At 41.5% G+C, this 123,773-nt stretch overlaps 2 protein-coding genes across 57 annotated transcripts; both read left to right on the plus strand.

Moving 5' to 3' along the window:
• The first annotated feature begins 481 nt into the window (after window positions 1-481).
• On the plus strand, window positions 482-70,680 carry NUCB2 (nucleobindin 2). Of its 50 annotated transcripts, XM_063783867.1 has the most exons (19): window positions 5,914-6,094; window positions 6,420-6,499; window positions 8,413-8,559; window positions 14,818-15,110; window positions 15,209-15,404; window positions 21,999-22,153; window positions 25,859-25,942; window positions 34,507-34,650; window positions 35,287-35,394; window positions 40,929-41,055; window positions 48,755-48,858; window positions 50,009-50,194; window positions 50,377-50,467; window positions 51,056-51,114; window positions 51,208-51,300; window positions 54,573-54,662; window positions 69,294-69,464; window positions 70,070-70,151; window positions 70,569-70,680. In XM_063783867.1, exons 8-19 carry the CDS (start codon window positions 34,507-34,509, stop codon window positions 70,574-70,576), a joined length of 1,263 nt encoding a protein of 420 aa, XP_063639937.1. In that variant the 5' UTR covers window positions 5,914-6,094; window positions 6,420-6,499; window positions 8,413-8,559; window positions 14,818-15,110; window positions 15,209-15,404; window positions 21,999-22,153; window positions 25,859-25,942; the 3' UTR covers window positions 70,577-70,680. The 50 variants fall into 50 exon arrangements, with proteins under 50 accessions (XP_054517221.1, XP_054517237.1, XP_063639936.1 ...); XM_063783866.1 differs by lacking the exons at window positions 5,914-6,094; window positions 6,420-6,499 and adding an exon at window positions 566-781 and having other exon boundaries at window positions 15,189-15,404; XM_054661251.2 differs by lacking the exons at window positions 5,914-6,094; window positions 6,420-6,499 and adding an exon at window positions 566-781.
• A 5,639-nt stretch (window positions 70,681-76,319) lies between these two features.
• Window positions 76,320-115,637, plus strand: NCR3LG1 (natural killer cell cytotoxicity receptor 3 ligand 1). 7 transcript variants are annotated; one of them, XR_008537815.2, is made up of 6 exons: window positions 90,297-90,877; window positions 95,511-95,861; window positions 105,788-106,126; window positions 107,647-107,744; window positions 108,999-109,185; window positions 110,791-111,426. XR_008537815.2 is itself a non-coding variant. In XM_054661264.2 (5 exons), exons 1-5 carry the CDS (start codon window positions 90,445-90,447, stop codon window positions 110,809-110,811), a joined length of 1,242 nt encoding a protein of 413 aa, XP_054517239.2. In that variant the 5' UTR covers window positions 90,297-90,444; the 3' UTR covers window positions 110,812-115,637. The 7 variants fall into 7 exon arrangements, 6 of the variants coding, with proteins under 6 accessions (XP_063639933.1, XP_054517239.2, XP_063639929.1 ...); XM_054661264.2 differs by lacking the exon at window positions 108,999-109,185 and having other exon boundaries at window positions 110,791-115,637; XM_063783863.1 differs by lacking the exons at window positions 90,297-90,877; window positions 108,999-109,185; window positions 110,791-111,426 and adding an exon at window positions 76,320-76,401 and having other exon boundaries at window positions 107,647-108,083.
• The last annotated feature ends 8,136 nt before the right edge of the window (window positions 115,638-123,773 follow it).

The following is a 123,773-nucleotide window of genomic DNA, read 5'->3' on the forward strand; positions in this document are numbered from 1 at the left end:
TTGAATGCCCACAAGTGCTAGGTGGATAATATGAGTAAAACTAACTAAATGAGGACTGTGGTAAACTAAGAGTACCTGTCTCATCCAAAAAAAGAAAGCTGTTAGTGTGCTCCAGCCAGCTGTTGCCAGGTAGGAATGCAGACCAAAGGTTGTCAGAACTCCAACATTTTTAAAAAGAAGTCAGAAATCCTGATTTTTATTATAGAAATTCCAAATTTGGCAACTAACTGGGGAAGAAACACACAAAATCCTGTGTGCAGGCCAACAAAACATGTCTATGGGCCAGATCCCACCCCTGGGCAGCAGTCTTGTGATCTTTGTCCTAAAACTTTCAAACTTTTCTATGTTATCATGCTTGAAGGAATGAATGACTGCTCCATTCCCTTATGACATCACTGATCACTGACTTCCCAAATATGGGCCCAACCCTTTTCCTGTTGTGCACCTCCCACTGGTGATTTCAGAGTTTGACCATCCCTTTAAGATGTCAAGTTTTTGTAATGTCCTGAGCCCTGTCTTTGTGATGTCATAAACTATATGAACAGTCTTCCCCTCCATTTTTGAGGGTTGCTTGGCCACAACCCCTATGACATCATGAATTGCTCTAACACCTTGGAATAACAACTTATTCCTCCATATTATTGCAAGCCTTTGCACATCTCTTTGTATCATCCCCCTATGACATCATGTGTTAATCTCATCTCAGGACTGCAACCCAAGATTGCAGTGAGTGGGAAGATACAATTTTTACAGCATCACCAACAAGGATAAGGTTATTTGGGTAAGTTCATGATGTCATAAGAGAATGTCTGCATCAGTAGAGCTTTCAAAAAGAATCACAGCTGGGCATGGTAGTGTGTGCCCTTAGTCCCAGCTACTTGGAAGGCTGAGGCAGGAGGATCCCTTGATCCTAGAAGTTTGAGGCTATAGTGCACAATAATCACATCTGTGAATTGCCATTGTATTCCAACCTGGGCAATATAGTGAGACTCTGTCTCTCAAAAAAAGAAAAAAAAAGTCATAAAAGTTGATTTTTTTTTTTTTTTTTTTTGAGACGGAGTCTCACTCTGTTGCCCAGGCTGGAGTGCAGTGGCGCAATCTTGGCTCACTGCAACTTCTGCCTCCCGGGTTCAAGCAATTCTTCTGCCTCAGGCTCCTGAGTAGCTGGGACTACAGGCACATGCCACCACGCCCGGCTAATTTTTGTATTTTTAGTAGAGACAGGGTTTTACCATGTTGGCCAGGCTGGTCTTGAACTCCTAACCTCGTGATCCACCCGCCTCAGCCTCCCAAAGTGCTGGGATTACAGTCGTGAGCTACCGTGCACGGCGAGTAGTGCTATGTTTTAAAGCATTCCTCCAACTGCTGTGTGAAGAATGGATGCCAAATTGACAGTAGGACAGTAATTTGGAGGCTATTTGCAGTATTCCATTGGGATATGATGATAACTGAGACTGGGTTATTAGAGAGAGGGAGAGGGAGGGGGAGAGAGAGAGAGATTGATTATGTACCTTAGAGGTAGAATCAACAGAAACTGCTGATGCTGATGAAGCAGATATGAGGTATGAAGGAAAACAAAGAATCAGAGATGACTCATAGGGGTTTAGCTTGAGCAACTGAATGGATACCAATTATTAAAATGAGAAGGATAGAGAAAGTGCAGAGCAGGTTGTTTGGGAAGCATATGCTACGACAGAGTTAGGTGTGCCAAAGGTTTATCAGGGGGATAATACCTGTGTAGGAAAAGGGACAGAAGCAGAATTGTGCAGGAGGAGTTTGCAGATAATGATGTAAACCTGACAAAGTCTCTGCCAGCTCAATGGAGGGGTTCCGGAGCAAAAAATGCCGGTTGAAGGGGTTCTGTGTTAGACTAGACCCATGAACTACCACCTTGCTCATTCATTGGCTGGAAACCTGCCCAAGAAGAGTATGACTTAACTACATGCCAAAAAGAGTGTGACTTTGGCTCTAGAGCTGAGGTAGACCCTAAAGCCAGTAACAGCTAGAGACTCTCAGCTAACCACACTCCTACAGCCGGGCAGCAGGTCCTTTCTTGAAAGGGGATCTGAGCAGCACATCTCCCGGTCTCCCACAGTGAACAACAGGCATGAGAAGATCAGCAATTTAATGTTAGACAAAAGAGGGACAGGCTGGGCGCGGCGGCTCACGCTTGTGATCCCAGCGCTTTGGGAGGCCGAGATGGGTGGATCACTTGAGGTCAGGAGTTCAAGACCAGCCTGGCCAACATGGTGAAACCCTGTCTCTACTAAAAATACAAAAATTAGATGGATGTGGTGGCGGATGCCTATAATCCCAGCTACTCGGGAGGCTGAGGCAGGAGAATCGCTTGAACCCGGGAGGCAGAGGTTGCAGTGAGCCAAGATCGTGCCACTGCACTCCAGCTTGGGCGACAGAGTGAGACTCTGTCCCCCCCGGCCCAAAAAAAAGAGGGACTAAGATAGTTAATTAGATCATTAATTCATCAAATATGTATTGACCTCCCACAATAGGCCATCCAAATAAAAATGTAGATAGTTAAAGATAGTGTAAATTTCCTAAGAGAAGTTTGGACTGGAGATATTTGAGAATTTTGCATATACTGTACATGGTACGTATATGGTTTATGGACTGGCTTGCACCACCAAATGAAAGAGGAGATTGTTCTTCACTTGGAGAAGTGTTACTTCTCTAGAGATTGTTTGGAGGCAATTTGGGTTGTCACATTGACTGCAGGGACAAAGGAGACACTACTGGCACTTAGTGAGTAGAATCTAGGAATATAAAACATTGTGCAATGCACGGGAAATCCTGCTCAATGAAGAAATGTCTCACATAAAATACCAATAATGCTTCTGTGAAAAAAGTTTGCTGTGGACAGAGAAGAGGTCCCAGAACCAACCCTGGAACATTCTATCTTTTAGAAGTTGGGTAATGAAGAAGAAGATGGCAAAGAAGCCTGAAAAGGATTATCTAGAAAGGTAGAAAGAAAACCAGAAGAGAGTGGTGTCAGATGCTAAGAGAGGAAAGTGTTTCGAGAGGGGAGTCAGAAGCAAACAGTGCTGCTGGGCAGTTGAGTAAGATGAGGACAGAAAAGTGTCCACTGAAAGGTGACCTTAATAAAAGCAATCTCATTAGCCAGGCATGTGGCAGGCACCTGTAATCCCAGGTACTTGGGAGGGTAAGGCAGGAGAATTGCTTGAACCCAGGAGGTAGAGGTTGCAGTCAGCCACTGCACTCCAGCCCAGATGACAGAGCAAGACTCTGTCTCGAGGGAAAAAAAAAATCTTCCAGGAACAGTGGCTCATGCCTGTAATCCCAACTACTTAGGAGACTGAGGCACTAGAATCACTCGAACCTGGGAGGTAGAGGTTGCAGTGAGCCGAGATTGTGCCACTGCACTCCAACCTGGGTGACAGAGCAAGACTATGTCTCAAACAAAACAAAATAAACAAAAAATTTAATAAATAAAAATAATAGGCCGGGCTCAGTGGCTCACACCTGTAATCCCAGCACTTTGGGAGGCTGAGGCGGGTGTATCACAAGGTCAGGAGTTCAAGATCAGCCTGGCCAAGATGGTGAAACACCGTCTCTACTAAAAATACAAAAATTAGCCAGGAGTGGTGGCGGGTGGCTGTAATCCCAGCTACTTGGGAGGCTGAGGTGGAGAATTGCTTGAACCCGGGAGGTGGAGGTTGCAGTGAGCCGAGATTGTGCCACTGCACTCCAGCCTGGGCGACAGAGCGAGACACCATCTCAAAAAAAAAAAAAAAAGCAACTTCAGTGTGCTGTTGGAGAAAATGGAAGCCAGACTAGTATAAATAAGAAGAAAAGAGAGGTGAGCAACTAGGGGAAGGAACTTTTTCAATGAATTTGAACAATAAGCAGGGAAATACTTTGGAGGGGGATTTGGGGTCAAGGAAGAGATTTTATTTCCAACATTACATTGTATAAAGTATGTAATTACATATAGAAAAGTTGAAAGAATTTTGCAGTAAAATCACTAAATTTTCTACTTGACATTTTACTCGGCTTGCATTATCACATTTCTTTATCCATAAGGAAGGGGATTTTTAAAAGATGGAAGACAGTCCTATAGCATGTTTGTATGCCTAGAATGTGATTCTGTAGCCAGGGGAAGAGTCATCATATAGGAAGGAAAGGCAAGAGCCAAATAAAGGAGTGAAGTCCTTGAGAAGTGAGGGGAATGGAATTCAGAGTAAAGGGACTGCCTTTTGTTGTTACAGAAGGAAAGAAAGAGGACATGGGTACAGAATCATGAGTGTTTGTGGATTTGATATCGGGAAGACATGGCAAACACTGCACTATTGCATAACAGCCAGACCCTCTTCTTCCTCGTGAATAGAACCCAAAATTTGCTGTGGGGGTAGCAGTGTGTCCATACTTAGGAGATTAGTTGTAATTGGTGTAAGCCAGTCATGATGACTGCATTCCTCTTTCTTTGCCAGACACTTTCTTATCATACCTTGTACCGGGAGAATGGTCATATAACCTATTTCTAGTCAATGGAACTTTAAGGCTTGTTTGCTGGAGCTGGTGGGTGGGGGTGGGGTGGTGTATGGGGTGGCTCTGTGACAGTTTTTCCTTTGCTAACAAAAGGAGAGGGAACTTCTTACATAAAAGGTTCTTTTGCTGCCTCCGCACATCCCCCTATCCCCTATCCCATGTGTTTCAATTTCTTTTCTTTTTTTCTTTTTTTTTGAGACAGAGTCAAGTGATTCTCCTGCCTCAGCCTCTCGAGTAGCTAGGATCACAGGCGCCCAACACCATGACCAGCTAATTTTGTATTTTTAGTAGAGACACATTTCACCATGTTGGCCAGGCTGGTCTCGAACTCCTGACCTCAGGTGATCTGCCCAGTTTGGCCTCCCAAAGTGCTGGGATTACAGGTGTGAGACACCGTGCCTGGCCCCGCTCCACTTTCTTTTTTTTTTTCTTATACAGATGGGGTCTCACTTTGTCAGTCCAGAGGGAAGTGGCCAATCATAGCTCACTGTAACCTCGATCTTCCCACCTCAGTTTCCTTAGTAGCTAGGACTACAAGTGCACACCACCACACCCGGCTAATTTCTGCATTTAATTTATTTTTTTGGTAGAGATGGGGGTCTCAATATGCTGTTATGCCCAGCTAATTTTTTTCTTTTTCTTTTTGTAGAGATGGGGACTTGCTATGTTGCTCAGGCTGGTTTCAAACTCTTGGCCTCAAGTGATTTTCCTGCCTTGGCCTCTCAAAACACAGGAATGCAGGTGTAAGCCACCATGCCTAGCCTGTTTCCTATTTCTGAATGTGGTCATGACTCATGATGTCAGGAAGTATGCTAGCTGTCTTTCAACCTGAGGCAATAAGCTTGAAGATGAAAAGTCAGAGCTGAGGAATGCAGAGAGGCTATGATGATATTACTTAGCAGCTGAACACAGGGCAAAAACTGCCTCCTACAGGTGTATTTCTTTTTTTTTTTTTTTTTTTTTGAGACAGAGTCTCGCTCCGTCGTCCAGGCTGGAGTGCAGTGGCACGATTTGGCTCACTGCAAGCTCCGCCTCCCAGGTTCACGCCATTCTCCCGCCTCAGCTTCCCCTGTAGCTGAGACTACAGATGCCCGCCACCATGCCCAGCTAATTTTTCTGTATTTTTAGTAGAGACGAGGTTTCACCGTGTTAGCCAGGATAGTCTCGATCTCCCGACGTCGTGATCCGCCCGCCTCAGCCTCCCAAAGTGCTGGGATTACAGGCATGAGCCACCGCGCCCGGCCAGGTGTATTTCTTTATCATAGAAAAATAAACTCCAATTTATTGAAGTCTTTGTAGCCAGTTTTATGTCACTTTAGCAGAATATAGATACAGAATACAAAGGAAGTATGGTGGCTATTACTTTTTTCCTGTTGAATACCTCTTCCCAGTGTTATTCTAGTCACAGACTCTATTCTCCAGGCTATAGGAGTGAATACCTGACCCAAACAGGACTTAGATTCCTCCTACTGAGAATCTGAAACTTAATTGGGAACACCCAAAGACAGAAGGAACTAACCTAATGACAACTTCCAGAAAGAAGGCCGAAGATCTCCAGCCCCTAGGATTTGTATCCTACTCAAGATCTATCTATGAGTTACTCCATTAGCCTCTCAATAAATCTCCAGCTGGAGTTGGTTTCTGTTGATTTAAACCAGTGGTTCTCAGCCAGGGGAGATTGTACTCTTCAGTGGATATCTGGCAATGTCTGGAGATATTTTTGGTTGACAACTGGCAGTGGGTGTTAGTGGCATCTAGTGAATAGAGACCAGAGATTCTGCTAACAACCTGTAACACACAGAACAATTCCCCACAACAAAGACTTACTCGGCCTCAAATGTCAATAGTGTTGAGAAATCCTGCTTTAAAACAAGAGTTCCTTAACTGATACAAAGAGGTTCTCAACAAAGCTGACTCAGGGTCACCTCTGAAATGAGTGTGAAGGAAGAATGGGAGGTTTGAGGAGCAAGGAAAGGTATGGAATGGTCATTATGGGTGGGGGAGAGAGAAAAGTGGAAAGTTGCTGGGTGGTACTTAGGGTCTGAGATTGATGACCGTGAATTTGGAGACATAAGTCCAGTGATTTTTCTCCTGCAATGTAGCAAGAAGAAAGTATATGTTGGGCTTATCCAAGGTTGGGTTTCTGTCAGGTGAGAGCAGCAGAGGGAAAGAAAGGCAAGGAAGTTGATATTTGTATGGGAGTGATTTTACTGATGAACCAGAGTAATTAAGTTGGATAATGGGGAGGGGGGGGGCAGGAATGATGAGATAATTGATGGGATCAGGTGGATCCAGGAAACAGCCTTATTGGTGCCCCTCAGAGGTTGTCGGAAAACAGAATTTCAGGCTTCCTTGTAGAGCTACTGAGTCAGACTTTGGATTCATTTTATTTTTTGGAGACAGGGTCTCACTCCTGTCACCCAGGCTGGAGTGCAGTGGTACCATTACAGCTCACTGCAGCCTCGCCTTCCCAGGCTCAGGTGATTCTCCCACCTTAGCCTCCCAAGTAGCTGAGACTACAGATGTCTGCCACCATACCTGGCTAATTTTTTGTACTTTCAGTAGAGACGGGTTTTGCCATATTGCTCAGGCTGGTGTCAAACTCCTGGGCTCAAGAGATCCACCTATCTCAGCCTCCCAAAATGCTGGGATTACATGCCTGAGCCACCATGCCCGGTTACATTTTAAAACATTTTGTTTTGTTTTGTTTTGTTTTTTAGAGACAGTGTCTCGCTCGGTCTCTGTCACTCAGGCTGGAGTGCACTGGTGTGATCATAGCTCACTGTAACCTTGAAATTCTGGGCTGAAGCAAGTGATCATCCTGCCTCAGCCTCCCAAGTAGCTGGGAATATGGGGTGTTCAACACCCGACCTCTGGCTAGAATTTATATTTTAATAAGTTCCCGAAGTGACTTATATGCACATTAAAGATTGAGAAGCCATGCATTACAGGATTTGATGAAGGTAAAGAATTTCTGCACTGAGAATACTGAAAATATGATCCTGGGTGAATTATCTAGTCCAGATGTTAGTAATTTTTTTTTTTCTGTAAGGGGCCAAGAGCCATACAGTTTCTGTCACGACTATTTAACTCTGCCATTGTAGTACGAAAACAACCTGAGAAGATAGATAACACATACACAAGATGGACAGATGTTGAAAGTTGCTGTGTTCTAATAAGACTGTCAATAAAAACAAGTAATGGCAAGTAATGGGTTGATTTGACTCAAGGGCCATTGTTTGCTGATCCCTGATCTTGACCTTGATAAAAACAACAACAACAACAACAACAGTCTTAGCTCCCAAGAAAAGTTTACCCTGAGTTTTCTAGTTCTGACTACTTACTATCTCTTGGGAGTAAGTATTCTCCCTCTTCCCTTTTTTTTTTTTGAGATGAAATCTCACTCTGTCACCCAAGCTGGAGTGCAGTGGTGCGATTTCAGCTCACTGCAACTTCTGCCTTTTAGTGATTCTCCTGCCTCAGCCTCCTGAGTGGCTGGGATTACAGGCATATGCCACCACGTCCGGCTAATTTTTGTATTTTTAGTAGAGATGCGGTTTCACCATGTTGGCCAGGCTGGTCTTGAACTCCTGATCTGCCCGCCTCAGACTTCCAAAGTGCTGGGATTACAGGCGTGAGCCACTGCACTCAGCCCTTCTTCCTTTTTCTTAACACAATGAAGAATTTGATTTTGTAACTAATTGGCCAGTTGATGTTCTGCAGGATCCTAAAAGAGGAGGTAAGAAGGGAACTGAAGTCTTAGAAAGCCAGAATGTCCTTGAAACCATTTTTTTCCCCCTAGAAGTACCAAGAGATGAAATATGGGGCAGGGTTCGCGTCAGCTGGTTCTCTGGGGTTGTTTCACTTTTATTTTCTTCTGGCTTCCAGCAAACACATTTTGAGTTTCTCAGCTGAGCCAAAGGAAATCAAGAAATCTCCTGGAATCAAGGAAATCAAGGAATCAATTACTTACACCATGCTGAGCAAGAGACAACATGAAGGCAGAGGTAGCAGTAATCAGACAGGATTTCCAAGGTAACAGGGCAGAAGTAGGGGCAAGGTGGGGAACAGAAATAAAAGCTATTGGACATCTCCTCACTAGGACTTTATTTTTATTATTTATTTATTTATTTATTTTGGGTTTTTTATTTTTTATTTTTGGTGGTTTTTTTGTTTTGTTTTTTGAGATGGAGTCTCGCTCTTGTTGCCCAGGCTGGAGTGTAGTAGGGTGATCTCAGCTCACTGCAACCTCTGCCTCCCAGAGTTCAAGTGATTCTCCTGTCTCACCCTCCTGAATAGCTGGGACTACAGGTGCTCAGCACCATGCCTGGTTAATTTTTGTGTTTTTAGTAGAGACCGGGTTTCACCATGTTGGCCAGGCTGATCTCCAACTCCTGACCTCAGGTGATCTGCCCGCCTCGGCCTCCCAAAGTGCTGGAATTACAGGCGTAAGCCACCGCATCTGGCCACCTTTCTAGCACTTCACATGTATCATTGGAATCCTTAAAGTTAGTTCGGCATTATTATCCCCAGGTTACAGGTGGAGAAACGGAGACCAATATATTATTAGACATTAATAAAGCACTTTGCACCGGGCACCCTCTGCTTTACAAATATAAACTCATTTAATCCTTACCACAACTATATGAAGCTTGAACTATTGTTGCCTGCATTTTACAAGTGGGAAAGCTGTGCTTTGAAGAGCAGGGTTAAGTGACTTGCTGGAGGACATTAGCTAATATGGATGGAGCTGGGTTTTTAATCCAGGTGGACAGGTTTCATTGTTCACGCTCTTAACCACTATACCTCCCAGTTCACTCTTTCCAGACTTGAACAACTACTCTCTAGAAAATGCACCAGGCCTAGAGTTAGGGAACTAACTCAAAACTGGGCACATGTAATAAGCAGTAGAGCCAGGGTTGGGGTCCAATTCTGACGCTAAAGCTTGTGTATTTTCCCTTGTCCAAGGTAGTGACTATGTTCTTAATTAGTATTATAGAACAGTTGGAATACACAAGGTAGTGACTATGGTTTCTGTTGTTGTTGTTGTTATTGCTTTTTGTTTTTTTTTTGAGACAGAATCTCACTCTGTTGTCCAGCCTGGAGTGCAATGGCATGATCTTGGCTCACTGCAACCTCCGTGTCCTGGGTTCAAGCGATTCTCCTGCGTTAGCCTCCTAAGTAGCTGGGTTTACAGACATGCACCACCATGTCCCACTAATTTTTTTGTATTTTTAGTAGAATGGGGTTTCACCATGTTGGTCAGGCTGCTTTCAGACTCCTGACCTCAAGTGATCCACCTGCCTAGGCCTCCCAAAGTGCTGGGATTATAGGTGTGAGCCACCGCGCCTGGCCCATGTTCTTTAGACATCTTTCCCACCAGGAGATTCTCTGTCAGTGCGAAACCTTCAAGTTTTAGTTTTACTTACTGTTATTATCTCACCACATGGGTTCATTTTATTGAGCTGAAAGCTTACAAAAAGTCCACTCGTCCCTGCCCTGCCCATGTTACACTCATTCCTTCCCATGCACACTCTTGAGTATCCACAAGTGCTTCCACATAACTGGTTTCCCCCAACAAAGCACAAAGGGTGGTGCTTCAAAAGCATCCGTTGTTCCTAGCAGCAAGACTTTCAATGCTGGGGTTTTATTTATTCTTTTTCTTTTCTTTCTTTCTTTTTTTTTTCTGAGACAGAGTCTCACTCTGTTGCCCAGGCTGGAGTGTGCAGTGGCATGATCTCGGCTCACTGCAACCTCAGCCTCCCGGGTTCAAACAATTCTCCTGCCTCAGCCTCCCAAGTAGCTGAGACTACAGGCGTGCACTACCACGCCCAGCTAATTTTTTTGTATTTGAAGTAGAGACGGGATTTCACCATGTTGGCCAGGCTGGTCTTGAACTCCTGACCTCAGGTGATCTGCCCGCCTTGGCCTCCCAAAGTGCTGGGATTACAGGCATGAGTCACTGTGCCTGGCCACTTTTTATCTTTGAAAGTGTTTTATTTCAATAGTTTTTGGGGTACAGGTAGGTTTTGGTTACATGGATAAGTTCTTCAGTGGTCATTTCTGAGATTTTAGTGCACCCGGTCCCCCAGCAGTATACACTGTACCCAATATGTAGTCTTTTATTCCTCACCCTTCTCCCAACCTTACCTTCTGAGTCCCCAAAGTCTATTATATAATTCTACCTTTGTGTCCTCACAGCTTAGCTCCCACTTATAAGTGAGAACATATGATAATTGGTTTTCCATTCCTGAGTTACTTTACTTGGAATAATGGCCTCCAGCTCCATCCAAGTTGGTGCAAAATACATTATTTTGTTCCTTTTTATGAATCAGTAGTGTTCCATAGTGTACATATAACACATTTTCTTTGTGTACTTGTTGGTTGCTGGGCACTTAGGTTCGTTCCATGTCTTTGCACTTGAGAATTGTGCTGCTATAAACATGCATGTGCAAGTATCTTTTTCATATGATGATTTCTTTCCCTTCGGGTAGATACCCAATAGAGGGATTGCTGAATTGAATGGTAGTTCTACTTTCAGTTATTTAAGGAATCTCCATACTGTTTTCCATAGAGGTTGTACTAATTTACATTCCCAAGAGCAGTGTAAAAGTGTTCCCTTTTCACCACATCCATGCCAACATCTATTGTTTTTTGACTTTTTTTTTTTTTTTTTTGAGGCAGGATCTCACTCGGTCACCCAGGCTGGAGTGCAGTGGCGTGATCTCAGCTCACTGCAACCTCCGCCACTCGGGTTCAAGCAATTCTCCTACCACAACCTCCCCAGTAGCTGGGAGTACAGGCATCCACCACCACACCCGGCTAATTTTTGTACTTTTAGTAGAGATAGGGTTTCACCATATTGGCCAGGCTGGTCTTGACCTCCTGGCCTCAAGTGATGACCAGCCTCAGCCTTCAAAGTACTGGGATTACAGGTGTGAGCCATCGTGGCTGGCCATTTTTCTTTATTCTATTCCAGTGGTCTGTGTTCCTGTTTTTATGTCAGTGCCATGATGTTTTGGTAACTATAGCCTTTTTTTTTTTTTTGAAACGAAGTCTCGCTCTTGTCCCCCAGGCTAGAGTGCAATGGCATGATCTCGACTCACTGCAACCTCCGCCTCCTGGGTTCAAGCGATTCTCCTGCGTTAGCCTCCTGAGTAGCTGGGATTACAGGCGCCTGCCACCACACCTGGCTAATTTTTGTATTTTTAGTAGAGACGGGGTTTCACCATGTTGGCCAGGCTGGTCTCGAACTCCTGACCTCAGGTGATCCACCCGCCTTGGCCTCCCAAAGTGCTGGGATTACAGGCGTGAGCCACCATGCCCGGCAGCAACTGTAGTCTTGTAGTATAGTTTGAAGTTGGGTAAGGTGATGCCTCCAGATTTGTTCTTTTTGCTTAGTCTTGCTTTGGCTATGCGGCTCTTTTCTTGTTCCATATGAATTTTAAGATTTTTTTCTCCAGTTCTGTGAAGAATGATGATTGTATTTTGATGGGAATTGTATGGAATCTGCAGATAGCTTTTGGCAGTGTTGTGGGATGTGTTTCCATTTGTTCCAGAAGGGAGTATAACTGCCTCTGCTGCACACGAGTTCACAAAGGCAGTGGGGAGTAGCAGGCAGCAGTAAGCCTCACCCAGCTCCCATGCAGTTGGCAAGGCTGGTCTTGCTCCATCAGTGCCCTGTTAACAGCACTGAGTTTAGATCCAGGCAGTCTGTGCACACTGTGACCTGAAACCACAGCTTTCAGGTCATGCCCTTCCCTTTCTGCTGGTAAGCTGAACACCCAGCATGTATGCTTGTGTCTCCTGCACACTTCTCGCTTGCCCACTGGTTTCTGCTCAAGGGAGTTCATCCCCACTCCAGATTATATCATAAAATTCAGTTGGGAGCTTCTTTCACCCTGGGACCCCTCCCTGAGTTTGTTGGCTGACTTCCCTGAGGGCCCCTGTAAGATACAGTCAGGAATGGCTTCCCTCCATTTACAATAGAGACTGGGAATGCCTACAAGGCACTTCCCACTACTGCTTCTACGTTTATTTATTTCACGCCACTCCCTAAATCCATTCCGGCTCTGGGGAGGGTTAAAGCCTTCTCCTGTGGACTAGATGTTCAGATTCCCTGGTAGGAATGTGTGCTTGGAGGAAGACTCTCCCCCTCTCACACTCTGGGAACTTACAGTTTTTCACCTGTCTCACAGAGTACGCTGCAGCCTGCTGCATCTTTCAAAGGGTCTGTGGATTCTTTCCCAGCTAATTTATAAAAAGCTCTTTTTGTAGAGACAGGCGTAGGCCAGGTGCAGTGACTCATGCCTGTAATCCCAGCATTTTGGGAGGCTGAGGTGGGAGGATTGCTTGATGCCAGGAGTTCAAGACTAGCTGGGCAACATAGTGAGACCCTATCTCTAAAAGAAAAGCGGGGAAAAGAGGGTTTTAGTTGACTGAAACCAGGACAAACATAAAGAAGGTCTCCCATTCAATTTATCTGGTTCTAAAAGCAGCTTTTTCCAATTGTGCACACGAATGAACTGTTTTAGGCAAGACAGGGTCTTGCTATACTGCCCAGGCTGAAACACAGTGGCTCTTCACAGGCGTGATCCCACTACTGATCAGGAAAGGAGTTTTTGACCTGCTCTGTTTCCAACCTGGACCAGTTCATGCCTCCTTAGGCAACCTGGTGGTACTGAGATGGGAGGCAGAACTCAACTCTGGAGGCAGGGCTTGGTCAACAGACCAAATTGAGAACTAGCTGAAACAGGTTTGGAACAGAAGCACCTCCCCATAAGACACGCCCACCACTGTGCCATGTCAGTTTACCATTGCCATGACAACACCCTGAAGTTATGGCCCCTTTCTGTGGCAATGACCTGACAACTTGGAGGATGCCACCCTCATTCTAGAAATTTCTGCATAAACTGCCCATTAATTTGCATATACTTAAAAGTGGGTATAGGGCCAGACACAGTGGCTCATGCCTAGAATCCCAGCACTTTAGGAGGCCGAAGTGGGTGGACTGCTTGAGGTCAGGAGTTCGAGACCAGCCTGACCAACATGGTGAAATCCCGTCTCTACTAAAAATACAAAAATTAGCCAGGAGTGGTGGCGGGTGCCTGTAATCCCAGCTACTCAGGAGGCTGAAGCAGAAGAATCACTTGAACCCAGGAGGTGGAGACTGTAGTGAGCTGAGACTATACCACTGCACTCCAGCCTGGGTGACAAAGTGAGACTCTGTCTCAAAATAAATAAATAAAAACAAAAATAAAATAAAATCAGTATAAACAGGAATGCAGAACTGCCTCTGACTTGCTGCTCTGGGCACACTGCCTACAGGGTAGCCCTGCTCTGCAAGGAGCAGTAGCTCTGCTGCTGCCGGGTACTGCGGCTTCAATAAAAGTTGCTGTTTAACACCACCAGCTCACTCTTGAATTCTTTACTGGGTGAAGCCAAGAATCCTCAATTTTGGCGCTTTCCTGTGCTGCATCAGTCTCCTGCTCCTAGGAGTTCACCCTTTTTTGTTTGTTCGTTTTGAGGCGGAGTTTCGCTCTTGTCGCCCAGGCTGGAGGGTCCTCTTCTCCTGAACCTCAAAAAGGAGCTTAACCTTGAGGTACTGATCTATGTATGTGGATGAGAAGTGTTAGTAAAGATAATTGAGGCCAGGTGTGGTGGTTCACGCTTCTAATCTTTGAGAGGCTGAGGAAGGCAGAGCGCTTGAGTCCAGGACTTCGAGACCAGCCTGGATAACATGGCAAAAATCCGTCTCTACAAAAAAATGCCAAAAAATTAGCCAGGCGTGGTGGTGTGTGCTTGTAGTCCCAGCTACTTGGGAGGCTGAGGTGGGAGGATTGCTTGAGCCTGCGAGGTTGAGGCTGCAGTGAGCTGAGATTGCGCCACTGCACTTCAGCCTGGGCAACAGAAGGAGACTCTATCTCTAAATAAATAAATAAATACGATTGGGTTGAAATCTAGAGACCTAAGTTATAGTCCCAGCTCAGCCACTAATCTGAGAATGGTTAACATTTATTTAAAATTTACTATGCGCCAGTCACTTTTTAAATTAATTTGCTATGCTGAAAGTAGGGGGGTACTATTATTATGTTCATTTTACAGACAAGGACATGGAGGCAGAGAGCACTTAAATAACTGACAAATTATACAGTTAGGGGCACACAGAGTCCAGTTGTGCAACAGAGGCAGTCTGGCTGGTAGTACTTCCTGATAACAGAAGCTTTCATTGCTAACACACTATGTGGCAGATTCTGTACTGTGTGTTTTTGTTTGTTTGTTTTCTTGAGACAGGGTCTCACTCTGTGGCACAATGATCATGGTTCACTGCAGCCTCGGCCTTCTGAGCTCAAGTGATCCTCCCGCCTCCGCCTCCGCCTCCTGAGTAGCTGGGACTACAGATGTGCGACACAGCACCTGGCAAATTTTTAAGTATTTTCTTCAGACTGAAACATCATTGTGTTAAAGATAAAAAAGAAAAAAATATTCTTGTGGAGATAGGATCTCACTGTTGTCCAGATTGGTCTCAAATGTTTGAGCTCAAGCCATCCTCCTGCCTTGGCCTCCCAAAGTGCTGGCATTACAGGGTGAGTCACCATGCCTAGTCTGTACTGTTTTCCTGGCAATGTTATCTCATTCAATCTTCGTGAATAACCCTAAGGTAGATATGATACCAATTTTTCAGGTGAAAAAAACTAATCGGCAGAATGAAACTTCGTAAACAGCCTGTGGCTCCAAAAGCTTCTGGAAGGCTCAAGCTACCCATGTGCATCTTTGATCCTCAGTTTCCCCATCTTTAAAATGAGGGGTTTGGAATAGATGTCTGTTCTCTGGGGCAGGATGCAGAGGAAAGAGCTGTCTGCGAATGGGCGAGAGAGAAGGTGGGTAAATACAGTTAAACCACAGTGACCGAGGGCCCAGCACAACGGGGGTGGGTGCGGTTACAAATGCCGTTAAGATTCCCGCCAAGGCGGAGGACGGGGGTGTCAGAGCCGAGCGAGGCCTGTGGGCGAGAATAGGCCTGACAGCCATTCTCCGACCTGCGTGGGCGCTGCAGGCGCAGGCCAGAGGCCAAGGGAGAGGCGATCCCTGGGGATCTGCCCGGGTCTCAGGACGGCACCTCACCCGCCCAAGTCCTGCTCCACAGGCTTCTCCGGGTAAGCTAGGGAAGGAAGAGGCGCGGCCTCCCGAGCCCTCATCTCAGAGCGCCACGTCCCTCCTGGCTCAGCCTCCCCCCAGGCTCCATAGCTTCGGCGCTCCCCACCGCCCGCCTCCAGGCTCCCCGGCGCGGCCTTGTCCCTGCTCCCGCCAATCGGCGTCGTCAGCAATCGCGAACCGGACCAATCAGCGGCCGCAGGGTGTGGGAACTGTCGCCATGGCAGCCAGGAGGCGGGCGCGCGCGGCGGGAGGAGGGGCAGAGCGGAGCGGTGGGCCGGGGGCTGGAGGACAGGTTAGTGCGCTGGACGCAAGCACCAGGCGCAGCCTCGCTCGCCGAGACCCGGCCAGGTAAGGCCGGTGGCCGCGCGGTAGGTGCGGAGCAGCGCGGCGGGAGATTGGGGGTGGGGGGGTCCGGAGATAAGGCTCAGGTCTTCGCCTGCCTTGCCAGAGCAGAGAGGATGGTGGGGGCCGTGCAGTGGGCGGGGCACCGGCGGGGAGGGGGCTCCCAGCGTGAGCCGGAGGCGCTGGGTTCCCTCTGCTCCACTCGCAGCTGGGCACCCGAGCTTTCTTCGGGGTCGAGGAGGGTGGCTGGCTCTTGGCGGGGAGCAGGAGAGGGTAGGTGCCAAACCGAGACCCTGGCGGGGTCCCTTCGGGTTTGGGCAGGTCGATGGGCAAGGGGGTGCCCACTAGTGAGGAGGGACACCCACCAATTCCAGGCGATGCTCCCCTGTGCCGCTCAGCAAAGCTAGGCCCGGGGATCCTGCTCTTCTCCGGTCTGGTTAAGCCGGCAACCTCTGACACTTAGGAGAAAGTTAGTGTAAGTCGTGATATCCTTTTCACTTAAGTGACAAATTAGGTACGAGATGAACCCTTTTGGTTTTAGGAGATGAGAAACAGTACTTCCTTGTTGCACCTGCTAAGTGGTAACTCAGTGAGCAAATATGGTTATTGTGGTTGGTGTTTGCAACGGTCTTAGATGACAGTTATTTTACAGTATCAAATGGCTGGGAGAGGGAGGGAAAGAAGGAGAGAGAGAGAGAGAGAGAATATGAGGGAATGAGAATGAACGGGAACCATTATGATTTTTGAGAGACAGAACCTCTTGAAATTCTATGTCCGCTAAACTTCTAAATTGAATAATGTACATTTTATGCAATTGAATAAGCTAGTGCTACCATCTAAGCCTGCTACTAAGGCTCTGTTAAATCCGTGGACGAATATGAACACTAAAAGATATTACCTTGGTTTAAAAATAGGGGAGGTTAAATGCAAATATTTCTGATAGTGAATTTTGTTTGAGGGAGATTGTGGACTTTCCCTATGGGAAAGTTAAAGAATTGATGAGATAGATGCTTCAAGGAATGTTCTTGTTTTTTGAAACTTGAATAAGTTCAACAAATGTTGAACAAATATTTCAACAAATCTTCCTCAGCTAATAGGGTCAAAAATTAAAATTCTGGAAATTTAGAATTAGAAATGAAATCTCAAATAATGTCACTCTCATAATTAGGATGAACATGGAAACTTCTATTTCTCATCGTGGTCTTCAAGCTCTCCATGATCTCATCTACCTTTGTAGTAGGGGGTCAAATTTTTTTTTTTAACTAGACAATTTTAGAAATTTAAAGGAGTCAAAAATTTATTTCTGTCTCCGTGTGTTTACTTATGCTCTTCTCTGTCTATCCAAATTTTACCCATCTTTTTTTTTTTTTTTTTTTGAGATGGAGTCTCACTCTGTCGCCCAGGTTGGAGTGCAATGGCCCGATCTCGGCTCACTGCAGCCTCCGCCTCCCGGGTTCAAGGGATTCTCCTACCTCAGCCCAACGAGTAGCTGGGATTACAGGGACCCACCACCACAGCCAGCTAATTTTTTGTATTTTTATTAGAGACGGGGTTTCACCATGTTGGCCAGGCTGGTCTCGAACTCCTGACCTCAGGTGATCCACCTGCCTTGGCCTCCCAAAGTGCTGAGATTACAGGTGTGAGCCACCGTGCCTGGACGACCCATGTTCTAAGAGTCGAATCTGTCTATGTTGTGTTTACCTTTCTTTGCTCTCCCAAGGTACATATTGTTCATATCACGTATTTTGTATATATTCTTTCAGCATGCTTTTTGCCAAGTTGGTTTGTGCTCTGTGAATAACAGTTGAGATAAAATGCACAATTAAGACAATTAAGGTACTTTTCAAGACACAACTAATTATGGGCACTAATATCAATAACATCAATTCAGATGTCTTTTTTGTTTTGGGATATGTTATTAATCTCTGAACACATACTAAACTAATTTTGCATTACTTAGAATAATATTTAAATTGCATTCCACTTTCTAAGGACCCTTTTGAAGGCTGGGGTCTACAAAATACCCTTTTGAGTACTGGGTAGCTGGCAGAATCAAGTGCAGGATTTAAAAATGTATTGAAAATAATCCTTTAGGCCGGGCATGGTGGCTAATGCCTGTAATCCCAGCACTTTGGGAGGCTGAGGCGGGTGGATCACTTGACTCCAGGAGTTCAAGACCAGCCTGGCCAACATGGTGAAACCCCGTCTCTACTAAAAATACAAAAATTAGCCAGACGTGGTGGCGGGCATCTGTAATCTCAACTACTCAGGAGGCTGAAGCAGGGGAATCGCTTGAACCTGGGAGGCGGAGGTTGCAGTGAGCCGAGATCGCGCTATTGCGCACTCCAGCCTGGGCAACTAGAGTGAAACTACGTCTCAAAAACAAAACAAAAAACAGGCTACTAACAATTTCAAATAATTTATTCAAGGAAAAACTTCAATCACTTTCATTATTTTCAATCAAAAAATTTTTTTACAACCATGATGTGGTGAAAAGTATACTTAGTTAGAATTTCATGGCCAGATTCCAGTACGGGCTCTGCCAAACGAACTTGGCCAAGTCAGTTAACTTCCTTCTGTATTTATAACCTTTTATAAAAGTAGGGCTGAATTAGATTACAGTAGTCCTCCTTTATCCTAGAGGGATATGTTCCAAGGGTCCCAATGGATGCCTGAAACTACAGGTAGTACCAACCCTTATATACGCAATGTTTTTTGCTATACATACATAATAATAAAATGAATAAATAACAGTAATACACTGAAATGAAAGTTATATGAATGTGATCTTTCAAAATATCTTGCTTTACCTCAGGTAATTGAAACTGCAGAAAGTGAAATCGCAGATTAGGGAGGACTACTGTACCTCCAAGATTATTTCTGATCTTAGAATTCTCTGATTCTAAAATCCTAAAGCAGCCTAATAGAAGTTCAGATAGTAGTTACTTGATTTTATTTTTGGCAGAGCATTTTTTTTTTTTTTTTTTTGAGACAGGGCCTCGCTCTGTTGCCCAGGCTGACTGGAGTACAGTGGTGTGATCATGGCTCACTGCAGCCTGGAACTGCCAGGCTCAAGTGATCCTCCTACCTCAGCCTCCTGAGTAGCTAGGACTAAAGGAGCATGCCACCACACCCTGCTAATTTTTAAGTATTTTTGTGTAGAGAAGAGGCCTCGCCATGTTGTCCAGGCTGGTCTCAAACTTCTAGGCTCAAGCGATCTGCCTGTCTTGGCCTCCCAAAGTGCTGGGATTACAGGCATGAGCCACTACACCTGGCCTTGGCAGAGTTTTTTTTGGCAGTGTATTTTAATTATCTGAAGTACAGTATATGTAAATAATAAAGAGATTATAATTTTAATAATATGTTTATTGAGTGATACAGATCTGTTTTTCGTAAGCCTATAATCTAGGATACTCCAATCCGTTGTTAAGACTGGAAAAAAAGGAGATATAATAGTTTCATTGATGAGTGTCCTTTTCTACAGATGTAGACAACAGAGGCTCTAAGATCTATACTAATGTGTTGATCAGGGAAAAGCTGGAGTCCAACTCAGCTGGTCATACACTTGATATTTTATTTGAACCTCACTTTCCTGTTGACTTTCATTTTCAAAGGGAAAATGGAGGTGAGCACCAGGTTATCTGTGGCCTTTGAAACTGGTGCCATGGAGAAACTCAAAAGCCGTTTATTTTTCTTCACCCTACCCTGTTTCATCATTAGATTTGTGACATTGATAGTAAGAAGAAGCAATCCACGTTTCCTAGCTCAAGGCAGTGTCTTAGAGAAGGAAACCTGAGTCTCTTGCTACAGTTCTGATTTAAGGTTGGAAGGAAGAGATTACGTTGGATGCATTGCTTTCATTGGTCTATGATTGCATCAGGACTTTGGTTCTGGCAATGTTCAGAGAAGAGCTCTAATGTGGCCTTTCAAAAATGACTGTAAGACCGGGCATGATGGCTCAGGCCTGTAATCCTTGGACTTTGGGAGGCTAAGGTGAGCAGATCACTTGAGCTCACAGGTTTGAGACCAGCCTGGGCAACATGGTGAAATCCCATCTCTACGAAAAATATTAAAAACTAGCTGGGCATGGTGGTGCGTGCCTGTAGTCCCAGCTACTCTGGAGGCTGAGGCGGAAGGATGGCTTGAGCCTGGGAGGTGGAGGTTTTGATGAGCTGAAATAGCGCCAATGTACTCCAGCCTGGGTGGTAGAGTCAGACCCTGTCTCAAAAAACAAAAACGAAAACAAAAACGACTTTTAAAGTTGTATGTCAAACTGGTCTTGCTTGCTTTTTGTGTCGTTAATTTTTATTTATTTATTTATTTATTTATTTTAGACAGGGTCTTTCTCTGTCATCCAGGCTGGAGTACAGTGGTATGCATGGCTCGACCTCGTGGGCTCAAGCAATCCTCCCATCTCAGCTTCCTGAGTAGCTGGGACTACAGGTGCACACCACTACACCCAGCTAATTTTCTGATTTTTTTTTGTAGAGGCGGGGTTTCACCATGTTGCCCAGGCTTGTTTTGAACTCCTGGGCTCAAGTGATCCACCCGCCTCAGCCTTTCAAAATGCTGGGATTATAGGTGTGAGCCACCATGCCCAACCTGGTCTTGCTTTTTAAGTTCTACCACTTTGGGTGTTTACAGAACAGATTTTCATATTTCTTTATGTTTCCTTTTCAAGACAAGAAGGGCATTAATATTTATTGAGCAATTACCATTGTCATGCACTGTGCTGGTTACTTTGTATTCATTCTTATTTTCCTCGCATCAACAAACCTGTGAAGAGGTATGAGCTCAGTTTTCTAGGTAGGAAAATCAAGACTCAGAGGCAAGTAGCTTGCGAGTAAATGGGGGAAGTTAGGATTTAATCTCCTGTTTGTGTGTTTATTTTTTACCATGTTGTGTCAATAAAAGTCATATAACTTTCCAAAATACAACATGCATGTGATTACTCTCCTGCATAGATTATTTTATGTTAAATATACCATATATAAAACAAGAAATACATGTCTCCTTAAAATTTGAAAGTATTTTATTTGCTTTTTTTTTTTAACAGACTACTTAGAAATAACTGCTTATGTTTACTAATGAGTTTGCACATGAGCTGATTTGTGTTTTACATGTTATTTGGTGGGGTTTCAAAAAAGAATTTGAAATATTTCATCTTATTACTGATCTCTGTGACAAACTAGGAACAAAGTTAATTTTTTTAAATTGGTGGTAAGAGTAAAGAAAAATTCCAGTTAAGGATTTAACAGGAAAAGTTGCCCTATATCTTGAAGTCTCATTGCTGAAAAAAATAAGCTTTTAATCTGAATTCCTCCTAGTTATTCAAGAGTGGAGGAATACAGGAAAATTTGGGCATAATAAATCTATATCTATATCTATCTATCTATATCTCTATCTCTATCTATCTATCTATCTATCTATCTATCTATCTATCTATCTATTTTTTTTTTCCCCAAGACAGAGTCTCGCTCTGTCACCCAGGCTGGAGTGCAGTGGCATCATTTCAGTTCACTGCAACCTCCGCTTCCCAGGTTTAAGCGATTCTTGTGCCTAAGCCTCTTGAATAGCTGGAACTACAGGCACCTGCCACTATGCCCGGCTAATTTTTGTATTTGTTTAGTAGAGATGGGGTTTCACCACATTGGGCAGGCTGATCTTGAACTCCTGACCTCAGGTGATCTCTCCACCTCGGCCTCCCAAAGTGCTGGGATTACAAGCAGGAGCCACTGTGCCCGGCCAACATCTTTGTTTATTCCGGTTTTTGATTCTGTTTATTTCATGTATCTTTCTCCCCTCCTTAATGGAATATGATATAATTTAGTCTCCTTCCACATCATAAAAATTTGGCACTTTTCACATTATGTGACAAATGCATACACTATCATGTACCATTACCACTGTAAAAAGTCTAAATTTTGTGATTTTGTGTCTTTTATTTATTTATTTTTATTTTTTTTTACATTTAGAACGTGTTACGTGTCAGTTTTTAGTGAAAAAACATTGAGCTAGGAGCCAAGACCCATCTCTTCACTATTTTGGTATTGTGCAAGTCATCTTACCTCTCTGGATCTCAGTTGTCTCATCTGTAAAAAGGAGATAAAAATTATTTACCTGCCTGAACGTAAGTACTCAATAATTGCATTTGGTTGCAAAGAAACATGACTATCACTACCACCACCACCAAAATACAAAAAAGGAAAAACCAAAAACGAACTCACAGATGGCTTAAACATGCAATATTTATTTTTTATATAAAATAATAATTGAAATAGCACTCTAGGATGGGTATAGTGGCTTTATAAAGTCATCAGAGACTTAAGCTTCTTTCAGTTCTTTTATCAGTGATCCCTAAGACATTCTTGTAGTACTGGTTCTTGTAAGTCCAAGATAGCTGCCAGAGCTCTAACCATCACTGTCATGTTCCAGGCAGCAAAGCATAGGCGAAGAAAGATGCATCCTCTTCCTTTAAGGAGAATTCCTGAACCAAGGCTGAGGCTATAAGAAAGCAGGGAAATGTAGCTGAATGCATGGCTGCCCTCTATAAAATTGGGCTTTTGTTACTGAGAAGGAAGGAAAGATTTGGATATTGGCAAGCAAATAGAAGTGTCTGCCATGATATGAATCTTTCTATCTTTCAGCTCTGAAATCTGTAAGCTATGATAACCACTCATAGAAGCTTCTATAATTTGCCATGGCAGAGATATAAGTCTGACTATTAACTACAGAAGGAAATAATCTTCATGTAATAAATTGTGTTTCTGTTTTTACTTTTTGCCCTTAATTCATTATAGAAGCTTTTCTGTCTTATTTGTGGATTTGTTCTGGTTATTTTTTAAAATTACCCATAAATGCTCAATAGATGTTTGTTGTACATTTTATGGTTGTGTTAAAAAGAGCTAACATTTATTGAGCTACTTGCTGTAAGCAAGGCACTAAAATGACAGAGAAAAGTTATCCCAAGGGTATCACATAACTAATCATCAGGAAGTAAATTTATATTGAAAGTAAATATAATTCATCTCAAGATACATTTCACTATGGTCACATGAGGAACACTTGCCTTCCTTGCTAGCTAAAAGTAGTTTGTTCTTTTTCTTTCCTTTCTTCTTTTTTTAACCACTTAACTGTTAGTTGTCTTGAAATTTTCTCTTACTACTAGTTCTTGCTTAACTTATTTAGCCACACCAATATTTTATTTCCTTCCAGACTTTTCTTTTATTTTTTTTGTTGAGACGGAGTCTCACTCTTTCACCCACGCTGGAGTGCAATGGCTTAGTGCAACCTCCGCCTCCTATGTTCAAGCAATTCTCCTGCCTCAGCCTTCTCAGTAGCTGGGACTACAGGCATCCACCACCACACCCAACTAATTTTTGTATTTTTGGTAGAGATGGGGTCTCACCATGTTGGCCAGGGTGGTCTTGAACTCCTGACCTCAGGTGATCTGCCTGCCTCAGCCCCCTACAGTGCTGGGATTACAGGAGTGAGCCACCGTGCCCAGCCCCTTCCAGACTTTTCTTTGTGAATATTATATAAATATACCCTATACTTGTCATGCAAAATGGTTCAATTGTCATTATTTCTATTTCAAAAGTAAACTGAAATAAATAGCTTTGAGAAAAAGAAATTCAGGGAATGGAAATTGGAGTGAGAAAGATTCTAAAGATTCAGTCAATCTTTTAGAGTTTTCAGAAGGGAGACAGTAAGTTAAGATTTTATTTCTACACAGTATATTTGTATTTTTGAAAGTTTTTACATTTTTTGGTTGTATTAGATAGGCACAAAGTACAGTAGTTCTTTTGCTGCTAGTACTGCAGTTTCCTTTTTTCTGATCTAGACTTGTTGACCTCAAACAAAATAATCAGGAGACTTGTGACCATAAAAACAACTCAGTTTTGTTTTTAAGAGACATTTAACGTTATAAATCACCTGACTGAGAATGTCTGTTTGGTGAATACCATTTTCATGACTTTTAATTTTTTTTAATTAACAGAAAAGTATCATGCTATGCATTGTTTTGTAAGCAGCATTTTAAAAATTGCAATTGTATTTAATAGCTTACCTTCCTCACTAGATTGAAGCCCTGTGAGGGTAAGGACTATGTCGATCTCGCTTACCTTTGTCTTCTAGCATAGTATCTGGTACCATAGTCATTACTTAATACATAAATATTAGTTTAGTTTTGTTTTTAGAAACAAAGTCTCAATACATACATACATACATACATACTTATAATAGGTTAAAGGAAACATGCTTCAATTCAGCCATTAATTGAAAAGGAAGAGGGGCAAAAGAAGAGGGTTGAGGAAGATGGAAAAAGATACATAAAAGAGGCTGGGCGCGGTGGCTCATGCCTATAATCCCAGCACTTTGGGAGGCCAAGGCGGGCGGATCACAAGGTCAGGAGATCAAGACCATCCTGGCTAACATGGTGAAACCCCGTCTCTACTAAAAACATACAAAAAAATTAGCCGGGCGTGGCTGGGTGAGGTGGCTCACGCCTATAATCCCAGCACTTTGGGAGGCCGAGGCGGGCGGATCACGAGGTCAAGAGATCAAGACCAGCCTGGACAACATGGTGAAACCCCATCTTTACTAAAAAAAACACAAAAAATTAGCCAGGCATGGTGGCATGCGCCTGTAGTCCCAGCTACTTAGGAGGCTGAGGCAGGAGAATTGCTTAAACCCAGGAGGCGGAGGTTGCAGTGAGCTGAGATTGCACTACTGCACTCCAGCCTGCGCAACAGAGCGAGACACTGTCTCAAAAAAAAAAAAAAAAAAAAAATTAGCTGGGCGTGGTGGCAGGCGCCTGTAGTCCCAGCTACTCAGGAGGCTGAGGCAGGAGAATGGTGTGAACCCGGGAGGCGGAGTTTGCAGTGAGCCAAGATCGCGCCACTGCACTCCAGCCTGAGTGACAGAGTGAGACTCCGTCTCAAAAAAAAAAAAAAAAAAAAAAGAAAAAAAAAGATATATAAAGGAGGAACAGAGACTACTTCCAAGGAAAGAGAAAATTTTCAGTTTTCTGTACTTTTCACCCCGGTTATCTATGGTAATTTTTTTTAACCACTTCCAGGATATCTTGCCCAACAATCAAAACAGGAAACCATCACACATACATGCGCGCACGTGTGCGTACACACACACACACACACACACACAAAACAAGCAAACTTAATCTGTATAACTACGGGTATAAATCAGTAGCTAAGAAATCTGCCTCTGTGTATGAATGGAAATTTTATTTTTTGAGACATGTTCTCACTCTGTCACCCTGGCTAGAGTGCTGTGGCGTGACCATGGCTCACTGCAGCCTCAACCTGCTGGGCTCAGGTGATCCTCCCACCTCATCCCCCACCAAGTAGCTGGGACTACAGGCATGTGCCACCATGCCCAACTAATTTTTGTATTTTTTGTAGAGACAGAGGTTTCACCATATTGCTCAGGCTGGTCTTGAACTCCTGGGCTCAAGGAATCCACCCTCCTTGTCCTCACAAAGTGCTGGGATTATAGGCAGGAACCTCTGTGCCCAGCAGAATAGAAATTTTGACTTGGTTGAGACAGGGGAAGAGAGATTAGCTTTCTTTTAGGACTTTAAAATTTAAGGAAATTATATCTACTGAATACTAAGAGAAGCTTAAGAACTCTGCTTACTTTGTAATTTTACCAGAGGCTCTGATGCCTTTGGGGTCAGTGCCTCCCATTCTGTCTTGAGATGACTACATAATTTAGAATTTCACACCATCCTACTTTAGAGAGTAAATTATCAGCCTGTCCTGGTTTGGATGAGTCTACTGTTTCAGCCTGGTTCAGCCCAGTGTCTCCTCTTTAGGTCCATATCTCTCTTATGAAAGAAGAGGGTGATAAAGGAAAGGAGAAGGCCATTCTTACTGACCTGATAGTGGAAGAAAAGTAGGTTAGTTCCCCTTCTTCCTATTGCCTGTCCTTATCACTCATCTCTCTTTCTTCTATATGGATATTTGTATATTTTCTCATTCATGAAAATCTGTAAACCTAGTAAATTTGCTGTTATTCCTTTAATGCAGACACATTTGACATCTTGGCATTTAAAGAGACTTTTGTGTCATTATTTTTCTGCCTAATGTGCTGGAATACTTACCATTTTTTTAAAAAATACAGTTGATGTTTATGGAGGCCTTATTAAGAATTAGAGTCAGTGTTTAAATTAATTGTCCTAGTTATGTCTAGAATAAGCACTAACAGATTAGAAACTAGTAGAAAACATTCTCCATCAATCAAAAATAAATTTAAAAGGCAAGAAAGGAGAGGAAATAAATGTTAAAGAGGTAGGATAAATAGAAAGCCCTACCAGCCTGAGCAACATAATGAAACCACAACTCTACCAAAAAAAAAAAAAAAAAAAAAATCACCACGCATGGTGGCTTGCTTGTGGTCCCAGCTACTTGAGAAGCTGAGGCAAGAGGATCTCTTGAGCCCAGGAAATCAAATTTGCAGTGAGCTGTGAGCTCACCACTGCACTTCAGCCTGGGTGGCAGAATGAGAACCTGTCTCAAAAAACAAAAAAGCCCTACAGAAGGTGGTAGATTTAAAAATCAAGATATGATATTAAGGCCGGGCGTGGTGGCTCACACCTGTAATCTCGGCACTTTGGGGGGCTGAGGTGGGCAGATTGGTTGAGGTTAGGAATTTGAGACCAGCCTGGCCAACATGACGAAACCCTGTCTCTACTAAAAATACAAAAAATTAGCAGGGCATGGTGGCGCACACTTGTAGTCCTAGCTACTCAGGAGGCTGAGGCAGGAGAATCACTTGAACCTGGGAAGTGAAGGTTGCAGTGAGCCAAGATTGCACCACTGCATTCTAGCCTGAGCAACAGAGCAAAACTCCATCTCAAAAAAAAAAAAAAAAAGATACGTTATTAAATCAACTTTAAGGGCTAGATGTGGTGGCTCACTCCTGTAATCCCAGCACTTTGGGAGGCCAAGTTGCATGGATCACTTGAGGTCAGGAGTTTGAGACCACCCTGGCCAACATGGTGAAACCCAATCTCTATTGAAAATACAAAAATTAGCCGGGTGTGGTGGTACACACCTGTAATCCCAGCTACTTGGGAGGCTGAGGCAGGAATCGCTTGAACCCAGGAGGTGGAGGTTGCAGTGATCCGAGATCGCGGCACTGCACTCCAGCACGGGCAATAGAGTGAGACTCTGTCTCAAGAAACAAAAAACAAAAAATGGCTTGAAGAAATCACCATTCCTCTCCCCGGTAGAGAGAACAGTGTTGTATGGGAAAACGCAAAAGGTAACAATTCAAGAAAGTGTTTAAAAATACTTGGACTACAAAGGTGAAGAAGTCCTTAGAATACCTTTATCAATTTATTTCATTTAATTTCTTTATGTGTGCATAAAAATGATGTGAGAAAAATCTATGATATGCCTAAAAATACTTTCAGCAAACATAAAATATAATTGTAAGTGAAAAAGCACGGTAGTGTAATTTAATTGGCAGCATTTTTTTCTATATGGTATACAATGGTGTGTTTTAATATCGATGGAATCTTTTATCCCACCCTAAGGTCTCTGTCACCCAGGCTGGAGTAAGGTGGCACAATCATAGCTCCCTGCAGCCTAGAACTCCTGGGTTCAAGCAGTCTTCTCACCTCAGCTTCCTGAATAGCTGGGATTACAGGTGCAAGCCACTGCACCCAGCCCAATGGAATCTTAAAGCCTATTTATTTTATTTTATCTTTTTCTTCTTCTTCTTTTTTTTTTTTTGAGACAGTCTCACTCTGTTGCCCAGACTGGAGTGCAGTGGCACAATCTTGGCTCACTGCAACTGCAACCTCTGCCTCCTAGGTTCAAGCCATTCTCCTGCCTCAGCCTCCCGGGTAGCTGGGACTACAGGCATGCGCCACGTCTCCAGGCTAATTTTCATATTTTTAGTAGAGATGGGGTTTCGCCATGTTGGCCAGGCTGGTTGCAAACCCCTGACCTATGGTGATCCACCCACCTCAGCCTCCCAAAGTGTTGGGATTACAGGCATGAGCCACCGTGCCTGGCCCTTAAAGTCTATTTAATAACATATATATATATACACACACACACACACACACACATATATATATATATATTTTTTTTTTGAGATGGAGTTTTGCTCTGTTGCCCAGGTTGGAATACACTGGTGCAGTCTCGCTCACTGCAACCTTTGCCTCCCAGGTTCAGGAGATTCTCCTGCCTCAGCCTCCTGAGTAGCTAGGACTACAGGCGTGCACCACCATGCCCGGCTAATTTTTTGTATTTTTAGTAGAGACAGGGTTTCATCATGTTGGCCAGGCTGGTCTTGAACTCCTAACCTCAACCAATCTGCCTGCCTTGGCCTCCCAAAGTGCTGGCATTACAGGCGTGAGCCACCACGCCCAGCCTCTTCATACCCTTTTGCTAGAGATTTTCTTCCAAGCCCCCTATATTAATTTTACAAGCTTTACAAGCTTGGTGCTGGTGCTTTCTTCATCTTATCAGAAGATGATGACAGGAAGTTTTCAGATTCATATTCTTTCCTCAAACTCTCCTTAAATGATTCATTGATGAAGACCTGGGCGGATGGCCTTCATGAATCCCACCAACTTGTATTACTTTTCAGGCAACCTATTCTTTATTCAGATACACGCTCTCAGAATGTATCAAGAACTAAACTAATAAACACACTTGTCAGGTTATGTAGTGCTCTTCAACATTCAAATCAGATTTAGCTACTCTTCCTTTAGCTCAGCCACCATCCATCAACACCATACTTCTTAAAAATGCTTAATATAACATCTTGGGGGAAATCATTTTATAATTTAATGTTTAATATGGCAACAACTTTTGGCTGTAGGCATTTACAGCAATGTTACAGTGATTTGTTATTTTCTGACCATTCTCGTATCAATCTGTTTACCGCCTTTAGCATTAATGTAGATTTTGAGGCATGTAAAAGAACATCAGGATTTTGTCAGAATTTCCTGTTGACTAAACTCAGCTTTATTTTTTCCTTAAACTATACTTTGCTGGAAGTTGTGCAGCTTCTGTTCAGTATTTTCAGGAAGTTCCTGACAAATTGACATTTGCATGAGTCCATCGATTCAGCCTCATGTTCCTTGAGTTTTTTTATTTATTGGAGGCATAGTTGGTTTCTGCTATCTTCATTTGCATTGTTTGGCTGCTGATAGGTAATCCTGTTGTGTTTTACTAACAAAACGTAACATGGCTTTGTCTACTTGCAGGTATCTTCCTGTCTAAAGTCAGGTAAAGCACTAGTTGTTCCTTTATAAGAAAGAGTAAAATTGCTGTTATTCCCCTAATATCAAGTATTTGCTTCACTAACATCAGCTGCTTTGTTTCTGTGCTTACAAAATAACTTTTCATTTTAATGCCAAATCACAGCTTAATCTTTATGAAGATATTTACAATGACAAGCACCAACAATGCAAAAACTCAATCTGAAGTTATGACAATAATAATAACTATAATAAAGTTCATGCATGTACACATAACAAAGACTATGTTGCTGTTGCTATGTGGCTAATTACAATTTTCATATTCCATTAATTGAGGCTGGGTATAGTAGCTTATGCCTCTAATCCCAGCACTTTGGGAGGCTGAGGCAAGAGGATTGCTTGAGCCCAAGAGTTTGAGACTGGCCTGGGCAACATGTTGAGACCCTGTCTCAAAAAACAATAAAAAAAAAATACTAATATGGTTGGGATATAAAGGTCAGTCATGAGATAAAAGATTAAATTTACTGTAAAGCTAGAAAATCTTAAGTTTATATATATATATACCTAATATTTGAATAAAAATTAACAGAATTATAAGGAAAAAGAGACAAAATCATGATATAAGATTTTCATGTGCTTTTCTAGTGATTGTAGAACAAGCAAACAAAAATCATTGAGAACATAGAAAATGGGATAATTTTGAAAAATTATAAGCATGACTAGTGTAGAAGGTGAATAGTGGTTCATGAATTGTATTTTTTAAATTTTTCACATTTTATAAACTTGGATTTTTTTGCTCTATTTTTACTCCTTTTAAAAAAATTGAAATATGATTTACATATCATACAATTCTCTCTTTTATAGTATACAATTCACTGGCTTTTAGTATATTCATAAGGTTATGCAACCATCTCAACGATCTAATTTTAGAATATTTTCATCACCCCCAAAAGGAACCCTGTACCCATTTAGCACTTATTTCTCATTTTCCCCTCCCTCCACCAGCAGCCCTCAACAACCTGTAATCTGCTTTCTTTCTCTGTGGATTTGCCTATTTTCCACATTTATATAAATTGAATCGTATAATATGTGTCCTCTTGCTTCTGGCTGTATTTACTATTAATCAGTTCTGTTGTATTTTATTTTTAAATAGATTTCTCCTTAAAAATATCAGTCTTGGCCGGGCACGGTGGCTCAGGCCTGTAATCCCAGCACTTTGGGAGGCTGAGGCGGGCAGATCACCTGAGGTCAGGAGTTCAAGACCAGCCTGGCCAACATGGTAAAATCCTGTCTCTACTAAAAATATAAAACTAGCTGGGCGTGGTGGCCTACACCTGTAATCCCAGCTACTCTCGAGGCTGAGGCAGGGGAATCACTTGAACCCGGGAGGCAGAGGTTGCAGTGAGCCGAGATCATGCCACTGCACTCCAACCTGGGTGGCAGAGTAAGACTCTGCATCAAAAAAAAAAAAAAAAAAAAAAAAAAAAAAAAATCAGTCTTTTGTCCTTTAAAATTATCAAAAAGTGAAACTTTTTGGCTTTGAAATGGCAGTCACAATTCATTGTCCTCTTTCTTGCAAAAGTTAAAAATAAATCCAGCTTGAATGAAATGTAAGTCTGACAATCTCTAAACCTGAAATCAAGGAGGAGCTTTGTTTCTGCTTCCACAGAAGCAAATTCTCAGTTTGATCAGAGAGGATAATGTTCCATATTTTGTTTCCAAAGTGTGAAACTTTCCTGGCTTTACATCATTTTTATTGTGTCTAGATATGAACTTTCTTTGCTAGTTCATTTTCCTTGTTGTTAATCTTTGTATCTCAGCAACCAGGCCTGCTATTTGCTTTACCAATATAATTTTAAGCTGGCTGAGTAAGCAATATTTAGTTTAAAGGCATTTACAAGTCATATAACTTAATCATTTTAAATGAATGGTGTGAGTACAAGCAGCTTTTTTTAAAAATTTTATTTCTGTTTAGTATTTCTGATTACGTAACAGGAAATATCTGTACTCAAAAGAATAAATAGATAATAGAATTTAAGTACTTAAGTAATACTAAGTTCAAGTTAAATTCTCTTATTTAAAATTTTTTTTATTTTTATAAATGAGGGAACTGAAGTGGGAAAAGTTAATTGGCTAACCTGTGATCATATAGCAAGTAAGTGGTGCAGCTGTAACTAGAATATAGATCTAAATTTAGTTCTGCCTTATTGCTTGGTGTAAAACCCACTTTCTATTTCTCCTTTTTTCCCACTTTCTATTTTTTAAAGATCCAAGTTTACCTTTGAGATGAGCATTCTCTTTGTGTCTCGTTGTAGGTGAGGTTGGTAAATAATAGAGCAAAGGGAGGCAGTATGTTCTAGGGCAGTGGTTTTCAAATGTTGGCATGTATCAGAATCACCTATAGGGCTTGTTAAAACAGATTGTGAGGCTCCCTACACCCAGAGTCTCTGATTTAGAAAATATGGAGTAGGCCTTGAGAATTTGCATTTCTAACAAATTTCCAGGTGATGCCAATGCTGCTGGCCCAGGGACCATACTTTGAGAACCACTCCTGAAAAGCCAACAAAGGCTTTGGAGTCAGTCACTCCCAGGTCTACACTCTAGCTGTATGACTGACTGCTGTGTGAACTAGAAGTGATACGTCTCAGTTTCTTGTACTTTGAAATGGGGATAATAATATTGACTTCACAGAGTCATTGTAAGTGTTGATGCGTTAATATATTTTTAAAGTTTAGCATACTGCTTGGTACATAGTAAACATTCAATAGATGGTTTCTGTTGTTATTTATAATAAGCATGGGGATCAATTAAATCTTTAGGAACCATAAATTCAGTTAGTGTTTTAAAGCAGTTTCTCAGAAACTTTTTGTGACTTTGTCACTTCAAGATGTTGTCAGCGGCTAGGTGCAGTGGCTCATGCCTGTAATTTCAGCACTTTGGGAGGCTGAGCTGGGTGGATCATCTGAGGTCAGGAGTTCGAGACCAGCCTGGCCAACATGGTGAAACCCCAGCTCTACCAAAAATACAAAAATTAGCTGGGCGTGGTGGTGGGTACCTGTAGTCCCAGCTACTCGGGAGGCTGAGGCAGGAGAATCGCTTGAACCCGGGAGGCAGAGGTTGCAGTGAGCTGAGATAGGGCCATTGCACTCCAGCCTGGGCGATAGAGCAAGACTCTGTCTCAAAAAAAAAAAAAAAAAAAAGATGTTGTCAGGTGTTGTTAGGACATACACACACACACTCATGTATACAAACACATTCTCTTGACTTTCCTTCTTATTTATGGTAGTCTTGGCAGGAGAGGAAGAGAGCAGCAGAAGTGACAAAAACACGTGGAAGAATATGGAAAAATTAGAACCCTCATTTATAGGTGGTGAGAATGTAAAATGATATAGCTGCTTTAGAAAACAGTTTGGCAGTTCCTCAAAAAGTTAAACTTAGAGTTACCAAACTGACTCAGCAATTCTACTCCTAGTTATATAACCAAAAGAATTGAAAACCTGTTAACAAAGTAACTTAAACACAAATGTTTACTGAAGTATTATTCAAAACTGCCTGAAAGAAACAATCCAAATGTCCATCAGTTCATGAATGGATAAACAAATATGGCATATGTATACAATGGACTATCTATTCAGCTATAAAAAAGAAATAAAGTCCTGATACTTGTTACAATGTTGTTGGACCTGGAAACATACTGCTAAGTGATAAAAGGCAGACACAAAAGGCTACATATTGTATAATTCCATTTATATGAAGTGCCCAGAATAGGCAAATCTATACAGATAGAAAGTAGATTAGTGGTTGCCAGGGGATGGGAAAAAAGGGTAACAGTGAGTGACTGCTAATGGGTATGGGGTTTCTTTTTGAGATGATGAAAATGTTTTAAAATTAGATAGTAGAGATGGTTGCACAGCCTTGTGAATATTCTAGAAAACACTGAATAGTATAATTTAAAACATTTTATGCCTTATGAGTTATATCTCAAAAAACCCAAAATGCACACCTACGTATGTGTTGACAAGAAGCATGAATGAATAATAAACATTTTTTGTTATTAAAAGTAATTGTGGGGAAGAGGAGGTGATTCATAGTGAGAAGACATTCTGTGAAGTATACTACCCTATTACAGATTCTAGTATCCTAGAGATGAGTGGATCTCAGGTTTTAGTATACATAGGAACCCCCTGGAACTCCCTGTTTGTTAAAACAGGTTCCTGGCCCCCACCCCAGAGGTTTTGGGTACAGCCTGAGAATTTGCATTTCTGATCTGCTTTCAGATGATCTTGTAAGATTTTGTAAGATTGAGAACTAAACTTTGGGTAGCATCTTTATAGATTAGACATATGCTGTACTTAAATGGGTGAATTTTATGACGTGAAGTATATCTCAATAAAGATGCTAAAAAATTGGTATAAAGATAGTAAAATGTAAGTTTTAGTGGTTTGTTAATGGCAAGACAATGCTCTGTAAGGGAATTGGTTTAATTATTAATTTCTTCATTTGTAAAATGTGTCACTCTCCTGTGTATGTACCACCTAGGGTTGTGGTGAAAATGGGGTTATGTGTTCTTTTCCAAATGGTGTTCTGTGGGTAAAACGTGTTGCCTTAAAAAAAAAAAAAAAAAAAAAAAAAAAAGCCATGGCTAGATTGAAGCTTTTGTAATTAGCCAAATGTTTTCTTATACTATAAAAACAATATAGGCCGGGCACAGTGGCTCACGCCTGTAATCTTTGCACTTTGGGAGGCCAAGGCGGGCGGATCACCTGAGGTCGGGAGTTCGAGACCAGCCTGACCAAAAGAGAGAAACCCCCGTCTCTACTAAAAATACAAAATTAGCCAGGCGTGATGGCACATGCCTGTAATCCGAGCTGCTTGGGAGGCTGAGGCAGGAGAATCGCTTGAACCCAGGAGGCAGAGGTTGGGGTGAGCAGTGATCGTACCATTGCACTCCAGCCTGGGCAACAAGAGTGAAACTCTGTCTCAAACAAACAAACAAAAACAGTTTAAAATATTGTATTCTGTCTTTTAATTTTGGCTACAAAAACATTTCTCCCTTGATTTTCTTTAGTGATCTATTTTAAGCATTATTTTTGACAAGTTTTAATCTATCCTTTCCTATAATTTTTTTTTTGTTTTATTAAACCTCTTGAGATTAAATATATGATTAATGTGACATTCGGAATGCATGTATTAGAGTTAAAACATCTATTCATGACTTTACCATAATTACTCCTTTATTTCAGATGAGGTGGAGGACCATCCTGCTACAGTATTGCTTTCTCTTGATCACATGTTTACTTACTGCTCTTGAAGCTGTGCCTATTGACATAGACAAGACAAAAGTACAAAATATTCACCCTGTGGAAAGTGCGAAGATAGAACCACCAGTAAGTGAAATGAAGTGAAATGGGAGGAATTATAACTAAATGAAATGAATTATAATTGTAACTAAATGAGGTAGAATGAGGTGAAACTATAACTAAATGAAATGAGAGGAATTATAACAAAAATATTGCTAATATTTATTACTTATAAAATTGTACACTTGGGAACTATTTCTGAAATAGCAGTGAAAAGAGTATTGGCCAAGCATATGCTGTTTACCATTACACAATATTTATTTAATATAGTTAGTATATTAGATAGAAGAATTAATCGTAATACATTTCCAACACAGACCTGACTAGCCAAGAAAACACTGTATTATATTCAAAGCAGAGGCAGATAACAATGGGGAGAAACCAAAATGGTAAAATCTTCATTGTCTGAACTATATAGAAAATCTACTGGACTAGAGAGTGTCATAAAAAAGAAAAATCTACCTTTAAGTAACAATAAAAGATGATATTGGTTCTGATATAAAACTATTTATTTCAGAAATATAGCTTTTCACTTTGTTGAAACTATCAAAGTAAATATGTCTTAATGCCATTTTGCTAGAAATTGTTTCTCAGGATTGACCTCTTTAGATTCAAACAAGGAAAAACCTGCAGAAGCATTACTGTTGGTTTCTTAATTTGAAGGATACTGGACTTTATTATGATGAATATCTCAAGCAAGTGATTGATGTGCTGGAAACAGATAAACACTTCAGAGAAAAGCTCCAGAAAGCAGACATAGAGGAAATAAAGGTAAATGCAATTCAATAATATATACATATATGTATCTTAATTTAAAATTTTTTTAGAGATGAGGTCTCACCATATAACCCAGGTTGGCCTTGAGCTCCTGGGCTCTAGTGATCCTCCCACCTCAGTCTCTCCAGTAGTTGGGACTACAGGTGCATGCCACCACGCTTGGCTTAAATATTTAACAAACATTTGCATGTGCCAGGCACTGAGCTAAGTACCAGAAATACAAAGATGAGATTTATTCCCAGCCCTTAAGGAACCCTTAAGGGAAAATCATATCCAGAAATAGATTATAGGATGGATTATATGATGAGTATTTAATCTAGAAATACAGAAGGCAGACACATAATCTAATATGAAGCAGTGGGGCGAGGTGGGAAGTTATTCTTCCTAATAGAGATTATGCCAGAGCTTAAAGATGTAGTGAGAAAAGGAGAGGTACTGGGAGGCATCCTAGACAAAGGTGCAATGGTACAGAGGCAAGAGGTATATGGGAAACTGGAAGCAGTAACTGTGGCTAGACCCCAGAATGGGAAATGGAGGCCTGAGTGGCCAAAAGATGAGGTTTGGAAAGAATCACAATCTCGATGACAGAGGGCCTGTATATCATGTTAAGGGGTTTGGGTCATTATCTGAGGACAGTAGGAAGTTATTCAAAAGTTTGGAATAGGTGAGGTTCTGGTGTTTTAATCAGGTCCAGATTAACAGAAGAGATAATGGGCTATGTATTATATCAATCAGAGAGGTTTAACCATTTGACTCTGTCCTGAGAACCCTATTTGACATAATTCCAGCCATAGTCAGCTCTTCAGTACTCATAATAAGAAAGGGGGTTGTAAAGATCTGACATGAGAGATTCTTGTAAAGTCTTTCCTTAAAAGGAAATGAATCAGTTTAGCTGGGTTTATCTTAGACTCAGTGAGTAAAAAAAAATCCAGTTAATTTTAAAATTCCAATAATGTCTCCTAAGATAATTTTGTTTGCTTATGTTACCTTTATTTATTTAAGTTTTACTTTCTTAAAAAATTACGTTGCTTTTTTTCTAGAATCAGAATAAGAGAACTGTGTTTGAAAGACTCATTCTGGGTCAAACAAACCTTTTATTTTAGTTTCTGTTCTTGGTGTGAACTTCTTTGAAAGACTGACTCCCGTTAGGTTGTGGTGTCTGTCAGCGCTCAGGTGTGGCATTTAGTTCGCAGCTCTCCTCTTGGAAGTTGTGAACTTTTCTGGGGAAAAGGTAATAGTGTTATGCTAATAATTCCCCGGAATTGTCTTTGAGGATAATCCTACTCTTCTTCTGAAGGATTAATTCGATCTGTGGAACAAGTTTCCTATGGTGAATATATCTGATGTAGAACTCTTAATGTCTTGTATCAGGAGTAAGAACGTTATTTGGGGTAACATAGAAAATGTGGATCATGGGAGATACTACATAGAGATATTCAGGCAAAAGAAGAAAATAAGCTTCCTGGATTGGTGCAGGGAATACTTTTATAACTATCTTCCTTTCACATTCAATTCCTGTTTCTATGAAGGGTTAGGGGGAACCAAAATGAAGTTAAACAGTTACACAATAAAAAAGAAATGAGGGGCCGGGTGTGGTGGCTCACGCCTGTAATCTCAACACTTTGGGAGGCTGAGGCAGGTGGATCATGAGGTCAGGAGTTCAAGACTAGCCTGGCCAAGATGGTGAAACCCTGTCTCTACTAAAAATACAAAAATTAGCCGGGTGTGGTGGCAGGCACCTGTAATCCCAGCCACTCGGGAGGCTGAGGCAGGAGAATTGCTTGAACCTGGGCGGCAGAGGTTGCAGTGAGCCGAGATTGTTCCACCGCACTTCAGCCTGGGCAACAGAGTGAGACTTTGTCTCAAAAAAAAAAAAAAAAAAAAGGGGGCCGGGGCAGTAGTTCACACGTGTAACTTTGGGAGACTAAAGCAAGAGGATGGCTTCTAGCCAGTAGTTTGAGACCAGCCTGAGCAACATAGCGAGACCCTGTCACTACAAAAAATTTAAATTTAAAATTAATTTAATTAAAAATTAAATTAAAAATTATCCTTCAAATAAAAAAAAAAATCATCTGAGGCCAGGCACAGTGGCTCACACTTGTAATCCCAGCAGTTTGAGAAGCCAAGGCGGGAGGATCACTTGATCCCAGGAATTCAAGAACAGCCTAGGCAACATAGTGAAACCCCTGTCTCTACCAAAAATAGAAAAAATTAGCTGGATGTGGTGGTGTGTGCCTGTAGTCCCAGCTGCTCAGAAAGCTGAGGTGGGAGGATCACTCGAGCCCAGGAGTTTGAGGTTGCAGTGAGCCATGATTATATGACTGTACTCTAGCCCGCATGACACAGAGCAAGACCTCATCTCTTAAAAAAGAAAAAAAAAATGAGTAAAACTAGACAATAAAACGCAAACCAATAGAATCATCACAAATAGCCAAGCAAAGACTTCTGTTTCATAAAAAACTGACAAAAAAAAAGTTAGAATTTTCTCTTTCCTTTTTTTTTTGTTTTGGGACAAGGTCTCACTCTGTCACCCAGGCTGGAGTACAGTGATGCAATCTTGGCTCACTGCTACCTCTGCCTCCCAGGCTCAAGTGATCCTCCCACCTCAGCCTCCCAAGTAGCTGGGATTACAGGTGTGGGCCACCTTGTCTGGCTAATTTTTGTATTTTTAGTAGAGATGGGGTTTTGCCATGTTGTCCAGGCTGGTCTCAAACTCCTGACCTCAAATAATCCCCCTGCCTTGGCCTCCCAAAGTGCTGGGATTATAGGCGTGAGCCACCATGCCCGGCGTCTCTTTCCTTTTCAGCTAAGCATTTTGAAAGGAGAATCATATTACATTTCTTCACTTCCCAAACGTTCCCTAACTGGAAAGGTTATGGTACTGCCCTCACTGTTCCATTGAATATACCTTCATGGAGGGCATCCATGACTTCTTAATTGCCAAATCTAGTGAACATCCTAACATCTTTGATTCCTCATTCTACTGGGCTCCTTTATTTCTCTCAATAGTTTTTAGATTTCAGGGTTTGTTAAAACATATTTCTGGTTCCTACCTTCAGGGTGTCCAAATCAGTAACTCTAGAGCCCGCATTTCTGAAGTTCCCTGGTGATGCTGATGCTTCCAGCTGGGGACTACATTTTGACAACCATTGTTTTATCTAATAATAATGACTATTCTCTCCTTGAAATATACTGCTCTTTTTGATTCTGTAACAGTATATTCTCCTAGTTTTCCTACTAATTACTCATCTATGAAGAAAGTAATCAAAGGAGACCTAAAAAAGATAAATTTTGAAAAGCTTTTATATATGGAATGACTAATGCTTATAGAGGCCCACTGACTTTTAACTTAATTTAAATGTTCTTTTTTGCCCTAATGGTGCTGACCAACTTAACTTTTTAAAAAAATAACAAGCCAGGTGCGGTGGCTCACACCTGTAATCCCAGCACTTTGGGAGGCTGAGGTGGGTGGATTGCTTGAGCTCAGAAGTTCGAGACCAGCCTGGGCAACATGGCAAAACCCTGTCTCTACAAAAAATACAAAAATTAATCAGGCATGGTGGCATGCATCTGTAGTCCTAGCTACTCGGGAGGTTGAGGTGGGAGGACTGCTTGAGCCTGGGAGATTGATGCTGCAGTGAGCCATGATCATGCTACTGCACTCCAGCCTGGGTGACAGACTGGACCCTGTGTCATAAAATAAAATAAAATAAATAAATAAATAAATACTTTGTTGACGTATAATTCATACACCATAAAATCTATCTTTTTAAAGGATAAAATTCAGTGTCTTTTTGTCTGTTTTTGTTTTGTTTTTTTTTGAGATGGAGTCTTGCTCTGTTGCCCAGGCTGCAGTGCAGTGGCATGATCTCAGCTTACTACAACCTCCACCTTCCCGGCTGACACGATTCTCCTGTCTCAGCCTCCTGAGTAGCTGGGACTGCAGGCATGTGCCACCACACCTGGCTAATTTTTGTATTTTTAGTAGAGATGGGTTTTCGCCATGTTGGCCAGGCTGGTCTCAAAACTCCAGCGCTCAAACGATCTATCCACCTCAGCCTCCCAAAGTTCTGGGATAACAGGTGGGAGCCACTGCACCCTGCCATTTCAGTAGTTTTTTAAAAATATACCCACAGAGTCGTGAAATCATCACCACTATCTAATTTTAGAATATTTTCATTGTTCCCCAAAAGAAACTGTGTGCCCATTAAGCTGTAACTCCTAATTGCGCCCCTTTCCCCAACCACAGCAAATCTACTTTTCATCTCTGTGGATTTGCCTGTTCTGGACATTGCATATATGTGGACTCATACAATAAGTGGTTTGTTGTGTCTGGTTTCTCTCATTTAGCATAATGTTTTACAGGTTCATTCATGTTGCAGCATGTGTCAGCATTTTATACTTTTTCATGGCCAAACAATATACCATTGTATTGGTATACTATATTTTGTTTATCCATTCATTAGTTGATGGACGTTTAGGTTTCTGGTTTTTTGGCTAGTATGAATATGCAGCTATGAATATTATGTTTAAGTTATTGTGTTAACATGTTTTCTGTTCTTTTAGTTATATATCTAGGAATGGAATTGTTGGGTCACGGTAACCCTATGTTTAACTTTTTGAGGAACTGCCAAACTGTTTTCTGAAGTGGCTACATCATTTTACAATTTAACCTTTTGAGTTTCTGCTTTGTGCTTTAATGATGCTTTTCTAAATTACATGGTTTTTCAGACATCTTGATTTTAGAGTTAAAGCTAATCTTTTTTTTTTTTTGAGACAGAGTTTCACTCTTGTTGCCCAGGCTGGAGTGCAATGGCATGATCTTGGCGCACTGCAACCTCCGCCTCCTGGGTTCAAGCAATTCTCCTGCCTCAGCCTCCCGAGTAGCTGAGATTACAGGCATGGGCCACCACACCTGGCTAATTTTTGTATTTTCAGTAAAGATGGGGTTTCACCATGTTGGCCGGGCTGGTCTCGAACTCCTGACCTCAAGTGATCCGCCCGTCTTGGTCTCCCAAAGTGCTGGGATTACAGGCGTGAGCCACCGCGCCTGGCCTTTTTTTTTTTTTTTTTTTTTTTTGAGACAGAGTCTCGCTCTTGTCGTCCAGGCTGGAGTGCAGTGGTGCAATCTTGGCTCACTGCAACCTCTGCCTCCTGGGTTCAAGTGATTCTTCTGCCCCAGCCTCCCAGGTAGCTAGGATTGACAGGCGTGTATCACCATGCCCAACTAATTTTTGTATTTTTAGTAGAGACAGTATTTCGCCAGGTTGGCCAGGCTGATCTCGAGCTCCTGACCTCAGGTGATTACCCACCTCAGCCTCCCAAAGTGCTGGGATTACAGGCGTGAGCCACCACGCCCGGCCCTAAAGCTAATATCTTTTGAAAGAAATTCTTTTTATAATATTAAATTTATCTAAATTAGTCAAAAGTATTTATCACTAATGTATTGTAACCCTGTTTTTAAGCTGTTGCATTTGTCTAAAAATGGAATGTAATAGATAAAACTAACTTACTAATTTTGTTAACAGAGTGGGAGGCTAAGCAAAGAACTGGATTTAGTAAGTCACCATGTGAGGACAAAACTTGATGAACTGAAAAGGCAAGAAGTAGGAAGGTTAAGAATGTTAATTAAAGCTAAGTTGGATTCCCTTCAAGGTAAGTGCTAAACAAAAGGTAGGATTTTTTTTTTTCTTTTTTCCTTTTGAAACAGCGTTTTACCCTGTGGTTCAGGCTGGAGTGCAGTGGCACAATCACAGTTCACTACAGCCTTGACCACCTGGGCTCAAGTGATCCTCCCATCTCAACCTCCTGAGTAGCTGAGACCACAGGTGTGTGCCACCATGCCTGGCTAATTTTTTTTGTTAGTTAGACAGGGTTTTGCTGTGTTGCCCAAGCTGGTCTTGAACTCCTGGGCTCAAGCAATCTTCCTGTCTTGACCAAAGAGCTGGGATTACGGGCATGAGCCGGCGGGCCTGGCTAGAAAATTTTAATATTTGGTTGTTGAGGTCAGTTTATATTAGTACGTGCCATCTATGTTCTTCTAGTCAAAATTTTATGTTAGTATTGATTTGGCTTCTCTTAATTTTTAGAATTTAATGTTTCAAATAGATAATACATTTTATATCATTCAAAAATCAGTATAATCAGCCATAATTATAGCAATGAAAAGGAAGAATGAAAAGTAATCAATTAAACAACTGGTTTAAAGAAGGAAAAATAATATTAAAGGAAACCAAAAGGAAGCAGAGAAAGAATATCTAATCAGAAGAATTTTCATACATGGAATAGAAAATTTTTCAGAGATCTAGCCCCAGAAAAAAACACAAGATCCAGACCATTTCTTTTCTTTCTTTTTTTTAAAGAAAATCTTTTAGGAGACGAGATCTTCCTCTGTCACCCAGGCTGGAGTGCAGTGGCATGGTCATAGCTCACTGCAGCCTTGAACTCCTAGGGCTCAGGTAGTCCTCCCACCTCAGCCTCCCAAGTAGCTAGGAGTGCAGGCGTGCACCACCATGCCCTGCTAATTTTTTTTTTTTTTTTTGAGATGGAGTCTCGCTCTGTCGCCCAGGCTGGAGTGCAGTGGCGTGATCTTGGCTCACTGCAAGCTCCGCCTCCCGGGTTCACACCATTCTCCTGCCTCAGCCTCCCAGTAGCTGGGACTACAGGCACACGCCGCCATGCCCGGCTAATTTTTTGTATTTTTAGTAGAGACGGGGTTTCACCATGTTAGCCAGGATGGTCTCGGTCTCCTGACCTCGTGATCCACCTGCCTCGGCCTCCCAAAGTGCTGGGATTACAGGCGTGAGCCACCGCACCCGGCCTAGTTGTTTTTTTAATTACGTTTTTTAGAGATATGGTCTTGCTGTGTTGCCCAGGCTGGTCTCAAACTTCTGGCCTCAAGTAATCCTGAGTTGCTAGGATTACATATGCATAAGAATAAGTTTCATAAAGGGATACTATCTGTCTACTCTTTAATGATTTGAGTGATTTTATCAAACCATTAAAGAGCAGATTGTCAATTCTATTTAATCTATTCCAGAGCATAGAAAAAGAAGGAAAGCTTCCACATTCTTGCCATATATTGATGCCAAAATCAAAATTATTATGTCTCCAAAGAATACTATCTCATGACAGTTGGATTTATTTCAGGAATATAAGATGGACTTAATATTAGGAAATCTAATATTATAAATCATCATATAAATAGTCCTAAGGAGAAAAAAATCTTTAAAATTTTGATGTATCAAAAAAAAAAGTCATAAAGTCAAAGGACAAATGATAAATTGGAATAAATATTAGAATCCTTATTCTTTTAATTTTAGGCTATGAGAAGATTAAATAGCTATGTAATAGAATTTCTGAAATGCAAGGATATCTTAAAGTTATCTTGCTGGGCATGATGGCTCACGCCTGTAATCCCAGCACTTTGGGAGGCCGAGGCGAGTGGGTCACCTGAGGTCAGGAGATTGAGACCAGCCTGGCCAACATGGTGAAACCTCATCTCTACTAAATATACAACAATCAGCTGGGTGTGGTGGCACATGCCTGTAATCCCAGCTACTTAGAAGGCTGAGGCAGGAGAATCGCTTGAGCCCAGGAGGCAGAGGTTGCAGTGAACTGAGATCACGTCACCTCACTCTAGCCTGGGCGACAGAGCGAGACTCCATCTCAAAAAAAAAAAAAAAAAGAAAAGTTATAAGTCATATGGCTTTCTCCATGTATGCAGAAAATCCATTTGACAAAATTGAACACCAATTCATAATTTAAAGTAATAAAATACTAATTAATAGATAACTTCTGTAACACGATAAGCTATATCCAACTCAGTTACATCATACTTAGTGGGGAAGCACAAGTATGTATCCTGACTGAAATTAGAAACAAGACAGTGTTGCCCACTGTAACCACCACTAAATAACATCGCTTTGGAGGTACAAGCCAAAACATTTATTTATTTTTAATTTTTAAATTTTTAATTTTAATTTTTTTTTTTTTGAGACCGAGTCTCACTGAGTCACCCATGCTAGAGCATGCAGTGGTGCAGTTTCAGCTCACTGCAACCTCCGCTTCCTGTGTTCAAGGGATTCTCCTGCCTCAGCCTCCTGAGTCATTGGGATTACAGGTGCCTGCCACCACTCCCGGCTAATTTTTAATTTTCAGTAGAGACAGTGTTTCACCATGTTGGTCAGGCTGGTCTCGAACTCCTGACCTCAGGTGATCCACCTGCCTTGGCCTCCCAAAATGCTGGGATTACAGGCATTAGCCACCGTGCCTGACCTAGCCAAAACATTCATACAAATAAAAAAAATTTGGAGGTAAAGTAATTGGAAAGGAGGTGATAAAACCATCTTTTTTCACAGATGATATGATGTTTATATATATGTGGAACACCCAAAATAATTAATGGAAAAAATTACTATAAACAATAGGAAAATTGAGCCCCTCAATAGGAAAATTATGGTAAACTTAATCCGTAGAAATCAATATTTTCCATAAGTACGTAACAGCCAGTTAGAAGACAGAATGGAAGAAAAGGACTCCATTTACAATAGCAACAAAGATAAAATGTCCAGAATAAACCTACTCAGAAATGTGCAAAACTGACAGACAAAAACTTTAAAATACTCATGAAGGATGCAAAAGTAGACTTGAATAAGTGGGAAGACACAATAACTTTTTGATACAAAGGCTCAGTGTTATAAACATGTCAGTTTTCTCTAGATTAATATATAATTTAAACATAATCCAAATAAAAATATGTACTTGTATTTTTCTGGCACCAGCCAAGTGAATTTTTCAAAGTGCATATGAAAAAGGACACGAGTAGGCCAGGCATGGTGGCTCACGCCTGTAATCCCAGCACTTGGGGAAGCTAAGGCGGGCGGATCACCTGAGGTCAGGAGTTCAAGACCAGTTTCGCCAACATGGCAAAACCCTGTCTCTACTAAAAATACAAAAATTAGCTGGGCATGGTAGCACATGCCTGTAATCCCAGCTACACAGGAGGCTGAGGCAGGAGAATCGCTTGAACCTGGGAGGCAGAGGTTGCAGTGAGCTGAGATCACACTATTGCACTCCAGCCTGGGTGACAGAGTGAGACTGTGTCTCAAAAAAAAAAGAAAAGAAAAAGAACACAAGTAAGAAAACTTAGATACCTCTGAAAAAGAACAATAAAGGACTAGATATTAGAAATTGAATCTTTAATATCTATTAAATCTTTAATATTGAATATTAAATTATGTCACTAAGCCTCAGTCATTAAAACTGTATGGCTTAGGCAGAAAAGTGGAAAGACCAGTGAAACACAACAGACATTCCAGAAGTAGAGTTAAACACACAACATAATTTAGTTTAATATAAAGGTGATATCTCATTATTAGTGGGATAAAGATAGGTTTTTATTTTTATTATTATTAATTTTTTTTTTTAGACAGGTCTCACTCTGTTGCCCAGGTTGGAGTGCAGTGATGCAATCATAGCTCATTGCAGCCTCATACTCCTGGGCTCAAGAGATTCTCACACTTCAGCCTCCTGAGTAGCTAGGATTACAGGAGTGTGCCACCATGCCTGGCTTATTTTCTTTTTTTTTTGGAGAGACAAAATCTCACTGTGTTCCCCAGGCTGGTTTGAGGGAACTCCTGGCCTCAAATGATCCTTCTGCCTTGGCCTCCTAAAGTGCAGGGATTATAGATGTATGCCACCACACCCAACACATTTTTAATTAAGTAGTGTTGGTATAACTTGCTAGCCATTTGGACAAAGGTATAGTTAAAACCACATCTCTTATATCCTTTATCAGAATAATTGTAAATGAATTAAGATTTAAATGTAGAAAATAAAATCATAAAAGTACTATGTGACAGCACAGGTGAATTTCCTGTATTATCTTGGAATGAACTTTCTAATTATGAGTCAAAATCAAGGAGTAGATTTAGCCAGTGGAAGATCTTTCAAGCTGGTTCATGTGTCCTTGTGATAGCCTCCCATAGGTTGGTTATCTGGGTGGTTTGTTGTCATTAATAAACATCTGAACATTTAACTCTTGGAATAGTGGTTCTAAAACTTCAGATTGCATGAGAATCTCCTAGAAATCTTGTTAGAAATGTAGATTACTAGATCTCACCTCCAGAGATTCTGGCTCTGGGAAAGAGTATAATAATCTACATTTTAAACATACAGTCTTAGAAAACAAATACCAAATACTCATCATCCTGAAATTAAGGATATCAATGAGAAGTAAATTGAGTCATGCCATGCTACTTGGGGTAGTCAGGCATGCAAGGTAATTCCATACTTAAAGCCAGGCCTAAGATGTGTGGAGATTTCTCTCCCTGGGACAACTTCCATCCCCTCAGTCTTAACAGTATCCTCTTCATTCCAAGATGGGTACTGAATTTCATTGCATAAAGAAAACAGTCTAGGCTGGGCGTGGTGGCTCACACCTGTAATCCCAGCACTTTGGGAGGCCGAGGTGGGTGGATCACCTGAGGTCAGGAGTTCGAGACCAGCCTGGCCAACATGGCAAAACCCTGTCTCTACTAAAAATACAAAAAAATAGTCAGATGTGGTGGCATGTGCTGCTAGCTACTTGGGAGGCTGAAGAAGAAGAATCACTTGAACACAGGAGGCGGAGGTTGCAGTGAGCCGAGATCATGCCACTGTGCCCCAGCCTGGGTGACAGAGTGAGACTCCGTCTCAAAAAAAAAAAAAAAAAAAAAAGAAAACAGTCTGATGTAACTTATAAACTAAGGAATATTATTTTCTCATTGGTTCAGTATGAATTGAAATATCTGATAATTTGAGGAAGGGCTTAAACAGTCTTAATTTTAGGGAGGGGGGTAATTTTTAAAGTAGGCAGTTTTTATTCTTTTTATTGAAATGGAGTCTGGCTGTGTTGCCCAGGCTGGTCTTGAACTCCTGAGCTCAAGCGATCCAACTGCCTCAGGCTCCCAAAGTGCTGGGTTTACAGGCATGAGCCACTGTGCCTGGCTCATTCACGTGGTTCAAATGTAGAAAATGTAGAGCAAAAATCTACCTGATATTTTTGTATCCTGTCAGTTCCCAATGTCCCCTAACACCATCCTCCTTGGGTTTATCTATTTGTTTATTTTTAAGTTAAATAATTGAGATGACGTTTTGCTATGTTGTCCAGGCTGGTCTTGTACTCCTATTCCTGGCTTCAAGTGGTCCTCCTGCCTCAGCCTCCCAAAGTGCTGGGATTATAGGCATGAGCCACTGTGCCTGACTCTTGAGTTTCTTTATATATAAGCAAATACAAATACAATTTTTTTATTGTCCCTTTCTTTTTATGCAAAAGGAAATACACATTTTTGTGCATTGTTTTTCAATTAATAATATATTTTGAATATCTTTCTGTATTAGTACATAGAGACCATCTCTCTTTTTTTTTGTTTTTTTATAGCTGCATAGAACTCCATTATATGGATATACTATAATTTATTTAGCCAGGCCCGTGTCAATTGACATTTAGGTTATTTCTAGTGAACTATCTGTACATATGTCACTGTGTATCCCTGTAAGATTATCTTTAGGATAATTTCCCCACAGTGGAATTGCCAAATCAAATTATATATATATATTTGTAATTTTGATAGATATTGCCACATTTGCCTCCATAGAGGTTGTATCAATACACATACCCGCCAGCAATAATTCCTCACAGGCTTACTAATGGCATGTGTCATCAAACTTTAGGAGTTTTCCATTCTGTTAGATAGTATAGCAGTGCAGTTTTAATATGTATTTCTCTTATTTTGAGTGAGGTTAAGGGTCTTTTTATATATTTCACTGTCTGGTCATTTTTTTTAGGGCTAAGTCTTAAAACAAGTATTTTCTTCCTAAATAGAACTGCTAGTACAGTGCCATACTTAGAATTCAGTGAAAACTTGGTTGAACCAGATTTAGCAGTTCTTCACTTTCTGGCATAACGATATGTTCCAGGATCAGCTTGTACCTACCTTGCCCCAGCTCTGGAATGAGCCATTTCTCTGAGGAGCACTGGTTTTTCTTAAGGGGCAACTATATTTTAGATCAAGAGCTGGCACTAGGTATGCTCCTTGCTACTGGAGTGTATTTTCTTGGCACCTTAATTGCATGGAGCTAGGAAATATGCATGTCTATACACATAGACACATATATAAACACATACATATTCATATACATGTGAAACATGCATATACATGTTAAATGTACATATTTTAGAAATGCTGAGTTCACACAGATAGTGCTAATTCCCATTCATCTCTAGCAATTTCTTTCTTGCCTTTCACCCTTCCATATTTGTATATTCCTTCTTCCTAAATGAGAGCTGATTTCCAACAACTTCGACAATGTACCCATTTTGCTCAATTCTAGAAGGGCTCGTATTGGGTTGTTTCTGGTGAGCTGTCTTGTATGTATATCCACTGTGTATCCATTACATATGTCCACTATGTAATACAACTGAAACAATCCAGCATCACTTCACCCATTTCACTATAGTAAATTGTAACTTGTTTTTTAAAAGTTAAAAAAATTGATATTTCCTTAAAAATACTTCATAATTAAAAGGAATTTACCTAAATTAGATTTTTATTGTTTCATAAGTGATCCATTGGAGCAATATACAAGGAATTCTTTCATGTAAGCTTTAGAGCAATTATTTTTAGAAATTCTACTTAAACCTTTGATAAGGATACTATATTAGAGATTAATTAAAAGCAGGATATTTAGTAGTTTTAAGATAATTAAAAAGGGTTTGTTATTGTGCTGATAGTCAACTAGTTGTTTTAGATATAACATTAAAATATGCATAAGGCCAGGCATGGTGGCTCATGCCACCCCAGCACTTTGAGAGGCTGAGTTGGGAGGATCACTTGAGGCCAGAAATTCAAGACCAGCCTGGGCAATATAGTGAGACCCTGTCTCTACCAAAAATTAAAAAAAAAGAAATTAGCCAGGCGTAGTGGTGCACACCTGTTGTCCTAGCTACTTAGGAAGCTGAGGTGGGAGGATTGCTTGAGCCCAGGAGGTCAAGGATGCAGTGATCCATGATTGCACCATTGCTCTCCAGCTTGGGTGACAGAGCAGGACCATGTCTCAAAAAAAAAATGAGAGAGAATTTTTAAAAATATACATGTTAAATTGCATTCCACTCTAGGTTCAAGGACACTACCTTTAACTAGAATAACATACGCAGTATTCATAAAGTAAATATAAGCCTTTATTCTAAAACTTTGGATTTCCTTATAAAATCCTATAGGAATAAATATGAAATCTTTTTCTTGTGTATAATTATTATAATGTTTCTAGCTTCTAGAAATTGATCATTTACAGTTTTCTCATTTTCTTTCAGATATAGGCATGGACCACCAAGCTCTTCTAAAACAATTTGATCACCTAAACCACCTGAATCCTGACAAGTTTGAATCCACAGATTTAGATATGCTAATCAAAGCGGTGAGAATAATTCCAAAAAGTTTTGTCTTTATTGTGCCTTTGAGGTTTTGTAATTTGACAAGTAAACCCAATGAAATGGAAATATAAGTTTTATATATTCTGTAGAAGTTCTTTAAAGGAAGGTAGCTTAACCCTTATTAATACAGATATTAATACGTACATACAGGTCTAAAATCCCTTATCCACAATTCCTAAATCCAAAAGCTGTAAAAACTGAAACCTGGCCTGAATGAACCAATTATAGTAAAACCATTTACACTTTTTATTTAACCTACTTAGTGTGAATATTTATAGATTTTGCTTAAGAAATACTAGTCTGTTTGATTACAGATGCTACAGGGATATTCCATAATATGGCATATGTACCATATTCCCTTTCTTTAAGGTAGAAAATTCTGAGCACATCTGGCCTCAGGGATTCCAGATAAGAGTTTGTGGACCTCTCACATTATGTGTGAATGGAACTAGTTCTAACCTGGCAGGTATTAGATTAGTTAAATGGTTAGAAGCCATTTTAGTTTTATGTACTGTCTAGATTTGATAATAGTTCCTTTCTTCTTTTTTTTTTTTTTTGAAATCAACTTATATATTACTTGCTTATGAGGAGTTTCCTAAAGTTGGGGCTAGCTTTGAACTTTTAGTTTCTTTGAATACTCTCTGGTAATAATGATGACTAAAATTGCTGGGCATGGTGGCTCATGCCTGTAATCCCAGCACTTTGGGAAGCCAAGGAGGGTGGATCACCCAAGGTCAGCAGTTCAAGACCAGCCTGGCCAACATGGTGAAACCCTGTCTGTACTTAAAATACAAATATTAGCCGGGGGTGGTGGTGAGCGCCTGTAATCCCAGCTACTCGAGAGGCCTCATGAGGCTGAGGTGGGATAATCGCTTGAACCAAGAGGTGGAGGTGGCAGTGAGCCGAAATCGTGCCACTGCACTCCAGCCTGGGTGACGGGTGAAGCTCCGTCTCAAGAAAAGAGAAGAAAAAACTTGACTAAAATGAAATGGTAGAATTTAAAAAGAGGAGTCCAGTATGTTTTTGCCCTCCTGTACCACTTCTGTTCAAGAGTATGCTATATTCAAGAATGGCTTTATTTACATTTTTCAAGTGAATGTTTTTATTTAACTTAAATGCATTATTGCATTTCAGGCAACAAGTGATCTGGAACACTATGACAAGACTCGACATGAAGAATTTAAAAAATATGAAATGATGAAGGAACATGAAAGGAGAGAATATTTAAAAACATTGAATGAAGAAAAGAGAAAAGAAGAAGAGTCTAAATTTGAAGAAATGAAGAAAAAGCATGAAAATCACCCTAAAGTTAATCACCCAGTAAGGATTGTGACTTTATGAAACCATTTTTAGATAAAGATACTTCTTCGTATCAGCGGATTTTTATTGTGTTATTAGTACTTAAATCTTGATTCTTCTGCCAAGTTCCTCAAATTTATATTTTGAGTCTGTACAGATAGATTATATTTTGTTTTGAGCAATTTTTTAAAATTGGTTCACAGGGAAGCAAAGATCAACTAAAAGAGGTATGGGAAGAGACTGATGGATTGGATCCTAATGACTTTGACCCCAAGACATTTTTCAAATTACATGGTAACGATTTGATACAAATATTAATATTTATATCTGCTGTTTGAAAAAGTATTTGCTTTCCTCTTAATTGATTTCTGCCAAGGTCTGCTATTGAGTTCTAGTGAGAGTAAATGGTTAGAGTTTTTCTAGGGTAATATGATAGTCTTTATTGCTCACCTGCAGTATAAAATGTTTTAGATCAGTAGCTCTGTCTTTATACTGGCTTTTACTGTTGAGTCATATGAATTACTGCAAAGTTCTCTGTTAAGTGAAAACTAAACTGAGACTAGCTAGGTTATATCTAATAGGCTTTATACTATAATATTACATTTTACTTCCACTCTCATAGAATATTGCTTTACTTTATATTTTTGGAAAAAAATGGTCAAGATATGCTTTCCTTACAAATGATTATGAATTACAAATAAATACAGCATATTTATCAGTTCAGCTGATCTAAAGCTTCATGAAAAAGAATAAATGCTTTTCTGCAGTCTATTGATGCTTCACATCAGTACTACTTTTGTAAACCCTTTATAAATCATTGTATTTTAATTATTTTCTAAGGTATTAAAATCTATTTTTGCATTTGTAACTTTTAAACTTTAGATGTCAATAGTGATGGATTCCTGGATGAACAAGAATTAGAAGCCCTATTTACTAAAGAGGTAAAGGAGTTTATTAAGTATTCAGTGTTCTTGTTCTCTTTTTTTCTTGTTACTTTCTTTCCTTTCATGTTCATTTAAAATTTTTCTTTTTAGTTGGAGAAAGTATATGACCCTAAAAATGAAGAGGATGATATGGTAGAAATGGAAGAAGAAAGGCTTAGAATGAGGGAACATGTAATGAATGAGGTATGTTTTAAAAGTTTAAGATAATATGTTATTTCTATGTATTATTTAATTCTTGCAATAAATCTTTAAGATGGAAAATATACAGAATTTGTATTTAAATGGAGTTTGCGTTTTTGTTTTTGTTTTTTTTTTGAGACAGGGTCTTACTCTGTTGCCCAGGCTGGAGTGCAGTGGTGCAATCATGGCTCCCTGCAGCCTCAACCTCCTGGGCTCAAGCAATCCTTCAGTCTCAGCCTCCTGAGACTGAGGAGGGACCACAAGCTGGAGCCACCGTGCCTAGCTAATATTTTTTTTTTTTTTGAGACGGAGTCTCACTCTGTCACCCAAGTTGGAGTGCAGTGGCGTGACCTCGGCTCACTGCAACCTCCGCCTCCCAGATTCAAGCAATTCTCTGCCTCAGCCTCCTGAGTAGCAGGGATTATAGGCACCCACCACCACACCTGGCTAATTTTTTTTATTTTTAGTAGAGACAGGGTTTCAGCATGTTGGCCAGGCTGGTCTTGAACTCCTGACCTCAGGTGATCCATCCGCCTTGGCCTCCCAAAGTGCTGGGATTATAGGTGGGATTACAGGCGTGAGCCACTGGCCTTTTTTGTTTGTTTTTGAGACATAGTCTCACTCTGTCACCCAGGCTGGAGTGCAGTGGTGCGATCTTGGCTCGCTGCAACCTCTGCCTCCCGGGTTCAAGTGATTCTCTTGCCTCAGCCTCCTGAGTAGCTGGGATTACAGGCATGCACCACCACGCCTGGCTGATTTTTTTATTTTTAGTAGAGATGGGGTTTCACCATGTTTGCCAGGCTGGTCTTAAACTCCTGACCTCAAGTGATCGACCCACCTCGGCCTCCCAAAGTGCTGGCTGGGATTACAGGCATGAGCCACCGCACCAGGCCGATTTTTTTTTTTTTTTTTAAGAGACAGCATGTCTTTGCCACGTTGCCCAGGCTGTCAGCTAACTTTTTAATTTTTGGAGACACAAGGTCTTGCTGTGTTGCCCAGGCTGAAGTTTGCATTTTTGATCCAGATTATTATACTAGATGCCTTTAGTATGAATAAAATAATTTGTAACTACTTTAAAATATTCTAAAAGATAAAGATGCTACTGCATATCAGGTATAAAACTTTTTTTTTTGGGCTGGGCATGATAGCTCATGCCTATAATCCCAGCACTTTGGGAGGCCGTGGCAGGTGGATCTCTTGAGGTCAGAAGTTCGAGACCAGCCTGGCAAACGTGGTGAAACCCTGTGTCTACTAAAAATACAAAGATTAGCTGGGTGTGGTAGTGCATACCTACAATCCCAGCTACTCGGGAGGCTGAGGCATGAGAATCGCTTGAACCCAGGCGGCAGAGTTTGCAGTGAGCCAAGATTACACCACTGTACTCCAGCCTGGGTGACACAGCAAGACTCCATCTCAAAACCAAACCAAAGCAAACCCTTTTTTCAGTACTGAAAAACAAAAACAAATAACAACCTCTGGTTACTGCCTCATTTCTCTGTTTCTCTTGAAGGAGTTGTCTATTCTTCCTCTTCCTGTTAATTCTTCACTTTTCCTTTTCGCCTTAATCTGTGCTGATACAGTTGATGCCTCCCTCTTTCTCGAAACGCTTTCTTCACTTGGCTTTTAGGAAACCACCCCTCCTCAGTTTCCTCATACCTCACTCTCTCTTCTTTGCTGGCTCTTCCTCCTCTTTCCAAGTTCTACATGTTGCATTGCCCTGGGCCCATCCCTTGGCCGTGTTCTCCTTTCTCGCTTCGTTCTCTCCTTAAGTGATAGTGTGGAGCCCCATGTCTCTATATATGCTCTATATCTGCATGTATGCTGGTGAGTTCAACATTTTTATCTTCAGCTGTCTCCTTTCTCTGAGTTCTAGGGTTGTATCTGCTTGACAGTTCTCCTTGTGTTTAACTCACATCTTCTTCAAACCCAGATCTGTTCCTTCCTCAGCCTTTTTCATTTCAACAAATGAATCATAATTCATCTAGTTGCTCAGGCTAAGTCATCCTTAACTTCTTTCCTCACATCCTGCATTTCCTCTATAAGTTCTGTCTGATCTATCTTTCAAACAGATCCAGAATTTGACCACTTCCCCCCACTTCCACTACTATTTAATACCAATCAAGTCCAAGCAAGTCTCCTAACTGGCATCTCTGCTTCTATTCCTTACCCCACTGCAGACACTTCTTCATAAGTAGGCAGAGTAAGCTCTTAAAAGCATAAATCAGGTCATGTGCTCTCTTGCACAGAAATACTTCAGTGGCTTGCAATTTCCCTTGTAATATGATCCCAAATCCCTCCTATTTCCAAGAGATTCGTGACTTCATCCTTGCCTTGCTCTCTGTGACTCTCTCTCCTCTGGCCTTCTGATGTTTACCTCTCATCAAGCTTGTTCCCATTTTAGGGCATTTGGACTTAATATTTCTTTTTTCTGGAATACCCCTTTTCTAGATCATCACAAGGTTTTACTTCCACCGAGTCTGTGCTCAAATGTCCATGGTCCATCTAATGACTACGCTCATTTAAATATTTGCCTTTCTCTGCAGTTCTTGCTCTGCCTCTCCTCCCTTTAAGCCAAAAACTCTGATATAGGCATCATATGCAGGGTAACTGAATCCCACTATTTTGCTTCAGTAACTTTCATCTGAATTTTTGAGCTGTAAATGCTACAATGGGATCTCTGTTGACTGCTGACATCCCAACTATCAAGTGAATTTCTTTGACCATTATAGAGTACACCTTTGTAACGAAATTTGCCACAGGCTGTAACAGCTGTACAAGAGGATTTGGAGAGGTTGTCAGCTTTAGTTTTGATTTTGGTAATTGTGTTTTTTTAAGAAAAAATGTTGAGAGCATTTTAATTTAACCTCCTTTACTCTTGGCTAAAACCATCCTCTTTCTGGAATGGTTCTTTTTCTTACCCAAGAACTTGGCTTCAAGAGGGATTATACATATTATGGTAAAGGAGGAAGACAGTAACAGTCACCTAACCACTCAGATCAGCTGACTGAAACTTAATGGTTTTGTGGGCATTAGGTATATAGATATCTCATATTTTCCAATTTGAATTATATAGAAGAGAAAGATGTTTCTTTTGTAATTCTAGTATAATGTTGAGTGCTCTGTTTTTTATTTTTTTCCTCCAGTTTCTGTGGAAGTTAAGTGAGTCCTAATTGCTGTATGTTTATGTAGTGGCATCTATTACAAGACAGTTGATAGTGTCTAAATAATATGAGAAAGATTTACTTTATATTATGTATACATTTTGTTTTAATCAGGTTGATACTAACAAAGACAGATTGGTGACTCTGGAGGAGTTTTTGAAAGCCACAGAAAAAAAAGAATTCTTGGAGCCAGATAGCTGGGAGGTAATAGAACCTACTCTAAATGAGATGTATGGTTCAATAAATTCTACATCAGTCTATTCTACTTTTAACTTTTATTCCCCATTATGTTTGCATGTATAGTCTTACTATCTTGGGATTTTTATATAAATGTCAGTATAAAATAATGAACTTCATTTCTTGGAAAGCTTGTAGCAATTTATTTCTTGTTTATAATCATACTGCATAAAATTGGAAGTCTTTTAAAAATTATACTTTTTTTCAAAGTATAAAATAGGATTTGTTATTGAAAATTAGAAATATAGATATATTGAAAGAATAAATTAGAATTCACCTATAATTTTACTACTCAGAGGTAGATTCTTGAGTTATGCATCGTATTGTGTTAATTTGGAATGGTATGCAGTTTGTATATATAGTATATGCACATACACAGTATGTAAACAATGTATTGTCTCATTTTAAATTCACACATATACATATATTCATATTTATGTGTTTTTTGTTGTTGTTTGTTTTTTTTGTTTTTTTGTTTTTTGAGACAGAGTCTTGCTCTGTTGCCCAGGCTGGAGTGCAGTGGCGCGACCTTGGCTCACTGCAACCTCCGCCTCCCAGATTCAAGCAATTCTCTGCCTCAGCCTCCTGAGTAGCTGGGATTACAGGTGCCCGCCACCACGCTCGGCTAATTTTTGTATTTTTAGTAGAGATGGGGTTTCACCATCTTGGCCAGGCTGGTCTTGAACTCCTGACCTCGTGATTCACCCACCTCGGCCTCCCAAAGTACTGGGATTACAGGCATAAGCCACCGCATCAGGCCAGTCATATTTATGTATTTTTTAAAATGGCTTCATACTGTATAAATGACTTTGTATGTTGATGAAATACTTTTTAAAAATTTAACAATATTTCACAAACATCTTTTAATATCATTCTTCAAAAACATGATTTTTAAAATGACTACCCAATATGCAGTTATATGGCTGTAGCATAATTTATATATCCATTTCTCCAAATTTAGACCTTTTGGGTAAATTCCAGTATTTTACTGTAATGACACTATGATGACATCCGTTTCTTCACACATTTTTGGGCAATCTATAATGATTTCCCTGGGATTAACTCCCAGGAATAGAACTATTCTTAAGATTTATGAAAAATTTTTTAAATTTCTCAGTATATCTTGGCAAACTGCTCAAGAAAAGTATATCAACTTGTAAAACAGTCAACTGTGTATAAATGAATGCATAGACAACTTGAAAAGAATAGTTGAGAGGCACCAACCAAAATGGATGGAAGAAAGAACATAGTCTTTTTCTACATAAAAACTGAAAATATTACTATTTAAATTAAAATTTTAATTGTCCAGAAAATAGTTTAAGAAAGGGTGAACAGCTATTCTAGTTTACCCAGGACTGAGGAATTTCCAAGGATGTGGAACTTTTCATTGCTAAAGCCAGACATTTCTGGGCAAATTGGGACAGTTGGCCCCTTTAGTTTGACATCAGAAAAGTCAGCCTCTTTTTGTATTGGGTTTTTGTCTAACATTTGAAATGTTTCTTGACTTTGGTGAAGAAGAAGAATGCTAAGATTATTTGAATCTACATTCCCTTTAGTGCATCTGGTAGACTAGAAGATCAATAGATAATTATATACTTTTAAAATTTTGACATAATTTCAGATTTACAAGAGTTGCAGGAATAGACAGGAAATCCCTGAATACATTTCAACCAGGTTTAACTACATTTGCTTTATCTTTCTCTCTTTTTCCCTCCTCTCTATTTTTAATCTCTATGTGTGTGTATGTATAACATATAATTATGTTGTAATGTATATACTTATGTATATGTTATGTATATATATAAACATGTATATGTGTACATATATATAAAGTTTTGAATTGCTTAAGAGTAAATTACACATCATGCCACTTTAATCTAAAATACTTGAGTGTATATTTCTTGCAAACAAGGATTTACCTTATATAATCATAGTAAAATTATCAATACTACACACATGGTACTCTTCTCCAATCTCTAGACTTAGTGAGATTTTGTCAATTTTCCCAATAATATCCTTTATAACAAAAGAAAATCCAAGATGATACATTGAATTCAGTTGTAATGTCTTTCTAGTCTCCTTCCATCTGAAACAATCAAGAGGACAGACTATTATGTTGTACAATGTCCCTTGAATACCACAGAAGAGATGCTCAGTGTATCCTATTAGAAGGCACATGTTGACGATCCCCATAACTGGTAATGGTAGCTTTGATCACTTTGTTAAGGTGGTGTCTACCAGATTTTTTTATGTAAAGTTATTATTTTACCTTTCACATTTTAAAAAGTATCTCATCTAGCCCACCATAGTGAGAGAATCAGAAGTCAGTTTTTGTTTTTTTATTTTATAAATACAGACCAGGTCTCACTATATTGCCCAGGCTGGTCCCGAACTCCTGGGCTCAAGGAATCCTCCTGCCTCAGCCTCCCAAAATGTGTGAGCCACTGTGCCTGGAAAGAAGTCAGCTTTTTTTTTTTTTTTTAATAATTTTAGGAAAAATAAAGACAGGGTCTCTCTCTGTTACCCAGGCTGGAGTACAGTGACGTGATCTTGGCTCACTGCAACCTCTGCCCCCATCCCCCTCAACCTGCCTGGGCTCAAGTGATCCTCCCACCTCAGCCTCCTGAGTAGCTGAGACCACAGGCATGCACCACCATGCCTGGATCTTTTTTTTGTGGTTTTAGTAGAGGCAGGATCTCGTCATGTTGACCAGGATGGTCTCAAACTCCTGAGCTCAAGCAATCTGCCTGCCTTGGCCTCCCAAAGTACTGGGATTACATATGTGAGTCACCGTGCCCAGACAGAAGTCAGCTTTAAAAAAAAAAATACATTCAATATCATATCAAAAGTATTTTCACATAATATTTGTAAGCCTTATTTTAAAAGCTATGGAGGTATATAAACTTTTTTTAGGGTTTGACATTTAAATTATTTCATTTTTTACTGCTATTTTAAAAAGAAAATGCTGCTACAAATACATTTTTATATAAAGCTTTGTATGTGATTAGGGTTGTTTTATAGGGTAGATTCTCAATGTAGCATTACCAGGACCCAGGGAATATTTTTAAGGCTATTTTTAAGGCTTGAACATCCTGATATACTGAAAGTAAGGAAGTCCCTAAAGAATGATCCAGATATGTCACAAAGACACAAAAGCCAGTTTGAAGAAACTCTCACTGGCCAAATCTGGGACAATTTGAACGTGGAAATAATGATGATAAGGATTAGAGCTTATTGAATAAAACAAGAAGCCACGAGTCTACACTGATATAAGTAGAGGGAGAGAGAAGGGCGAATTCTTTTGCAAAATTGCTTTTCAAAAGACTTACGCCATTTATATTTCCACCATTAAAAACGTGTGCACTCTTTAAACATATCAGAGCTGGGCACGGTGGTGCCTACCTGTAGGCCCAGCTACTTAGGAGGCAGGAGGACCACTTGAGCCCAGGAGTTTGAGACCAGTCTGGGCAATGTAATGAGACCCTGTCTCTAAAAAGAAAAAAAAATTTTTTTTAAATACTTTGAGAATATGTGAATGTATTATTATTGATGTCCATTGATGATTCTAGCTAGAATTATTACTGTGATGGTTGACAAATGGAGATTTTCTAACCTGATCATCCCTTCTACATTTGTTAGTTGGCTTTCTACTGTAATGAAAAACTATTCCTTCCCCTCGACCTTCTACTTATATCAGTGTAGACTCATGGCTTCTTTTATTCAATAAGCTCTAATCTTTACCATCATTATTTCCATGCTCAAATTGTCCCAGACTTGGCCAGTGAGAGTTTCTTCAGACTGGCTTTTGTGTCCTTCTGACATGTCTGAATCATTCTTTGGGGACTTCCTTACTTTTAGTATATCAGGATGTTCAAGGCTTACCTTATTCTTTCCCTGACCCAACCCAGAATGACCCATTTTTCTGAGAAGCCCTGCAGACCAAGATCTGGGCCCTGGATGTTCCCCTTGCTACTGTAGTGTCATTGCTTCCAAGGTCTTGTCAGATGACAGAGCTGGGGAATTAAAAGAATATGTATATAATATAGATGTGTATATGTACATATGTACACACATACATGCACACATACACACATATACCCACCTATATACATTAATATTCATTTCTACATATCTATCAATATATATTAAAACTCATGAATTTACACTGATATCTCCAGTTGCAATCCAACAACTCTCGATTTCCTTTTTTTCATTTTAATTTTTTAAAGTTCAGGGGTACATGTGCAGGTTTATTATATAGTTTATATATATATAAACTTGTGTCATGGGGTTTTGTTTTACAGATTATTTTATTACCCAGGTATTAAGCCCTCATACCCATTAGTTATTTTTCCTGATCCTTCTCCTCCTCCTGCCCTCTATCCTCCTATAGGCCCCAGTGTGTGTTGTTCCTCACTATGTGTCCATGTGTTCTCATCATTTACCTCCCACTTATAAGTGAGAACATGCAGTATTTGGTTTTCTGTTTCTGCATTAGTTTGCTAGAGATACTGGCCTCCAGCTTCATCCATGCTCCTGCAGGGGACATGATCTCGTTCTTTTTTATGGCTGCATAGTATTCCATGGTGTATATGTACCACATTTCTTTATCTACTCACTTAGGTTGGGCATTTAGGTTGATTCTATGTCTTTGCTATTGTGAATAGTGCTGCAATGAACATATGTGCCACAACTTTGATTTCAACTTAGCATTCTATCTTTTGCCATATTTCATGCAAAACCTAACTCCCTTTTCCTTAAAAATATTTCATTTATTCACTCAATCCTAGAATGTACAAGAAGTTTCAGAATACTAATCCATGCCTCTGTAAAATAAGAGTTTAAATTTTGTTTAGATTTTGTTGTTGTTGGGGCCAGTGCAGTAGCTCATACCTGTAATCTCAGCACTTTGGGAGGCCGAGGTGGGCCCATCACCTGATATCAGACCTGGCCAACATGGTGAAACCCTGTCTCTATTAAAAATACAAAAATTAGCTGGGAGCGGTGGTGCACTCCTGTAATCCCAGCTGCTCAGGAGGCTGAGGCAGGAGAATCACTTGAACCTGGGAGACGGAGGTTGCAGTGAGTCGAGATTGCACCCCAGCACTCCAGCCTGGATGACAGAGCAAGACTCCGTCTCAAAAAACTAAAAAAGATTTTATTGTTATTTTTAAGGTGAGGGCATATTGTACAAATACTATGATCAAAAATTACTTGGGTTAGTTCATTTTTTTCCTCCTCGTTCTGTGGGTTATCTTACTCATTTAAAATAAAAGTACTATTTATTTACTTCTGTTTTTCTATTCAAGCTTTAGGATTTTCCTGTCTTGTGGATTTTAATTTTCTTGAGTATGTGAAACATTAACACATTTCCAGAAATTGAATCTGTACAAAGAAGGTGTATTCAGACAAGTTTTTTCTTTATTTTTTTTAATAAGTAAAATTTGTTGTGTGTGCATACATAGTATGTGTATATATTTATGGGGTACTTAGATATTTTGGTAGAGGCATGTGATGTGTAATAATCACATAATGGAAAATTGGGTATCCATCCCTCAACTGTTTATCCTTTGTGTTACAAACAATCCAATTATACTCTTTTAGTTATTTTCAAATGTACAATTAAATTATTATTGACTATAGTCCCCCTGTTGTACTATGAAATACTGGGTTTTATTCATTCTATTTTTTTTTTTTGGTACCCATTAACTATCCCCACCACTCCCCAACTCCACACTTTTCCTAGCCTCTGGTAACCATCCTTCTATTCTTTATCTCCATGAGTTCAATTGTTTTGATTTTTAGATCCCACAGATAAGTAGGAACATGTGATATTTGTCTTTCTGTGCCTAGCTTATTTCACTTAACATAATGACCTCCAGTTCCACCCATGGTGTTGCAAATGACAATCTCATTCTTTTTTTATGGCTGAAATAATACTCCATTGTGTATAAGTACCACATTTTCTTCATCCATTCATCTGTTGATGGATGCTTAGCTTGCTTCCAAATCTTAGCTATTGTGAACAGTACTACAACAAACATGGAAACACAGATATCTCTTTGATATACCAATTTGCTTTCTTTTGGGTTAAGATTGCATTAAGATTGCTGGGTCATATGATAACTCTATTTTTAATTTTTTGAGGAACTTCCACACTGTTCTCCATAGTGGTTGTATTAATTTACATTCCTACCAACAGTGTACGAGGGTTCTTTTTTTTTCATATCCTTGCCAACATTTGTTATTGCCTGTCTTTTGGATAAAAGCCATTTTAACTGGGGTGAGATGGTATCTCATTGTAGTTTTGATTTGTGTTTCTCTGATGATCAGTGATGTTGAGCACTTTTTCATATGCCTGTTTGCCATTTTATGTCTTCTTTTGAGAAATGTCTACTCAAATCTTTTGACCATTTTTGTCAGATTATTAGATAATTCCCTATAGAGTTGTTTGAACCCCTTATATATTCTAGTTATTAATCCCTTGTCAGATGCATAGTTTGCAATTATTTTCTCTCATTCTGTGGGTTATCCCTTCACTTTGTTGATTTTTTGCTTTGCTCTGCAGAAGCTTTTTTACTTGATGTGATCTGATTTGTCTATTTTTGCTTTGGTTGTCTGTGCTTACGGGTATTACTCAAGAATTTTTTGTTCAGATCAATGTTCTGGAGAGTTTCCTCAATGTTTTCTTATAGTAGTTTGATAGTTTGAGGTCTTAGAGTTAAGTCTTTAATCCATTTTGATTTGATTTTTGTATAAGGCAAGATATAGGTATCAAGCTTCATTCTTCTGCATATGGATGTTCAGTTTTCCAGCACCATTTATTGAAGAGATTGTATTTTCCCCAATGTATGTTGTTGGCACCTTTTTCAAAAATGAGTTTACAGTAGGTGTGTGGATTTGTTTCTGGGTTCTCTATTCTGTTCCATTGGGCCTGTATGTCTGTTTTTATGCCAGTACGATTGTGTTTTGGTGACTATAGTTCTGTAGGATAATTTGAAGTCAAATGATGTGATTCCTTCAGCTTTGTTCTTTTTGCTTTGGTTATTCTAGGTCTTTTGTAGTTTCACATACATTTTAGGATTGTTTTATCTATTTCTGTGAAAAATGTCATTGGGTATTTTGATATGGACGGCACTGAATTTGTAGATTGCTTTGGGGAGTATGGAGATTTTCACAACACAGATTATTTCAATCCTTGAACATGGAATATCTTTCCATTTTTTGATGTCCTCTTCAATTTCTTTCATCTGTGTTTTATAGTTTTCATTATAGAGATCTTAACTTCTTTGGTTAATTCCTAGGTATTTAATTTTATTTGTGGCTATTATAAATGGGATTACTTTTTAAATTTCTTTTTCAGATTGCTTATTGTTGGCATATAGAAATGCTGCTGATTTTTGTATGTTGATTTTGTATCCTGCAAATTTACTAAATTTATCGGTTCTAATAGTTTTTTTGTGTGTGGAGTCTTTAGGTTTTTCCCAAATATAAGATTATATCATCTGCAAACAAGGATAGTTTGACTTCTTCCATTCCAGTTTGGATGCCCTTTATATCTTTCTCTTGTCTTATTGATCTAGCTGGGACTTCCAGTACTACATTGAATAACAGTGGTGAAAGCGAGCATCCTTGTTGTGTTCCAGATCTAAGAGGAAACACTTTCCATTTTTCCCATTTGGTATGATATTAGCTGTGGGTCTGTCATATATGGCTTTTATTATATCAAGGGATGTTCCTTCTATACCCAATTTTTGAGGGTTTTCATCATGAAGGGATGTTGAATTTTTTCAAATTCTTTTTCAGCATCAGTTGAAATGATCATATGGTTTTTGTTCTCCGTTCTGTTGATATATCATATTGATTTGTGTATGTTGACCCATCCTTGCATCACAGGGATAAATCCCAGTTGGCCGTGATGTATGATCTTTTTAATGTATTGTTGAACTCAGTTTGCTATTATTTTGTTAAGTATTTTTGCATTAATATCCACCAGAGCTATTGGCTTGTAATTTTCTTTTTTCGATGTGACTTTGTCTGGTTTTGGTATCAGGGTAGTACGAGCCTTGTCAAATGAGTTTGGAAGTATTCCTTCCTCCTTTAGTTTTTGGAATAGTTTGAGTAGGATTGGCATCAGTTTTTCTTTAAAGGGTTGGTAGAATTCAGCAGTGAAGCCATTGGGTCCTGGGCATTTTTTTGCTGGGTGACTTTTTTTTATGGCCTTGATTTCATTACTTGTTACTGGTCTGTTCAGGTTTTGGATTTCTTCCGAATTCAATCTTGGTAGTTTGTATGTGTCTAGGAATTTGTCCATTTCTTGTAGATTTTCCAATTTATTGGCATATAGTTGCTCATAGTAGCCATTAAGGATCCATTGAATTTCTGCAGTACCAGTTGTAATGTCTCCTTTTTCATCTCTGATTTCATTTATTTGGGTTTTCTCTCTTTGTCTCTTAGTATGGCTAAAGGTTTGTCAATTTTGTTTAACTTCAAAAAACCAACTTTTTGTTTCATTGATCTTTTGTATCATTTCATATTCATTTATTTCTGCTCTGATCTTTATTTTTTCATTTCTTCTACTAATTTTGGAGTCAGTTTGCTCTTGCTTTTCCAGTTAAGATGCACTGTTAGGTTATTTATTTTGAGATTTTTCTTTTTTGATATAGACAGTTATAACTATAGTTTTCCCTCTTAGTACTGCATTTGCTTTATCCCACAGGTTTTGGTATGTTGTATTTCCATTATCATTTGTTTCAAGAAATGTTTCAATTTCCTTCTTAATTTTTTCATTGACCCACTGGTTATTCAGGAGCATATTGTTTAATTTCCATGTGTTTGTATAGTTTCAAAAATTCCTCTTATTATCGATTTGTAGTTTTATTCCATTGTGGTCAGAGAAGATGCTTGCTATTATTTCTATTTTTTGAATTTTTTTTTTTTGAGACAAAGTCTTGTTCTGTTGCCCAGGCTAGAGGGCAGTGGCACTATGTCAGCTCACTGCAACCTTTGCCTCTCAGGTTCAAGCAGTTCTTGTGCCTCAGCCTCCCAAGTAGCTGGAATTACAGGTGCATGCCACCACGCCCAGCTAACTTTTGTATTTTTAGTAGAGATGGGGTTTCACCATGTTGGCCAGGCTAGTCTTGACCTCCCAACCAAGTGATCCGCCCACCTTGGCTTCCCAAAGTGCTGGGATTACTGGCATGAGCCACCATGCTCAGCCAAATGTTATAAGACTTGTTTTGTGACCTAGCATATTGTCTAATTGTATATTTATTTATTTATTTATTTATTTTTGAGACAGAGCCTCACTTTGTTGCCCAGGCTAGAGTGCAGTGGCACGATCTTGGCTCACTGCAACCTCCGCCTCCTGGGTTCAAGTGATTCTCCTGCCTCAGCCTCCTGAGTAGCTGGGATTACAGATGTGTGCCACAACGCCCGGCTAATTTTTGTATCTTTTTAGTAGAGATGGGGTTTACCATATTGGCCAGGCTGGTCTTGAACTCCTGACTTCAAGTTACCCACCCACTTCAGCCTTCCAAAGTGCTAGGATTACAGGCTTGGGCCACCGTGCCTGGCCTATATTGTCTATCTTTGAGAACGATCCATGTGCTAAGGAGAAAAATGTGTACTCTATAGCTGTTGGATGAAATACTTGTTAAGTATCTATTAGATCCATTTGATCTATAGTGTAGATTATGTCCAATGTTACTTTGTTGATTTTCTGTCTGGGAGATCTGTCTAATGCTGAAAGTGGGGTGTTGAAATCTTCAGCTATTATTGTATTGAGGCCTGTCTTTGTCTTTAGCTCTAATAATATTTGCTTAATATATCTGGGTGCTCTAGTGTTGGGTGCATATCTGTTTACAGTCATTCTATCTTCTTGCTGAATGGACCCATTTATCATTTTCTTTGTCTCTTCTTAGTTTTTGTCTTGACCTCTGTTTTGTCTGATGTAAGTACTGCTCCTGCTACTCCTGCTCTTTTTTGGTTTCCATTGGCAGGGAATATCTTTTTCCATCTCTTTATTTTCAGTCTGTATATCTTTATAGGTGAAGTGTGTTTCTTTTAGGCAACAGATCATTGGGTCTTGTTTCTTCATCTATTCAGATGCTCTATGTCTTGATTGAAAAGTTTAGTTGATTTACTTTCAAAGTTATTATTATTGATAAGTAGGGACTTACTCCTGCCATTTTGTTATTTTTCTGGATGTTTTGCTGTCTTCTTTTTCTTCCTTCCTGTCTTCCTTTTAGTGAAGCTAATTTTCTCTGGTGGCATGCTCTAATTTCTTGCTTTTTTTGTGTGTGTATCAATTGTATGTTTTTAGATTTGAGGTTACCATGAGGCCTGCAAATAATATTTTATAACCCATTATTTTAAATTGATGACAACACTGATTGCATAAACAAACATGCAAAAAGAAAATAAATACTTTACACTTTAACTTCATCCCCCTGCTTTTTAACTTTTTGTTGTTACTTTTTCTTTTTTTTTTTTTTCGAGACAGTGTTTCACTCTTGTTGCTCAGGCTGGAGTGCAATGGCAAGATCTCGGCTCACCACAGCCTCCACTTCCTGGGTTCAAGTGATTCTCATGCCTCAGCCTCCCAAATAGCTGGGATTATAGTCATGCACCACCATGCCCAGCTAATTTTGTATTTATAATAGAGACAGGATTTCTCCATGTTGGTCAGGCTGGTCTCGAACTCCCAACCTAAGGTGATCTGCCCGCCTCAGCCTCCCAAAGTGCTGGGATTACAGGCGTGAGCCTCTGTGCCCGGCCTCATTGTTACCGTTTTTTTTTTTTTTTTTTTGAGATGGAGTTTTGCTCTTGTTGCCCAGGCTGGAGTGTAATGGTGCAATCTCAGCTCACCGCAACCTCTGCCTCCTGGGTTCAAGCGATTCTCCTGCCTCCCCCTCCCGAGTAGCTGGGATTACAGGCATGTGCCACCACACGCGGCTAATTTTTTGTATTTTTAATAGAGACAGAGTTTCTCCATGTCGGTCAGGCTGGTCTGGAACTCCCAGCCTCAAGTGATCTGCCTGCCTCGGCCTCCCAAAGTGCTGGGATTACAGGCATGAGCCACCGCACCTGGCTGTACTTTTTATGTCTTATTTTATTGCCTGCCTTGAAAAGTTGTAGTTATTATTTTATTTATTTTTAGTTATTTTTGATCGGTTCCTCGTTTGGTCTTTTACTTAAGTCAAGAGAAGTTTATATACGACAATTACAGTGTTATACTGTTCTGTGTTTTTCTGTGTGCTTACTGTTACCAGTGAGTTTTGTACCTTCAGATGATTTCTTTGTTCTCATTAACATCCTTTTATTTCAGATTGAAGAACTACCTTTCACATTTCTTATAGGACAAGTCTGGTGTTGATGCAATCCCTCAGTTTTTGTTTATCTGAGAAGGTCTTTATTTCTCCTTCATGCTTAAAGGATATTTTCAGTGAATATACTATTCTAGGGTAAAAAATTTTTTTTCCTGTCAGTACTGCAAATATTTCATATCAGTCTCTCTTGGCCTATAAGATTTCCACTGAAAAATCTGCCACCTGAGACAGAGTCTTGCTCTGTTACCCAGACTGGAGTGCAGTGGCGTGATCTTGGCTCACTGCAACTTCTGCTTCTCAGGTTCAAGTGATTCTTGTGGTTTAGGCTCCCGAGCAGCTGGGATTACAGGTGTGTGCCACCACATCTGGCTGATTTTTATATTTTTAGGTGAGATGAGGTTTTTCCACGTTGGCCAGGCTGGTCTTGAAATCCTGGTCTCAAGTGATCTGCCCACCTCTGCCTCCCAAAGTGCTGAGATTACAGGTGTGAGCCACTGCGCCTCGCCAGGATCCTTTCTTTGTACTTGACCTCTGGTAGTTTGATTATTAAATGCCTTGAGGTAGTCTGACGTGAGTTAAATCTGCTTGGTGTTCTATAACCTTTTTGCACTTGAATGTTGAAATATTTTTGATATTATTCCTTTGAATAAACTTTCTACCCTTATCTCTTTCTCTGCCTCCTCTTTAAGGCCAATAAAACTCCTATATTTGCCGTTTTGAGGCTGTTTTCTAGATCTTGTAAGCATGCTTTCATTGTTTTTCATTCTCTCTCCTTTGTGTCCTCTGTATTTTCAAATAGCCTGTCTTCAAGCTCAGTAATTCTTTCTTCTGCTTGATCAGTTCTGCTATTAAGAGACTCTGATGCATTCTTCAGCGTGTCCGTTCCATTTTTTTAACTCTAGAATTTCTGCTTGATTCTTTCTAATTATTTTGATCTCTTTGTTAAATTTATCTGATGGAATTCTGAATTCCTTCTCTGTGTTACCTTGAATTTCTTTGAGTTTCCTCAACACAGCTATTTTGAATTCTGTATCTGAAAGGTCATATATCTCTGGTTCTCCAGGATTGGAACCTGGTGCCTTATTTAATTCATTTGGTTAGGTCATGTTTTCTTGGGTGGTGGTGATGTGTGTAGATGTTTGTTGGTATCAGAGCATTGAAGAGTTAGATACTTACTGTAATCTTCACACTCTGGGTTTGTTTGTGCATGTCCTTCTTTGGAAAGCTTTCCAGGTATTCCACGGGACTTGGGCCCAAAGTCCAGTAATTCTGTGATTTTTGCAGACTCTTAAAAGTACCACCTTGGTGGTCTTGGATAAGATCCGGAAGAATTCTCTAGATTACCAGGCAGAGACTCTTGTTCTTTTCCCTTACTTTCTTCCAAACAAATGGTCTCTCTCTCTGTGCTGAGCCACCTGGAACTGGAGGTGTGGTGATGCAAGTACCTTTATGGCCATCACCACGAACTGTGCTGGGTCAAGCCTGAAGCCAACATGGCACTGGGCCTTGCCCAAGGTCCTTTCCTTCATGGTGGTGAGTTCCCCCAGATCCTGGGTGTGTCCAGAGATGGTGTCTAGAAGCCAGGGAATGGAGTAAAAAACCCTAGCAATTTACCTGATGTTCAGTTTTACTGTGGCTAAGCTGACACTCAAATCACAATACAAAAGCCTTCCTGCTCTTCACTCCTCTCTCCACAGGCAGAGGACCCTCTCCCTGTGGCCATTACTGCCACCATCTCTGGTCCACATGGGGTTCTGCCAGCCACTGCTGATATTTACTGAAAGCCCAAGGGCTTTTCTGTCACCTTGCGGTAAATGCTGCCAGGCCTTTACCCTTCAGGGAAGTGGGCTCCCCTCTGGCCCAAGGCGAGTCCAGAAATGCTGTCCAAGAGCCAAGGCCTGGACTCAGGGACTCCAAAAGACTGCTGGTTGCTCTACCCCATTGTGGCTGAGCTGGTACCTAGGGTGCAAGACAAAAATCGCCTTTACTTTCCCTCTGCTTTCCTCAAACAGGGGTCTCTCGCCATAGCCACTACAGCTGGGAATGTGCTGGGTCACCCCGAAGCCAGCATGTCTCAGTCCAAGACCCACAGCATACTCCATGGGTCTTGCCGCTGATTATTCAGGGCCCAGGGGCTCTTTACTCAGCAAGTGATGAAGCCTGCCAGGACTGCTCCCTTAAGGCAGCAGTTTCCTTTTGGGCCAGGGTATGTCTAGAAATGTCACCTGGGAGCTAGGGCCTGGAATCAGGGCCTCACAGCTCTGCCTGGTGTCCTATCCTACTATGGCTTAGCTGGTATCCAAGATGCAAAACAAAGCCCTCTTTACTTTTTCCTCTCCTTTCCTCAAGAAAGGAGTCACTTTCATAGCTACAAGCTGCACTGCCTGAGGTTGGGGGAGGGGTAGCACAAGCGTTCCCTTAGCCTCACCAGCTGGTATCTCCCCTGGTCACCTGCTACCCTAGTTCACTGGCTCTAAGCCCAGCCTAGCACTAGGAGTTGCCTAGGAATTACAGTCCTCCTTTCCTAGACTGCCTTTCAAGTTTACCTAGGACCCCAGAGCACTTCAGCCCGCATGGTGAGGCTTGCCAGGAAATTCAGTACCCATTGCTGGGATGGGTGATTCTCCTCTGGCTAGGGCTGGTTCAAATGCTCCTATGCATGGGCAGTGGTGGAGCCCAGCACAGCTTTATTCTCTGCTGTGACAGGGCAGCACTGAGTTCAATGTAAAGTCCCCCAGTCGCTATGCTCCCTCCCCAGAGGGCACAGACTCTCTGTGCTGCAGGTCTGCCACGAGGGGATGGGAGAGAGGTGGCATAGGTGATTCAAGACTGTCTCTTTTGCCCTTCTCAGTGTCTTTGTAGGTGATATGAAGTTGAAACCAGGTATTGTGAGTGCTCACCTGATGTTTGCTTCTTGTGCTTTTCTGTGTGCAGACAGCTGTTAAAATTTCGTGTTTCAGTGAGGGTTGGGGGGAATGACAAATTTTATTTCTCTTCCCACGTTCTCTTTGCCTCTTCTACCCAGTTCTCACTCTTTGCCTTCAGTTGTCAATCCCAGAAGAGAATCTCTTGAGTTTTTCTTCCTGTTTTTCCTTTTGTTCAAATGAGTACATAAATATATATTACTTATTTCCCCTTCCTTCTTACCTCCAAAGGCATAATCCTATAGATACTCTTTTATACTTTGCTAACCATAGAATTTTAAAGCTAAATCAGACTTTATTGTTGTAGTTTTGAGATTATTCTTTCCTCATTTTTTTTCTTTTAGACATTAGATCAGCAACAGTTCTTCACAGAGGAAGAACTAAAAGAATATGAAAATATTATTGCTTTACAAGAAAATGAACTTAAGAAGAAGGCAGATGAGCTTCAGAAACAAAAAGAAGAGCTACAACGTCAGCATGATCAACTGGAGGCTCAGAAGCTGGAATATCATCAGGTGGCATTTTGTCAAAAGATTATGGCATTAAAAAAGATTTTAGGTGCTTTGTTAAAAGCCTGTGTTTTTGTAACATATTTCATTGTACTATATAGTACACTGCTATAGCTATACTATAGTATTTTAAATTTTAATACTTTAAAACTGTTTTGTGGAATATTAATCTAAATTTTATTTTATTTCATTTTATTTTATTTTGAGACAGCCTGTCTCCCAGGCTGGAGTATAGTGCTGTGATCATAGCTCACTGCAGCCTCAAACTCCTGGGCTCAAGTGATCCTCCCACCTCAGCCTCCCCAGTAGCTAGGACTACAGGTGCATGCCAGTGTTCCTGGCTAATGTTAATATTTTTTGTAGAGACCAGGTCTCATTGTGTTGCCGAGGCTGGTCTCGAACTCCTGGCCTTAAGTGATCTTCCCACCTGGGCCTCTGAAATTGTTGGGACTATAGGCGTGAGTCACTGCACCTAGTCAAATCTAAATCTTATAGTTTGAATATCTTTGTTTTAGAAAACAATTTTCATTTACTTTGTTGTGCTTTGTCAAAGGTCACACATATGATAGAAAATCAAGTTATATTTTTAACTTTCATTTTCCATTCACCAGGTCATACAGCAGATGGAACAAAAAAAATTACAACAAGGAATTCCTCCATCAGGGCCAGCTGGAGAATTGAAGTTTGAGCCACGTGTGTAATTTTGTTTGATTATTTATTTAGGAAAATAAATTATTTTATCAATTGAAATCCACATTTATTACAAATATAATTTCAAATCATTTAGATGGTATGTTATTTTTTGTGGTATTAGAGCAATTTAGATTATAGAAAAATGAAAATGCCTCCAAAAGTTTTATGTAGCAGCAAATTTTAAGTGCTGTATCATTTGTATAATTTGATAACCATATTTATGGTAAAATGATTTATTTCAACTTTATTTGTAATTCTTTCTAATTATATTAATCTTACCAGGGAATATGTTTTTTAAAATCGTGATCTATGATTAGCTAAGCATATTTTTTAAAACAAGTATATTTGTATATGAAGGAACATTTAGAATAAAGGAAGATACTTTTAAAATAAGAACTTTTTTCTTTTTTCCAACAGACATTTAAAGTCTGAAGTCCACCAGAACTTGGAAGAAAGCTGTTAACTCAACATCTATTTCATCTTTTTAGCTCCCTTCCTTTTTCTCTGCTCAATAAATATTTTAAAAGCATATTTGAAATAAAGGGAGATACTTTTTAAATGAAAACACTTTTTTTGGGACACAGATATTAAAGGATTGAAGTTTATCAGAACCAGGAAGAAAACAAACTCACTGTCTGCTCTCTGCTCTCACATTCACACGGCTCTTTTATTTATTTTTTTGTTCTCCTTTAATGATTTAATTAAGTGGCTTTATGCCATAATTTAGTGAAACTATTAGGAACTATTTAAGTGAGAAAACTCTGCCTCTGCTTTTAAATTAGATTGCTCTCACTTACTCGTAAACATAGGTATTCTTTTATGGGTGCTTATCATTCCTTCTTTCAGTAAATGTCTGTTTGATATTAACAATTCTGGAAAGGCCACAGTATTTCCCTGTGTTTCCTGGTAACGTTTTTCTATTTTTGGCAACCTCAACTGCTAGAAATTCTTCACCTGAATCACTTTTGCTACCACTTCAGGTCATTTTTCATTCTTTTTTATTTTGCTCTATACTTTATCATTTAAGATTAGGTTATGTTACATATAACAGAAAAAACAAAGATAACAGTGGTTTAAACTAAATAGGAGTTTTTCTTCTTACATAAGTCTAGAAGTAGGTGGTGTCCAGGTTCCTATCTTTCTGCTCTGCTATCCTCAGTGCATGATTTTTATCCTCAGATTACCTCACTCTCACTGTTCAAGTTTGCTCCTGGAGGCAGTGGGGAAGGCAAGAAAACTGGACTTTCTCTGCTTGAGTTAGCTTCCCTGAGGCCATTTTCCAGAACCAGCAGCACCTGAACTTATGTTTCGACCAGAACTGGGTCACACTGATGGCCACACCTAGCTGCTAGGGAGGCTGAGAAGTCCATGTGGCAATGTGACCAGCTAAAAGTTGAATTCTTTTACTAAGGAAGAAGGGAAGAGGGAATGTTTGGTAGGCAACTTTCGATTTTAACCTCAGCCAGCCTTGTTGGCTACCTAAATTCTGTGTACCTTCTTCTTCCGAGATAGAAAACACTCACCCCTCTCTCCCTGAAGAGAAACCACCAGAAATCCAGCCCATTATTGCATACTAGATGAAAGACCATGCTATCTGGAGACAGTCCCCTCCATCATGTTAGGGTGTGGCTCCTTGTGTTCTGGCCACCTACAAACTGAAAGACAAGTTTTCTGCCCTGAGAGCACCAGATGCATAATGCAAAGGTGCAGGAAAACTGACCTTTTAAATTTTTTAGAGACAGGGTCTTACTCTGTTGTCCAGTCTAGAGTACAGTGGTGTGATCATAGCTTACTGCAGCCTTGAACTTCTGGGCTCAAGTGATCCTTCCACCTCAGTCCCCCTAGTAGCTAGGACTACAGGCACATGCCACGAACGCCTGGCTAAACATTTTTTTTGTAGAGATGGAGTATTGCTATGTTGCTCAGGCTGGTCTTAAACTCCTGGTCTCAAGCAATCTTCTCACCTCAGCCTCCCAAAGCACTGCTGGGATCACTGGTGTGAGCCACCATGCCCAAGATCCCTAAAATTGACCTTTTAGAAAAAGGGAGAAATAGAAATATAGTGGCCACTGATCCATAGCAATTTGAAAGTACCACTTGGCAAAAATAATTAAATCTCTCTGCTATAGTTCATGAATATATTCCTTGGTTTGCCTATCAGGCAACCCCTGATTCACCTTTCTGAGAGGAATTCCTTTATCTAATGTCCTCAGGGGGCCTTGGTTTTACTTTCTGGGAGGTTTTTATTGTACATTAATTTTCAGACACAATCTGAATGGGCATTGGAAAGTATACCCTTCTTGGAGGCTGGGCAGCCTTAGCAGTTTACTTCCTATAATTGTGAGTCTGGGGGCAGGCTTGGGAATTAGAGTATAGATCCGTAACAGCTAGTCTATTGTAGGCCAGGTTTGGGTTTTTGTTGTTGTTTTGTTCTGTTTCTTGGCCAAGTGGATTCCTAAAACTTTAGTAAGTTTCTGGTCTGTTGTCTTCAGTCATTTCCATGGACAGTATTAACCAAGGTAAAATACATTGTTTTTAACAAAGAACCTCATCATTTACTTGCTGGCCTCTGTGTGCTCTCCATCCCCTTTGTTCTTACAGGAATGGTACCTCCTTGAGATCCTTTGAGACTGTAGGCTTGCATGGAATGGCAACAGTCTTAATCTGATCTCTTCCCCTAGGATGGCTCCTATTATTTGGCAGAAAATTCTTAAGGGAAGGTTCTTAAAAAAGGTTGAGAAAGTTTTAGTAGCTCCCTCAGAGCCTTTACTTATAAATGTTTCAGTTTGGAGTACAGTTTTCAATTCTTCAGGGCTCCAGATTTGGGACTTGGTCAATTTATATGGTAGACAAAGAGCAATTCTCTCAGCAAAGCTATTTTTCCCTTGCGTCACTGCAGACTTGTTAATCTTAGTCCAAGTCACATATCTCTTGTAGGGCTTTGCTGAAAAGAGGCAAGAAGCAGCCAACACATGCTAGCACTCTGAAGTTCTACCACCTTCGTCTCTGTGGCAGGAAGTCTCAACCTCACCTTGACTTCTGTTGGCAAGAAGTCTCACTGCCCAAAGCCCTACCTCCTCAACTAAGCCAACCCCAGATTTAGGGCCTTCGACTTGCTGCACTTTACTTCTAGCTGCCAAATTCTGTATAGGTCAAGATGCTTGGCTGTAGGCAATGAAATCTTCTTTAGCTATTAAACAGAAGGGAATTGATGAATGAGTATATATAGGTCACAGAATCAATGGGAGGGTTGAAGAAACAGATCTAGGCTGAGCTTCTAGGAATTATGTCACAAGAGTAGGCTGCTGAAAGAGCTGCTGCTTTTAGAACAATCAAGAAGCTGCCTGCTGGATTAGGAAGCTGCCTGCTGAACAGTTGCCAGTTCCAGAGCCACACCACCTCTGCCATGCTTTATGCCAGCAAAAATAGATACATCTCTTCCTGCCTCTGTCCCCACGTTACTTGGCTCTGAGTAAAAGTCTCAAGTGAGTGAATCTGATGGACTGGACCAATCATATCTGAAACCCTAGCTGCAAAGGAGGTTGGGAAATATAATGTTCAACTTTCCTACCTCTGTGTGACAGGAATGCATGTTAAAAGCTACCCTAGGCCGGGCATGGTGGCTCACGCCTATAATCCCAGCACTTTGGGAAGCCAAGGTGAGTGGATCACCTGAGGTTAGGAGTTCAAGACCAGCCTGGCCAACATGGTGAAACCCCATCTCTACTAAAAATACAAAAATTAGCTGGGTGTGATGGTGCACACCTATAGTCCCAGCTACTCAAGAGGCTGGGGCAGGAGAATTGCTTGAGCCCGGGAGGTGGAGGTTGCAGTGAGCTGAAATCATGCCACTGCAATCCAGCCTGAGCCACAGAGCAAGGCTCTATCTCAAAAAAAAAAAAAAAAAAAAAAAGGCTACCCTAGCACCTCACAAGTTTACATTGTTTCACTTAATAATTTTTAAACTGTTAGTCCTTATTTTATAAATTTTTAGATGATCATTGCATATTCCTCCAAACATACTTAAATAATGGATCCCAAAATTAAATATAGCAGTTTAGAAAAGTTATATACAGCTTTAAAAAACCTACAAAAACCACTCAATGTAGTAATAGTGCTTGCTATTTTTTTTAAGAAATGGAATAGAATCTCTGTTGCTTAAATTATAAGCAATAGAATATCTCTATTGCTTAAATTATAAGCAATATGGAAAAATGGTTTGGAATATCCTTTTGTTGATGACTACTATCTGTGACATGAAACTGATAAGACATTCTTTTGGGTAAACGTTTTTAGATGGTAAACTGTGGTTAAATCAGGAATTAATTGGAAGACAGAGAGTAATTTCTTGAAATGCTTTTTTGGCTCAAGTAAATGATGGATATTAATGTAGAAATATTTCACAGTTTCCAGCAAACTAATGTAATTTATATTATTCAGAAAAGAATTACTACGCCTGAAATTATGGATTAAGGAATTATAATTTTTTGAGTACTGGGCATTTATGAATGAATATTATTTCTTTTTTTTTTTGAGACAGAGTCTCACTCTGTCACCCAGGCTAGAGTGCAGTAGTGCGATCTCGGCTCACTGCAACATGTGCCGCCCAGGTTCAAGCGATTCTCCGGCCTTAGCCTCCCGAGTAGCTGCGATTACAGGCACCTGCCAACGTGCCTGGCTACTTTTTGTATTTTTAGTAGAGACGGGGTTTCACCATATTGGTCAGGCTGGCCTTGAACTCCTGACCTCGTGATCCACCCGCCTTGGCCTCCCAAAGTGCTGGGATTACAGGCGTGAGCCACCGCGCCCAGCCTATTATTCCTAAGAAAGTTGCAAACAGTATTCTTTTCAGTTGTGTTAGAAAGTATTGGTCTGTGTTTATACCATTCTTCTTCATATTTCTTTAGTTATTAAATGTCTTTGGTTTAGCTGACTTAGTGAAATTTATTACTAATTTGAAGTTTTGTTTCACATATGAATTTTCATGAAGCATGTACATTTTATAATATACTTAAGTAGAGGTTGAGCATTCCTTATCCACGGTGCTTGGGACCTGAAGTGTTTTGGATTTCGGATTTTTTTGTAGCTGGAATTAACAGGAGTGAGTCACCACACCCAGCTAATTTTTTTATTTTTAGTAGAGTCAGGGTTTCACTATGTTGGCCAGGCTGGTCTCAAACTCCTAACCTCAAGTGATCCCCCCACCTTGGCCTCCTAAAGTGCTGGGATTACAGGCGTGAGCCACCATGCCCAGCTTGCATTGTACTTTTATTGGTATAATGCAGGTATAATCCAAAATCTAAAAATTAGACAGAGCATTTTCTTTGAGCATCATGTTGGCACTCAAAAAGTTTTGGATTTTGGAGCATTTTGGGCTTCAGAATTTTGAATTTGAGAATCTTAAACTGTATATATAATTAAAATTAGATTCTGAAGTTAAATATTCTAGAATATTTAACTCTCACTAAAGACAATAACAATTTAGAACTATAATTAAAAAATACTCTGAGACATAGATATATGTTTTTTATGCCAAGATTTGTTTACAACAGCATTATTTTATGTACAATTGAACAGATTTGTATTATAATAAGATTAAATGCAAATCTTTCTCAGGAAAAATATAAAGAAAATTATAAAATTTTTTTGATAACATGATTTTTTTTTTCTTTTAGAGATGCGGTCTCTCTCTGTCATCCAGGCTGGAGTACAGTGGTGCCATCATAACTCACTATAGTCTCGAACTTCTGGGCTCAAGCAATCCTCCTGTCTCAGCTTCCTGAATAGCTGGGACTCCAGGTGTGTGCTTCCATGCCCGGCTAATTTTTAAATTTGTTGTAGAGATGGGGTCTTGCTATGTTGCCCAGGCTGGCTTCAAATTCCTGGCCTCAAGCAATCCTCCTGCCTCAGCCCCCTAAATTGCTGGGATTAGAAACATGAACCATTGTTCCTGGCTGTTAATGTGATTTTTAAGAGAGGGGTTAAAAAAATCTGTTAACTTAGAATAAAGTTTTGACAATCCCAGTTCTGGTTAGTGCATAAGTTTTCATCTTTGTTTTATAGCCATGAAGTACAATCAAGAAGAAATTGAAAAACAGTCAGAGTTAGATGATGAGCTTCATCGTTTGTCATGCAGGATTTTTATCCCCTGAAGAACCTGCTAGAGAAGTCCACCTTCACCCTTAACCACTGGTGCCTCAACTTAATACTTTTAAAATTCATTTGTTTCTGTTGGAATTGGGATACTAAGGTGTGTTAAGTAAAATACAATATTTACTTTTTCATTCCTTATGAGTGACAAAATGTCTGCTTTCCAGGTGTGAGATTTGAAGGAAATCAGACCTTTCCTTTATTTATTTATTTATTTTTTATTTTTGATACAGAGTTTCACTCTCGTTGCCCAGGCTAGAGTGCAATGGCTCACTGTAACCTCCACCTCCTACTTTCAAGTGATTCTCCTGCCTCAGCCTCCCAAATAGCTGAGATTACAGGTGCCTGCCACCACATCTGGCTAATTTTTTATATTTTTAGTAGAGACGGGGTTTCACTATGTTGGCTAATCTGGTCTCAAACTCTTGACCCCAGGTGATCTGCCCACCTCAGCCTCCCAAAGTGCTGGGATTACAGGCATGAGCCACTGCGCCTGGCCTTTTCCTTGATTTTTAAAAAGACATAATATCGTTAGTAGAATTCTAATCTTTCTCCACCTACTTTTTAATTTATTTAAAAAATGAGTTGTTAGCTATGAATTAGTAACCATTTCTTTAAAAGTCTAAGAACTCAGCCAGAAAAAGCAGCATCAGCAAGTGGTGAAGACACCAAATTGAAAAATGTGCATGTATTGTTTCTAGCATTGCCAACCTGTTTATTGAGACAAAAGCAAATCAAAACCAATCAAACTTTTGATTTAGTTTTAGGAATTTAGATTTTTTCAAATATTGCTCATCAAATTATGTAGACAAAATTATATTTCATGTTTATATATATATATAATTTTCACAGCAGAGGTTTTAGTTTATATTTTAATTGATGTCAGCCATGCTCTTGGTGATCCTGAATGCCATGTAGCAGTTTGATTGTCAGCCAGCCCTTGACAGTGCACTTCTCTCTCTCTGCTCCACCCTCTGGTTACCATCAAAGCTCTGCATGCCTGTGTCAACAAGTTTTGTTTTACTAATTGTTTATAATCAATTGCAGTTAATAGTTTAAGTTTTGCTGGGAAAATTTGCTTACCTCCTTTTATTATTTTATAATTAGTAATAAATATATTTCCCAAGCCTTTCCAGATTTATGAATATAGACCTCAGAATTAAAGTGTTACAATATTTATTTTACAATTCTTATAATTTTGGCTACTCTGTAGAATTTTTATTTTTATTTTATTTTATTTTTTTGAGAGAGTCTTGCCCTGTCACTCAGGCTGGAGTGCAGTGGCGTGATCTCGGCTCACTGTAACCTCTGCCTCCCAGGGTCAAGCAATTCTCCTGCCTCAGTCTCCCAAGTAGCGGGGACTATAGGCATATGCCACCACACCTGGCTAATTTTTGCGTTTTTAGTAGAGATGGGGTTTCACCATGGTGGCCAGGCTGGTCTTGAACTCCTGACCTCAGGTGATCCACTGCCTCGGCCTCCCAAAGTGTTGGGATTACATGTGTGAGCCACCGTGCCTGGCCTATTTTTATTTTTTATTTAATTTAATTAATTTATTTATTTTTGAGATGGAGCCTCACTCTGTTGCCCAGGCTGGAGTGCAGTGGCGCAATCTTGCCTTACTGCAGCCTCTGCCTCCCGGGTTCAAGTGATTCTCCTGCCTCAGTCTCCTGAGTAGCTGGGACTCCAGGTGTGTGCCACCATACCCAGCTAATTTTTGTTTTTTCAGTAGAGATGGGGTTTTGCCATGTTGGTCAGGCTGGTCTTGAACTCCTGACCTCAGGCGATCCACCCGCCTCAGCCTCCCAAAGTGCTGGGATTACAGGTGTGAGCCACCGTGCCTGGCTAATGGAATTTTCAAATGAGTAATGATTTATTTTCCACATGATTTCAAAGTTATGACTAGTCCAAGTGATTTTTTTTTATTATACTTTAAGTTTTAGGGTACGTGTGCACAACGTGCAGGTTTGTTACATATGTATACATGTGCCATGTTGGTGTGCTGCACCCATTAACTCGTCATTTAACATTAGGTATATCTCCTAATGCTATCCCTCCCCCCTCCCCCCACCCCCACAACAGGCCCCGGTGTGTGATGTTCCCCTTCCTGTGTCCATGTATTCTCATTGTTCAGTTCCCACCTATGAGTGAGAACATGTGGTGTTTGGTTTTTTGTCCTTGCGATAGTTTGCTGAGAATGATGGTTTCCAGCTTCATCCATGTCCCTACAAAGGACATGAACTCATCATTTTTTATGGCTGCATAGTATTCCATGGTGTATATGTGTCACATTTTCTTAATCCAGTCTATCATTGTTGGACATTTGGGTTGGTTCCAAGTCTTTGCTATTGTGAATAGTGCCACAATAAACATACGGTGCATGTGTCTTTATAGCAGCATGTTTTATAATCCTTTGGGTATATACCCAGTAATGGGATGGCTGGGTCAAATGGTATTTCTAGTTCTAGATTCCTGAGGAATCGCCACACAGATTTCCACAATGGTTGAACTAGTTTACAGTCCCACCAACAGTGTAAAAGTGTTTCTATTTCTCCACATCCTCTCCAGCACCTGTTGTTTCCTGACTTTTTAATGATTGCCATTCTAACTCATGTGAGATGGTATCTCATTGTGGTTTTGATTTGCATTTCTCTGATGGCCAGTGATGATGAGCATTTTTTCATGTGTCTTTTGGCTGCATAAATGTCTTCTTTTGAGAAGTGTCTGTTCATATCCTTTGCTCACTTTTTGATGGGGTTGTTTTTTTCTTGCAAATTTGTTTGAGTTCATTGTAGATTCTGGATATTAGCCCTTTGTCAGATGAGTAGATTGCGAAAATTTTCTCCCATTCTGTGGGTTGCCTGTTCACTCTGATGGTAGTTTCTATTGCTGTGCAGAAGCTCTTTAGTTTAATTAGATCCCATTTGTCAATTTTGGCTTTTGTTGCCATTGCTTTTGGTGTTTTAGACATGACATCCTTGCCCATGCCTATGTCCTGAATGGTATTGCCTAGGTTTTCTTCTAGGGTTTTTATGGTTTTAGGTCTAACATTTAAGTCTTTAATCCATCTTGAATTAATTTTTGTATAAGGTGTAAGGAAGGGATCCAGTTTCAGCTTTCTACATATGGCTAGCCAGTTTTCCCAGCACCATTTATTAAATAGGGAATCCTTTCCCCATTTCTTGTTTTTGTCAGGTTTGACAAAGATCAGATAGTTGTAGATATGCGGCATTATTTCTGAGGGCTCTGTTCTTTTCCATTGGTCTATATCTGTGTTTTGGTACCAGTACCATGCTGTTTTGGTTACTGTAGCCTGATGCCTCCAGCTTTGTTCTTTTGGCTTAGGATTGACTTGGCAATGCGGGCTCCTTTTTGGTTCCATATGAACTTTAAAGTAGTTTTTTCCAATTCTGTGAAGAAAGTCATTGGTAGCTTGATGGGGATGGCGTTGAATCTATAAATTACCTTGGGCAGTATGGCCATTTTCACAATATTGATTCTTCCTACCCATGAGCATGGAGTGTTCTTCCAGTTGTTTGTATCCTCTTTTATTTCATTGAGCAGTGGTTTGTAGTTCTCCTCGAAGAGGTCCTTCACGTCCCTTGTAAGTTGGATTCCTAGGTATTTTATTCTCTTTGAAGCAATTGTGAATGGCAGTTCACTCATGATTTGGCTCTCTGTCTGTTATTGGTGTATAAGAATGCTGGTGATTTTTGCACATTGATTTTGTATCCTGAGAGTTTGCTGAAGTTGCCTATCAGCTTAAGGAGATTTTGGGCTGAGACAGTGGGGTTTTCTAGATATACAATCATGTCATCTGCAAACAGGGACAATTTGACTTCCTCTTTTCCTAATTGAATACCCTTTATTTCCTTCTCCTGCCTGATTGCCCTGGCCAGAACTTCCAACACTATGTTGAATAGGAGTGGTGAGAGAGGGCATCCCTGTCTTGTGCCAGTTTTCAAAGGGAATACTTCCAGTTTTTGCCCATTCAGTATGATATTGGCTGTGGGTTTGTCATAGATAGCTCTTATTATTTTGAGGTACGTCCCATCAATACCTAATTTATTGAGAGTTTTTAGCATGAAGGGCTGTTGAATTTTGTCAAAGGCCTTTTCCGCATCTATTGAGATAATCATGTGGTTTTTTGTCGTTGGTTCTGTTTATATGCTGGATTATGTTTATTGATTTGCGTATGTTGAACCAGCCTTGCATCCCAGGGATGAAGCCCACCCTATCATGGTGGATAAGCTTTTTGATGTGCTGCTGGATTCAGTTTGCCAGTATTTTATTGAGGATTTTTGCATCGATGTTCATCAGGGATATTGGTCTAAAATTCTCTTTTTTTGTTGTGTCTCTGCCAGGCTTTGCTATCAGGATGATGCTGGGCTCATAAAATGAATTAGGGAGGATTCCCTCTTTTTCTATTGATTGGAATAGTTTCAGAAGGAATGGTACCAGCTCCTCCTTGTACCTCTGGTAGAATTCGGCTGTGAATCCATCTGGTCCTGGACTTTTTTTGGTTGGTAAGCTATTAATTATTGCCTCAATTTCAGAGCCTGTTATTGCTCTATTCAGAGATTCAACTTCTTCTGGGTTTAGTCTTGGGAGGGTGTATGCGTCGAGGAATTTATGCATTTCTTCTAGATTTTCTAATTTATTTGCATAGAGGTGTTCACAGTATTCTCTGATGGTAGTTTGTATTTCTGTGGGATCGGTGATGATATCCCCTTTATCATTTTTTATTGCATCTATTTGATTCTTCTCTCTTTTCTTCTTTATTTGTCTTGCTAGCGGTCTATCAATTTTGTTGATCTTTTCAAAAAACCAGCTCCTGGATTCTTTGATTTTTTGAAGGGTTTTTTGTGTATCTCCTTCAGTTCTGCTCTGATCTTAGTTATTTCTTGCCTTCTGCTAGCTTTTGAATGTGTTTGCTCTTGCTTCTCTAGTTCTTTTAATTGTGATGTTAGGGTGTCAATTTTAGATCTTTCCTGCTTTCTCTTGTGGGCATTTAGTGCTATAAATTTCCCTCTACACACTGCTTTGAATGCGTCCCAGAGATTCTGGTATGCTGTGTCTTTGTTCTTGTTGGTTTCAAAGAACATCTTTATTTCTGCCTTCATTTCGTTATGTACCCAGTAGTCATTCAGGAGCAGGTTGTTCAGTTTCCATGTAGTTGAGTGGTTTTGAGTGAGATTCTTAATCCTGAGTTCTAGTTTGATTGCACTGTGGTCTGAGAGATAGTTTGTTATAATTTCTGTTCTTTTACATTTGCTGAGGAGAGCTTTACTTCCAAGTATGTGGTCAATTTTGGAATAGGTGTGGTGTAGTGCTGAAAAGAATGTATATTCTGTTGATTTGGGGTGGAGAGTTCTGTAGATGTCTATTAGGTCTGCTTGGTGCAGAGCTGAGTTCAATTCCTGGATATCCTTGTTAACTTTCTGTCTCGTTGATCTGTCTAATGTTGACAGTGGGGTGTTAAATTCTCCCATTATTATGTGTAGGAGTCTTAAGTCTCTTTGTAGGTCTCTAAGGACTTGCTTTATGAATCTGGGTGCTCCTGTATTGGGTGCATATATATTTAGGATAGTTAGCTCTTCTTGTTGAATTGATCCCTTTATCATTATGTAATGGCCTTCTTTGTCTCTTGTGATCTTTGCTGGTTTAAAGTCTGTTTTATCAGAGACTAGGATTGCAACCCCTGCCTTTTTTTGTTTTCCATTTGCTTGGTAGATCTTCCTCCATCCCTTTATTTTGAGCCTATGTGTGTCTCTGCACATGAGATGGGTTTCCTGAATACAGCACACTGATGGGTCTTGACGCTTTATCCAATTTGCCAGTCTGTGTCTTTTAATTGATTTAACAGTGAGAGAGAAAAAAAATAAAATTGCATCTAGTTCTCTTTGCTATCTCCCATGAATCATTGCATTTAACATGTTATTTCTGCTCAATTTTAGTTCATTTTCAATGTGCATTTTTAGTGATGTCACAGTATGTGTCATTTAATTAAATCCCCGCCCTTGCTTTAGATTTTCTGTGCATGGGGTGTGAGGCACATATGCAGTCTGTGCCATGTTGTATTCGTTTTGTACCATGTTGCTTGGCCTATTTTGCTTCCATGCTGTCCTCCATTGTTAAGGTGATTTGGAGTTGTTTTACTTTTGAATTTTATCCTTTCTGTTCTTGGTGTGACAACTTTCTAAATATTTCCTTATTAAAGTAGTGATATATAGATGATTTCCTTTTTAAAGCATATTTACTATGTCCTTTAATGTTTTAAACAGTTTTATGGAGGTATTTATTGAAGTATTTTTATCAAACATGACTATTTAAAATCCCTATCAACTTTGTGTAGTGATTCTTTCTTGTTCAATGACACTTAGTAATATATCTTAGAATTTGCATCTTAATTTTTTTCTAACTCTCAGTCCTAATCCCATATCATTTTTTATTTCTTTTGATATGTGTGTGTATTTATTCCCTTTGATGTTCATAGTATGTTTCATTGAGGTTCAAGGTTGATTTTTTGGGGAAAAGAAAAAGCACCTTTGCAGAAAAGTCAGTTTTTCTAGAGCTAGTTAGGCAGGCCCTCATTCCTGGTTTGGTTTCAACTGCAAAGAGTTCTTGTATCTCTGCAGGGGAATTTCTGACTCATGGGGTGGGTCCCTGACTCCTTACTCCTCTCTGATAGAGTGAACCAGCATCTGGGACAAATACGTAGCAGTCAGATGCTCTGATGAATGTCCCTGTTCAGTTCTTTGACTTTTTTGTATCCTCCTTAAATAATAAATGGTTTTAAAGATAAGCAGAAGCCTATCTATAGTACTTTATAGATCTCAGCAGGCATTATTCATCTTACAGTTAATACAGGAAGAAACATCTTTGATACGGAAAGACTAGGGTGTGAATTCAGCAATCTCTGGTTAGGAGAAAAGTAGCCTAGTTTATTACTTCTTCACTACTTTTGCCTGGATGACCTGAATTTTAATCAAGAAGTTCTTTCCTCTCTATATGCGCTCCCCCATTTTCCCACTTTTGTATTGACTTTCCCACTATTGTATTTCTAATGCACCTTCTTAATCACTAGAGAAAGCTTTGAGGCATGTAAGAGGTCCTAGCACCATTTTCAGTCTTAAAGTTTCATAGCCACCAGCTTTATGGGACTCTATTATCAGGCCTTTCAAACAAATTCTTCCCTTCCCTCACAATCCCAAGCTATTGATCTTTTCTCTAAGGAAGCCTTTTGTATTACTAATTAAGACCAGGTGACTATATTAAAACAGGGTTATCTTCTAAAAGATTTATATAAATGATAAAACAGAGGCTAAGTATTTTTGTAAGGACAGCAATTTGAAGTCAGTTAATGCCTAGAGTGACTGTTTCATTCTTCTGCTATGGCTCTGGTGACTTCCTGATAATTCTGTCCGAGCCCCTGTGTCCAGTTCCAGGACCTAAGAATGGAAGAGCTCTGGAGGCTGAAGGTGGAAGATGGATCCCCCTTTCAGGGACAGTGAAAGGAGGGTTAATCTTTCCTGAAGCTGTTAGTCTGGTATCTATTAGCACACATGATAATTAGAAACCTTGCAACTTTAGAAATAGTATCTGTGTAGTAAATGCTGTCTGTGTACCAATTTGTATAGCTTTTAATAGAAATATCTTATTTTTGGATGGAAAATGTGTGTAAGCTTGTGACTAAAATAGTTCTGGATGGAAGACCATTCAGTATCTTCTGAAAAAAAATTGTCTTCTGGAACTAAAACATGAAAAAAAAAAACCTATCCATTATTGCTTTTTTTTAAATAAAGAAAACCAGTGCTGTGTAATCCATATTTTACCAATATTAATTATGTCTTAAAACCATTTAAGAATGATGGTTTACATATCCTATTTTAAAGTCAAGATTTTAAAGAGCTTTTATTTGTTATTACTAATTATTGGGAGAATATTGAAAATTTTTCAATTTAAATGTTGAATTAAAAATGTAACCTTTTTGGCTGGGTGCGGTGGCTCACGCCTGTAATCCCAGTACTTTGGGAGGCCAAGGCGGGTGAATCACGAGGTCAGGTGTTAAAGACCAGCCTGGCCAAGATGGTGAAACCCCATCTCTACTAAAAATACAAAAATTAGCCGGGCCTGGTGGTGGGCGCCTGTAATCCCAGCTACTCAGGAGGCTGAGGCAGGAGAATCACTTGAGGCCGGGAGGCGGAGGTTGCAGTGAGCCGATAACGCACCACTGCACTACAGCCTGGGTGGCAGAGCGACACTCCGTCTCAAAAAAAAGAAAAGTAACCTTTTATAAATATGGGGCTGAAAACGTTATTTTTAAATTTTGGAAAAAGTTCTACTAGCTTGAAGATTACTTAGATTTATTTTTTCTTGGCTTATTTAGATATTTGGCCTATTTTTAAAACTATAAATAAATAATTGGATTTTAATTTGATAGAGAATCAGAAAAACAGAGATTTTATATAATTTTTGTTACATTTGAATTCATTTTATAAATATATGTTGTAAAAATTCTTCCAGTGCAATATTTTTTGGAAAATATTGTTCTAGTCATTGTTTGTATAGGTTTATTTCTAATTATATTAAAAGTAAAATTAGAAAAATATGTAATATTTGTTGTAATTTTCTGGGAAAAAAGATTTGACAATGTTAATAGAATGGATTATTTGTAAAACACCAACATTAGAGAGTCATAGAGCCTGAGTAAGGGCCTTAGATACTATCTTCCAATGAAGGAACCCCTTCTCCAGCATGGCTAGTAAGTGGTTATCCACCTCCTGCTTGAAGTCTTCCAGTGATAGCATTGAAGTGGAAATCACAGTGGTTTCCAGGCTTGTCTGCATATTGGAATCACCTAAGAGATACAAAAAATACTGGTACCTGGGTCCCATCTCCAGGTGATTCTAATATGCAGATAAGTTTGGGAACCAGTGGTAAATCATGTGGAAAAGCACCTCACTCTTTTTCATCATTAGAGAATCCATAATGGAAAGGAAACCTGGCTGATGTTATGAAGAGTCTAATAAGCATTTAGATGTCATTGAGAGCATTTATAGCCACACTCCCTACCCTTCAGTGTTGTATGATAAATAAATATTTCCATTTAAATTCAAGAACCATTTAATAAGATAGCACACTGACAGAGTCCATGATGTTGGTATAGTGGAAAGTCCTGGACTGGGTGTTAGGACTTTCTAGCTGCCCAACTTTAAATAATTTTAGCCTTACAAAAAATTTGCAAAAATAGTATAAAGAATTCCCATATGCCCTTCATCTAGCTTCCTCAAATATCAACATGTTATATAACTACAGTAAAAGTATTACAATCAGGAAATTAACATTGATACAATTCTATAAACTAATCTGCAAATTTTGCCAGTTATCCTACTATAAATTTTTTCTGCGCTAAGATCCAATCTGGGATCACACATTGCATTTAGTTTTGTTATGTGTTTGTTATTTTGAAAAAAAATTAAATCATTGCAACGATAGTATAATGAATTTGTGAACCCCGAAAATTTGAGACAGGTCTCAGTTAGTTTAAAAAGTTTATTTTGCCAAGGTTGAGGACACAGCCATGACACAGCCTCAGAAAGTCCTGACGACATGTGCCCAAGGTGGTCGGGGCACAGCTTGGTTTTATACATTTAGGGAGACATGAGACATCAATCAATATATGTAAGAAGTACATTGGTTTGGCCTGGAAAGGCAGGACAACCTGAAGGAAAGGCAGGAAGGCTCTAAGTGCGGTGGGAGCTTCCAGGTCACAGGTGATACACAAAGGGTTATGTTCTTTTGAGTTTCCCATTTTGAGTTTCTACCTTTCCAAAGGAGGCAAGTCAGATATGCATCTATCTCCGTGAGCAGAGGAGTGACTGAATAGAAACAGGGCAACAGGAGACAGGTTTGCCCTAAGCAGTTTTTCATCTTGAGTTTTCCTTAGTGATTTTGGGGACCCAAAATATTTTCCTTTCACAAATTCTAGTATACCTTGCTTTCACTCTTTCTGTCCAATTCTTTGTTTGACTGAAGCGTTTCAGAATTAAGCCGCAAACATTGTGATCCCTTACCCTAAATATGTGAGCATCTCTTATGAACAAAGATTTTTAAATCATAACCATCATATAATTATCAAATTTGGGAAATTTAACATTGTTACAATACTATTAATCTAACACATAGTCCGTATTCAAATTTCACCAACTGTCTCAATACTGTCCTTTATAATAATTTTTTCATGATCCAGGATTTGTGTGTTGGATTTTGTTGTAAGGTCTCTTTAATTTCCTTTGATCTGGAATAGCTCCTCAGTTGTATTTTGTCTTTCATGACATTTACATTTTTTGAGAGTACAGGTCATTTGTTTTATAGAATGGCTCTCAATCTGCATTTGTCTAGACTGGTCTTTCTCACAGTGTGGTCTGTGACTGGTGCTGGTCTATGCCTGGCTGTTACCTAATGGTGAGAAGGCCAACCAACATTACTCATGCTGTTGGAAACTTTTATAGCAATTCAAAAATAATTTTATGTCTTTTGAATCTAAGAATAAAAATTGAGGGCTTGGATTTTTATGTCTTTTTATTTCATTTCTCTAGTAATTCATTTTTATTTCACAAAATGACAGTTCTTCGTGGGTTGGACACTTATTTTTTATTTTTACTTTTATTTTTTAGAATTAAGAAAAAATAATAGAGACAGGATCTTGCGATGTTGGCCACTTGGTCTTGAACTGTTGCCCTCAAGCAGTCCTCCTGCCTCTGCCTCCCAAAGTGGAGCATGCCTGGCCAGGTTGGACACTTTTAAAGAGTCCTTCAGCACAGCTACTTGGAACAACAATGGTCTAGAATGAGGTGTTTTTTGTTTGTTTTTGTGTTTTTTTTTTTTTTTTTTTGGAGACAGAGTCTCACTCTGTCACCCAGGCTGGAGTGCAGTGGTGCAACCATGGCTCACTGCAGCCATGACCTCCTGGCCTTGAGCCATCCTCCCTCCCACCTCAGCCTCTCAAATAGCTGGGAATATAGGTGACACCACCACACCCAGCTAATATCTTGATTTTTTTTGTGGAGATGGGGTCTCACTATGTTGCCTAAGCTGATTCCAAACTCCTGAGCTCAAGTGATCCTCCTGTCTTGGCTTCCCAAAGTGCTGGGATTACAGGCATAAGCCACTACACCTGGCCTAGACAGATTTTTGAAGCTAAGGACTGTGCTTTAGCCATCTCTGAATTCGTCACTCCTAGATTGTGCCTGGCAGAGTTCAATAAATTGTTGCTGGGGGGCAACTTGAAATGTCCCATTCCTTTAATAGAAAAGCTTTCCTTTCCTTTTCTTTTTTTTTTGAGACAGAGTCTTATACTTGTCACTCAGGCTGGAGTGCAATGGCATTGATCTCGGCTCACTGCAACCTCCGCTTCCCGGGTTCAAGTGATTCTCCTGCTTCAGCCTCCCGAGTAGCTGGGATTACAGGCGTCTGCCACCACACCTGGCTAAGTTTTGTATTTTTGGTAGAGACAGGGTTTCACCATGTTGGCCAGGCTGGTCTCAAACTCCTGACCTCAGGTGATCCACCCGCCTCGGCCTCCCAAAGTGCTGGGATTACAGGTGTGAGCCACCGCGCCCAGCAGAAAGCTTTTCTTATACTGAGCCAAAATCTCTCTCCAACTTGCTTTTGCCTTCAAGAACATCACCTAACATGTGTACTCACATACACAGGTGTTAGCTTTTCAGAGACTTACAAGACTGGTACCACTTCTTAAACCCCCAGGCTACTCCAAACAAAATGGGCTCAGCTCCTTTACTCATTTGTAGTGATTAGGATTAGGTTCTGCTGAAAATGAGAACATTTTAAATAAGAGTAGCTTACTGACTTTGTTTCTTATGTTCCACAGGTCCAGAGGTGTCCTTCTAAAGCTGGTAGAGGTTTCACGAGTTATCAGGGACCCAGAACCCTTCTCTTTTGCTGTCCCTTTGTCCTAGTGCATGGTTTCCACACTGTGGTGCAAGATGTCTCCTCAAGCTCTAGGCATTACATCTGCTATCCTGCTGTCAGAAAGAAGGAAGGGGAAAAGAAGATCATTTCCTTCTCTTTAAGGACATTTCCCAGAAGTCACACAGAACATTTCCATTTATATTACTTTGGCCAGAACTTGGTCATACGGTCACATTTAGTTCCAGAATGATTAGGAAATGCAGTCTTTTATTGATCCCTGTGCCCAGGAAAATATTGGAGGCCTTTTTCAAGGAAAAAGGGGAAAACAGATATTGGTTGACAAATAGCAGTCTCTGCCATACTGTCCCTGGATACATGTCTTTGAGTGAATGTCCCTTATTTACCATTCTGATTACTTGTTGGATATTTTCAATATGTGTTACAATATGGTTCCAAAATTGTATGTGATATTCCAACAGCAAGTTGGATGCAATGTGTCATATAAATGACCTCAGTGTCAACCAGCATTTGAATACCGTGTCTCAATGCTGTGCACCAATAAAGAACACAGAAAGTCAGAGTTTTCCATAAATAATTCCTGAGAATATATGCTTATTTTGTTTGAGAAGCATCGTGAGGTATCTGCTGTGTGCTTTAGGGTTGAATGGAAAGTTGGCAAAAGCATTAAAAGACATGTTCAGGCCGGGTGTGGTGGCTCACGCCTGTGATCCCAGCACTCTGGGAGGCTGAGGTGGGCGGATCACTTGAGGTCAGGAGTTCAAGACCAGCCTGGCCAACATGGTGAAACTCTGTCTCTACTAAAAATACAAAAATTAGCTGGGTGTGGTGGCAGGCACCTGTAATCCCAGCTACTTGGGAGGATGAAGCTGAGGCACAATAATCTCTTGAACCTGGGAGGCAGAGGTTGCAGTGAGCTGAGATCACGCCACTGCACTCCAGCCTGGGCAACAGAACGAGACTCTGTCTCACACACACACACAAAAAAAGACATGTTCAAATAGACGTGATATTGGTAAAAACGAAAACACAGGTAATGACTTTTCATTCTAATGAAATATAAATAGAGAAACCTGCCGGTTTTACCCTTTAGAATGAAAAGGGTACCAAAAAATTACCAAAACAGTAAAAATTACCAAAAGAGTAATTTGATAATTTCTACAGGGTGATGTGTATGTGTCACAACTTTGTGAATCACTATTCTGGGCATGTATAAGCAGTCGTCATATACCTCCATTGGGAATGTTATTTAATGATGTCACTAATACCAGACAAGGATGTCTCCTCAGGTAAGGCTCCTTGGAGGAGGCAGAGGTTGAGAAGAGGTGTAATTTAGGTTTTAAAAATTCAATAGCTGGACTTAACCTTGCATATCTCTACCTGTTATAACGGTGGTCCGGAAGGCTGCGATCTGAAGGCCCCTCAGCTAGTTGCTGCCACTGTGGGCACTCTGCGCATCTTTCACTTCTGAGCTCTCTATGTATGCACTCTGTTCTGCAGATAAGTGAGAATGTGACTATTTGCTTAGTCAGTGACAGTGTCTCTAACCCTGCAAAGGAAGCTTTTACTCTCTCAGTTTTAGAGACATGTGAACAGGCTGGGGATATGAGGTCACTTACCCACTGTCATAATCAGCAGATGGCATGGCTGGCATTGGAGTTTAGGTCTGTCTGTGCTTTTCTGTACATTACATCCTTTTTAATGATGCGAAGGAAAAATGCAGTAGGGCCAATGAGACAAATGGAATGCAGGTTGCTGGGGAAAGAATGCAGGTTCTGCGTTATAAATGCACACACATTTACTGTGCCACTTGGGTTCTGAACTTTGCGGTTAAATTGATTTAAAAACTGGTCTAGAGGTGGTAAAACTTAATCACCGAATGAGAATATTTGGGTTTGCTTCAGGAGGTCGCAAGCCACTTCTTGGTTAGTAGAAATGGGAAATTAAGGGCCACCTTCAGGCGTTTAACTGAATTGTCCTGGGGATTTAATTTGCCTTTCGACTTAAGTAATGCTAAATTTTTGTTGTTTTTGGTTTTTAAAGTAATGTAAGTTTATCGCGCCAACGGTAAGATGTCGCTCTGGACGCGTGCACCTGCTCTCGCAATCACCGACTGCGGTCAGCATCTTCCTTAGAGCAGCGCCCCGGGCCACTTGGATCCCGGTCTCAATTTACTAAGCGAACCCAGAGGATGCCCCGAGTCCTGGACCGCAAAGCCGCTCGCGAGAGGCACCGGGGCTGTAACCGCGCAACCTCGTGCCGCGGGCGGAGGCGAGGGAGGATTCCCCGGCCGGTGCCCGCCCCCGGGCTAAAGTGCGGCGCGGGTGGGGCTTGTCACGCGCCTGGCTTCCTGCAGTGCGAACCTGGGAAATCCAGGCGACTTTGCAGTTGCCGAAGGGATCTGAAGAAGTGGGATGTGCAAAAGCGCCGGCTGGAAATCCCGGCTGTGTCTCCGTCAACTCTTTACGCAACAGAGGTCTCCCCCTGCCCTTGGTTTCTACCCGGCCGCCTGCTCCCACTCGGCGAAAAAAAAAACACAACAGCAGCTGCGGCGATGGCGTGGAGGGCTGCCGCCTCCACGTGCGCGGCGCTCCTGATTCTGCTGTGGGCGCTGACGACCGCAGGTAGGGGGCGGCTGGGGTGGGCTGGGGCGGGGGCTCCTGGCGCCAGAGGGTCCTCGTGGGTCGGCTCCCTAGCGTCCCGCCAGGGGACCTCAACTTCCTGGGGGCTGAGAGCTCTATTTTCTTTTCTATTTCTTCTTCTCCTTTTTTTTTTTTTTTTTGAGACGGAGTCTCGCTCTGTCTCCCAGGCTGGAGTGAAGTGGCGCGATCTCGGCTCACTGCAAGCTCCGCCTCTCAGGTTCACGCCATTCTCCTGCCTCAGACTCCCGAGTAGCTGGGACCACAGGCGCCCGCCACCATGCCCGGCTAATTTTTTGTACTTTTAGTAGATACGGGGTTTCACAGTGTTAGCCAAGATGGTCTCCTTGACCTAGTGATCCACCCGCCTCGGCCTCCCAAAGTGCTGGGATTACAGGCGTGAGCCCCCGCGCCCGGCCTGGGGGCTCTATTTTCAAGCGTCCCTCCTTTGTGAGAAGCGGAGTCCCCGATGCAACAGGTTTACATTGAAGGCCTGCCCTGTGCAGGGTCGACACCTGTGAGAGCGGAAACGGTGCTTCCTTGGATGTCGCGCGTTTGGTGCCTCGGTATTTGGCGCCTCTCTCGCACCATCCGAGGGGCCGGAGGAGAGAAGAAAATCAGGGAATCGGTAAATTGGAAAAATCATTCATCCGCGTATCAGTGGGTCCTCCTGGCTTTGCTAAGTTAGGTCTTTACTGAGAGAGGGAGGGGAGTGTTTTGATCTTGTGGTGACCTTCAAACGTTCTCTTGCTTTTTTGGGAACTCGTATGGGCCTGTCCTGCGTTAACTTAAACAGGAGACTAAAAGGCTGAAACGCGTATGTAGAGATATTTAAACTCATTTCTAACTAGAAGAATGGCAATTAAACAACAAGATGCTGCTTGACCCTTACTAGGCTGGCCAAAATACGCTCCTGGGTGCCGGGTGGTGGAGGTGGAACATAGGAATCCCGGAGGCGCGCTCTGGGCGCCCCGAGTCACTGCAGGTGGAGGAGAGCCGCGTGTGGACCTCACCGTGGAGACCTTGGCGGCAGCTTCACACCACGCCCTTGGTGCTTGCCGAGCAGCGTGAACGGATGTTGAAGGCGTAGAGCCAAGTAAACAGTGGACATACAATACAATACCATTTCCACAGTTTGAGAAACAGAAGATACAGCCTTAAAGAGAACAAAACTTACATGTTAAACACCTTAGAATGGCTGCCCGATGGGAGAGGGAAGTGGAAATAAAAACGAGTGAATAGTATTTCTATACATTTGCAATAAGCAATGTGAAAATAAGACAGTTCCGAGTGAAGTGTGGGCGGTGAAGTGGACAGCCAAAATTGCGCTTGTCTCCGCGCTGCGGACTTGAAACGCCTGTCACTGCGGTCTGGAAACGCCTGTCGCTGCGGTCTGGAAACGCCTCCGGGGTCTGGAAACGCCTCCGCGCTGCGGTCTGGAAGCGCCTCCGCGCTCTATCAGTCTGGGTCCCCTAGAGCTCGAAGTGGCGCCAGGGGGCTGCCGCCGCGCCCACCCGGTCCCATGCCCGTCTCGCGCCCCCTCCCGGGCCCGGCGCCCCTCCTCAGGGGCCTTGGGTCCCCGCCACTTTCGTCCGGTCTCCGCGGATGCTGGTGGTGGTGGAGAAGGGCCGCGAGTTCTCAGGGAAGCGGAGAGGGAGGAACGCCGTTTGGCTGTGCGGCGGCGCCCAGTGACGGCAGCAGCAGCAGCAGCAGCTCCTGGGGGAAGCTAGTTCCGGCTCGTCCAGCCACGAGGAGCGCGGCGGCGGCTGCATGAGGGTCGGACCCCAGAACCAGGCGTTGGTGCTGGACTTTGGCACCGGAAGAGACTGTGAAATGGAAAACCGTTTCGGAAGCTTTCGCCTAACAAATCATTTCCGCCTACAAGAAATCCCTACACCTTAGGATGGAGCATCTGTTTCCCTGGCTGCTATTCTGTGTGGAAGCAAATTTAAAGTGGTACAAGAAAAAAAAAAAATCCAGTCATACAAAGGAATTCTTCAGATTTTAATGCAAGAGATTCTAGCCCGTCTTTGTATGAGACTGTCTTTAAAGGTTGTTGATATAGAAAATGTTTTAAAGAACGTTAGGTTTTATTTCAGAAATGAAGTTGAAAAGAGCAATTTGTAAAGCTGTAGTTAACAGTCCTCCCTAGTTGGAGAGCTCTAGAACTGGAGGTTCTCTATGTAGGTTATACCACTAGTTGATTTGAAAAGATAAATGCATAAATGCTTTTCCTTGGAAATAAGACTGCAGAAAATTCCAAGGATCTAGTCCTTGAAAAAGGCGAATGCTGTTAAGCTGTTAAGGTACTAAACTCTGTACCTTTAAATGAAAATACATGGAGGTCCTGGGTGAGCGCTTGGGCGCTCTTAAAATAGACGAGGTTTCCCAAATTTGCCTTCTAAATTTTGATTTGTTGATTTAAATCTTTTAAATTTATGTAGTCTGGCACTCAGGTTTGTATTCCTTTTAAGCACATGTTAGTGTTTTTGATATTTTCCCCTCTCCGACCCCCCAATTCTTCTTCTTTTTTTTTTTTTTGGTAGTCACTTTTCGTTTTTAAGAGTGACAATACAACTAGGTGGCCTGGCTGTTTCGTATCCTTGGTTTCTCCATTTCTTGGTTGGCCACCAGGGGGAAGCATACTGTTTTTTTGGTTACAGTTGACCCTATCTTCATTTTGTAGGTCAAGTCTGTTTTTGCTTTGATACATAGAACAGAAAGCTTGTCACCGCGTTTCCCTAATGTATTATTTTAAAAAATAGACTTGCACAAATCTTTGAGTAAGTTGGCAGGTTTTTGGATACATTTTTGTTAACATTAATTTTGAAAACTTTATTTAGATATGTTGGATGTGACTAATGAAAGGACATGTTTGATGGCAACAAGGGGAATTCGGTTTCTGACATTTATCTAAATATAGATGTCTAGCTCTACATTGTTAGTAATGAGTCTGACTTCTTTGGAGTTGTACTCTTCTTTGAAATAGCAAATGTAATATTTTGAACTGTCCTTGCACTTTTTGTTGGAATAGGTATAAGCGTAAACTTGCTAGCAACCTACTGTTCTAAAATGGAAAACATCTAGCCAGTCGCAGTGGCTCATACCTGTAATCCCAATACTTGAGGAGGCAATGAGAGGATTGCTTGAGCCCAGGAGTTAGAGACCAGTCTGGGCAACTTAGTAAGACTCCATCTCTACAAAAAATGAAAAAATTAGCTGAGCATGGTGGCATGTGCCTGTAGTCCCAACTACTTGGGAGGCTGAGACAGGAGGATCACTTGAGCCCAGGAGGTGGAGGCTGCAGTGAGCAGTGATAGCACCACTGCACTCCAGCCTGGGTGACACAGCGAGACCCTATCTCTAAATAAATAAATAGGAAAACATCAAAAAAAAGAGAAAATTCTCTTTACAATAGCATCAAAAGAATAAAATACTTATGAGTAAATTTAACGAAAGAAACAAAATATATACTCTGGAAACTGTAAAATATTGCTGAAAGAAATTTAAAATCTAAATAAATGAAATGGAAAAATGTCCTGTCTTAGTCTTGCCAGGCTACCATAACAGATATATACTGTGTGGCTTAAACAGAAATTTATTTCTCATGATTCTGGAGGCTGGGAAGTCCAAGAGGAAAGTGTGGATGATCTGGTTTCTGGTGAGAGCCTCATTTCTAGTTTATAGATGGATACCTTCTTGCTGTATCTTTACGTGGTGGAGAGAGACATATCTCTCTGTCATGTCTTTTCTTATTTATTTATTTATTTGTTTGTTTTTGAGACAGAGTCTCACTCTGTCACCCAGGCTAGAGTGCAATGGCATTATCACGGCTGACTGCAGCCTTGAACTTCTGGGCACAAGGGATCCTCTCACCTCAGCCTCCCAAGTAGCTGGGACTACAAGTGCTAACCACCATGCTGGGCTAATTTATTTTTATTTTTTTGTAGAAACAAGGTCCCATTATATTGCCTAGTCTGGTCTGGAACACCTGGGCTCAAGCGATCCTCTGGCCTCAGACTCTGGGAGTGCTGGGATTATAGGTGTGAACCACCAGGCCCAGCTTCATGTCTTGTCTTTTTCTTTTCTTTTCTTTCTTTCTTTCTTTCTTTTTTTTTTTTTTGAGACAGAGTGTCACTCTGTCACCCAGGCTGGAGTGCAGTGGCATGATCTCGGCTCACTGCAACCCCTGCCTCCTGGGTTCAAGCAATTCTCCTGCCTTAACCTCCCGAGTAGCTGGGATTACAGGTGTGCACCACCATGCCTGGCTAATTTTTTGTATTTTTAGTAGAGATGGGGCTTCACCATGTTAGCCAGGATGGTCTCAATCTCCTGACCTCATGACCTGCCTGCCTCGGCCTCCCAAAGTGCTGGGATTACAGACATGAGCCACCGTGCCCGGCCTCATGTCTTTTCTTGTAAGGGCACTAATCCCATTCATGAGGACTCTCCTCTTATGACCTAATCGCTTCCCAAAGGCCCTGCCTCCAGATACCATCACACTGGGGGTCAGGCCTCCATATGAATTTTGGAGGACTCAAGCATTCAGTCCATAGCACATCTCAAAAAGATGTTCATACATTGGTAAACTGAACATTGTGTCCTCTTATTGCCACAGGTGATCTGAAAGTAGAGATGATGGCAGGGGGGACTCAGATCACACCCCTAAATGACAATGTCACCATATTCTGCAATATCTTTTATTCCCAACCCCTCAACATCACGTCTATGGGTATCACCTGGTTTTGGAAGAGTCTGACGTTTGACAAAGAAGTCAAAGTCTTTGAATTTTTTGGAGATCACCAAGAGGCATTCCGACCTGGAGCCATTGTGTCTCCATGGAGGCTGAAGAGTGGGGACGCCTCACTGCGGCTGCCTGGAATCCAGCTGGAGGAAGCAGGAGAGTACCGATGTGAGGTGGTGGTCACCCCTCTGAAGGCACAGGGAACAGTCCAGCTTGAAGTTGTGGGTGAGTGTCTTGGGGCAGTGCCCTACAGTTCCCATGGTGTTGGGGTTAACAACAACAAAACCCACACACCTCTTTGAGCTCCACTTTCCTGTATTATAAAATGGTCTGATAATACATGGATGAGCTTGGTGGCTGTATTAGTTTGCTAAGGCTGCCATAACAAAATACCATTGACTGGATGCCTTTAAACAACAGATGTTTATTTTTCACACTTTTGGAGGCTAGAAGTCTGAGATGAAGACATCAGCAGGATTGGTTTCTTCTGAGGCCTCTCTTCTCTGGCCATCTTCTCCCTGTGTCTTCACATGGTCTTTCCTTTGTGCCTATATCTGTGTCCTAATTTCCTCTTCTTATAAGGATACCAATCATATTGGATCAGAGCCCATCCTAATAACCCCATTTTTAACTTAATTACCTCTTTAAAGAACCTATCTCTAAATACAGTCACATTCAGAGATACTGGGAATTCTGGGAGGACATAAGAATTTTAGGAGGACATAATTCAGCCCAGCATGGGCCCTCCATAATTGTACATAAGACTTTGAATGTTTTGTCCATAGTAATTTTGGGAGTGAGAGGCATATTAATTAGGATTCACTTCCTCTGCAACTGACAGAGGAATAACAGTGACAGTGGCTATATATACGGCCAACTGACAGTGGCCGTATATATAGCCACTGTTCTTCCAGGCTTTATATATCTATATAAAGGGTCTACATAGGAGACAGGGTCTCCCTCTGTTGCCCAGGCTGGAGAGCATGGCACAATCATAGCTCACTGTAACCTCAAACTCCAGGGCTCAAGTGATCCCCCTGCCTCAGCCTCCTGAGTAGCTAGGACCTCGGTTGCATGCAACCATGCCTGGCGAATTTTTACATTTTTGTAGAGATGGGGCCTTGTGTTGCCCAGGCTGGTCTCCAACTTCTGGCCTCAAGAGATCCTTGTGCCCTGGCCTCTCAATGTGCTGGCATTACAGGGATGAACTACCATGCCTGGCCAACAGTGGCTTTTAAAGACATTAATAGACTTTTTTTAAGGACAGTTTTAGATTTACAGAAACATTGCAAAAATAGTATGAGAGTTCTCATATCACTCTCGCCCTGCATACCATTTCCCCTGTTATTAACATCTTGTATTCGTATGGTACCTTGATATAATTAATGAACCCATATTGACATTTTATTATAATGAAAGTCTGTAATTTATTCATATTTCCTTAGTTTTTACCTAATGTCCTTTTTCTGCTCCAGGATCCTGTCAGAATACCACATTGCATTTAATTGTTATATGTTCTTAGGCTCCTTTTTGCTGTGACAATTTCTTAGACCTTATTTTTGATGTCCTTGACAGTTTGGTGAGGGTATTGGTCAGGTATATTGCAGGATGTCACTAAGTTAGGATTTGTCTGCTGTTTTCCTCATAATTGGACTTGGGGTTATGGGTTTTTGGAGGAACATCGCAGAGGTAAACTGCCATTTTCATCACATCAAATCACATGACTTATGACTGTTGATGTTGACCTTGACCATCTAGTTGAAGTAGTGTTTGTCTGGTTTCTCTACTGAAAAGTTACTCTTCCTCCTATTTTCATACTGTACTCTTTGAAAGGAAGTCACTCTGTGCAGCCCACACTTAAGGTTGGGGGTTACTTATGTTCTTCCTCGTTGGAGGTGGAGTATCTACATAATTTTTTAAAGAATTCTTCTGCATGGGAGATATAAATCTTTTCTCCCATTTATGACTTTATTCAATCATTGATATCAATAAGAACTCAAGGATATTTATTTTATACTTTGTGTTATAATGCAATACTACTTTATTTTTTCTCAAATTTTTCCAGCTTTGGCCACGGGGAGCTCATTCACTTGGCTCTTGTGTCACATTGACATACCCCAATCGTTGTAAGATTTTGTTTTGTTTTATTATTTTATTTTTTGTTTTATTTAATTTTTGGCAAATCCATATCAAGAATTTTGTTTGATTTTAAGCACTTTTTACATTTTGGCACTATAAGGTGCTCCAGACTCATCTTGTATATTTCCTCTCTTGTATATTTCCTGGTTCTAGTCCTAGAACCAACCAATACTCCAAGAAACCTTGGTTCCTTTTATTGGAAAATGATCTTAGAAACCAAGACCTGGACAGTAAGTGTACTTTTTGCTGCTGAGGTATCATTGATTCTAGACCGTCTCAGCCAACAGAGCAAAGAAATACATGTATGCGTACTAACCTCTGCATATACACATATCTACAAATATTTCTATGTGTAACCATCTGTACCTATATTACATTAAACATTTGTTCTTACTGATGTCTCCAACTTTAGTCCATCACCACATAGATCATTCTAGTTTCCTTCTCTTGCTCATCTGTAAACTCCCACTCCAACAGTGAGAAACCTGTACCCACCATCCTCTGTTTATTGAATTAATTATTAACCTGTACTCCGATAAGAAACAACTTTATCTACTAGAGTACAGTGCTTTTTGGCAATTCCTTTTTTTTTTTTTTTTTGAGATTTTTTTTTTTGAGACAGTCTTGCTCTGTTGCCCAGGCCAGAGTGCAGTGGTGTGACCTTGGCTTACTGCAACCTCCACCTCCCAGGTTTAAGCGATTCTCCTGCCTTAGCCTCCCAGGTAACTAGGATTACAGGTGCCTGCCACCACGCCTGGCTAATTTTTGTATTTTTACTAGAGATGGGGTCTCACCATGTTGGCCAGGCCGGTCTTGAACTCCTGACCTCAGATGATCTGCCCACCTCAGCTTCCCAAAGTACTGGGATTACAGGCATGAACCACCATACCCAGCCCAGATTTTAGCCATTTTAATAAGTATATAGTGGTATCTCATTTGTTGTTTTAATTAGCAGTTCCCTAATGACATAATGTTGGACATCTTTTCATATGCTTACTTGCCATTCGTATGTCTTCTTTTTTTGTGTGTTCATTGGTTGTCCAGGCTGGAGTGCAGTGGTGTGATTACAGCTCACTTCCCAGGCTCAGGTGATTCTCCCAGGCTTCAGCCTCCCAAGTAGCTAGGACTACAGGTGCACATCACCATGCCTGGCTAATTTTTGTATTTTTTGTAGAGATAGGGTTTTGCTGTGTTGCCCAGGCTGGTCTTGAACTCCTGGGCTCAAATGATCTGCGTGTCTCGGCCTCCCAAAGTACTGGGAATTGTATGTCTTCTTTGATGAGATGTTTGTTCAGATTGTTTGCCTATTTTTTAACTGGGCTCATTTTTTAAATTGTTGTGTTTTAAGAGTCCTTTGTACATTCTGGATACAAGCCTTTATCAGATAGATGTCTCACAGATATTTTCTCACAGTCTGTGGCTTGTCTTTTCATTCTCTTAACAATGTCTTTTGTAGAGCAGAAGTTCTTAATTTTAAAAAGTCGAACTTACTACATTTTTCTTTCATGGATCATGCTCTTAACATTGTGTCCTAAAGCTCATCACCAAACCCAAGGCTACCTAGATTTTCTCCTGTGTTATCATCTAGAAGGTTTATAGTTTTACCATTGACATTTAGGTCTATGATGCAGTTTACTTTAATTTTTGTGAAAAGTGTAAGGTTTGTGTCTACATTCTATATGTATTTTTTTTTTTTTTTTGCATATGAACGCCTAATTGTTCCAGCATCATTTGTTGAAAAGACTGTCCTTTCTCCATTGAATTGCTTTTGCTTCTTTGTCAAAGATCAGTTGAATATATTTGTGTGGGTCCATTTCTGGGCTTTCTATTCAGTTTCTTTTCTTTTTCTTTTTTTCTTTTAATACAGGCTGGAGTACAGTGACACAATCTTGGCTCACTGCAGCCTCTGCCTCCTGGGCCCTGGCAATCCTACCATCTCAGCTTTCCGAGTAGCTTGTGCTACAGGCTTGCGCCACCGTTCCCAGCCAATTTTTGTATTTTTGTAGACATAGAGTTTCGCCGTGTAGCCCAGGCTGGTCTGGAACTTCTGAGTTCAAGTGATCTCCCCCGTCTCAGCCTCCCAAAGTGTTGGGATTATAGGCGTGAGCCACCACACCCTGCCCTATTCAGTTTAGTTTCATTGATCTCCCTCTTCTTTCCCCAGTACCACACTATCTTGATTATTGTATCTTAGTAGTAAGTCTGGAAGTCAGGTAGTGTTAGTCCCTCATTTTTGTTGCCTTTCTTCAGTATAGTGTTAGCTATCTGGGTTTTTTCTTTCCATACAAATTTGAGAATCTGTTGATATCTGCAAAATGGTTTTCTGGGATTTTGACTGGGATTGCATTGAATCTAGAGATCAAGTTGGGAAAAATTGACATTTTTTTTTTTTTTTTTTGAGACAGAGTCTCGCTGTGTTGCCCAGGCTGGAGTGCAGTGGTACAATCTCAGCTCATTGCAACCTCTGCCTCCTGGGTTCAAGCAATTCTCCTACCTCAGCCTCCTGAGTAGCTGGGATTACGGGCATGCGCCACCACGCCTGGCTAATTTTTGTATTTTTAGTAGAGACAGGTCACCAAGTTGGCCAGGCTGGTCTCAAACACCTGACCTCAAATGATCCACCAGCTTCGGCCTCCCAAAGTGCTGGGATTACAGATGTGAGCCACCACACCTGGCCAATGGTATTATATTTTTAATTTCAAATTCCAGTTGCTCAATTGTTCATTCCTGTCAAGTAATTGATTTTTGCTTATTAACTTTGTATCCTGCAACTTGCTTTAATCACTTATTCATTCTAGGGATTTTTTTGTTTTTGTTTTTGGCCAACTCTTGAGATTTTTCTACATAAATCAGGCTGTCTGTTAAAAATACAGTTTTATTTCTTCCATTATTTTATTTTATTTTTCATAGAGGTGAGGTCTCACTATGTTGCCCAGGCTGGTTTTGAACTCCTGAGCTCAAGTGATCCCCCTGCCTTGGCCTCCCAAAGTGCTGGGATTACATTGTGTGAGCCACTGTACCAGGCCTCATATTTCTTCCATTCTAACTTTATACCTTTTATTTCCTTTTCTTGTCCTGTTATGCTAGCTTAGACTTCCATTACAATGTTGCACAGGAGTGGTTAGAAGGGACATCTTGCCCATTTCTGATTTTACTTTCTAACCATGAAATATGATATTAGCTATTTTTTGGTAGATATTCTTTAGCAAGTTGAGGAAGTTTCCCTTTTATTCCTAGTTTGCTAAGAGTTTTTCATATGAATCAGTGTTGGGTTTTGTCAAATACTTTTTCTGCATTATTGGTATGATCATATAATTTTTTCTTTAGCCTGTTGATATGATGACTTACATTAACCAATTTTTGAATGATAAGCCAGCCTTGCATATGTGTAATACGCCTCTCTTGGTTATGGTATGTAATTTTTTCTGTATTGTTGGATTATATTTGCTAATATTTTCTTGAGGATTTTGTATCTTCTTTAATGAGTGATATTGATCTGTAGTTATCTTTTCTGGTAATGTCTTTATGTGGTTTTGGCAGTAGGATAATATTGGGCTTGTAGAATAAGGTAGAATGTGTTCCCTCTGTCTACTTCTACTTTCTGGAAGAAATTGTAAAAAACTGGCATTATTTATTCCTTAAATGTTTAGTAGGATTAACCAGTGAAACCATCCGAACCTGGTGCTTTCCTTTTTGGAAGGTGATTTTTTTCTTCTTCTTCTTTTTTTTTTTTTTTTTTTTTTTTACTAGTTATTGACTCAATTTCTCTTTCTTTCTTTCTTTCTTTCTTTCTTTCTTTCTTTCTCTTTTCTTTCCTTCCTTCCTTCTTTCCTTTCTCTCTCTCTCTTTTCTTTCTTTCTTTCTTTCTTCCTTTCTTCCTTTCTTCATTTCCTTCCTTTCTTTCTCCCCTCCCCTCCCCTCCCCTCCCCTCCCCTCCCCTCCCCTCCCTTCCCTTCCCTTCTCTTCCCTTTCTTCCTGCAATGTCTCACTTTGTTGTCCAGGCTGGAGTGCAGTGGTGCGATCATGGCTCACTGCAGCCTTGACCTCCTGGGCACTAGCGATACTCCCACCTCGGCCTCTGGAATAGCTGGGACCACAGGCGTGCACCACCATGCCCTGCTAATTTAATTTAATTTTTTTTTTTTTTAAGAGATGGAGTCTATGTTGCCCAGACTCGTCTTGAAGTCCCTCGGCTCAAGTGATCCTCCCACCTTGGTCTCCCAAAGTGCTGGGATTACAGGCATGAGCCACCATGCCTGGCCCACTAAAGCATTTCTTTTTATGTTTCTCGCACAGCAGGTCTATTGGTGAAAGGTTTGTCTGAGAAAGTCTTTATTTATACTTCACCTTTGAAGGAAAATTTTTCTGGATATAAGATTCCATGTTGGTGTTTTTCTCTTTTTTAAGTTTCAATGCTTTAAATATTTCACTTCACTCTCTCCTTGCTTGCATTGTTTCTGACAAGAAGTCCAGTGTTGTTCTTGTTCTTCTATATGTAAGGTGTGTTTTTTTTCCTGTGACTCTTTTCTGTCTTTCTTTTCCCTCCCTCCCTCCCTCCCTCCCTTCCTTCCTTCCTCTTTCTCTCTTTTCTTTTCTTTCTTTCTTCTTTTGAGATGGGGTCCCACTCTGTTTCCCAGGTTGGAGTGCAGTGGTGTGATCATGGCTCATTGCAGCTTCAACCTACTGGGCTCAAGCCCAAGTGATCCTCCCACCTCCACCTTCCAAGTAGCTGGGGCCACACACGGGTGCCATTAAGCATGGCTAATTTTTGTATTTTTTGTAGAGATCGTGTTTCATCATGTTGCCCAGGCTGGCCTCGAACTCCTGAGCTTAAGTGATCCACCTGCCTTGGTCTCTGAAAGTGCTGGGATTATAGGAGTGAGCTACCATGCTTGGCCATCTTTGTCTTTCTAAAGTTGAAATATGATATGGCTAGACGTGGATAGGCATATTTGGATATTTATCATGCCTGGTATTCTCTAAGCTTCCTGGGTCTTTAGTTTGGTGTCTATCATTAATTTTGGAAAATTCTCAGCCATTATTTCTTCAAATTATTTCTTCTGCTCCTTTCTCTTTTCTTCTTCTTGTATTCCCATTATATATCTGTTACACCTTTTGCAGTATCCCACAGTTCTTGGCTATTCTGGGGTTTTTTAAAAATTCTTTTTTCTCCTTGTATTTCAGTTTGGGAAGTTTCTTTTTTAAAAATTTTTTGTGATAGGGTCTTGTTCTGTATCCCAGGCTGGAGTGCAATGGCGGGATCTTGGCTCAACGCAACCTCTGCTTCCCAGGTTCAAGCAATTCTTGTGCCTCAGCCTCCTGAGTAGCTGGGACTACAGGTGTGCACAACCATGCTGGCTAATTTTTGTTTTTTAAGTAGAGATGGGGTTTTGCCATGTTGGACAGGGTGGTCGCCAACTCCTGACCTCAAGCAATCTGCCCACCTTGGCCTCCCAAAGTGCTTGGATTATAGGTGTGAGCCACCACACCGTGCCCAGTTTGGGAAGTTTCTATTAACATCTTCAAGCTCACTGATTCTTTCCTTGTCAGTTTCTTTTTTTTTTTGAGACGGAGTTTTGCTCTTGTTGCCCAGTCTGGAGTGCAGTGGCACGATCTCAGGTCACTGCAACCTCCGCCTCCTGGGTTCAAGTGATTATCCTGCCTCAGCCTCCCAAGTAGCTGGGATTACAGGCATGCGCCACCACCCCTGGCTAATTTTGTATTTTTAGTAGAAATGGGGTTTCTCCATATTGGTCAGGCTGGTCTCGAACTCCTGACCTCAGGTGATCCACCCACCTCAGCCTCCCAAAGTGCTGGGATTATAGGTATGAGCCATTGCATTCAGCCTCCTTGTCAGTTTCAGGTCTACTGTTGAACCCACTGAAGGCATTCTTCATTTCTTTAATGGTATTTTGAGCTCTAGCATTCACTTTTGGTTCGTTCTTAGCATTTCCATCACTCTGCTTATATTATCCATCTGTTTGTGCATGTTATCTGCTCTTTCTGTTAGTGCTCTTAACATTTTAATTATAGTTTTTTAAAATTCCCTATATGATAATTCTAAAATCTGTGTCATACCTGAGTCTGGGTCTGATGTTTGCTTTGTTTTTATGTATTTTTTAGCCTTGTAATTTTTTAGTTGAAAGAGAGATATTATATATCAGGTAATAGGCTTTTATTATGCAGCTTTATGTTAATTTGGCTAGGAGCTGGGTTGTGTTTAATGCTTATTGTAGCTATAGGTGCCAGAGACTTCAGTTTCTCTAGTGTTTTTTTCTCTCCTTTCCTATTGTCTTTGGGTTTCCTTATGAACTCCTTAAATAGGTTCTGTGCCTTGTAGCTCTCTCACTTATAATCTTCTGTTATTATACTGGAGCCCTGTTGATGTGGTAGTAAAGTGTTGGAGGAGAATCTGTTTATACTTTTATGATTAAATCTTATTCTTTTAGTGGCCTGAGCCTCTGGACTGTGGCCTTCAGAAGTGTTTCTTAGCCTTTTCTCTTTCTCTCTTCTTAAGTAATACAGAAAGGCTATAGACAGCTGGAGTTGGCTAATTTTCTTCTCTCAGGTCAGATAAGGCTCTGACATCCTCCCTTGAGATGGAGGGAATAATCTAGGTGTATTTTAAAATGATTACTTCTTTCCATCCCCCAGAAAGAGGAGGAGATTTTTCTTGGCTCTTTACTGTGAGAATCTGGTGGGGTTCCTGGAAGTAAAACTCATGACAGTGTGATAGCATCCCCAAGACTGGGTCCCGAGGATGAAAACCCATGAAAGTGTGGTAAGCATCCCTAAGACCAGGACCTGAGGAGGTTTTTATTCTCAAGCTAGTCCACACTCATCCTTTAGCAGTTTGTCGGAGTTACTGCTTAAGTACTTCTACTGGTTTATGACTCCAGCAGCTTCTGCATGAGGTAATTTGATCTTAACTGTAATTTTCTTAATCTCCTTCTTTCTCCAGTTTTCTGAGTGGCAGTTTGCCCTGTCACTTCAATTCTCTGAGGAATCTAAGAAAAGTTGTTGATTTTCAATTTGTTCAGCTTTTGTTCTTATTATAGGGTGGGAGTGATGACCTCTCATGTGAGAGGGAAACCTGGAAGTCAATAGTGGCTTTGGAAATGGCAGTTTATTTTTCTTTCACACTAATGTAGCCAGCCCAGGGCAGATATGGCAGCTAGCTCTGTGATCATCTGGGACCCATGATCCTTTTATCTTGTCACTCTGCCATCTTCAGTATGTATCGTCCACCTTGTGTTTGGAAATGGCTTATCCATCTCCAGTCATCACATAGTATTCCAAACATTCTGCAGGAAATAAGGAGAGAGAGAGAAAGAGACAGTCTTTTAAGACATCCTTTTAGTTTAAGGATACTTCCTAGAAGTTGCTCTTGCCACTTTTGCGTAAATCCAGGCCTACTAGACCCCTGAGTTTGCATGACCAAACATACCTGCAGTGGAGGTTGGGTGATACAGGTTTAATCTGGATATGTCATGGCCAGCTAAAAATGCACAGAATGGAAATTGAAGAGCAATTAGCAGTCTCTACCACAACAGTGTTCCAAGGCTTTCCTCAGATTATGAAAGGTGTCTGTTTCACAACACAGCTTAAGAAAACTCTCCTTTACAAAATTGCTGTGAGAGTTGTGGTCACAGCATGTCAGTACCCGGTTGGCACTGGCACCAACATACCCAGAATATTTAGCCCAAGCTGACCTGCATTCAGTCACTCACATGTCCTGAAGGCTTACCATGGCTCAGATGTCAGGCTGATAATAAGCTAATCCCTCCCTACCCTTAAGGAGTGCCCAGTCTGGTATTGTAAATCTCCAGCTCATTGCTGGACATGGTTGCAGCATTTTTAAAGAGTAGGCATCCTGTGTTTTTTGTCTTATCTGGCTACAGGAGCAGTGATGCATAGCTGTGAGGGTATGGTAGAAGCCAGTTAGCATAAAGTGTGGCGGGGATAAAAGGGTGCTGGGCCCAACTCTGTATGATTTTTTTTTTCCCTGACAGCTTCCCCAGCCAGCAGATTGTTTCTGGATCAAGTGGGCGTGAAAGAGAATGAAGGCAAATATATGTGTGAGTCAAGTGGGTTCTACCCAGAGGCTATTAATATAACATGGGAGAAGCAGACCCAGAAGTTTCCCCATCCCATAGAGATTTCTGAGGATGTCATCACTGGTCCCACCATCAAGAATATGGATGGCACATTTAATGTCACTAGCTGCTTGAAGCTGAACTCCTCTCAGGAAGACCCTGGGACTGTCTACCAGTGTGTGGTACGGCATGCGTCCTTGCATACCCCCTTGAGGAGCAACTTTACCCTGACTGCTGCTCGGCACAGTCTTTCTGGTAAGGGTCTTTCTGGACATTTCTTCTCTTCCTTGCCTTGAGGGACTATAACATAAGACTTATTCCCACACAGCCCAGGGTCTTAGCTGGGGACTGAAGGGGAAACAGAGAAAGCTTGGACTGGAAGCACCAAGCTGGAGTCTGGCCTAGCTCAGCCCCAGAGTCAGCAGTCCAGCCTAGGTCCCTACACCTGGGCAGATGATGGTCTAGTAGGTGGAGAGTGGTGACTGTAGTCATCAGGTGGAGCAGGGCTATTTGTCAGCTCATGGCAGCTTCAGGGTTTTGGATGGTCCATATGGCTTGAAATAGGAAACCTGCCAGTTGCTAGGGGAATGGGGACAGTATCCTACCCATGTTCCCTGAGGATAAGGGGCTATCAGGGGCCAGGGACCAGTCCTGCTAGCAGCCCTTCTAATAAGGCTCTAGGTCCACTGTAAACTGTTGGCTGGTAGAGGCTGACTCAGTAGTCTTGTCTTTTTTTTTTTTTTGAGATGGAGTTTCGCTCTTGTTGCCCAGGCTGGAGTGTAATGGCGTGATCTCAGCTCACCACAACCTCTGCCTCCCGTGTTCAAGCGATTCTCCTGCCTCAGCCTCCTGAGTAGCTGGGACTACAGGCATGCACCACCACGTACGGCTAATTTTGTATTTTTAGTAGAGATGGGGTTTCTCTATGTTGGTCAGACTGGTCTCGAACTCCTGACCTCAGGTGATCCGCCCGCCTCGGCCTCCCAAAGTGCTGGGATTACAGGTATGAGCCACAGCACCCGGCCAGTAGTCTTGTCTTATGGGCTGTGTCCCAAGATGGGGAGGGCTACAGTAGAGTGGTTCTGCAAATGCTCAGTGCCTTCCCCAGGCACACTGGATCCTTAAAACACAGTTCACGGCAGACCCACTCCTGCTGGTGGGCTGGGGCTTTTTGAGCTCATATGCCTTGGTCATAGCTCTGGTCTTGGGTATGGGTGGCTCTGCTGGTAAAATGCATCTCCCTGGGGCTGAGAAGAGTAAGGAAGGCAGGGAGTGACTGGGGGCACTGAGGAATGTGGTCAGGCAATGCCAGATGGGGCCCAGGATGATCCTGGGGAGAGAGGAATTATTCTTGGAAGTTAGGGCTAGGTGTGTGTGTGGATGGCATGTGCAGGGATGCAGGGAGGGTATGTGTGTCCATGGGGAGTATGAAATGGAAATATACCTTGCATGTATGGTACGAGGGGTTGTCTATGTGGTATGCACATAGGGATAGAAGATGGTGTCGTATTACACAAGGTTTGAAGATGAGGGTAGCACAATTATGTGGTATGTGGTGTTCATCTTCCATATTTTTGGCAAGCGCTACATACACTGTTTGATGTATGGAGGTGTATGTGATAGGAATGGAGATGCTGAGACATGTGGCAGAGGGCTGGTGGTTAAATCTCTGACGAGGAGGATGACACAACCACACAGTTCCCAGCAGCAGTTGTGTGGTTTCTCTGGCCCTTGCCAGTAGGTTTTCTGCTAATGTTTTCCTTCTCTCTCTGCAGAAACTGAGAAGACAGATAACTTTTCCATTCATTGGTGGCCTATTTCATTCATTGGTGTTGGACTGGTTTTATTAATTGTTTTGATTCCTTGGAAAAAGGTAAGGGGCTCCAAAGCAAAGTTCAGCCCTGTGTCTTGGGCTAGTAAAAAGCTTTTAGAGCAGCTGCTGCCAACCTTACAAGCCTCAAGGGACAGGCCTGCTGGAAAGGACTTTGTCAGTCCCCCTTCACCATCAGGTGTTGGGAATGTTGGCTGTGTTCCAATCCAGTTTCCTATCACAGAGGACCTAGCTGTCACATGCCATCTGACCTCTGTATGGTGGTTTGTGACTCTGGGGTGATGTGTCGTAAAGCCTCCCTCTGTTTCTCCATACTAAACAAGTATTATATCTCTGTGAATGAACCAGACTTTAGTGTTCAGGCCAGGCCCTGAACTATGTGTGGGCTGCTTGTTTTTCTCACACATTTAGAAACTATGGCTTAGAGAGGGGAATTCCTCATATTTTATCTGATCAATAACTGACCACCAGATCTCACTAGTTTGACTAAGAATTTCTAACCCTCACTAGGTATTTCTAAACTAAAACATGTTTCTAAACATTTTTATCCCTGACTATGGCCCAAATAGTAAATAAAACAGCTCAAGCTTTAGAGGCCCAAGAGACCTATGTAAATGTGTTGGTTAAAATAGTTTTAGATAATAAAAGGGCCCTCAATTATTTATGGGCCTGTCAAGGCAAAATCTGCACAACAGCTAGTACATCTCATTATAAATAATTTAGGAGAAGTGGAATAATCAGTCAATTAAGAAAAATGGCCCTTTATCTAAAGTTGGCCATTTAGATTCACGGGACTTATTCCTGTTGGATCTAGGCCATGAGAAAACTGGATAAAAAGTGGTTTTCAAATGTTTCTTGTGGTATTTGTGACTGTTGTCATATTTCTTGCCTTTCTCTGGTTCTGATATTCAGGTGCTATTGAGAGAGGAGGAAGGAAGAAACTAGTCAGGCAGGCAGTTAGGGTGGGCCCTCAGTCAAATTCCTTCAAACAAAAGAACAGCCTGAAAAATCAAACTGCAGATAAGGGAACTTGTACAGGGGGGCTTGCCTAAAACATGCCCACAGCCACATACATTAAAACAAGGCTACACAGGAGACTTGCCTAGACATGCCCACAATAGAAAATTCCATCCCCTGACACATGCACAGTAAGGGGAACAAAGCCACATGGAGTAACTCAAGCTAAGGGCTTGCATGCACACTACGAGGATGGGGTGGAGCTACCAGAAATGTGTGCCTTATGCCTTTGTATTCAGCTGTGAAATGGCAACCCTCTTTTGGGCCCCCTCTCTGCAGTGGAGTGCTTTCTTCTTTTGCTTATTAAACTTTCACTTCAACTTCATCTTTGGGGTCTGCGCTCCTTAATTTTCTTGGTCGTGAGACAAAGAACTTCAGGTGATACCTTGGGCAACGAGAGACTGCTACATTGTGGTGCATTGACGAGACTAACATTTTGGTGCATTGGCCAGGAAACATTGGAAGGGTGAGTAGGAGCGGACCTCCAAACTCTTTACTTTCATTTCAGAGGCTTCTTATCCTCAGATTTTTTCCTGAAGACTGAACAAAACACTGGGCCAGTTAAAAGCTTTTAGAGCGGCTGCCAACCTTATGAGACTTAAGATACAGGCTTGCTGGAGAGGACTTTGTCAGTCCCCCTTCACCCTCAGGTGTTGGGAATGTTGGCTCTGTTCTAATCCAGTTTCCTTTCACAGAGGACTTAGCTGTCACATGGGCTAGAAGGAGGTCCTGGGGCAACTGAAGGTTTCTGTTTGAGGCTACTCCTCAGTGTTACCTGAAGGTCCCTGGACCAACTCCAGCCCCTGACAGCCCATCAGAATGTTGGCACCAGGACTTCCAGACTTTTCTATTGCATTTTCTTCCTTGCTTTTCACAGCTACTATGTCTCCTATTCCTTCTTTGTATGCAATGTTGTGGGTGTCTTTATAGCCTGGGGAGATAATCCTGTTAAGCAAAGTCAGCAAGTGCCTTAGTAACGAGGAATGTAACTCAAATAATTGTCGTTTTTGTGATTTCCTTGAGACAGGGGGACTTCAAGATTTCAGCCTAAACTTTCACTTAGGGCCTTTTTGTCCCCCCAGTGATAGACATTCATGGCACTCTATAGGGGGATGTTTCACCCCAAGTGAATACCCTTTTCTCCATCAGGTTGTTTTTCCTTCATGTAAGAGCTCAGCATTGCCCAATGAATTTAAGCATTCCCTCTATGAGACAAACTAGTTTTTTTCTACTGGACAGCATATTATGGGGACAGCCTATTAAGCCCCAAACCTCCCTTTCTGACCTCTGCTTAGAAAGAATTTGTAGTCAGAGTTTTTTCCTAACATTTCAAACCCTATAGTGCTACCTAGTGGGATGGGATTTTTCTCTGTGAGAAGCCTTGTCAGCCCTTTGCCCAAAACCTCTAGTTCCCTGATTCCTTTCTCTCTTATGTCCCTCTTTCAGTGATCAGGCCCCATGCCCTATTTGTAAGCAGAAAAACTCCTCTTTCAACAGCCGGGAGGAAGCTACCCTGGGAAGACAGATTTTAGCCTCAGTGTTATCCCCATTGGAGGGAGAACAGCCATTCAATTTTTACATTCTTTTGAGGCATCTGTTCTGTACACAGCTACACTGGCATCTAAGTGAGAAAGGGATCTTGTGTTTAGAAATCAATTGGTCTCATTCTCTAGGAATTCATAACTTTGCCGGGGTGGTAGTAAGAGGATGTAAGGATAGAGTTAAGATGTTCCCTTCCTTAAAGGGTCTTGCCCCAATCCAACTACTGCACAATCTCTCCCAGGGTTCTAGGGAATCTCAGGAGCCTTATGGGCCAAGTAGGTCTAGGAAACCTACTCAGCAGGGCAGAGAGCTAGGACCTTGTGCAGGTGAGCACAAACTAGCTCCTCCGGATTCATGGGTGAAGGTCATGCTTTGATCCATGGGCAGCACCTATAATGGTCACCAGGAACCTGAGGAAATGGGAGGGAAGAGGAGAAGGGGGATGCCCGTTCCATTTTTCTCTCTGCTGTCAGTCACTCCAGAAGGACAAAGGAGACTAAGGGATGCCTTTTCTCTCCTCTTTTTCTAGATATGTAACAAATCATCTTGAGCCTATACTCCTCTCAAGTGCATTCTGAAACACTGGAACTCCTTTGACACTCAGACTCTGAAGAAAGAGCACCTCATATTCTTTTGCACTCGGGCATGGCCGTCTTACCAGCTGCAGGATGGGGAGGCCTGGCCTCCTGAGGGAAGTGTTAATATTAATACCATTCAACAACTAGATGTTTTCTGCAGACAGGAGGGCAAATGGTGTGAGGTTCCTTATGTGCAAGCCTTCTTTGCCTTGCAAGACAACCCAGATCTTTGTCAGTGTTGTAGAATTGACCCTGCTCTCCTAACAGTTACATCAGGCAAGTCCATAGATGATAATTCTGCAAAGTCTGAGAAACAAACCCCCAGGGAACACTTGGATGCAGTTCCGGATGCCCCAATCCTTCCTGTCTCCCCTATCTGGGAACCTCCTCCAGCCACAACATCAACAACTCCAGTTCTATCCTCCCAACCCCCAACTTTACTGTTACCCCTACAGTAAATGCCTGATGGACGTGGTGCCACTAGGGTCCAAGTTCCCTTTTCATTACAGGACCTTGGGCAAATAAAAGGGGACCTGGGCAAGTTCTCTGATGACCTGATAGATATATAGAGGCTTTCCAAAACCTAACTCAGGTGTTTGACCTTACTTGGGGTGATGTTATGTTGCTCTTAAACTCTTAACTACTACAGAAAAACAGGTAGCCCTGCAGGCAGCAGAAAAATTCAGAGATGAACAACATGTCTTCTATAGCCACTCAATAAGGAAAGAAGGTGAGAAAGAACCAGCATTCACATACCCAATAGGAAGCGAGGCAGTGCCCCTTGAACAACATAATTCAGACCCCAGTGGTACCTTAGATGAGTGGCAAAGAAAACATTTTCAAATGTGCTTATTAGAGGGCCTACAGAGGACCAGAGCCAAGCCTCTTAATTACCCCAAACTCTCCATGATAGATCAAAAACTAGATGAAAATTCCTCAGCCTTTTTGGAAAGGCTGAGAGAGGCTGTAGTGAAACACACTTCCTTGTCTCCTGTGAGGTATGTTTATACCTCACATAAATAATTCAATTGAGGGACAGCTAATTTTGAAAGACAAGTTTATTACTCAGACAGCCCCTGATATCAGAAGGAAGCTAGAGAAACAGGCCATGGGATTAGATAGCACCTTACAAAACCTCCTGAATGTAGCCACCTTGGTCTTTTATAATAGGGACCAGGAGGAGGCCCAGGGGAAGGAGAGGAAACACAAGAAAAAGGCAGAGACTCTGGTGGCCACTTTGTATAAAACCCAGTATCCCCAAGGTGCACCTGCTAGTTTCTACCAATGTGGCAAACTAGGGCACTTCAAAAGGGACTGCCCAGGCAGCCAGAAGAAGCCACCTCAACCCTGTCCAGTATACAATGGGGACCACTGGAAGGCAGACTGTCCTGGGAAGCATAGGTCACTGAGTCCAGAGCCAGTCTCACAAATGGTCCAGCAGGACTGATGGGTCCTGGGGCTCAACTCCCTGGCTACAGTGGCTCAGACTGCTGTTACTACCTAGGAGCACCAGGTGATTCTGGAGTTCAAAGGGAGGAAGGTAGACTTCTTTCTGGACACTGGAGCCAGGCTTCTGTTTTCCTCTCCAATTCAGGCCTTCGTTCCTCCCATAGCACAACCATGGTGGGCATCTCAGGAAAGACTTTAACTTGATATTTTTCTCAACCTATTAGTTGCAGTCAGAGGGACCTACTGTTTACACAGGCCTTTTTAGTCATGCCTGAAAGTCCCACTCCTTTATTAGATAGAGATATTCCAGCACGTATGGGGGCCACCATCCTTATGGCTCCAGGACAAACTCCGCCTCCCCTTAGTGGAAACCAGCATTAACCCAGAGGTTTGGGCAACTCAGGGAAGAAGTGGCCGGACTATAACCACTATACCAGTCTGGATCCACCTCAAGGATCCCACTTTTTTTCCTAACCAGAGACAATACCCCCTGAAGCCAGAAAATAGAAAAGGGCTAGATGCCAGCATTGATAACCTAAAGGCACAAGGCCTCCTTAGGCCTTGCAGTAGCCCTTGAAACACCCCAATATTAGGGGTGCAAAAATCCAATGGGGAAGGGAGACTAGTTCAGGACCTCTGCCTTATTCATGAGGCTGTGATTACGATTCATCCAGTAGATCCCAGTCCCTATACTTTGCTAACTCAAATACCCAAGGGAACTAAATGGTTCACAGTTCTGGGCCTAAAGGATGCCTTTTTCTGTATACCTTTATACCCTGACTCCCAATACTTGTTTACCTTTGAAGACCCCTCCAATCAAACCACCCAGTTAACCTGGACTGTACTGCCTCAGGGATTTAGAGATAGCCCCCACCTATTTGGGCAAGTATTGTCAAGAGATCTCTTCGAATTCTTCCATTCTCAGGTTAAAGTTTTACAATATGTAGATGACATTCTCCTCTGTGCCCCGACTGAGGAAGTTTCTTGAGACGGCACTGAGGCTCTCCTTAATTTCCTAGCTGGAAAGGGATATAAGGCTTCAAAATCTAAGGCTCAGCTCTATCAGACTTTGGTAAAGTACCTAGGTCTGGTCTTGTCAGAAGGGAACAAGAGCACTAGGTGAGGAGAGGATTAATCCCATTTCCTCCCTTCCTCTCCCCAGAACCCTCAAGCAGCTGAGGGATGCTTGGGCATTACAGGTTTTTGTAGGTTATAGATACCCAGGTATGATAAAATAGGTTGCCCTTTATATCACCTTATAAAAGAAATTCAAGTGGCTAAAACTCACTTCCTGACCTGGGAACCTGAAGGTCAAAAGGCCATTAATCAGTTAAAACAAGCCTTGCTTAAAGCACCAGCCCCCAGTCTTTCTGTAGGGAAGTCCTTTAAAGTTTATGATTCATAAAGGAAAGGAATGGCCCTGGGAGTTTTAATTCAAGTTCAAGGCCCAGCTCAACAGCCAGTAGGTTACTTAAGTAGAGAGCTTGACTTGGAGGCTAAAGGATGGCCAGCTTGCCTCTGAGCAGTTACAGTAGTGGCCCTGCTAGTCCCAGAGGCCACCAAGTTAACCCTGGGGAATAACCTGTTTATGCCTCACATAAATAATGTGGCAGGCTTGCTGTCCTCTAAAGCGAGTCTCTGGCTAACAGACAGCTGCCTCCTCAAGTATCAGGCTTTGCTGCTAGAGGAATCTGCAGTCCAGTTAAAAACCTGACCTTGCCTGATCCCAGACACTTTCCTCCCAGAGGAAACTGGAGAAACTGAACATAATTGTGAACAGACTGTAGTACAACCTATGCCGCTAGGGAGGATCTCAAAGAAATTCCCCTAGAAAATCCAGACTGGACCCACTTTATGGATGGGAGCTCTTTTGTAGGACAGGGAGTCTGAAAAGTGGGATATGCAGTAGTCACCCTAAATAACATTGAAAATGTGCCTCTCTCACCAGGCACACACACTCAATCAGTTGAGCTGATCCCTCTCACAAGAGCACTTGAACTAAGCAAAGGAAAGACAGCTAACATTTATACTGACTCCAAGTGTACCTTTCTAGTTCTCCTTGCCCATGCTGCCATCTGAAAGGAAAGGCACTTCCTCACCGCTAATGGGTCTTGCATTAAATACCATCAAGACATCAACAGGCTATTATCCTCAGTGTTCCTCCCATGAGAATTAGTGGTCAGACATTGCAGAGGGCATCGGAAGCGGGTAGATGAAATAGCCAAAGGAAACAGGCTAGCAGACCAAAGAGCTAAGTCAGCAGTAAGAAGGCCCCAAGGTCCCAATACACTTGAGACCCCTCTGATTTGGGAGGGCTACATAAGGGACATAAAGCCTCAGTATTCCCCTACAGAGATAGAATGGGCCACCTCTCGAGGTATACTTTTCAACCCTCAGGATGGTTACAATCAGAAGATTGCAAAGTACGCTTGCCAGCCTCCAGCCAATGGAAGATTCTTAAAATCCTCCACTGAGCCTTTCACTTAGGAAAGCATAAGACATCAGTGCATCCAAAGATTGTTCTCAGGAGAAAATCTACTAAAAATGGTCAAATAGGTTGTTAATACTCGTGAAACCCTCTTAAAAATAATCCCTTTAACAGATGACTTCTTCCCCACCGCACTCAAAGGATGGGAAGTTACTCAGGGGAGGACTGGCAGATAGACTTCACCCATATGCCCAAAATAAATGGCATTCAATGTCTTTTGGTGTGGGTGCATACCTTCATTAACTGGGTAGAGGCATTCCCATGCCCAACAGAAAAGGCCTCTGAGGTGGTGAGAATACTAATTAGTTAAATAATTCCTCACTTTGGGCTCCCTAAGTACTTCCAAAACAACAATGTCCCTCATTTAAAGAAGCCTCTACCCGGTAGGGCCGAGTCTGCTAGGACTTTTTATTGGGTTTGGTAATACGTCACACCCTTTAGCCTCTACTGTATCAGCCATGTCCCATTTATACAAGACAAATTGCTGGGTCTGTCCTGAGCGGTTTGCTCAGTTCAGTAACACTAAGGAACCTCTTGATGACTTGGTATTTACTGTCTTAGGATTCCCTTTGTTAGCTTTACCTTTAGCCATTAAAGACTTGTCAGGCATAAATGGAACATGGTATGGGAACACTTTCAACTGAGTAACTAACTCCTCCCAGGAAAGCATTTCCTCCCTGGTGCCAGAAAACACTTTCCCCAAAGATAAGCCTCACACCCTCAGGCTAGGAAAAGTTGGCCGGGTAATAGCAAATGCCTCCTCCTGTTTTAAAAGCAGAGGAAAAGGACCATACCTGGGAGATCTCAAATATTATAACACCATACTTGTAATTGCTGAAAGCTTGGAAGTTTGGAGAAAAAGACATAAGGATGATCTAAGAAAATTGGAAGCCATATGGAGGGGAGGCTTTCAGAATTCAGCGTCTCCTCCTGGTTGAAAGTCCTGCTGGGAATGGCAGGCTCTGGGTAACCACCCCGACACATGGCACTATAATGTAAAAAACAACACATAGGCCTTCCCAGACATGCACCCTCATGGGATTCCAGACCCCCTGTATGATGCTTAGTAGTAGTGGCCTACAAATCTGTGGGTGAACAGAACAGGAGACTTCTGGACTGACGGCCCCTGTCACAAGGGGGCATTATCTGAGATATTGGCCAGGACATATCATGTCCCTGGTCTTTTGAAACTCCATTTGTCGGCCAGGTGCGGTGGCTTACGCCTGTAATCCCAGCACTTTGGGAGGCTGAGGCAGGTAGATGATGAGGTCAGGAGTTCAAGACTAGCCTGGACAATATGGTGAAACCCCATCTGTACTAATAATACAAAAAAAAAAAAGCCAGGCGTGGTGGTGCATGCCTGTAGTCCCAGCTACTCGGGAGGCTGAGGCAGGAGAATTGCGTGAACCCGGGAAGCAGAAGTTGCAGAAAGCCAAGATTGTGCCACTGCACTCCAGCCTGGGCGACAGAGTAAGTCTCCATCTCAAAAAACAAACAAACAAACAAAACTCAATTTATCAGGTGGACCCTTCTCATTTAGCATGTAAAATTCCAAATGGCATCGTGAGTGACTATCCGGAGTATAGATATCCCCATCCCAAAGATGTTCCTATTACATGCAGGAGGGGGAAGCTTCTAAGATATGAGAAAGATCTGCCTGTGTCTCTCACAAGCTACAACTTAGAACTGGCCCTTCAGGGGACAGGGCTTTATTTCCTTTGTGGCTCCTGGCTACACTTAATCCTCCCTAGGCACTGGAAGGGAACCTGCACTATCGTGGCAGTGGTTCCTGACCTGTTATCTTTAAATTCCACTGATATGGCAGCATCATCTGGGGACATCCCTAGCCTAGTGTCTTTTCTAGTGAGTGTGCTATCTCAGATGCGCTGAACAAAGAGGTCTATCATTTCCATGCCCTCATATGGAGACTTAACTGAAAGAGAAGATTGGGTAGGACCTGCACATGACAATCCTATCTCAGAAAAACCATGGATAGGGGATTCTATAGTCAGAGGCCTATTCTGGTTTGCTGGTATTCCTCTCCTTGAAAAATCAGTACTTAATATTTCTATTATGATGCCACAAGGGTAGAAGCTAACAGTAGGAGCCATAGAAGCACAACAACAATTCATAAACTCTTTAGCCTCAGTAGTTATGCAAAATAGACAGGGCCTAGATATCCTTATGGCCAAAGTAAGGGGTACCTGTGCACTTTTAAAAAGAAGCATGTCACTTCTAGATCAATACCTCTAGTCAAGTAGAAGAGAATGTACAGGTGCTTAAAGATCAAATTAGAACATTGACAGATTAAGAGAGAATGTGGGCTCCAGTCTCAGTTGGCTACAATCCCTCTTAAATGGATTCCAGTCTTCTTTGTGGAACTGGTTAGCTCCTTTATTAGGCCCCCTTTTGCTCGTGTGTTTTGTACTAATGTTTGGACTTTGTATATTCAATACTGTAACTCAAATTGTTTCCTCTCACTTAGAGGCTATTAAACTCCAAATGGTGCTGCAGATAGAACCACACATAGACACGCCATTCTTCTGGGGACCCTTAGACCAATCTCAGGAGGAGCCCTAACTGCTGTAACCCCAACGACGCCCCCTTCCAGCAGGAAGCAGCCAGGAGTGGTCATCGTCCACTTTCCCCAACAGCAGGTGGGGTCTCCACTCCTGAAGCAGGGAATGAGAGAGGAGGAAGGAAGAAAGACAGGCAGTTAGGGTGGGTCCTCGGTAAAATTCTTCCAAACAAAAGAACAGCTTGAAAAACCAAACTGCAGGCACAGAGAAGAGAACTTGTACAGGGAGGCTTGCCTTAGACATGTCCACAGCTGCCTAGGTAAGAAAGACTACACAGGAGACTTGCCCAGAGATGCCCACAATGGAAAATTCCATTCCCTGAGACATGCGCAGTAAGGGGAACAAAGCCATATGGAGTAACTCAAGCTAAGGGCCTGCATGCACACTGGGAGGATAGGGTAGAACTACCAGAAATTCATGCTTTATGCAAATGAGATGCCCAGCACTCATCAATTTCTTACAAAAGCCTCTGTATTCAACTGTGAAATGGCGACACTCTTTTGGGCCCCCTCTTGGCAGTGGGGAGCTTTCTTTTTTCACTTTTTAAACTTTTGCTCCAACCTCACCTTTGGGGTCCATGCTCCTTAATTTTCTTGGTTATGAGACAAAGAACTTCAGGTGATACCTTGGGCAATGAGAGACTGCTACATTGTGGTGCATTGGTGAGACTGTAAAAGTATCAGTTTATTGCTGATAACCCCAACATCAGCAATGATGCTTATGGAAAAAGAAAACAAATCCTTTATGATCAGCTGGATCGTTTAGTTGTTTGCAAAGATGACTCCAATCCTACACCCTTCCCTGCATCCATGTCCATTGCTGTGTAACTTTGTAGTGCCTCTAACTGTGTGACCTCTTTCAGCCAACTTAAGAAGACAGCAGTGAAGGCGTGCCAGTTCCAAGTGTAAGCCCCAAGAGGCCTTGTGTGTCTTCATTTGCTTCCTCATGTGCTTCTAATGGTGCTGGGAGAAGAACAGGTCCAGACTAGCCTGCTGGAGGATGAGAGATGCTGGCTACCACATCCTTGTTGCTCCAGTGGAGGCCAGGCTAGATTAGATGACAGCCACCTGACTCCATGTGAGCAAATCTGAGATCAGCAGAGCTGGCAGAGCCAACTCTCAAATACTTGGAAAATACTTTTAATATGTAAAACATTTTAAATATTACATTAATATTTAAAATGTTTTTTAAAGCCACTGTTTTATACTGGCTTTGTTACACAGCATAAGCTAAGTGCTACAACTCCTCAGGAAGCTGAGCTTTGACCAAAAGAAGTGTGGTAGCCACAGAGATGTGTCTGAGACCCCCTTCGAGAGAGAGCCTGTGTGAGGAGTGCAGTCAGCTGATGGGCTCCAGCTACAGATCTCAGGGATCTGCTTCAGTATTCCAGCTGGCGCCATGCTCTCCCCAGACTGCTTCTGCCACTGACTGAGCAAGGCAGGAGCTCCATGTTGGGAGCTGATGCTGGAATACTGAACTATATCCCGAGATCTCCAGCTGCTGATCTCGGGGATCTGGGGTGGCCAAGACTTTCTCAGAGTGTATATTAGGTGCTAGAATAACATCATTTTATTTGATGTCATTTTGTTATCACATTGATGAAAAAAATTCAGTTCCCAACCTGAGCCACTGTCTGTGTGGAGTTTGCATGTTCTGCATGGGTTTTCATCAGGTACTCTGGTTTCCTCCCACATCGCAAAAATGAGCACTTTCAGTAAATTGGGGTGTCTAGATGGTGCCACAGTGAGTGAGGGTGTGTGTGTGAGCATGCCCTACAGCCAGATACCATCCTCTCCAGGGTTGATGCCCACTTAGTGCTCTGAGCCACTGGGATAGGCTCTGGCCACCCACAACTCTGAACTGGAATCATTGGGTGAGTAATTATTATTTGTTTTTAGTAATTTTTTTTGAGACAAAGTCTCACTCTGTCACCCAGGCCAGAGTGCAGTGGCACAATCTTGGCTTACTGCAACCTCCACCTCCTGGGCTCAAGCGATACTCCCACCTCAATTTCCTGAGTAGCTGGGACTACAGGCGCATGTCACCATGCCTGTCTAATTTTTTTTTGTTGTTGTTGTTGCGATAAGGTCTCGCTATATTGTCCAGGCTGGTCTCAAACTCCTGAGCTCAAGCTATCCTCCTGCCTTGGGCTCCCAAAGTGCTAGGATTACAGGCATGAGCCACCGTGCCTGGCCTAGTATTGGTCATTAGTATTAGTAATCATTCCTAAATGTATATGTAAACATTTATTTCAGTGTTAAATATTGAAGTGTTTGGTCTTTATTTAGAAGTTTGATGTTGTGTTTTATGACCAGAAATATGCTGTGAACTTAATTCTTTCTTATAGCAGTTAGCCTATGGGAAAATTGGTTTTGTTCTACATTATTTTATTTAAAGTCATAATTTCCAAGATCCTATCAACTCCATTAAGTGAGGAATTACTGTACTGTAGCCTGAGGCTCATCTTAGTCTTCCCTCATCCGCCCTGCCTTTCCTTCACAGTCAGCCTGCACGGTGGTCTGAGGCCTTCCCCCCTACAGCCTCTCCCCTTTATCTTTCACGGTAATCACCCCTCATTACTCACTTGTACTTCTAACTCCATCTTGAAAGCTGCTTTCTGGAAGATCCAAATGGACACAAGGAGGGACTGAAGGATTAGAATGAGGGAAGTAACCCATTCACTGCTTATTTGAGATGGGGAACCGAAGGACTTTGGCAGTTCCTACACAGAGACAGATGGCAGAGATGACACGGTTTCTCAGAGAATGCGTGAGTAACTGGAACGGCTTTTCCTGATGACCCAGACAGCCTGCTCAAGAGCACACTGTTGCAGCTGCCCTCCTTGGATGGAACTATGGAATGATTTTTATTCTTCTACTTCCCAGGTGAATGGGAAACCAAGGACACAGTCAGCATTTAACAAAAAGGAATCTGCATCTCAGTCAGAACTGTATTGCATTTGCTTCTCTCTGGATTACCTTGAAGTTACTCCCCTTCCCTCAATAATAATGGCATTATGAAAAAAATTGGAATTGATCAAATGAAGTAAAGAGTAAACAGAGGAAAGACTACCCAAAGTCTATTTTGCTTCAGTTCGGGGCTGATGATCTGGGGAGGAGGAGGTTGGGACATATTTGTGCTGCAAGGAACAATATCGTTTCATGCAGGGGAGGTGCATGACTAACAAAAGGGTTAACTGGATCCTATAAGCTATAGACAGCTTCTAGGCAGTGCCAACCTGTGCTGCATACCTGAACATTGTTGCTTCCCCCACTGAAAGTAATAAGCTGTGGAGCTGCACAGGCATTTTGTATTACTCATTTCACTCATTGGCCTTGGTGCCTGCCAGAAATTGAGGTCGGGGGAAAGGCAGAAGTTGACACTCCTGGACCCAGTTTGGCCAGTCCAGGCAGCCTGCTCTTCACGTCACTCCAGAGTTGGACCTGCCCAGAGTGGAACTAGAATAGGGTGTGGGTAGCACCTGCTTCCCCTCCCATAGATCAGTGCCCTAGACGGGTAGCTCTGGCAGAGGGGCTGCCAATAATCCAGAATCCAGCACAACAAAAGGCACTTCTGGCCCAGCTCTGACTAACCCCACTGTTCTTCCTTTCCCCAGCTTCTTTCAAGCTGGAATCAATCTGTTGTTCTTCGGACCTGAGGTCAACATGACTTTGATGAACGGAACTCATGTCTTCTTTCTAAAGTTATCTGGACACTTGGTACAACACAGAGTGTCTGATATCTGGGCCTGGGAAGACCTCAGAGGCCCTGGGGAGCCCAGAGACTTGTGGAGTGTCAGGGCAGCTCTCCTGCTGTGAATGCAAGCTCCCTGGGAAAGTTCTCCCTAGAAAAAGATGTGGGGGAGGAGCTCAGGTGAAAGACAGAGCCTCCTGCCCGTGGAGAGAAAGTGGGCCCTGGAGAAGCTGCGTGAGTCCTCTCCAGCAGAAGGGCCAGAGGTGCACATTAGTGGGGCTCGGGTGGGTCTCATGGTGACATTGGCTGGAGATGCCAAATCCACAGGCGTTAGGCCTGGGCAGGTTCTAGTGTGCGAGTGGGCTAGTTTTTCTAGGCTAGCACACAGGAAGAGGGTGGCCTGGTTTGCCTTCCCTCTGAAGCTCAGGACTGAGGCCCAGGACATGTCTCACACCATTGATATGAGTTGGGGACAGATGGGCGGCAGATGTGCCCAATCAGGCTGCATTGACACCTGACTGGCTGGAAGAAGAGCCTGGAAAGCAAAGAGCCCAGTCTTCCTGTAAGAAGGAAGAAGATGGAGGGCTCATCATGCACGTGGGCCAGAAAAAGTGCCAGTGAGGTTGTTCTGACTCCATAGGTGTTCTGGACATAATCTAGGCTGTCACAAAACAGCCAAGCCTGCTGCCAGTTTCCAATCTGGGATCTCAGGGAGGCCCAGGGGCTTGCTGAGTTCCACCTTCCCTCTTTCCCTTGGTTTGGAGACAACTTTCTCCCTGTGGTGAATGTGACACTTAGAACAAGGTGCAGCCCTACTAAAAGCTGGAGCTTAGGTCACTGGGACTGTGTGCTAGGGGAAAGAGGGGGAGGGAAGAGCAGGGCTGTGGCATTAGATAGACTTTGGCTGAAATCTTGGACCTGCCTCCTACTAGCTGTGAGATCTTAGCAAATTACTTCCTGCTATAGGCTAAATGTCTGTGTCCCTCTAAAATGCACATGTTAAATCCTAATGCCCAAGGTGATGGTATTTGGAAGCGGGGCCTTTGGGAGGTGATGAGGGTGGAATCCTCATGAATGGGATTAGTACCCTTATGTAACAAGGCCCCAGAGAGCTCCCTCACACTTTCCACCATGTAAGATTACAGGGGAAAGACAGGCCCTTCAGCAGACACTGAATCCACTGGCACCTTGATCTTGGACTTCCCAGCCTCCAGACTGTGAGTAATAAATGTCTATTGTTTATAAGCCACCCAGTCTATGGTATTTTGTTATAGAAGCCTGAATGGTCTAAGACGCCACCCTTTCTGACCCTGTTTCCTCATCTACAAACTCAAAGAAGAATGGTGCTTCTCTCAGTCCTGCTGGGCCACAGTGACACATGGTACTTCCCTTCTCCTTTTCAGGGGCCCTGGAGTTGAGACAGCTCTGCACATAGCGTGTGGATGGGCCAGACTGCTTCCTCTGCTGTCACATGATGACTGAGGGATGCAATCCTGGAGGCAGAATATCACAAACAAAATTATCACAGAAGTTCCTGCTGGGCTGAGTAGCGCTCAGGTGAACTTCTTTGTCCAGTTGAGGCCAGTGCCATAGAGAAAGGGTGCCCCCAGATGGAGGTAGCACCATCAGTGGGCAAGAACACCTTCGCGGAGGAGGGAGGCTTGGTTGAACTGCCTCTCTATGCCTGGAGCTTTCCAGCCCCTCCCTGGGTTATGCCTTAAGGCTGGGGGTCTCCCTCAGAGTTGGTGGAAAACCTAGGACCAGTGGTCCTGATTTTCTCTGCTGAAGTAAGTCTTCTCTGTGGCCAGCAGGTGGCGCTAAGCCCTCAGTTCTGTGGGCTTCACACTCACCAGCAGCTTAAGGTCCCTGAGGGGTGGAGGAAGGTTACTCTGGTTTGGGCTCCAAGGATGGTACTGCCAGCAGGTCCTTAGTGAGTCTGGCCCTTCTCCTTGGCCTTAATGGCAGCCAAGCTGAGTCGCTAGAGCCAGCCTCCTAGGATGCTGGGCTGACTCTGAGTAGCTTTCACCCCTTCACCGTCAAAACCAGAAATGGGTCAGCTCTGCAAGGAAGGGAATCAGCGCTGGGAACTGCATGGGTGCTGGGAGAGGGCAGCTTAGAGCTCAGACCAGCAGCGGCAACTTCCTGGCCCCTTGGCCCTGCGTCTGGAGCCGCCTGAGACAGACCCTCACTGATGCCCTGTCTGCAGGCCTCACACTGTAGCAATAACCCTGGCTTTTTGTCCTGTACGCCATCCATCCGTTATTCATTCATTCATTTGTTCATTCATGTAGCACCTACTCCGTGTAAGCCACCCACAGTGCTGAGTCACAGTCCCTGACCTCAGGAAGCCATGGACTTGGGGATGGGGAGACAGACCCCTAAACGTAGGCAAAAGGAGAATGCCCACAGCACAGCAGAGGGAAGGGACCTTCCTTTTCCAGAGAAATCAGGGAAGGTTTCGAGGAGGCATCACTCAGCCTGGATTTTTATGGATTTCAACAGACAGAGATGAGGCCTGGGCAGTCCAGGCCAAGGGAGTAACATAAGCAAGGTCTGGGAGGTAGGAAGCTCAACATTATGTGTCAGGAGGGATAGGACAGCGAGGTACCTAGGGAAGTGGGTGGGCAAGTGCAGACTGCTGGCAAGAAAACAGTGGGCCATAAGGCCGGAGAGGCAGTCACAGCCTGAAATGGCTGCTAAGAAGCTAGCCTTGACCCAGAGGTGA

This window comes from Pan troglodytes, chromosome 9 (genome assembly GCF_028858775.2).
Source record: "Pan troglodytes isolate AG18354 chromosome 9, NHGRI_mPanTro3-v2.0_pri, whole genome shotgun sequence".
Classification (NCBI taxonomy): Eukaryota; Metazoa; Chordata; class Mammalia; order Primates; family Hominidae; genus Pan; species Pan troglodytes.

What these genes read in the sequence shown, in the direction of transcription:
- NUCB2 (XM_054661246.2), top strand. Translation starts at nt 34,507, where the DNA reads ATGAGGTGGAGGACCATCCTGCTACAGTATTGCTTTCTCTTGATCACA. An exon ending in CAGACATAGAGGAAATAAAG is followed by an intron (nt 35,395 to 40,928) that starts GTAAATGCAATT and finishes TTTTGTTAACAG; the next exon opens with AGTGGGAGGCTAAGCAAAGA. An exon ending in GGGAACATGTAATGAATGAG is followed by an intron (nt 51,301 to 54,572) that starts GTATGTTTTAAA and finishes TGTTTTAATCAG; the next exon opens with GTTGATACTAACAAAGACAG.
- NCR3LG1 (XM_063783859.1), top strand. Translation starts at nt 90,445, where the DNA reads ATGCCCCGAGTCCTGGACCGCAAAGCCGCTCGCGAGAGGCACCGGGGC. An exon ending in GTGGGCGCTGACGACCGCAG is followed by an intron (nt 90,878 to 95,510) that starts GTAGGGGGCGGC and finishes TTATTGCCACAG; the next exon opens with GTGATCTGAAAGTAGAGATG. An exon ending in AGTCCAGCTTGAAGTTGTGG is followed by an intron (nt 95,862 to 105,787) that starts GTGAGTGTCTTG and finishes TTTCCCTGACAG; the next exon opens with CTTCCCCAGCCAGCAGATTG.